Below are 135,487 nucleotides of genomic sequence, written 5' to 3'. Positions count from 1 at the left end.
AGTCTACAATTTGGCACCTTGATATTTTCACTTAATCGACACAGTCGATTTTCACAAAATCGACACAGTCCTCCATCATATGGGTGTGTCACAATCTATTTCACTAGTCCCCTCCTAGTGGGTATTTCGGTTATGTCAGTCTTTTGTTGCTACAAACAATGGTGCCTGCAGGAAATATCTCAGTACATATCTTTGTCTGCACTTGTGTGTGTAGCCGTAAGACAAGTTTATCAATATGACAACGCTGAGTCAAAGGTTCTGCACCTTTTAAAAGTTTATCTATTTATTTTGAAAGAGAAAGAGAGAGAATGTGTGCCCGGATGCGGAGCTCGATCCCACAAACCATGAGATCATGACCTGAGCTGAAATCAAGAGTCAGATGCTCGACTGACTGAGCCACCCAGGCACCCCCAAAGGTTATGCACTTTTTAATTTGGGGTTGATTTTTGAGAATTTGGATAGATTTGGAATTGCCTTCCAAAAAGTTTGCACCAATTTGCAACCCCCAACAATGGAGGACAGTGCCCGTTTTCCCACATCCTCACTCTATTATATTATAGGTATTATAAGGCCTTTTGATGTTTGGTGAGGCCTATTTGAAAGTCTTTGTCATAGGCCAGTAGTGATCTGTCTTTTTCTCCAAGGCAGAGACTGTATATTTTCTATCCCTATACCTCCAGTGTAGGATCTAAACCATGAATGAAAGGAAACAGGATTGCATTTTGGTGGGGATGAAGGGAAGGGGTAGAAGGTTAGAGCTAAGCAGGAAGTCTGTTTTTTTTTTAATGTTTATTTATTAATTTTGAGAGGGGAGGGAGGGGCAGAGAGAGAGAGTGAGAGAGAGAGAGAGAGAGAGAGAGAGAGAGAATCCCAAGCAGACTCCACGCTGTCTGTGCAGATGTGGGACTGGATCCCACGAACCATGAGATCATGACCTGAGCTGAAATCAAGAGCTGGACACTCAAATGACTGAGCCACCCAGGCAGCCCTAGGAAGCCTGTCCTTAAGGGTCACTCTCATTTCCAGGCCTCAGTCAAGCCTCTTCCCCAAACCCAACAGCCCTCCTCTGGCAGGAGCCTCCCAGATTTTGAGATCTGAGATGGAAGGCCCAAATTCCTGAAACAGCTCTCACTTAGCTCTCCTGCATCCCAGGGATGAGCATCATCATCTCTGAGACCCCTAAAGACTAGAAATAAGGGGTGCCTAGATGGCTCAGTTGATTAAGCATCTGATTCTTGATTTCGACTCAGGTCATGAACTCACAATTTGTGAGTTCAAGCCCCACATAGGGCTCTGTGCTGACAGCACAGAGCCTGCTTGAGATTCTGTCTTTCCTCTCTCTCTCTGCCCTTTGCCCCACTCTCAAAAATAAATAAATAAACTTAAAAAAAAAAAAGCTGGAAATAAGTCAGGTGTTCAGCTATAGGGGTCAGTGAAACCAGCAATCCAATAGACCTTTCTGCAATAATGAAAATGTTTCATTCTATCAGTGCTGTCCAGTATGACAGCCACTGGCCATATGTAGCTATACTGAGCTCTTGAAATGTGGCTAGTGCAACTGAGGGAATGAATTTCAAATTTGACTTAATTGTAATTAAGTTCAGTGTAAATAGCCACATGTAGCTACTATACTGGACAGTGAAGGGTTAAATAAATGTAGTATGTCTCCACAATGGGAAAATATGCAGCTGTAGAGGAAGGAAAGGGAGAAGGAGAAGGAGGAGAGGAGAAGGAGGCGGCTGTCAGATATTGATATGGAAAGATCTCCAGGATATTTTGAAGCAAAAAGACAGTGCAAAACAGCATATATGCCGTGCTGTCTTTTGTGTAAGAAAGGGAGGTGGAGATAAGAATAAATGTTTGTATTTGCTTGAATTTACATGAGCAGGTAACAAAAGTAGTAACCTATAAGGTGCCGGGAAACAGGGTGGACCAGGCAGAGGTGGGAGCAAGACTTCCCAATACATTTTTCTAAACTGTTTTGGTTTTTGAACCATATGCACTTATTCTCTATTCAAAAGTTTAAGTAGGGTGGCTTAGTCACTTCAGCGTCCGACTCTTGGTTTGGGCTCGGGTCATGATCTCACGGTTTAGGAGTTCGAGCCCCACAACCGGGCTCTGTGCTGATGGTACAGAGCCTGGCTGGGATTCTCTCTCTCTCTCCTTTCTCTGTCTAATCCCTCCCTTGCTTGTGTGCTCGCTCTCTCTCTCTCTCTCTCTCTCAAAATAAATAAATAAACTTTAAAAATCTCCCTAAAAAAGTTAATGTAAAGTAAAAGCAAGTTGCTTATTGGCAACTTGTGTTAGATGAGGGAACTAATCCCACTGTCCTGTCTATGTGACCTCCCAGAGGACAGCCCAGGGGAAAGGGATGGGCAACACTTCATGAGCCATGCCCTAGGTGACACAAGTGCCCGAACCTGGTAAAGCATCAGAATCGGAATCTCAGCAGATGTGCCTTTTATGGTCCATGCAGACACTGAACTATCCTTGTCAACACCTCCCAGTGAAGAGAGGACAAGTCCTTAGTACCAGGCGCATGTCCCTTCCCTGGAGACAGCAATGCCTAAAGACTGGAAATAAGCCAGGTAGGGGCTGTCCACGTGTCATTCAAAGCTGAACAGCAGCCCTGCAAGGCAGGCCTACTGCCCTGCTCTCTGAGCTCAGTGTCCTCTTAAAGGACTGATTTATCCAAGGTCACACGGCTGGTAAACGTGAACCACAGGGCCAGGATCTGAACCCAGTCATACAACCCTTGAGCCTCAGCTTTCTCATTATGAAAAAATGACAATAGGACCTCATAGAATTGTTTTAAATATTAAGTAAAATTTCAACTTAAGAGCCAACAGAGACTTTTATTTCCAACAATATGGTGGACTATATGTCCAGAGAAACCCTTCTAGTACGAAGCAACTAGAAATGCTAGATAAAAGATTAAAAGCTGTGTGTGTGAGGGTGTGCATGTATGATATTTTCAATGCAAGGCCAAGCTTGCAAGAAAAGAAAATCCTCAAAGGCACAAATCCAAAATGGAAGACAAAACCTGGGGCCTCATAAGGTAGGAGGTTGGAGCAGACATAATCCACTCCTCTCAAAAGTCAAGGGTGCCCAGAAGGTAAAATCTTTGGGTAAATGTGAGAAGCAAACAAAAACAAAAACAAAAACAAAAACAAAAAACCAAAAAAACCTACCCTGCTGAGAGAGATAGTAGGATTCTTGCCTGCTTTAATTTATCAAGAACATATAACCATTCTACAGTTATATGCACCTAATAACATATCTTCAAAATCATAAAGCAGAAATAGTGGGAAAAATAGACAAGCCCACCAATATAAAGGAAGATTTAAATGACCTCCCTCTGGAATTAGTAGTTTAAGCAGACAAAAAAGATCAGTAAGTACATAGCAGATTTGAACTGACAGGCTTACTTTAAGTGAATACTTTGAATTCTCCAGTCAACAATTATTGGCAAACACACTTTTGCTTTCAGCCACACATTTACAAAAGTGACCACATAGTAGATCACAAGGCAAGTTCTGACCAATTCCAAACAATCATACAGACCTCACTGACAGCAATTAAATTAGAAATCAATAATCAAGAGACAGCATAAAAGACAAACCCATGTATTTGCAAATGTCAAAATGCACTTCTAAATAATTCATGGATTGAAGAACTCCTATCAGAAATTGGAAAATATTTGGAATAGAAGATCAAAAATATTACGTATAAAGCCCTTAACACATAGGGCCCTAAAAATGGCAGTGAGGATGATGACGTTAAAGATGCAACAACAGTTTACAGAGTGAGAGGTGTCTGTAAGACAAACTTGGCTTTGTCTGTAAGACAAACTTGGCAGTGGTTAATTCTGAGTTCAAAGGAGGGGTAAAGACTGAAGGACTGCGCTTGGAGGTAACCACTGAGTCTGGGAAGAAGGGTCCCAGAGGATGAGTTACAAACAACCTGTGAGTGGGATTGTTCTGGTCCCATTTTCCTAATGAGGCTGCCAGTGGTGAGGCAACTCAAGGCATCCGGTTAGAAAGTGGCACAGCCAGGATTCAAATCCAAGTTGGCTGTCTTACTTTCATGTTGCCCCTGAGGGAGGGAAGTGGGGACAAGCTTTTTGGTTAACACCAGTCTGCCAAGAAGGTATTTGGTCCCCTCTCGAGCTTTGGGGTGTCTGGTGGAGTGAGCTGAGAGGCCACAAACCACAACTGTCACCTTCATTGGTTGGTTGGTCGATCTGTCTCTCTGTCTCAGCCAGCTCTGCTTGCGCACCCAAAAGTGAAAATGTGCGCTTTCATGTTTGAAGCCCACACAAACTAGGGCAGATGAGGCCCCATCCAACCAGCGGCCAAAGGGAATGGGGCACACAGGTGCCCAGAGACGCTGAGCTGAGAGAGAGGGTGGGCTGAGGGAGCCACTTGCAGCACCCAGGCCCACCAGGGCTAGGGGGCATCTACAATGGGGGACAGAGCCTGTACCTGGCACACAGTAAGTGTTGAATGAATGCTGACTAAAGGAGCACTTATGGAAGACCTGCTGAATACCAATCATCGTACCTGGTATCCTTTACTTTGATCCCCATGGTATCACACTGCGGTTGGTGTTACTAGCCCCATTTAAAAATATATATATATATTTATTCATTTTTGAGAGTGAGAGCATGAGCCAGAGAGGGGCAGCGGGGGGGGGGGGGGGGTGTTGGACAGAGGATCTGAAGCGGGCTCTGTGCTGACAGCAGCGAGCCCAGTGCGGGGCTTGAACAGATGAACCATGAGATCATGACCTGAGCCCAAGTCAGATGCTTAGCCAACTGAGTCGCCCAGGTGCCCCACCCCATTTTTTACAGATAGGGAGACTGGGACTCAGAGGGTGACTTGTCCAAGGTCCAGGAAATAGCTGAGCAGAGACAAGAACCCTGGTCTGGGGGCCTAGCTCCCCTGCTGTTTTCCCTATAGCAAGGACAGCCAGTTTTTGAAGATCCCTCTCTCAGCCAGCCAGCTGACCCTGGGGCCACTGTGATAAAAGCCAAGGCATTGGGCAAGCAGCTGAACTTCTTCACTCATTACTCAATGACGATTTATGATGGGCCAACAGTGTCCCAGGCACCAGAACTAGTAGAATAGAATCCTCTAATTCTATGAGGTTGGAATTAGACCCAGGCCTGCCTGGGAAGAGCTGACAGCCTACAGCGGGGAACATGAGGGGAGATTCTGTGTGTCAGAGGCTTAGTTAGTGAAGAAACTAATCTTAAACCCACTCATGACATTTGTGGGTCAAGGGCCAGAAGTCAACTGGAGCCCACTTTTAATTCATATGTGTGTGTGTGTGTGTGTGTGTGTTTAATTCATATATATATATATATATTATATAACTTTTTGTTTTATACTTTAGAGAGAGAGATCACGAAGGGCAGAGAGAGAGGGGGACAGAGGATCCGAAGCGGGCTCTATGCTGACAGAAGAAAGCCCGATGTGAGACTCAAACTCACAAACCTCCCGGTTTGTGATCATGACCTGAGCTGAATTTGGTGGATGCTTAACTGACTGAGCCACCCACGTGCCCCTACATATCTATCTATCTATCTATCTATCTATCTATCTATCTATCTCTATAGCTATCTATAGATATAGATATAGATATACATGTATAGATAGATAGATAGATAGATAGATAGATAGATAGATATGAATTAAATTTTTATGGTTTTTTTATGTTTATTTTTGGATGTTTATTTTTGAGAGAGAGTGTGTGTGCCAAGGAGCAAGGGAAGGGCAGAGAGAGAGGGAGAGAGAGAATCCAAAGCAGGCTCTGAGCTGTCAGCACAAAGCCTGACATGGGGCTCGAACCCACTATGAGATCATGACCTGAGCCAAAGATGGATGCTCAACTGACCGAGCCACCCAGGTGCCCCAATTCATCTATATATTTAAAAGTTATAGGGGCGCCTGGGTGGCTCAGTAGGTTGAGCGTCTGACTTCGGCTCAGGTCACGATCTCCCAGTTTGTGAGTTTGAGCCCTGCGTCGGGCTCTGTGCTGACAGCTCAGAGCCTGGAGCCTGCTTCTGATTCTTTCTCCCTATTTCTCTGCTCCTCCCCTGTTCATGCTCTCTCTCTCTCTCTCAAAGATAAACATTAAAAAAAAATTTTTAAGTTATAAATCAAGACAACACAGATAAATTTTATCTTCTTACCCCAGTGAGAAAAATATACCTTCAAGAGGACCCAGAAAGCCAGATTCAACTTAACAATTCCAGGACTGGGGTGCCTAGCTGGCTCAGTCAGTAGAGCATGCAACTCTTGATCTGGGGGTCGTAAGTTCAAGTCCCACGTTGGACATGGGACTACTTTTAAAAAAATTCTAGGACTATGCACTGGAACATGACAGTTCAGGGTGAGTGCCCCCTTCCCTTCCCACTTCAGACTCTGTTCTGCATAAAGAGGAGCCACAATCACACACACACACACACACACACACACACACACACACACACACCAGGCTACATATCCAACCCCCATCCATACGCTCATAAACAGAACCCTTATGCACCTGTGCACACCAACTGTACAGTCTGACCTTAGGAGAATAAACCTGGGACATAGCCTGTGCAAGCCCTAGAAACAGGGCTTGGGGCCCTCTGGGAAGGGAACCCCAAGACTGCAGGTGCCTAAGGCATGGGCAAGTTCTGTACTATCCAATATGGTAGCCTCTAGCCACATATGGCTATTTAAATTTTGATTTAAATAATTTAAAAATAGGGGCGCCTGGGTGACGCAGTCGGTTGAGCGTCCGACTTCAGCCAGGTCACGATCTCGCGGTCCGTGAGTTCGAGCCCCGCGTCAGGCTCTGGGCTGATGGCTCAGAGCCTGGAGCCTGTTTCCGATTCTGTGTCTCCCTCTCTCTCTGCCCCTCCCCCATTCATGCTCTGTCTCTCTCTGTCCCCCAAAAAATAAATAAACGTTGAAAAAAAAATTTTTTTAATAAATTATTTAAAAATAAATACAATTTAAAAGCAAGCCCCTAAGTTGCAGTGAGCCACATTCCAAGTGCTCAATAGCCACATGTGGCTAGTGGTCACCATATTGGACGGTGCAGACAGAGAACATTTCCATTATTGCAGAAAATGCTACCAGACAGCACTGGTCTAGAAAGTGAGGCAATGCTCCTACTGGGCTCCTTGCCTTCTGGGGAGGGATACAGCTGGAGGAGGCCCAAGCTAGACCCTTTTGCCCAGATGTAAAGGTAGAACTGCCAGAGGATGTCAGGAAGTCTTCACAGAGAGGATGACATTTGAGCATTTGGCCAAATATGTGGGAAGTGGAGGAAAGGGGGTAGTGAAGGGCCACTGAAATAGAGAAAGCATATGCAAAGGCCCAGTGGCAACAATGATCTGTTGGGAGAAACACAACAGATTTGATATGAGTGAAATGCAGAGTGTGGACCTAGAAGGGAGGAGGATGGTAATCTGGAAGGATCCACTGCCAATCCTCAAGGTTCTGGGGCCATGCTAAAGTTATGAGACTCAAGCCTGGTAGCTGATGAGATCAGGTGGAGCAGGAAGGACCAGACCAGCTGGACACATCAGAAAAGAAAAGGCAAAATTGAAGACCAGTTAGAGATTTAAAAACAAAACAACAGACCATGAGAGAGAAGCAGAGGGGAGGGAAGGGAGAGATATCTTCTAGAGGAAAGACATGGCTTTGATGTAAAGGTGAAAAATGGCTGACGCTTGGAGTGCAGGTGTCAGAGGAAGGGTGAGTCACAATAAACACAAGGGCGAAGTTACAGATTGGGAGAGAAGTCAATAGTTCCACATGAGATTCCTAGAAGCTGAAAGGCATCCACAGGGCCAGTCCAGACAGGAGAGTGGAGATTCAGGGCTGCACCAAGTTGGTAAAGAAAAAAGGGATGTGGAAGCTACTAGAAGGCTGAGCTCTCCTACGGAGGTGAACAAGTCCGGAGACCTATCTGCGGACCAAAACTGGGAGGATGTCTCCCCTGGGGTTTCAGGAAGCCACAGGAAAAACCAGGACCCGCAGATTTTCCCCAGATAAACCACTTCCAGCAGGGCCGGCTCCTAGATCAGCCAGCAGGCACCAGCTAGCATTCGGTCATTTGTTGGTGAGGGAGGATGGGTGGAGCCTGGGGAAGCTTGACTCTGGGAGTTTTCAGGGAAGAGGGTGAGTCTCAGGCCCTGGGAGGAGGTCAACAGGGTAAGGACTATGAAGGTGTTGAGTTGGGCAATTGGGGTGTCCCTAGTGGCCTTCAGAAAAGAATAATGCTTTCATTAGGAACTGCTGAGTTTCAAGGGCAAGTGTGGAGTTAAGAGGGAGAGAAGGGGAGAAACAGGGAGGGGCAGAGCCTAAACCTACCATCCACAGAAAGAAAACACACATGTAATTAATGGTGTCATTCTTAACCTGTGTTGAAAATCTGATTGGAGTTTTTTACCGATAACTCTGGGTCAGTCCTTAGAGATTCAGGAGTTTCTCAAACCCCTTAAGTGGAGACCCCCATTCCTAAGAAAATAATATTGCTTATGTAGTATTTCTACCAGGGATGGGTAGCCTGAATCTGCCCAGAAGGAAACACCAGACACACCCAAAGTGAGGATCACTCAATTAAAAGAAAAGGGGGGGGGGTGCTCTACTCTGAAAAAATGTTACGGAAGATGGAAAAAGCCAAGGAATTGCTCAGATTAGAGAAGCTTAAAGAAACACGACAATTAAATGTAATGTGTGATCCTGGTCTGGATCCTACACTGAAGGGGGAAAATGCTCCCAGGGACCCTGACTGAATCCCTTGATAAAACTGTAATATGGACAGGAGATTAGTGACAAGTATTGTATCAATGTTAAATTTCCCAAAGTTGAAAAGTCTACTGTGGTTATAGAGAGAATGCCCTTGTTCTTAGGAAATACCCACTGAAGCATTTATGAGCAAACGAACATAATGGTTTCCACTCTCAGTTCTGGAGGGAAAAAATACACACACACAGTGAGAAAGGAGGCAAATGGGACAAAATTTTAACAACTGGTGATGCTGTACGGATATTTTGGTATACAGTATATTTTAACAACTGGGTAAGTGGTATGTGCAGGATCTTTGTATAGTTCTTGCAACTCTTCTCTAAGCTTGAAATTTTTCCAAATAAAAAGGTAAAACAAAAAACAAACAAAAAATCTCTACCCAAACCACAAGCGTCCTGAAGTTAGGGACATAGATCCTGCTCTTGCCCAGCGCTGGTCCTGGATTGGTGCAGGGCAGACCCTCGGCCTAGGTCATGGGTCTACAGGGCAGAATGAGGAACACAGGTGGTGACCGGAAGAGCCGAGGCCGCCGCTTGGGGACAGTCCTCGCCCCCGACGTTTTCGGACGGGACAGCTGAGGCAGCCGCGGACCCAAGCCCGGGTGACTCACTCACCCACTGGCGCTCCCTGGGCGGAGGGGGAGCCCCGCCCCGCAGGGAGGGCCCCGGCCAGCAGGTGCCGCTGTTGAGCCGGCCCTGGCAGACCCTGGCAGAAGCTCAGCGGGGACCTGGAGATGGTGAGCCCAAGGGGTGTCTTCCAGAACTCGGCCCACCGGGGTCTATAAGCAGCCTCGCTCATCCTTGCCCGGGTCTAACTTCCCACTCCCAGGCCCTCAGCTTCCCCGCACCCCCTCCCCGACCTTGGATGCCCCAAGGCAACTCCCTTGGATGACGCCTGGTGGAGGAGGGGAGGGGATAAGTAGGAAGAGGCTTCAGTCCTTGGCCCTAGAGTCTGAGTAGCAAACGAATCCTCCCTTTTCTCTGCCCCATCTCCCTCTACTCCTCCCCCCCACCACCCCCCCGCCATTCACTCCCTCTTCCTCCTCCTCCCCCTCACCCCTCCTCCTCCTCCTCCCTCCATCCCTCCTCATACTCCTCCCCCTCTCCTCCTCCTCCCCCTCCTCCTCCTCTTCTTCCTCCTTCTCCTGCTCTAGAGCAGCCCCAGGCTTTCAAAACAAACACACCCCTCCCCAGCCCATCCCCAGCCTGCCTGGGCCTTTCTCCAGTTGTTGTTCCTAGACTCCAGTTCCTTCTGCTGGGTCCAGGGATCTGGATGGAGATGGCCAGGGGGTAACAGGGTGCTGAGGAGGGTAGGAGAGGCCCCGTGGTGTTATTTCTTCCTGTGTAGAAAGGAGTTGCTCTTGGGGTGCCTGGCTGACTCAGTGGGAGGAGAGTGAGGCTCTTGATCTGGGGGTGGGGAGTTCGAGCCCCACGTGGGGTGTAGAGATTACTAAAATGAATTTTAAAAACTTAAAAAAGAAAAAAAGAGTTGCTTGCACAGCCCCGCTACAGCCGAGTGGACAGCGGTGGGGCGGCAAGGGGAGTCTTCCCTGCCTGGGATGGTAGAACTGGCCCTTTACTCCAGCTCTCTCCCGGCCTTCCCAGACTCAGGATGAAAGGGGCCTAGAGAGGTCATTTTGCCGTCCCCCTGGGCCCAAGAAGGACTATAACTGTGTGAAGGTCTCTCAATCCTACATGTTGACTAATTTCTCCAACAACCCTCCACTGAGAGCCAGCTTTGTGCAAGGTACCAGGAAACTTCCCTGATGCGAGCACTTTAAATCCTCACCAAGACCGCTGGAGATGGGTGCTGTTATTCTAAGCTGACTTGTCCAAAGGTCCAGTTCAATCCAGTGCTCTGCTGTGGCTCCTTCTGACTCACCCAGTAGGACTGACCTGCTTTAGCTTTGAGGCCACCACTGTACCTTGCACAATGTCTCAGGTACAGTATTTGTCTTACCGGCTTCCACTGCTTTGTTCTCATGGGTCCCCCACCCTGACCAGACTGGGCTCCAGACCACAGCAACTGGAGACAGTGAAGCCTGGGGGCCTTGCTCTAGCCCTCACTATGCAGCCTTGAGGAAGTTTCTTAACTTCTTCAAGATCAGTTTTCTAATCTGTAAAACAGAGTTAACGGCAATACCCTCCTCATGCGTTTGACATGATGATACAATAAGAAGATGCATATAAAGTGCTTAGTACAGTTTAACTTTATTTTTTTAATTTTTTTAATGTTTAGTTTTGAGAGAGAGAGAGAGAGAGAGCTGGCGCACAAGTGAGGGAGGGGCAGAGAGAGAGGGAGACACAGAATCAGAAGCAGGCTCCAGGCTCTGAGCTGTCCGCAGACAGCCCGACTCGGGGCTTGACCTCACAAACCACGAGATCATGACCTGAGCTGAAGTTGGACGCTCAACCGACTGAGCCACCCAGGCATCCCTATGGTTTAACTTTAAAAAGGGAAGCCCAGGGGCACCTGGGTGGCTCAGTCAGTTAAGCATCCGACTTTGGCTCAGGTCATGATGTCACGGTCGGTGAGTTCAAGCCCCGCGTCAGGCTCTGTGCTGACAGCTCAGAGCCTGGAGCCTGTTTCCGATTCTGTGTCTCCCTCTCTCTCTGACCCTCCCCCGTTCAGGCTGTCTCTCCCTGTCTCAAAAATAAATAAACATTAAAAAAAATTTTTTTTTTTAAAAAAGGGAAGCCCATCCCCACCGGAATGGATATGGAACAAAGGGACTCTCATATTCAGGTGGTAGAGGTAGAAAACCATTTATCATTTCCTGTTACCACTGACAATATATGCATTCAGTGTGACCTGGCATTTTCACTCCTAGATATGTAACCAAGTGGAACATGTGCACACGAGCACCAAAAGGCATGTGAGATAGCAGCAATAATCATAATAACCCCAAACTGGAAACAGCTCAATGTTCAGCAGCAGCAGCAGCAGAATTAGCTAATGCATTTTAGTATATTCGTGCCATGGAATACTCTAGAGCAATGAAAAATAACGAGCTACTGCTACTCATAACAACATAGATAAATCTCACAGACATAATGTGAGGGAAAGAAACCAAGCAAAAGAGAGGTACAGATAGCGTGTTTATTTCCTCACAAAGTGCCAACCAACCAACTAATCTATGGTAAAAGTCAGAGCAGAGGTACTCTTGGTGATTAAAAGTGAGGCTCAGGGAGTTCTGGGATGCTGATAGCGTTCTGTTTCTTTAGCGGGTGTGGTTACACAAATGTATTGACTTGGTAAAAATTCATTAAGCTGTATGCATGATTTATGCATTTGTTTGTATACATGTTATACTTTAATTTTTAAAAAGTATACACTAATATAAAAAAAAGGCTAACGAATTGAGCTATTTGTATCACACAAATAAATCTTAAAATGTTTCTGAGTTAAAATCAAGTTATTAAAAGATTTGGGTCGGGGGCGGGAGGGCGCCTGGGTGGCTCAGTCACTTGAGCATCCAACGCTTGATGCATTGGGGGCTCTGTGCTGACAGCACGGAGCTGCTTGGGATTCTCTGTCTCCCTGTCTCTCTGTCCCTCCTCCACCAGCGCTGTCTCTGTCTCTCTCAAGATAAATAAACAACGACAACAACAAAAAAGAACACATACCTAGGTGGTACAAAAGACAGACATTCAACGGGATGCTACATGCCAAATGCAGAACAGCGGTGCCATTTTTGTGGGAGAGAGGGGCCTGAGGTACGTACGAGGGACTTAAAATGTTTTTCTAATTTTCTTAAGCTTTGTGGTTCCTGTCATGGGTATTCATTTTATTATTCTTATTGCTTTATACTTTTCTGATTGCCTGACATATTTCATAGTTAAAAATCCTCCTCAGTGTTAAAAAAAAACAAAACAAAACCAAAAACCAAAGCAGGAGAGGGAAGAAACTGTGCCTGATTTATCTTTGTCTTACCACCACTAACCTAGTGCCTGGTACTCAATAAATGTTCGGCGAATGAAGATCACTGGACCAGGAAAAGCCTCTGAGCCAGGGTTCAATGTCAGGTCTTCCCACACCAGATCCCAAGTCCAGGGCACACCCTACCACGCCTCTCCCCACCCTGCCACAAGTTGGGGGGCGGCTGTGTGCGGGGCCGCAGTAACGGAGGCCCCAGCCTCACTCAGCACTCTGTGTATCTGAACTGAATTACAGAGAACAGAGAAGGAAGAAACAAGACAACTTCGTGAATGGGCAGTCAGCGAATTCCGAGTCTGGTAGCCCAAATTTCTATGAATCACACTGCCAAAATCTTTTAGTAATTTGCTCTTTATCCAGCGAAACCTTTTAGGACCTACCTGTGCGGTAAACTCGATGCTTTTGTCTTTTTTATGTGAGTGCATTTGTCCTCCCCATGGGACAGAAAAGGGGGCTTTCTAAGCCAAGGTTTGGTTCAAACAGGATCGTGGGGCACATTCGGCTGGTGCGAGAGAATAAACAAACAGCCTTCGGCACATCAATTCTTGGCGTGCAAAGAGACGCCACTAATTGCGGGCGCGTTCTGTCTGTCTGTTAGGCCCCGTGTGGAATGCAGCCTCCGAGGAAAGCTCTTCTCACCACTCAAAACCCACCCAAGCATGCCCAGCCCTGAGAGGGGCTTCTAGGAATGCAAACAACAGGCTGCCTGTGCAGCAATAAACAGAGTTAACAGCACAGTGAACACACGGGAGGGGACTCACAGGCTTTGAGGATTGTTTTTAAGGAACAGAAACAGGTCTGATTCTGGGGGAAGCAGATTATTCGCTTACCTCGAACCAGAGCTGATAGTTTAAAGGGTTTCAGGGGCGCCTGGGTGGCTCAGTCGGTTAAGCGTCCGACTTCAGCTCAGGTCACGATCTCGCGGTCCATGAGTTCCAGCCCCGCGTCGGGCTCTGGGCTGATGGCTCAGAGCCTGGAGCCTGTTTCCGATTCTGTGTCTCCCTCTCTCTCTGCCCCTCCCCCGTTCATGCTCTGTCTCTCTCTGTCTCAAAAATAAATAAACGTTCAAAAAAATTAAAAAAAAAAAAAAGGGTTTCAAATGACACTGTTGTCGCTGAAGCCGCCAGGAGCCCATCCGGTCATTCGTGGCATCATCACACACCTGTCTACACAGCAGATTTTCACCCTTACTGATAGGCATTGAAAAAAGCAAGGTGTCTGCGTGGCAACACTGATGGAGGCAGTGCTGGGCTGCATTTTAAGTAATAAAACGACGATTTCCTTCAAAAACACTCCCATTCAGACTCCCCCTTTCAGACTCTCCTCTTGCCACCAGCTGCTCCCCACCCCCACAAGGCAGGCTGAAATCAGTTCAACAGCTATTCGTTCACTCATTTAACCAATTTAATATTTGGAAGAAAAAAAAAAAAACATTTGTGCACTGTGTCAGATGCTGGGGTGGCAAAGATGATTAATAGGGTCCCTACCCTTAGGATCTCAAAGTCGTGCTAACAAATAATTAGGATTCCATGTGCTGAGGGCAATGAAAGAGGGAAATTCAGAAGTGAGGTCCCCAAGGAGGGCAAAGACGGCTGCTTATCTACCTTCCCAAACTCCCCACCTCTCCTCCCCCAGAGGTACCCAGCTTGCCAGCCATGCCCAACAACCGCTTCCTGAACTCATTCCTCTGAGTCTTTGCCCTGCTGTTCTCTCTGTTAGTGCTGTCCTTTCCCACCCCCACCTGACTATATAGCCCTGCTTCTTCCCCAAGATTCAAATCCAAACGATAAGCCCCAAATTTAGGTGGGTGGTTCATCTGGGAGGATTCCATCAGGAAGGAAAACCCTGGGGATCATTTTTAATGTTTCTTTCCTAAGCAGGGGGTTCATTCTATTATTCTATATGCCTTTCTGTGTCTGAACTATTTCATCGTAATTTATTTTCAAAAGAGATCCAGTGCAAGCTACACTTCCACCTTGATCCACTCCTCCTGCTACGTTTCCTTGTCAAGAAGCAAGCTCAAAAACTCCTTACTGTCCGTCAGAAGCAACTCTGTGTTTCTAAAGACGCACAGAAATGATTATTACCAATCTAGGATCCTGGGTCCCCCCTACCCCCACCTAGGGTACAGAATGCAATTGGGGAGTGATATGATGCTAGGGCTTTAACAATAAAAGCAATATTGCTATTTCTTAAGCTGGGTGGGGGGGTACATGGGTGTGTTTTTTTTAGGTCTTAAATATTGTATATAATAAATGAAACATTTGACAAAGCAACTCTATGCAGAGTGAGAGGGAACGGGAAGGAAGAGGAAGAGAGAAGGAGCTTCAGGGAAGTTGGATCAGGAAGAGTGAAGAGGTGGCTCTCTGCTAGGCATGGAGGGTACAATAAATAATCCAGCTTGGCTTGCCAGCCGAGAGCAGAGAGCAGCGAAAAAGGCACAAGGCTGTGTCTCACTGTAGAGAACCATATGGCGGTGGCTAAGAGAATGGACGCAGGAGCTGGACCATCGAGATTCAAATACCAGTGCAATCTCTCATTAACCACAAGGCACTGGGCAGCTTACTTCAATCTCCTCATCCTGAAAAATGTTTGTGGGGATCAAATGAGACGAAGTGTGTGAGGCTCACACTGGTTGGTATCTAACAAGTGCTGAATTTCGCTGTTAACTTGTGTTCTTACTTGTTAGTCAAGTGACCCTGAACAAGTCACTTCAGTCCTCCAAGACTCGGTCTCCCCAAAAAGACTCACGTGAAAGAAAGTAGTTTGAACACTCCAGAGTGATTCACGAACAAGAGTTAGAATTAAGTAAGAAGGTATAGGTTTAGGGCGGGGGGCCGGTGGCTCCTGGTTGGCTCAGTTGGTGGAATGCCTGACTCTTGATCTCAGGATTGTGAGTTCAAGCCCCATGTTGGGTGTGGATCCAACATAACTAACTAACTAAATAACTAAATAACTAAATAAATAAGTAAAACCAAAAAAAAAAAAAAAAAAAAAGGAAAAGAAAAGGAAGAAGCTATCAATAAAAAGACACAAGAGAGTGTAAAGTCCATGAGGACACAGACTATGTCCATCAAGCTCACTGTGACATCCCCAGTGCCTGGCACAGTGCTAGGCACAATATGAACAGCCAGAGTTATGGACTGAATTGAGTCCCCCCTCCCCACAAAAAAAGATATGCTGGAATCCTGACCCTCAATACCTTAGAATGTTCCCTTTTTTGGAAATAGGGTCTTTACATAGGTTATCAGGAGGTAATTAGGGTGGGCTCTAATCCAATATGATTCGTGTTCTTATAAAAAGGGGGAATTTGGGGGTGCTGACTCTTGATCTTGGCTCAGGTCATGATCTCACGGTTCAAGAGTTCGAGCCCTCTATCAGGCTCTTCACTGACAGCGCAGAGTCTCTCTCTCTCTCTGTCTCTCTCAAAATAAACATATAAACTTAAAAAAAAATTTTTTTTAAGGGGGGGAATTTGGACACAGACAGACACACAGAGAGAGGAAACAGAGATTGGAGTAACCTGGCCAAAAACCACTAAAGACTGTCAGCACACCACCAGAAATTAAGGGAAGGCAAGGAAAGCTTCTTTGCTTGCAGGTTTTGGAGGGTGCATGGTCCTGCCCTCACCTCGATTCCGGACTCCTAGCTTCCAGAACTGTGAATCGTACATTTCCATTGTTCCAACCCACCCAGTTCATGGTACTTTGTTCTGGCAGCTCTAGAAGACTAAACAGCCAGTAAACGTCTGTTGGATGAACAAATACTGCTGCTGGTGCTTCCGGTGAGACCTGCCATCTCTTGGCCAGCCTGTGTGTCCAGACAGGCAATGGAGAAGGTGCCTGTTCTGTTCTGTGTGTGGGCGGGGAGCCGCAGTGGGTAGAATAAGGCATGATTTGAACCCGGGTAGTCCAAGGCCAGAGTCCGTGCTCTTAATTTCCACACTAGAAAAGCCTATCTGGCTCTAGGGAACCCTCCCTGCCCTAGCCTCCAAGTGGCCTCCTTCCTTCCTCCCTCCCTCCCTCTGCTCTGGGTGAGCAAGAAGAAATGGGGTGGAGGATAATCACAAAAGGCACTGAAAAGGGAAGCAAGGATAGCATTTGATTCCGAAACTCCCGGCAAACATACACAACACTTGTTCACGGATGGATGCCAATGGCAGAAGCCCTGGGTCAACCCCCAGTCCAGAGGCCCCCCCCTGCCCAGATGGGGCAGAAGTCATCATCACTCACATGCTGCAGGTGGCTTTTGGCTTTGCTGCTGTGGCCAGATTTCAAAATCTGATTGCTGGAGGGACCCTCAAGCACGTGTTCTGGTCTTACCTCATAAGCCCTGGCACATCCATGGAGGCCAGGAATCTCCGAAGAGATTGATAGGAAATATCTCCTTCCTCTTTAAATTGAGCTCTGCCCACCCCCGTGCCTTCCAAACATCCTGACTCTCTGTCTGGTCTGCACACCGGAGGTCATGCCGTCTTGGGAGTCCTCCTAGGGATGTGGGCAAGTGAGAAACACCCCTCTCACTCGTGGGACTCGCGGCCACAGAGAGCTGGGCAGAGAGAACTTAGAAGCGTGGCTCTCAGCCCTGACTGCACAGGAGAATCCCCCGGAGAACCTTAAAAACTCTGACACCGGGAAGGCATACCAGGAAGAATTATATCAGAATTTCCGGGGGTGGCACCCAGACATGGGAACTTAAAAATTTTTTCCCAGGTGATCCCAGTGGGCAGTCAAGTTGCGAAGCAATATTTTGGACAAAGGAGCACTGCAAGGAGAGAGAAACTGGACTCCAGCTGGATGGAAAGCAGCAGGGAAGCGATCATCTCAAAAGACTTCTAGAAAAGAATAGTGGTTGCCAGGGGCTGGTTGGGGGGGATGGGGAGTTATTGTTTAATGGACACAGAGTCTCAGTTTGGGCAGATGAAAAGAAAAAAGTTCTGGAAATGGATGGTGGTGAGGGCTGTACAACAGTGTGAATGTACTTAATGCCAGTGGGCAGTACCCTTAAAAAGAATAAGAGAGATAGAGTCACAGATTTAGAAAGATATTTAACCCACCCTAAAGACAGGGCATTGAATTAGGTAATGTTGCGGCATCTGGGTGGCTCACATGGTTAAGTCTCCATCTTTGGCTCAGGTCATGATTTCTCAGTTTATGAGTTCGAGCCTCGCATCGGGCTCTGTGCTGATAGCTCAGAGCCTGGAGCCAGCTTCAGATTCTGTGTCTCCCCCTCTCTCTGCCCCTCCCCCACTCATGCTCTGTCTCTCTCTCTCTCTCTCAAAAATAAACTTAAAAAAAATGAATTAGGTAATGTCTAGAAACTTCCTGAAGATACCTACACCTATGTCTATCTCTGCATGTCTATCTATATCTTTATAGGTAGATAGGCAGATAATAGATAGACGTGCTTCAGGGGGCAAAAAAAGATATGCTTTGGGGAGGAGATCTGGACAAGCTGCTTTTAAATGTACTCCAGAAAAAAAATTTTTAAATCTAAGGAAGGATATCCAGGAATCTTTAGTAAAAATAAAATAAAATAAAAAATAATTTTAAAAATAAAAGGTAATGAGAGAGAATAGAGCTATCAGCTATTAAAGCATATTATACAGCATAATTTTTTTAATGTGATTGGTTTATCAATAAACAGATGGAGAACTAGTAGAATAGAAAACTCACAAATGCACATGTGAAAGTAGTTTACGATAAATGTGAAATTTCAGGGCCACCTGGGTGGCTCAGTCGGTTAAGCATCAGATTTCAAATTTCGGCTCAGGTCAGGTCATGATCTCACGGCTTGTGAGTTAGAGCCCTGCATGGGGCTCTGTGCTGACAGCTCTGAGCTTGGAGCCTGGAGCCTGCTTCAGATTCTGTGCCTCCCTCTCTCTCTCTGCCCCTCCCCTACTTGAGCTCTCTCTCTGTCTCAAAAATAAATAAACGTTAAAAAACAAAAACCATGTGAAATTTCAAATGGTGGTGAAACAGGTGTTAGGTCCACACTTGTGTAGCCATCTGTGGGAGGAGGGGGGAGGCCTCTAGCATCTGAAGCCCAGGGGAAGGAGGAGGAAAGGCAGCTGAGGAGTGCTGTCCAGGGAAGTCACGAAGTTGGAGTTGTTGGGGGGCAGGGGTGGTGGGGAGAGGAGGAGAGGATCCTCAGAGTGGGATGAGTCCAGAGAGGGGTGATGTCTGTGACTACAAATACAGCTGATGGGAATTAAAAGTGGGGCCAGTTGGACCAGGGGCCCAGAGGAAAAAGATCCTCTTTTTCAAAAGCCCAAGAGGGTAAAAACTGAGGCTAGGACTGAGAGGCAAAGGAAGGGAGGTCTGGCCAGAAGGGACTGTGGGGCCTCAGGACCCAATGGCGAGAGCCGGCCTGTCCAACAGCCACAGGGCATGGTTCTGGGCATGCAGTGCAGGAGCCTGCAACCCTGTGACCAGGTAGGTTCTCACACTGTGGTAAGGGAGTCTGAATGGCTGGCGGCGGGGTGGGGGGGCCTGAGGAGGGCCCCAGAAGGAGAGCTGGAAGGAGTAAGAGCCAGGAGAATTAGGGCCCGTGGAGACCCTTTTCCCTTCCTTCTCTCTGGAATGACAGGCTGTGGCAAAAGCAGGCTCTGGATGCCCACGTGGCTCATAATGTCTCCCTCACAACTTAGTCTCCCTGGGAACTTCCTCTGGGAACGGCTAGGGTAAGGACAAAGCAGGGGAGGGCACCCATCCTGATGGGCAGGAGGCAGGAGGCAGCAGGTGCCTTGAGGGCTGATCTGGACATCCTATGTTGGATAGGGTCCAGGGAGGATCTCTGGGGCAGGTGGTCTCTGGAATGCCCATGCTCACATAGTGACCAACTGGGAACCAGCTGCTCACCCTGTCCCACTGCCAGACCGGGCCGATGCAGTCCCCTCCCTTCCCTGGGCCCACAAAGGCCTTTCTGTTTGGGGGCAGGGGTGGACGTTCAGCCGTGGAGACAAGAGTGAGCTGAGCTCCAGGTGAGGCGACAACAACATCTCCCTATCTGGGGGAGAGGGAAACCATGTTTCCCACTCCCAGCTGCCCTAGGGGCTCAAGGTCCAGGCAGCCCCTCTCAGCCTCCACAAAAGCCATCATCCTAGGGAGGCCGGTGGACAAGGCAAAGAGAAAACCCTCTCAAAAGATGAGGGAAGGGGATGGTGAGGGAAACTCCCAAGAACCACCTGGGAATGGAGCTCTTCACTTCTCGATTATGCAATACCCTGCAAGTAGTAAAATTTATGGCTGCTTCCATCCAAGAGCGCCTCCCACGCCACCAGCACTTTGCTAAACCCTTAACTTACTTTATCTCTTTGAAGACAGGAGCGAGCACAGTGGTCAACAGCTCAAACACAATCAGAACTGGCTGCTAGCTTCTCAACCTCTCTGAGCCACAGTTGCCTCATGCATCTGACCCCAAACCCCACAGGATTAATTACACTGTTCCCCGGGGACCATCTTCACTGCCTGGACCCGGCAGGCAGGAGCCAAGAGGACCAAGGAGATGTTCTATTTTTCAGGCCAGGCAGCATAGTCCCAGACACAAGCCCCCTAGCCAAGGATAGGCCCCAGGGCTCGGGATCCTGGACTGGCCTGAAGTCTCCCATGTCCTGGGACAGAGGAGAGGAGGCCCCTGAGTTATAGAAGCAGAATGGGATGGATCACAGGTCTCTAGCACCTCCTGATACAGTACTCCCTCTACAATAGGCCCTCAGGTAATCTCAGGTCATTTTGGATACAGGCCCCTGGAGACCAGTCTTTCCCTCTTGGCTTTATCACCAGAATATGCAGAATAGGCAAATCCATAGAGACAGAAGGCAGATTGGTGGTTGCCTGGGTTAGAGAAAGATGGGAGTGGGGAGTAACTGCTTAATGAGGATGCGGGTTTCCTTTTGGGGTGATAATGTTGGAACTAGACAGAGGTGGCACTTGCACACATTGTGAATGTACTAAATGCCACTGAGTCATTCATTTTAAAATGATTAATTTTATGTTATGTGAATTTCACCTCGATTAGAAATAAGGGTACCTGTAGCTAAGAGATTAAAGAAGGAAGGTGGGGGGTGCCTGGGTGGCTCAGTCAGTTAAGCAGTTAAGCGTGGGACTTCAGCTCAGGTCATGATCTCATGGTTCCTGGGTTCTCTGACATCAGCAGGGAGCCTGCTTCAGATCCTCTGTCCCCCCTGGCTCTGCCCTTCCCCCGCTTGTTCTCTCTCTCTCCTGCGGAGGCAGAGGCAGGTGGGAAGGTGAAGGAGAGCTGAGTTATGGGGGGAGGGGGAGATGTTGTACATTCTGATGTTGCAGAAAACAGAGCAGCTTGAGGTAGGGGGAAGGTAAGAGGGAGGGTGGTCTGGAGGATGCAGCCAGTTGAGGCAGCAGTTTGAGCTTTGGAACTTGGGGAGCCAGCTGCCTATAGGGGAAGGGGGAGAAGCAGGGAGGGAGTTGGACAGGCGCTAGTAACCTCTGAGCTGTTTGCTTCCTCTCAGAGTTTAGACTGGAAGCTCCTGGGGGAGGGGGTAAGGACCTCATCTTTTTAGCTGACTTTAATTTTCGTAGCAGAGCTTCGTCACAGGTAGATGCTTCTTTTAAAAAGCCTGGCACCAACGGAATGACATCAAGCATGTTAAGCAGCAGGAAGATTATCCACCGCCCACATCAGAGAAGTGAGAATGGCACTGGGCTAAGTGTGTGTGCCACTCAGGGCAGCGGGGGGGGGGGGCGGGGGGGCTTGCCCAGCTTCCCCGGGGCCCAGAGGGCCTGCCTTGCACGCCCAGCATCCCGAGAGGGCAGCACCCACCGGGGTTTGGGGTGGGGGAAGGGACTGGGTGACACCATGAGCTCCTTTGTCAGACCCAGGAAGGAGAGTGGGGGCAGCTACAGGAAGTAGGGGGGTGAGGAGTTCCCTCCGGAATCTATCCCCCCACTTCCCTCCCCTGTGCTTGCAGGGCTCCTGCACATGCTCAGTGTGCCCACGAATTGGGTTGGCTGGGGGAGGGCACTGACTGGCACCCCCACTTAAAGGGCCAGTGCCATGCTTGCTTGAGCCCAACAGGGAGCAGTAAGAACTGGCCACCCTCTGCCCTCATACTGATTTCTTCACCTCAAACCCCCCTCTTCACTTCCTGGCAGATGCCTCCTGTCCCCTCTGGACACAGGTGTTTCCACCTGAGGTGAAGGGAGTCCTTGATGGGAAAAAAGGAGAATCCCAGGCCAGGGCACGCAGGGGTGGTGGGAAGCTTCACTCCTGTGAAATATCTGCCTCTGCCCCGCCACCCTCCACCCCCCAACCCAGGTAACCAAGAGGATCCTGGAAAGCAAATGGGCATGAGGGAAGTAAGACACTGAGAATTTGCTCTAGAAAGGCCTGGAGGGGGAAAGGGGAGCATGTCTAAGCCCAGCTTTCCTCAGCCAAGGGGGTATGTAGGTTGCAGGGGAGGGGGGAGGCTGTAAAATTGGAGCTTCTGTCACTGTGGGGGACCGGGAGAAGCCCAGGCCTCAGGATGGGGCAGCCAGAGAGGGAAAAGGCAAAAGGAACCCACACCTGGCCACTACCTATAGCCGAGTGGCCTCTGCCCAGTACTTGGCCCAGTACTGTAGAAGGCACTCCAGCTCAACCCTGGGGCTCCAGGGCACTGAGGTCGGGGAACCAGATGGCCGGAGGTGACAAGGGCTCTTCCTCACTGACTCCCCTCAGTGAAGACACTTTCCCAGCTCACACTTTTCTCCTTTGTTTTCTTCTTGTTCCATCCTGTCCTCCACCAACCTTGGGGAAATTAACCCACCTTGACGTGGCCCTGACCAAGAGCCCTCAACGCGTGTGCGTGCGTGCGTGTGTGTATGTCTGTGTGTTTGGGTCTCTGGACAGGGGAGGGCCAGCAGCTAGCTTTCCTGTCTCTAGGCTCCTCAGCTTCTGGGCCAAAAAGGGCTGAACTCCTCACCTGTCCCTTCCCCTGTACGGAGCTCTTGCCTACTCAGGGACACGCTGGCCAAAGCCGGCCTCCTGGGCACAGCCCCAGCACCCTCTCCCTCACACCACACCCACAGCCCTCCCCAAACACTCCAGCAGCCCCCTCTGGAATCTTCTTACCCTTCCTAGTTATACACATACACACACACACACACACACACACACACACACGTATATACCTCTGGGTAAACAACCTTAGGCCAGGCCCAACCCTCCTCCTCTGGGCTCCCAGCTGAGGAATGCGGCAGCTGGGAGGCTGCCTGAGACTTGCCCAGGGGGCCTCTGGATCCAGGCTGGCACCCACAGGGGAAGGCAGGCTAGGAATTCGGAAAGCCACACCCTCTCAGAGCCTTGGATTTCCCATCTGCAAAGTGGGGACAAGCGTTCCTCTGGCCCTTCCTGAACTGTTCAAGATCAAAGAGAAGGGGGCTAAAATCTTTGGTGAAGGTTCCAGGGGCAGAACGCCCCACCCCCACCCCACCTGCCACCAGGGACTAGAGATTCTGCTCTTTCTTGAAACCCATCCCTCCCCAGAATCTGTTCTCCCCTTGCTTCCTTCTTGAAGGCGCTGGCCAGGCCTGGGTGTGGCAGGGCAGAAATGAAAGTTGTCCTGGCAACACACAGGGTTCGTCAACATTTCCATCCCAGCGGCTCAGAGGCCTGAGCCCTTCTCTTGCCCAATGTGGCCTGACAAGATGAGCCTTCCTGGAATGGAAGCTAGGTTGGGCTGGCCAGGTCTCCGCCCCTCCCCGGTGCACGGGGCGGCAGAACCACACAGGCTCGCTGGTGAGTTGACTAACTTCCCCCTCCACCACCCCAGCCTGACACTAGGCAGCCAACAAGGACGCCTGGAAGGGGTGATGGAAGTGAGACCGGGTGTCTGGAGAAGGCTGGGTCTGAGTGTTCCGGTGTGTGAGCTCGTTTCAGAGCCCAATACTGCTGGCACCTTGGTGGCACCTTATCCCAGCTGACTCAGCTTTCTATTACGCAGACAGGGGAGGGGCTCACCTCGGAGGGAAGGGACCACACAGGGGATGGGGCAAGAGGAGCAGCACACACAGATGCGCGGTGGGCACTAGGAAAGCCAGGCCACCAGCTCTGCTAAGGGCGGCTTCACTGCCCCCTCTGCCTCTTGGGCTTTTTTTTTTTTTTTCCCCCAGGAGAAAACTTCCCTTGAGGGATACTTGTAAGTGCCCTTCCAGGAGGTCTGGGGGCAAAGGTGATGACTAACCTCCTGCCCAACCACTGGCTTCGAGATGTGGAGGTGGGTAGCGGGCTGTCAAGGTAAAGGAGACACAAGCCATCCAGACCCTCATCTAACCCAGCCCTCCGAACTCTGGGGAGGACAGGGAGGATACAGGGAGCCTGGGAAGAAACCCTGAAGGAGCCCCTCCAAAAGTCCCAGCCCTCCCTCCTCCAGAGGACACCCCAAGCTCCTCACGGCAATCGGGCATCTTAAGTTCTGGCTGAACCGGTGGTTCCTGAGCCCCCCTCCCAGCCCTGCATCCTCCTCTATAAAACCTTCAGAGGAGTCTGATTCTTCCTGGACACAGAGAGCAGCATTCAGACATCCTGGAGGCCCTGGTAGTTCCCCAATACAGAGGGCGGCTGGCCTCCCAGGCTTGGGGCAAGGTGGGTCTAGGACCCCAGTCCCAAACCTCTCTGGGACAAATGTGCTTTGATTCTCAGAGCAGCCCTAGTGAAATCAATCCTAGCCACTCCCATCTGACCTCACAAAAATTATTTAATCTCTTTGAGAAAAATACGAAGACATCAAAGAACACATTATGGAAACGACAAGGTGGGAAGGCTGAACCGATTCTAGCTGTTCTCAGCGGACACAGGGGTACTGGGAGTGGTTTCCAACTGCCACCTGCCTCCCTGAGACCCAGCGGCCTGAGTGTATATGAAATGGGACCTTCTCCCTGGGTCAGCCTGGGTGAGGAGCCCCCCTAGGTGCCCGACTCCCCGCCGGGGCAGCTGCCCTTCCGGTTCCACATCTCGTTCTCCTGCCGGAGCCGCAGGTTCTCTGTCCGGAGCCTCTCGACTTCAGCAGCCAGCTCCTCCACCTGGCGGCAGGGCTGCGGGCCGGTGCACCCCCGCAGCTGTTGCAGCCTCCTGGTCTCCTCCTCGGCCTGCGACAGCCGCCTCTCCAGATCCAGGTAGTCTCGAACCAGCTCCTGCTTGCTGCGGTCCTGCAGGCGCTCGGTGTGGTAGCGCTCATAGGCCTCCGAGAAATCCCTCTGCTGGAACTCACCGTGAGCCGGGCCTCGCCCGTCGCCTTCCCCTGCCTCGCTCTCCCCGCTGGAGCCTGGCTGGGAGGCCCCATGGGGCACTTCCAGGTTGGGCTCCTCAGGGTCTCGGTCATTCATCAGAAATTGGGTGGTGTTGTAGGGCGCCACGGGCTGGCCTTTGGCGAACATCTCCTCGCGGACCCGGGAGGCCCTCTGGCTCTGCCTCTCATCCCGCTGTTGCTTCTCGGCCCAGCTCAGCTCCAGGTAGGGCCGCCAGTGCCTTTTGCGCTTTGAAGGCCTCCTGCGGTGCTTCTTCCGGCCCAGCACAGCCTCCACTGAGCTGCCCCCTGGGCTCTGGGTCCGGGAAGCCCTACTGTTCCAGCCCAGGCCACCGCCAGCCCCAGTAGGATCTTCCTCCTCCGAGTGGCTCTCTATCCGGGGTGTCAGGGGCAGGGAACTACCAGGGTCATGAGGCTCAGGGGGTGTCTGGGGGCTCCCAGGAGCACCAGGGGTCTAGACAGAGGACAAGGAAGAATAAATCACAGACAGCCTGTCCCCGGTGGTGGAACCCTTCCATAACCACTGGGCCTGAAGCCAACCTTCCCATAGCTGACTTGGGGTCACTCTCCAGCCTCTCACCCGCTGCAACTATTTGTTGGTTTGTGGGTTTTTACGTGTCTACTGTCTGCCCCCCCCACCCAGCCCTCCCCGAGCAAACTCATGAAAACAGCAGGAATTTTGCCCATATATTTCACTCTGTAATTTCAGTGCCTCCAACAGTACCTGTTCTGTGCCTCACAGAGCACAGTATTCACTAAATACTGTTTGAATGAAGTAGGAGAAAGAGAATAGAGGTCGGGGACTGGCTCCTGATGCATTTGCTTGATCAGTCATCTTCCTAGGAAGCTTGTCTTTCAGACAGAGTTGGCTTCGTGGGGAAGCAACCTGTGCAGTCTCTCAGAGCCTCTCACCCCCACTCTGTTCAGAAAGGCCCCACGCTTTGCTTAAAGCTCTGCTGTCCTTGTCTTGAACTTAACAATTTTTTTTAATAAAGAACCCTTTGCACTGGGCCCTACAAATTATGTAGTCGATCTTGCTTCCAGGTATTTGCATAGCTGACTCTTTAGGGCTTAGTACCCTCTTCAGAGGGGCTCACCCTGACCACCCTATCTAAAGATCTGCCCCCTCATCTTCCCTTCCCATTGTCATGGGACCCAGTTAACATTCCATGTCGCATCTACCACATTACCATTTACCATCTGTCTTCTTCCTATAAGAATGTGTCTTGTCTGTCCAGTTCACCACTGTGTCCCCGTGCATGGCCCACGGTAAGTGCTCAATAAACATATGTTAAATAACATAAAGCCCATAAGAGAGGGGGGGTCCAAAAAACATAGGGACATGAGGCTCTCCTTCCTGTTGATCTAGGGCAAAGAAGACGGAGTGTATTTATTCCAGGCAGAAGTTGCTATCACTCTTTGACATGAGCGGCAGGAAAGAGGCCCTCACTAGGGAGAGGAAGGGTGAACCTCCAGTGTGCAGCCGACAGAATCCTAGAACTTATCTAAGAGGTGGAAAGGATTCTGTCAAGAGCGTGTGTACACAGCATGTGTTTATCTCTGTTGTGGTAAGGGTGGGAGTACTCAGGGTGGGGGATGGGGAATGAATTGCTCTATGTTTGTGGTTTGGGGAATTCTAATAATAACTGCTGCCATTAGCGTGTTGCTCTATAACGTACACCACGGCTCAGAGACACCTGACATAGGTCCCTACAAGCATAGCGTGTGCATCGGGGGATGTACGCAGCCCTGTGAGAGCTGGAGGTGCGCTGTGAGTGCTTTAGAGGCCCTGGAGTTCTCTTCTTCATCTGGGATGGAGTGTGTTACAGCGTCTACGCAGTACGTGTGTGTGTTGTTTGTCGTGCTGTATTGTTACTTCACCTGCAGGGAGATCGTAGATCAAGAACAGGCCTTATCTCCACCAGTGTCTTGAGCCACCTGAGACAGAGTTTCTGCCCCACCCCAGAAGAAGCAAGGCCCAGGCAAGGTGGTTTGCTTGTGTGTGCACAATCGTTCACCTGCCCCCAGCCCTCAGTACGTGTCCCCCCTGATGATCCTTCCCCTCACCCAAACCATCCCTGCCCCTCAGCCCCACGTGCTGCCTCCCTCCTGAAGGCTTGTCCCTTTACCACCATTCCCACTACTGCAGATAAGCTATGTGATCTGGGTGAGTCATATGCCCTCTCTGAACTTCTAACGCTGACCTACCATGAACTCCAAATTAAACAACTCCAGAAAACGCTGGAAGTGGCTAGCTAGGGTGGGTCAGAGGAGCTGAGTTCCTTCCTCACCTACAGGGACTCAAAAACTCAGGAGAATAGGCAAGGTGGGGGCAGCAAGAGAGAGTATGGGCAGAGCGGGTTTGGATTCCTGTTGCCAGATCAGAAGGTGATGTTTTCTGAGAGTCTGACACAATCTGTGTCTCCCTCTCTCCCGGATGATGTGTTCACCCCAACCCCCATCCTAAATTATGAACCAACTGCTCAAACTGTTTTCCCTGTGTCAGGCTTCGTTCTCAGCCTTGACAGGTTGCAAGGCAGAGTTCTGTTGTCAGAAGTCCCTAAATTTAATCTTGGGGTGCCTGGGTGGCTTAGTCGGTTAAGCGTCCGACTCTTGATTTCGGCTCAGGTCATGATCTCACAGTTCGTGGGATTGAGCCCTGCGACAGTCTGTGTTAACAGCACGGAGCCTGCTTGGTATTCTCTCTCCCCCTCTCCCCTCCCCTCCCTCCCTCTCTGCCCCTCCCCTGCTTGTGCGCAAGCACATGCTCGCTCACTCGCATGCACGCGCTCTCTCTCTCAAAAAACAAAAACAAAACAAACTTTAAACCTGGACCTTTTGTTTGCTAGCTGCGTGATTCTAGAAAAGGTATTTCAGCTCTGAGAACCTTAGCTTCTTTGAAATGGAAGTAGTAATCCTACCTTGAAGGGCTCCTAGGATTTGATGAGATAGCACAGATTTGGCATCTGGCATATTGCCCACCGCACAGTAGGGGCTCATTTAAAAATACTGGTTTTCCAAATCTGCCAACACATCTGAGACACGCTGGCGGGATCCATGGTAGGGCACTCAGGTGATTGGGAAGGTGGGGCTTACCTTGGCCTCCTCCAGGGCTGCGGGTGATTCTGTATTACAGTTGGTCTGGTTCGTAGTAGCCACCTTCTTCTGTTCCAAATCTTTCAGCAGATGCCTTTAACTAATGACACCTGCCTTAAATAACAGAAAAACCAAGTCTTAAAGGAGAATTTTCAGGAAGACTGGCTACCCAGGAATTTTTCCCCAAGGCAGCGGCAGCCATTTTGTAGCACCAGACCTGCACACTGTCGTTATCAAATGAAGGCCCTGAAGGCTGCCTCCACACCCTGGTTTTCACACCTCCAGCCAGCAAGAGGGCCAAATGGGGAATAAGGGACCATCTTCCCAGTCCTGTTCCTCAGACCCCAGGCCAGGGTTTACATCCTATACTGTTCTTCTAGAAGTCACTGAGGCCCAGGCTGGCAGTTAGGAAGCTCGCCCTGAGCTTCTCCCCCCGCCCCAAAACAACCAAAAGGGGGAAGGACGCTGTCCTGGGAGGCAAGGTACAGCAATGACCTGGAGAGGGGGACAGTCGAGCGGGTCAGTGGCTGTAACAAGAAAATACGTAGCAGGCTTTACAAGGGGGTCCTTTCCTGTGTCCAGAGGTCCCAGTCTTGACAGCGGACCCCCTCCCCCTGCCTGCCCCCAGGCTGGACTCCAAAACCCAACCCTGAGAAACACAGCTGTGGCCTGGGCCGAGCCTGGGGCTGAAGCCTTATCATCTCCTGGACCTGGCCTGCCTCCCGCCTCCTTCCTCTCAGGACGGGAAACAGAGGAAAGGGGAAGAAGTCTTCACACTACATGCAGCTGGAAGGGAAGCCCAACTGGAATAAGGATGGATTCCTTGGAAAGGGGGAAGTGGTCCGAGAAAGGAGATTTTGCAAAGGCAGAACTGACCTATTTGCTGTCAAGGATTATGCACACGACTATATCTGTGTGTCTTTCTGTGCGACCGACCTCCTGTTTGTGCAGTTCCCAATGCCTCAGCCCTACCTCTTGCTGCAATTGCAGCAGCTCTGGTCAAGCCGCTCAGGCACTAAGGTTGGGGAAGTTGGGGCGGGGGGGGGGGGGGGGGGGGGGGAGCCTGGCAGCGCGGTGCCTATTGGGGATTGTAGTTTTTCCAGCTTTGGAAAACGGATCAAGGTCCTGTCACGTCTACAGTCAGACCGAGAACTCCAAAACCCATATACCCTTGCGCGAGCGGCCTCCCGCGCTCACCGATGCCTTCTTTGATTGGTCAAGTCGTCTGCCAATATTTCCACTTTCGTCGACGATTAGCTGTGCGGAAGCACAACGGGACCCGCCTTCCGAGCTCAATTAAAGAGTTCATTGATGGCGTTAATCTTTACGGGGCAGAAAATAGATCCGGCTGAGAGGGGCGGGGCTGTGGGTGCGGAGGGATCCTCGGCCCTAGAGGAAGGCGACGAGAAGGATCGGTGGCCGCCGCCGCCATTTTGGGCTGGGAGGAGGCAGCGGAGGGACTCGCTGCGCAGTGAGAGCACCCCGTGGGGGGTGGTCCGGGCGCGGGGAGAGGCAGGGCCGAGTGGGCTGCCTGAAGTGGTGGCGCCGGGAGACGGCGGGGAGTGGGACCGGGGACCGGGGGGGTGAAGGTTGGAGTCTCCCCGGCCGGGCCCGGTCCTCAAACCGTCCCGGCAGCCCCGCAGCCTCGCCTCTCACAGAGGGCGGGGTTCTTGGGCAATTACCGCGTGTTCCCCGAGACCCCAGTTGGGGAGAGACCGGGTGAAACAAACGACTCCGCTCTGCTCTTCCCACGGGGAACGCAGATCCAGAGGCCGAGTTCTGCCAACTTACTCCACCCCCATGCGGCCTGGGTATGGTGGCGGGGCCCAGCGTTGCGGGACCCCCACTTCGAGGGGCGAGGTGGGGGCGTCGCCAGATTCCAAAGACTGGCGCCCCCGGGGAGGGCGGAGGTCCCAGCTCTGGCCGTGCGTCCTCCTGGCGTGGCTGGCAGCTGGAGGCCCCGAGGGCGCAGAGCCCGGGTGCACCCACCATCTTCCCCCATACACCAAGGCCATCTCGCGGCCCGGCTTCGAGAAGGAAACAGTCTCTTCTTACAGTAGCAACCACCAATTCCTCCTGGAACTAGGTAGATAGAGGCACGTGGAAGGCTTTGCGAGCCCAATGCTTGGAAATCTCTGAGCGCTCTTGCCCTCAAGATTTCTAGCCAGCCCCGATTGTCGGAATGACCTGACCCTGCACGTCCCCAGCCAGTTTGGGAAACTCTAAAAATGTGCTGTTCACTTCTCTTGAAAGTTTACACCGAAAAAAGGTTGGGTTTTGCCCTTTACGGGGTTGGGACACACACAAAAAAACTGAGTGGCCACGGCTCTGGGAATAAAAGTGGAGTGGCCCATTTCGGATGCTTCAGGAACATCTGTTTGCGTTTTGAAATCCGAGCCATGAGTTTTAACCAAAACTTTTGGAGAAATGGCTGCCCTCCTAGAGGAAAGAACGAACTAATTCCAACATAATCTTTATAAGACTACAAATTCTTTCCAGTTTAAAGAACTTTTCTTCCACAAACTGAACAAAATGGGGAGTATTTTGCCACTGACGCATTGTTACTAGGGAACCTCTATTTTGAATTTCCAAGGACACTAATTGAAAATCACCTCTGTGAATCCCAGATGCTACCCAGATAGAAAGTGCAGTTTTGAGCAACTTCATATATGTAGCGTTTGAGGGGTGGGGGGGGAGACCTGCTTTGAAAAAAATAAATACTCAACCTTACATTGACAGTTATAGCAGCTTCTTAGGATTGAAGTTTGATGTGAAATTCTTTTCTTGAATTACAGATTAAACCATCTTGTTTCCTCCTGCTCGAGATCCAAGTTCAGAGAGCTTTACATACAGCTCAGGGATATCTTAATAATTTTGTTGCTAAAATACCAGTTAGAAATTATGTGTAGCATGAGAGTGACTGGGTAGTGAACTTTACCTTTGAGGGTATCTTGTAATGAATCTCATTGCCAATTACACATGGTCACATCGTTCCTAAGCCTTTGGCTTGAAAAGCAAGAACCTTGAAAGGTTTTTGATAACTGAAGCCCTCCCCCTCCTCCTATTAATCATCTTTTAAGTTGTAAATGACAGTTCCATAACTTTATATTCTCCCCCTGCTCCCCAGATGTTCTCAGAGAAAGTCTTACAACTGGATGGTGACAAGGTGATCACCATTGACTTAATTTCTTAATCCAAAATTTGAACCACTAAATGAAGTATCCTTGATTCATACTGTAGGTTGACTTGGCTTATGTCATGTTAATTTTACACTGTTCTTCAGATCAAGAGAAGATGGGTTAGGAAGAGCTGACATTAACTTGGTAGGAGTTAAGTTAAATAGTCATAGGAGCTGAATGGGGCTTTACAGATTATCTTTGTAGTTCTTCTGTCAAGAATTTAATGGAGGATCCCAGACTCTTGTGATTCATCCTCCATGGTGAAGTAATAGGGTTAAACCTTTGGATGCTACTAGGTAGACAGTACTGGGCCAGGTGCAGAAATGTGTTACTCATTTAGAAAGATGAAAGGTTATCATCTTTAAGGTTGACCCGGAAGCTTTTCCATTCCTTGATAAGAAAAATTGGGAATAAACCCAGTTTAATAATGCTCCTTTGGTTATCTTCTGAGCAAAACACAGGACTGGAAGTTAGGAACTCCAAGTTCTATTTCTGTGTGTGCTACCACTGACTTGATTGGCTTGGCCGGAGGCCAAATCCTGAAGATGAGGCCAAACTGGTCATTTTGTTGCTGAGTCCACTGTTCATCTAATGTTCAACCAGACCTTCAACTTCCTTCTCAGCTCTCCCCTTTCAGATGAGTTGTTTTGGGGTTTATGACAAAGGCTACAAACCCTATATGCTTCAGTTTCCTGATTTGAAAATAGTATCTGTGCTGCCTCCCTCATAAATACCTTGAGTAACTACTCTTCAGTAGCTATGTAAACATTTACTTACTAAAACTTCATTATTTGGGAATCTAGAACTTCTGCTTCAGAGGTTATCTGGGGTATTTGGGAGGCCTGCCTTAAAGAAATGTGGCCCTGGTTGCCCTTGGCGGCACAAAGGGTGGCCATCCTACTAGGCTGAATGAGGGTCAGTTTCTCAGGGTACCAAGCAGTTGTTACTAGGAAGACCTGGATATTTTACCCTGATGGCCAGCTCCTGGGGCCTGGTGGCTCTGTGTGAGCAGGATCCATGGATGAGTAGGATTGACTCTTGGAGCAGGTCCCCTTTGGCATGAAGCTGCTTGCTTCTGAGTGATTGGATTTCCACAATCATAATTTTTTATTGTGTTTCACTCTCATCCTCCTTCTCTTTGAATTTTCTCTTTTTAAATTGCTCAAATGTTTGTTGTTTTGTTAAGTACACTTTTAGAAATAACTAGAGAGGTAACCTCTTAGACATCCTTTCCATCCTCTAGTTTGGTCTCCTGCCTTTGCCTAACACTTGTACTGGAGTTATCCAGGTATGCGAACTTCTGTGTTGAATCAGGCTTCAGACTTCAAATTAACCTCCTTTTCTGACCCTCTGGAGGCTAGCACAAGTTCTGCTGAGAGCTCACAAGAGCAGCGATGCTGTCATTTTTTCAGATGCTTCTGCTTGGGGCACTCAAGTTCCCACATTTTCCTTCAGGAATATCCTTTTTGCTCACTGCAAACCCAGGGCTTTTTAACACTTCACACGAAGTCTGTGGATGTGTCAAATAGAATATGAAGGATGAGAGTTCAGTTTCCTTCCGAATTTTTGCTCTTCTTGAAAAAACTTTTAGGGGCGCCTGGGTGGCTCAGTCGGTTGAGCGACCGACTTCGGCTCAGGTCATGATCTCACGGTTTGTGAGTTCAAGCCTCGCGTCGGGCTCTGTGCTGCCAGCTCAGAGCCTGGAGCCTGCTTCTGATTCTGTGTCTCCCTCTCTCTCTGACCCTCCCCCACTCATGCTCTGTCTCTCTCTGCCTCAGAAATAAATAAACATTAAAAAAAAATTTTTTTTAAAAGAAAAAACTTTTAAACCAAATATAACTGCTCTTGGTGCTACGTTGAGAGAGAGCACTTTTTCAAAAAACAACAGTTGCCGACAGCAGCTCATTCATTTGAAAGAATTTTGTTGGTGTGCAAAGGTTTATTAATAAACTACTAGGATTATTCTCTGCCCTTGACCTTGTTAACATCATTTGTCATAATTGAACCACCTCTGAGTAAAACCCAAGAAAAAGTTTATTCAGGAGGAATTGTGAGGGCTCAATTATTGATCTGTTTAAACTCAGCCTTTGTTTTTTTCAACAAGAAGTGGAATGAGGTTGTAAACTTTCCAGTATTCAAAGACCATTGGCTCAAATGGAACCTTTGCCACCTAGACTGTATATTCTGTCCCATTTGCAAAGTATGACGATTACCTTTTGGTCAGCCCACCCGACTGTTCAGGGCCTGAATTTGACATCTTCTTTCTTTTAAAAATTATTTTTCATTTCTAGCATCAACCATTTATACTTTGTGTGAGCAAGAATAGTAAAGTGGTATTTTATTCCAATGTTATCAAATTTGAAAAAATAATTTCAAAAAACAAACCTCACAAACTCAAGTGTACTTAATACAAGTACTATCTCAGCTCTAGCTAACTTTGCTATCACAATGTTGTGAATATTTGTTGCCAGCTGTTCTGGGTATAAGTGGCCAGGGAGAATTCTGTGGTGCATTACCTAATGTTTGACTAAATATAGCCAGCTCTTGATTTTCTGAAGGTAAACTATTTGCTTGTGGTTGTGGGATTTTTTGTTGTTGTTTTTTGGTTTTTGGTTTTTTTAATTTCTACGGATTCCCTCTTTGGTTTTTTTTTCCCCTCTAACTTTTGAAGTGATTAGGGTCATATTTATTTACATTTTCCCAAAGGATTTTAATTTTACTCTAAATGAAGTGAAAATTAAAATACTGATCAAATGGGCAACTGCTGTGGTCTTAAAAAGAAACAAGGGGCTGGCTCAGTGGAGCATGTGACTCTTGATCTCGGGGTTGTGGGTTCGAGCCCCACACTGGGCATAGAGATTACTGAAAAAAAAAAAGGAAAGAAAGAAATAAAAGAAATAATATCAATGGTAGCTTACTTTAGTATAACATGTTTTCATCCTTTAATCCTGATAGCAGTTTTGTAAAGTAGGCACAGGCCCATTTTGCTGATGAAGAATGAGACTCAGAGTTTAAGAGAGTTTCGTCCATACTACCAGTATATGTTAAAGATATGACTAGGACCCTGGTTTTTTGACTCCTTTTAAGCTGGTCTAATTTTTATGTTTTCTTTCTTTAGAGATACCTGGTATATTTTTCTGAATTAAACCAATCTGAACCTCCCTGGTTTTCTCTCCCCAAAAAAATGATATCTAAAGGGCCCTGTCTCCTGAAGGCCACTTTGTATTATAGGCTAACCCCCCAAAAGTTTTCCTTAGAGGAGGATTAAGTTTTCCAGCCAGCTCTCTCAAAGTTGGGGAAGCACTTTGTCCTGGCTGGATACCCAGGCCCCCTATGAGAAGGGGAACAAACTGAAATTGCCAGTGTGTAAGCCTGGTCTTTTAAGCAGCTCAGTTAAAATGTTTGGAAGAGAGGACTTTAGTGAAAGACTAGAGATCCTCAAATGACTTGAGGACCATTTGTCAGCACAGCCCCCTTTTATAATAAGTAATTCAGAGTCTTTTCTCTATCCTGAGAGCAGTATGCTAGTCAAGTGTTTCAGTGTAGAAAGTGTTGATAAAAAACTGAAATTTCCCGCAAACCTCATCACTCTAAGAACATAATGTAATACATTTTATAAAGTGCCTTGGAAGCAAAATTTGGAAAGTGGCATATCTCCAGGTAAATGAAAGTAATTTGTGAGTTACTTAAAACTGTATTTTTAAAGACTGGACTTAATTTGTCTCCTAAGAGTAAAACATAGTTGTTGTTGTTTTTCTGATGGTAAATGTATTTACAGAGTCTTTCCAAGACAAATAGTAGGGGAAACAAGATCATTAAACTTAAATCCATTCATCTTCATAACAAGTTCTACAATCGGAGGTTATCACTGCTGCATCCTACAGTGCAGTCAAAATGAGGCTTCTCTGCACTATAAAGCCAGAGGGCAGTGTTGCTGCCTTTCCACCAAGCAGCCAGCCAGGTTTCTGGGACTACTGCATGACGTCATAGCAGAAGGAAAATTAAAAACACGAAGAAAACTATTTCAAAATAGACATTTAATGTAATTTTAGGCCAAAGGAAAAACTGATCATACATTGTCTTCAGTGGACCATCCGCCAGAATAGGGCCAGCTTAGTCCAGCTTTGAAGGCCCTGAGTCAGTTCTTGACCAGCATTAATTTCCCTTGATTGACTGATTTGTGAATGCTCATGCATCATAAGGTGCGTTTCACTCTTAGAAGTTCCTACCACCTCCACCATTCCATTTAGCTACAAAAGCAAGCTTTCCAGTGGGAGTTTGGCGGGGGAGGGTCCCCTTTTCCCTGTAGAGGTTCTTAACCTTCAAGAAGTTTAACAATCTCCTGATTCTCTTGACTGTCTCCCCAGAATAATGTACATATGACACAAGTCTACATAGAAACTCATGGGGTTCATGTATCCCAAGACCCCCTATGGTTTCTAAGGCCCCACGTTAAGGAACCCCTGTGCTAATGATTTGAGCAATGCATCTGCTGTAGGAAAACACTGACACAGCCAGGTGGAGATGGGCTGGATTAACCATGATGACAGGAAGGAACAATCGTAATTTCTTTTTTGTTGTTTTTAAGGAGCTGGAAGTTTACTGAATACACTGCAAGGGAATGGTGGCCAGGATAGCAAAAGAGAGATTGCCAACAATCAACATTTCTTACTATTTTGATTTGGGGGCAGAAATTAATTCTGAGGGCCTCCTTGCATTTTCAAGAACAGAACTACTCCAGAACCTAAGCAGCTATTAGGAGATTGAGGATAGCGACTGCAAAAGGAATGTGCAGGGTTCCCACTCGGCCCATAAGGACTTAATTTAGCTCCCCAACCAGAAGCTTTACATTTCATTTGCAGTGAGGGGGCATTTCTAATTTTGGCTTGACCCTCATGAAAAGGTGGACAGCTCCTGTTCCTTTTTTTAGTATAGGGAGCACCTAAGTATTAGATAATTAGGGTAAGTCCTTGGAATGCCCCAAACAGCCATTTCCTCTATAAATCCAATATTCCCTACCTCTAAACATCTTAACAAAGAGCTGCCACACAAGTTTATTCAACCATTGCTTGCACTAAAAAAGCAAGGGGTTTACCAAGAGCCTCTTTCAGACATGCAGGAGCTTCTTCAAGCCGTATTGGGGAGGTGAAGGGATTACTAAAAACCTATTTGTAGGAATGAAATGAGACTGTCCTTTGTCTAACCTAACAAACTACCAAATTAGGTTGGCTGTTGAGAAGCAGAATTAAATTCTAAGCTTCTGACTGTAGCCACTTTCTGCTCCCCAAGCACCCACCACTGGATTATTTCTCCAGCATCAAAAAATTAAAACCAAGGCACTAAGCAAGCACACTTAAGTATTGAAGGTAATTAAATCTTTATATTTTGCCTGAACTGTATTTTGTAGCACACTAAAACCCATTCAAGGGAAAAATCAGCAAATTGAAAACTGTCCCATTAAAGATTTTTTTCTGCAAACTGACTAATGATTTCTTTACCCCCCCCCCCCCACACACACAATGCACTTAAAATAAGCCAGCACTATTTGAATTAGCTCTAGAAATCACACTGAAACTGTTACATTTACAAATATTAAATTTATTATAACTAGAATGAATTTAATGGTTCTCAGATTTGGCCACCTTATAGCTCCGTTTAAGGAGGGGATTTTTAACAGAAAAAATGCATCATAACTTGGTCAAGTTACTTACACATTAAAAAAAAAAAAAAAAAAACCTAACTAAAAAGGAAAACAAGAAAAGCAACCCTTCAGTTTCACATAATTAAAGAACAGGAAAAAAGCACGCAAGCTACATCATAGCTAAATTTACCAAACCAACCAAAGCCGGGGGGATTTTCTCTTCTGATTATGTGTCATAAAAAGGTCCGCTGTCGTATATACACATGTGTATAATGTTACATTCCATCACTGTAAAAAGTCCCCTTTGCCCCCTCCCCCCCAAAAGTTTCAGTCTAGTCTCCAAACTTGGACAGAGGCGCTCGCTCCTGCTGCCGGTGCAGTTCGTTCTCCGACAGCAGCTGGAGGTTCTCGGCGCGCAGCCGGTCCAGCTCCAGCTCCAGCTCCCGCACACGCGCGTCGTCGCCTCCCAGCCGCTTGCTTTCCAGCCGCAGCCGGTTATTCTCGTCCTCCATGCGCGAGAGGCACTTCTCCAGCTCCAGGTACTCCTTGATGAGCTCCTGCTTGCTCATGTTCTGCAGACTCTCCGCGTGGTACCGCTCGTACGTCTCCGAGAAGTCCCGCTGCAGAAACTCGCTGCCATCTCCTCCCATCCCGTCGCTTCCCCCATCCTCCTCGCCCGCTTCTTCCATGAAGTCCTCATCGCTGGTGTCGTCGGATTTGGCAGCGGCCCGCTTGGGATAGAGACCGGTTTTGAGATCCGGCTCCTCCTGGTCGTGATCATCCATGAGAAACTGCGTGGTGTTATAGGGTGCGACAGGCTGGCCCTTGGCGAACATCTCAGCTCGAATCCTTGAGGCTCGCAGGCTCTGTTTCTCGTCGAACTTTTTCTTCTCCTCCCAGGTCAGCTTGTAGTACGGTTTCCAATGCCGCTTCTTCTTGGAGGGGCGTCTCCTATGTTTTTTCTTGCCCAGTTGCCTCTGCTGCTGTCCCCACGCCTCCTCGCCCCCTGCAGCAGGAGCCCCCAACTTGTTGGCCTCGGAGTCGTGACATGGCTGTGCGAGCGGCTCGGCCTCGGGCCTCGGTTCTCCCCCGGCTGCCGGCAGGGGGGCTCCGCCAGCGGACAAATCATCCCTATTCTGGCCCTTCTCGCTTGCTTCCGGGCAGTTAGCTTCTGGACGGACCGGGGTCTGCAGGGGAGGCGACTGGGGCTCCAAGCTCCCTTCCCCCTCCTGCCCCGGACGGCCACCCGACTGGGGGGACGCTCTCGATTGCCACCTACTGTCCTCCTCGGGCACCCGCTCCTCCGCGCCTGGGGGGCGATCGGGGTTCCGCTCTTCAAGAACAGCAACAGCACCTGTACAGTTGCTAGTTTGAGGCTGGTGCTGGTATTCTGACAAGAGTGGCTCGGCCATGGCTAATAGAGTCCTCTTCTCGAAGTTTGAAAAATTTTGGCTGTAAGTCCTTAAGGAAAAAAGAGGCTTTTCTTTTCTTTTAAAAAACGTCCAGCAGAGTCCTCTTCGGTCTGTAATTCCTGCAGTGACGCCTTTAGCCAGTCCTTCTGTCAACAAACTCCAATTGCAACTTGGGAGAGCTCAAGTCAATAAAGGGTTAAGTGCCCACAACGCGGCCAGCTAAGCGGGTCCGGGGGGGTGCAGCAGCAGTAACAGTACGTAATGTGCAAAGGGGGTGGACCTCAAACCTCCCCGCAGAGCGCCCCCACGATCGAGGAGTTGGTGGCCAAGGAGATGAGGTTAAGTCCAATGGGTTAAACCCAGCCCCGAAGGGGTTAAAACTACCCGATGACGCTGCCTCCGAGGGGCCGAATCCACAAAGGGTTAAATCCCCTGCCGCAGAGCCCACAAGGGGTTAAAGTCCCAGAGCCACCTCCTCCCACTTCCACGGGTGTCGCTCCAACCCGAGCTCCCAGTTCCCTAGGCCCGGCCGGAGCCTCAGCCGAGGACAGACAAACTCATCTCCCCTTTGGCTCGATGCTCGGTTCAGCTCAGATCTCCACCGCCTCCTCCTCTTTTCCTCCCTCCCTCCTCCCCCTTCCGACAGCAACTCTTCCGCCTCCTCCCCCGACTCCCCCTCCCAACCTGCCTCTCCACCTGCCAACTTCCAACTGCTGCCTCCCAGCCCTCTGCGCCCCTTTTATATAGAAGCCTGGCCGCCCCTCCCATGCGCATGCGTAACGGAGTCCCCCTCTCAGGAAGCTGGGAGTCGTAGTTCTCATCCTTCAGGCCCGCCGTCCTCGCGCGCCGTGCGACGTAGCCAATCCCAGAACGCGTAGGGGGCGATTTCCAGGCCGCCTCCTTCTATCGCACATCCCTCGCTAGAGAAACGTGAGTGACCATTGGTCAGGAGTCACGAGTCTCGCCAAAGAAGGAAAGCCAATCACAGAGCAGATGGGGCGGGCTTTGGACTATACCATTCTGCTTCAGGAATACGAGAAGATTCGATAGCCTCTGAGGGCCTACACAGAATATTTTTATGAAAAGGTGAGTTTTAGAGGCTATTATCATATTCTGTCCTCAGCGGAAGGGTTCTGAAGGTCATAAACATTTGTTAGTTAAAGCAAAAATGGTATATTCCTAAAAAGTAGTCCCTAAAGTGTAAAAGAGGATTAAATTCTATAAAGAGAGATATTGGCCTACAACTAATAACTCTTGATTCTTAAGATTACAGGAATGGCTTCAAGGTGCGTGTGGTTAGTGCCTGGGACTGACATTTGCGGAAGGATACTGTGAACACATTGTAAAAAAAAACGAAAAGCGTATGAAGAAGTAAACAAATGAAGAATAAAAAGTGCCGTCTTAAAGGGACAGTGTGACTGCATTAGTGCAGCAACCTCGGACTAGGCCTCGGAGGATGAGAAGGCAGGTTCGAGTCCCGGGTGACTTCCACCCTGGGACTGGTTTTGGGACGCTCGGCGAAAGTGGCCGAGTCCCAGTCCAGGTCTGGTCTTTCGGGGCCCCCGCCGTCCAGGACCAATGCAAAATGGTGGGCCGTGACCGAGCCTCTCTTCTGGGCGGGGATCCGGGAAGCGCGGGGAGTGCATCCAAGGCTCCGGGGAGATCTTCCCGGGGCGGGAAGGCCTAGCCCCGGGCCTCAGCCTTGGCTTCTGTCAAACAAAAATGGCCTCCTGGGGCCGACTTGATCTCTTCACTTCCGAGCCGACCGGGAACATTTCCTGAGGCCTGACAAGGCAGTCGGGCCAGTTGGTGGACCTCGATTTCGGGGGAGGGATAGAGCTCAAAATTAATCCTGAGTTTAAATAATCAACCCTGGCTACCCGAGAGAGAAGGGGTACCATCCACAGAGGCCCTTCCTCATCAGTGGGCGCTGGACAGCACTGGGAGGAAACAGAGCCGGAGTCTTCCCCAAGGAGGAGATCTTGCCCGGAAATGGGGACCGGGGATTCTGGCCCAGGACTGGGGTAGATTCATGGGGGAGGGAGGGTGACACAGTCTCGAGAAAATTCTCCAGATTCCAGGCTCCGGCCCAGAGGACAGGGCCCTGGAGTACCCCAAACTCGCCGCTCTAATCGTTTAGGCCTAAAATGTCAGCGTAATCACAGCATCTCCCTCTTGACACACACCCAGTGACCTATTCTTATTATTTCTTCCTTAATAGCAGTGTCTTACGTTCGACATACAACATTGTTTTTGCACACAGAACCACTTGACCCCACCACAGACCAATGAGTTAGGGTAGGGATGATTGTCTCCGTTTTAGAGGTAAGAAGTCTCTAGGACTCAGAGAAATGAAGTGACTTGTCCAAGGTTACATGACAACTAAGGGGCACTTCTTGCTAGAACGAAGGTCTCTGTGACCCCCATTTTCCATTTCCATTTCCAACAGCTTCAGTTTAAGGCCCTCATTTCTTCATTTAGCAAACACTTGTTAGGAGAAACTATGATGAATGAAATGTCATCTCTGCTGCTCATGGACAGTGTAGAGAAACCATTAAACCACAGTGAGCCAAAATGGCAAGTGAAGAAAATCCTGGTAGGATCTTTTGAGCCAAGCTGCTCAGGAGTTGGGAATTATGGACAGGATGCGTGGGGGAGGTGTCTTCTTGGCTTTCTCTGAACGATGAAGCGTTTTCAGGCCTAGTAGCATGAAGAAGAACCTTTTATAAAGAGCAAGCATCGCGACCGAAGAAAGGACTTGTCTGGGAACTCCGTGGTTCCGTGGGGAGGTGGTGATGGGTATGCCCCAAGGGACAGGCAAGCAAGACTGCCTCTGGGCACAACCAAATGTTTTGAAATTGCCCACACGAGCCCCTGAGCTTCCAAGAATTCAGGTGCATCTGAAAAGCCTGGCCTTCTTTGTGCTCCTTAATCAGTCCTGCAGGGCTCCCGGTAAGCAAGAGCTGCCCCCGACACTGAGAGCTCCCTGAGAAAAGGGGTTTTGCAGAGAACTTGAATGGGAGTCGGAGACCTTTGTATTGTTAAAATTTCAGACTCCAGAGGACTCCTGGGTACTCTCATTCTGGGGGATTGAAAGGTATAGCTGAGCCCAGCCAGCCTCAGTTTACTGGGCAGGGCTCATTTGTCATATGTGGGGAGGGGTGGGCAGATGGATAGGTTGTGGGATTCTAGAATTCTGTCAAACAAGAGGCCAGGCACCTTGATGTTAACAGGGTTTTAACCCATCGCCAGCCACTTTACATGTCTTGGTCATTTAAACTCTAGGACTGCCTTATGATGAAGAGATCTTCATCCTTATTTTACAAAGAAGGCAGCCCAGGTTCAGAGCAGTTAAGAATCTTGCCCAAGTCACACAGCTAGTTGTGTGCCCATGCCTGCATCCCCAGCACCACTTTTGCTCCTTCTCCCGCTACCCTGCTGTTGTCCATCCTTCACACAAGGGTTTATTCAACCTCTGCTTGCGAAACTGGACTGGACCGCGGAGCAGCAGGGCCCATGTGTCTGTTTTGAGGGACACGTCCCCACCTTGGAAGAAAGACTGCCAGTCAAAGAGTGACTGAGGCTACCAGTGGGTCGAATGATACCCAACCTTGGGCAGTGGTCAAGGCCAGGGGCTGATAGAGGGAACCTAGGAATTTAAGGGTTTCCAAGGAGACTTCAGAACTACCTCTTCCTCACCCAGGGTAGGAAGGTCCTGGGGCCTAGGCGGTGGCAACTGTGGCCCTCTGCAGATGGGGACCCTGGCCAGTGGTCTGTCAGGGGCCAACACTAGGAGGCGCTCGGGGTGGCGGATTCGCCACCGAATACAGGCCACTGCTAGAGCCAGGGCGGCCCCACGGGGTGGGGGCGGGGGCAACAGGGCTGTCGGAGACCAGAAGGAGGCCAAGGCCGCCCGGCGATGAGAAAAATAAGTTCGGGGCCCGAGCAGCGGGCGTCACCCGGAGCTCTGTGCCCACGCGGGCGCTCTGCCCACCCCGACGGGGGCTCCCAACGAGCGGCCCCGCCCCCACTCCTCAGGGTGGGGCGGGGACTAGGCTCCCGCTGGGTCTTGGCCTTCCAGAAAGTTCCCTGGGAAAGCCCGAGCGCGGAGGTCACGGGCGGGGACACCGCGAACGAGCAGCTAAGGAGGGGGAAGCGGGCGGTGGGCACTTCCGGGGCCGGGGACCCGAAGCCCCTTCCCTGCGGCCCGCGCACAGGGCAGCGAGCAGCCGCCCTTCGGTCCCGGCGCCGGCTTCCGCTCCTCCCACCACCCCCCAGCTCGCCAGACGCCCCCCTCCGACGGGGCGGGGCGGGGTGGGAAGGTCGCGACATGGCCCCACCCCCCGGCCGTGGCGGCGGTAGGCCCGGCTCCCCTCCCTCGGCCGCCCCGCCCCCTTCGGGCCCAGGGCCCCAGTGCTCCCCTCTCCTGCCCCGGGGGGAGGGAAAGCCGCCGGCCTCTCGGGACCGTCCTCGGGGGTACTGGGGGTGGGGCAGGGAAGACTTGTGCCTTGCGCGCCCGGACCCGGCTTCCCGCCTCACTCCGTGGGGACCCAGAAGGCAGAAGATCAAGGTCTTATTTTATTTAGTGAAACATTTGTGAGTCTTCCGTGAAGACGTCCTGAGTGTGTATGTGCAGGGGGAGGGAGACCAGCAAAACGGAGCTCACTCCCCTGCCCCCAACTCGGCCGGGCCTCCTGGCCTTCCTCCCGCAGCCTCTCAGCCAATCATTCTTCCAGGCCCCGGCCCAAGTCTCAACTTGCCCAAGAGCTGGGCCTCCACCGGGAGAGACTGGGGTGGGAGAAGAGTCAGGTGACCCAGAGGGTGGGGAGGGCGGAGGCTGAGACCCGGCAGCCCCGCCCCCGAGTCACGGCCAACTCAGAACCCGGGACGTGCACCACTACTGCACCCTCACCAGGGAGCCTGGGTGTTTGGGCGGGAGAGGAGAAGGTGTCCATGTGAAGCCGCTGGGAAGGATGGGCTCTTAAATGGCCCCCCGATAAGGGAGCGGTGCAGAGGCAAACACTGAATGGTGGGAACACAGAGTTAATGCTGTTCTCCTAAACCCTAGGAAGGCTCAGGGCACAGCAGGACAGGGGGCTCATTAGCCACCTCAGTTGGCTACAGAGACCCCTCCACTGAGAGTCACCTCTTCTGGGTCCGAAACTGTCGGAAGAGCCACTGGACGATGAAGGGCCACAGGAGGAAGAAGAGCAGCGTGGGACCCGAGAGCCTGAGGGGCCATGGCCGGGCACCGGGCGGGGTCCTCTGCTGCCGAGAGGGAGGGAGTCAGGGGCCGGCCCAGGCTTCGGGCACAGACCGGGCAATTCCTTAGGAACCTGCTTCCCGAGCTAAGCGGGAGTTGCGTCTCCCTAAGATCGCAAGAACTGAGATAGGGAAGGCCCTACCCCTGAATCTGCACCACTAGAAAGGAAAGGCTCCTGGGGTTCCCAGTGTGTCCCTGACAGCTGACCTCCAGTGCCCTCCCCGCATCCTCCTCTGAGGGCAATCCCAGGTGCCAAGGGGCCTGTAGGGGCTGCCCGGTGGAGAGAATGGCTTCTAGGCTGTTTCTACTGGGCCACAAAGCAGTGGCCCCGTTGGTGTGGCCTGAACACCGAATATTATAAAGGATGTGCCATATATTTCAAATGGTGCTCAGAGTTTAGCTTCTAAATCTCATTCTCTGCTAAAAGGAGCCAGGGCTCCTTGGAGAAGTGGCGAATTCCAGGTTCCGAGCAGGGAAGGCAGAGGTGAATGTGGGACATTTTGTACCAGAAAACAAGGAAACTTAAAGATTAATGAGGTCATGTTATAAGAACATAGGACCCCGCTTGAAAGGGTCTCCATTGACCAAAATTGTTCCAGTCTAAGCATCACAAAGAATAATTTCAGTTGATTGAGAGACTGAATCTTTAAAATCCATTAGTCCATAATGATACTCAAAGAGAAAGTTGGAAATTTGTCACTGTTGAGGTGGCTGTTCAATCAACTCCTTACTTTAAGATAGGTAATTAAAGAGAATGAATTAAGCACTCATTCTGCCTTTCCATAAGGCGCTGTACTTCAGGGAAATCCTAGATGAAACTCTACAGTAAAGTGTCACCCTAATAAATGTTAAAGGAATAAGAGAATTTAAAAGTCAACGTTTCTTTTTTCCAAATAAATTATCGATCGAGGCAGGGCTTATCCATAAATGGTCAAAAATCACGTGGCAAATGGGGTCAGGGGAGCAGGACATGCCCTGGCTGGCAAGAGGAAAACACGACTTAACAGTAGTGAGATCGGACCGGCACTCCTCCTTCATCCACGCCAGTGGTCCGTGCTAGAATCATTAGCTGTGGGACATCCAGATATGTGTCCCCTGATGTGCAGAGCATCACATGTGACATGATCTGGTCATGTAAATGAGCCAGGAGGATGTAATCAGAGAGACCTGAAGGGAACCTTCTCCTGGACCACTGGCCCAGTCTCAGTAAGTCAGTAGCAAGGAGAAAGCACCGGTCTAGATTAAAGGAGTCTTAAAGGACGGAGAAGCCACATGCAGCACATGTGCCTGGACTGGACAGACAGAGCAGCTGGAAAAGGCAATTTTGGGACAGCTGGGGAGATTTCGATTTGGATTGGGGATGTGACGATATGAAGTGTGTGCTAAAATGTCCTCTCGGGCTAGGTAGTGGAATGTTCTTATTTTTAGAGATGGAAAACCAGCTATTTCAGGGTGGAAATCACAATCTTCAGCATATAAAATGAGTTAGAAATAAAATAAATAAATAAAGCCTTGCGGGGGTGGGCGTTGAAAGATGGGTCTGAGGAAATTCCTGCCACCCTGGCTGACATCCACTGTGTCAAGGGGATTTAGGGTCACCCAGGTGATCCCCCACGTCCAGCAATTTAGCCGTTTCCTGCCCCCACCACCCCAGGCTTCTCAAGAACAGACCTACTCCGTCAATGGGGAGTCCCAGCTTTGGAGGGAGACAGACCTGAGGCTGCTCTCAGCTCCGTCACTGGATGTGAATAATAATAATAGTAATTGGAGAAGTGCGGTGGACATTGCCTCATCTAAGCCTCACAGCAGCTCTGTGAGGTTCCTCTGGGCTGTGTACCCTCAGGTGAATTACCCAGCCTCTCAGACACTTGGTTTCCTCTTCTGGAAAAGGGAAATGAAAAGCAAAACTAGTTCCTAGGGCTGTGCGGATTAAATGAGATAATGAAGTACGCGTTTGTTTGGCACTCAGTTGGGGCTCAGAGACTGGTGGCAGCGACTGATGCTGCAGGAGCTCAGGAGCAGAGGTGTGAGGGCCAAGCAGATCTAGGAGTAGAGGGGAGGGAGGGAGGGGCACGAGGGCTGAGTCACTTGGGAGCAAACCCTAAATCTGGCAACAGGGCCCCTCCAGCCCCAGTGCAAAGAGCAGGCACGTCCTGGCCTTCCAAACTGTTGGAATTAGTGCTCATGTTCAGTTTCTATTCCGGCAAGAGCAGGAAAGGAGGGCCTCCCCCATTCTCCCTTCCAGGGTGGAAGCACTTCAGTCCCCCTGACTGCCCTGCCTGCAACGAGAACCACACCACTCTGAAGAAGGCAGAGGTGTGGGCAGGTGGGGAGTTAGGACGAAAGACAGAAGTGGCTCCACGAGGAGCCCAGAACAGAGAGCCTTGGAGTTCTGCCTCTATCTTCCCCTGGGCCCTGGGAGCGGCTCACCTGCTCCACGACGCTGGGCAGGCTCTCCAGGTTCTGCAGTCTACCCTGGACATCCCGCATGCTCTCCTGCAGCGCCCGAACTGTCCCCACCAGCCACGTGTCCAATTCCTGGGGCCCCAGCGGGCTGCCCTCTGCAGAGCACAGACACACAGGGAAGGGGACTCAGGAGGCAACTCAGCTAGGGACAGGGTGGTGACAGGCTGGGGCAGGTCTGGGCAAAAGTAATAGTAGATAGAGGGCGATCCCTTGTACCAACTGTGATTTCTATAAAATCCATCCATGTGGCTGAGTAATGGGCTGCCAGGGGTTTGAATCCCAGCACCGCCACTCAGCTGTGTGACTTTGGCCAAGTCAGAAGCTTCTCTGAGCCTCATTTTTGTCTCCTGAAAGTTAGGGGGAAATGTCATTGCCTTCACAGGGCTGCTTACTCAGAGGAATAAAGGAGATCATATTTATGAAAGTGCCCTTAAGGGACACGGCACGTACGGAAATCCTAGAAGGGGGTTGGACCGAAATCATTGTCCTTTGACAGTCCCTAATGGGAGGCCTACAAAGATGGGGCCGGGCAGGGACTTTGCCCATCCAGGCTGGTGTCTGGCTGTCTGGCAAGTGCCCGGTGCTGGACTTTCACCTCTGCCCCAAGAGGGCAGTCAGGGGAAAGCCTGGGGGCACCAGAATCACAGGGAATGGCGGAAGCGGGTGAAGCGTCAGACGAGGGCTCACCTTTCTCTGCGGGGAGCGGGGAGCTGTTTCTGGTGTCAGGCTCTCCTCCAGGGGCTCCCTTCTGCTCTGTCCAGACCTGCTGAGAGGAGTCACAAGATCCAAAGGTGGGAGTAGGGCAGCCAGGGCACGGTGGGGTGGGGAAGGCAGGGAATGAGGGGTAGTCTCACCAGCTCAGGTTCCAGCTGCTCCAGGGAATCACAGAAAACCTCGGAGTCCAGGTCCCTAGGTGGCTGGGACTCTGGGGAGGGGATAGGTGACACTGGTGACAAGACGGGGGCTATGGAAAAAGGCGAGGGGGTGTTCAAGGAGTAAAGGCACCTGCTCTGGGAACACGAGAGATACTGTCATGGGAGGCATAGATGGGTCCCAGAAGTGAGGTCCTGGAACCAGAGTCCCAGAACCTGCCCCCTGGCCTTTGCAAGCACAGGAGGTCTCAGTGTCTGTGGGCATGAATGAGGTGTGCCATCCAGCCTTCTCCCCTTACCCACCCCACTGGAAGCTCCCCACCCACCCTCTGGCTTTGGCTGTCTGTCCCTCCCCCCAGGCACTGACCTGGATTTGGGAGTGCTGGTTCCCTGGGGGGGCAGGGAAGCTCTGGGGCAGCCCTGGCATCTCCATTCAGTGCCTGCTCTTTCCAACCTGCTGAGACACGGCACCCAGAGGTGGGGCTGGGAAGAGGCTGGAGCTTCCCAGTGAGATCAGCCCCTGCTCCTCATGAGCCATGGGCTCTGCCTGAGACCCACTCCATCAGGGGCACTGGTTGGAGTGTCTACAGGAACATCACCTGGAGCCCTCTACCCCCAAATCCCCCTCCACCTGAGCAGCCCCCTCCGCCTGGACCTAAGAAAGTTCACTCAGCACTTGTGGAGCTCCCAACCTGGGGGCCTGACCTGTGACCCTTCTCAGGAAGGTTTCCGGGGGCCTCGGCATATCAGGGATCACCTGGTACAGGGGCTCGAAGTAAGCAAACATGTCCTCTGCCACCTCGCCCAGGGGCACCGTGTCGATCACCTGTGGGGCAGGGTGTCTGTTGGAGAGGGGCCTGCCCCTCCTACCACTGTCCTCCTATCCCACTTGAACTGGGTCCCCTCCATCCTGTGCCCAGTCAGGGACCAGAGACAAGCAGGGTTAGAGAGATGGCATGTAGGTAGTAATTCCCACAGGGGTGTCAATGTGCAGGAAACCTAATGGGGGTCAGCCCTGGAAGGGTAGAAGATAGGCCACCTAGCTGGGACCTTGGGGACAGAAAGAAGCCTGCAGCCTCTCCCTACCTTCTGTGCCACCAGCTTCATCTCAGTGATGTAGGCAGACATGGCCTCCTCCCTGCTCATCTTGCCCAGGCTGTTCCAGGCATCCCTGGGGGGCAGAGTGCTGTGAGAGGCTAGTTGACAGCTGAGGCTTGTTTGCCCGGTGGGTAGGGGGCTCACCACTTATATCGTCCTATTGGGTCCCAGAACCCAGGCCGGGGGACGAGGCAGGGCCCCATGGTAGCTTGCTTGTAGTAGCTATAGAATCTCAGCATCTCTTCATAGGAGGGGCGGTAAGAGCCTGGGCAGGGGGTGGGGAAGTGGAAGGCAGAGCATCACCCCCAGCTCCAAGAGAGTGGAAATGGGGGGAGAACCACCCACCCTTGGAATGGACAGAGATGGTGAGGGGTCCCACTCAGCTGGACTGGGACAGGAGGCAGAGGAGATCCCCAGGGCAGCCCAGGCAGGTACTTATCGGCAAAAACTGCAAGGATCAGAGCCTCCTGGGAAACCCCAGGCAAACCCCAATCTTCTTGACCCCCAAGTGCAGGTCCCAGCGCCCTCACCATTCTTAGGCAGGTTCTGAATGACACTGACTGCGGCCTGGAACTGTTTCTGGCAGTCCGGTTCTGGGTTTTCATTCTCGGTACCCATACCGCGCGCCTCTGAACCTTGGGGACCTACTTTTGAGCGACTCTACAAGAACAAGCTTCCGTATGAGCAGACCTCCACGGTCCACCCTGGCACACACCTCTGTAAGCCACTGGTCCACTTTCCAGAGGGGAAAACTAAGCTCTACACCCGAGTCAGGTGCCCCGGGAGGTCAGAAGCTGCAGCTGAGACTCCTTTTCCTACCCCAGGGCAGCACGGGTGGGGGCCAAGGCGGGCGGATAGGACCTCGGTGGGTGGGTGGAGGCAGGTGCCAAGAGCCGCTGTCCCTCTCTAGACGCACATTTCCAACTCCTAGACCGGAGAATGGGCAAGCCAAGAGGAGTCAGGGCGGGGCCAACACTCTCCCACCTTGGTCCTCCACTCCTTCTGCCCTGGAGTCCCCCACCCCAGCCACCCGGCCATCCGGCACTCACCCTGCAGCGCCTAATACGCGGACTAAGGTCCCGGTCTCGCCACTAGCCGGAGGCTTCCGACTGACCTCTGGGCCCAATCTGACCGGGATGTGGACGCAGGGGGGAAATTTAGGCCAATGAGAGGGCTCGTTTCAGCTTCTGCTTCTTTACCTCAACCACTCAGCATGGCCCTTTCAAGGTTATGTAAATAGTTTAGCTGTGGCTCTCCCAATCAGTAGAGGCGAATCCGCCGGCCGGCTCCCCAACCTTGGAGGACCAGAGGCGGGAGGCAGCGCCACCTGGTGGACGTAGTAAAATAGCGCGGAGTCCTCGCGCCCCCTGGTGGAAACCTGCGTCTGTCCTCCGAACCCAGGTCCTGCAAATCTGAACAACCCAATTCAGCTCCTTAGACCCGCCCTCCCCCCCCCGCCCCGCCAGGCGCTGGGGATAAAAAAAAAAAAAAAAAAAAGGAGTTATGTCCTGGAGGAAGAGCGGGTTCTGGAGGGGTTCTGGAGGAGGGACATTGGAGCAGAGTTTTGGAACACGTAATTGTAAACCAGGAGAAGAATGAGAAAGGTAGTTCCTGAAGGAAGGAATTGCAGGATCAAAAGTACAGAAAGAATATCCAGACAGGGGTGGGTATCCAAACCAGTATGCCAGATCTCTGGGTCGAGGATATCTGAGAATGGGCTAGAGCAAGTAGGTGGCAAATCTAGGTCCTGAGAAACTAAGCTTTCTCTTTGAGATGCCACGCTCTTGGCCGCCGCCGAGTGGCGGTGTGCGCCCGGCTCTCCGCACCCAATTTAGGGTAATTGCGGCAGACAACGCTAAAATGATTAGTCTCCTGCCATCCCACCCTTCGAGTACAAATATTCTGATGGTTTCACATATAGTAAGTGAACACATGAAACGGTCACCAGGACCCACACTCGACGCTCACCCACGGATTGATGTCACGGACATCTACACAGGGTGCGGCGGCCGTCCGGGGCAATCGAACGCCCACTGGGACGCTAATGCTTCCAAACCTCGAACCCAGAACCGGAGTTCTGCCGGGGATTCTAATGACTTAGTGCCACCCCATCTCCCCCAGACCAGTCAGCTTTGAGACCGAGGGGCTGGCACCTGATGCCGAGAGGGTTAATCCAATGACATCACAGCCAGAGCCTTCCTACCCCCAACCACCACCTCCCGCTCTTCCTACCCCCAACCCCTCCAGTTGGGGCTGCCCTACTGCTTGGCTCAGCTCTTGGGGTTCTCTCGGCTTTCCAGGCCGGTCCGAGGACCCTTGGCCCAGGACGAGCCGCCCCGGAGATTTGGCCCCCAGTCTGGCTCCCTTCTGAGGCCTCCTGCGGGACGGGGAAGGGGAAGGTGAAGAGGGAGGGGTCCTGAGTCCACATCGAGTCAGGGTGCAGAGAACGGAGAGTGTGCCAGAAAGCAATCCTCGCCTCCTCCGCCGCCCCCTCCCCCCAACAGGGGCTCCCGTCATCTGTGCGGCCGGGATCCGAGGATTTGGGAGGAGAATGGGGAGGCGGACTCAAGAGCCGGGGGCTCGGCCAGGGAGAGGGGACGCGAGCCGGCCCCCTTCCCTTCCCACACCTCGCAAAGGGGCACCTCCCGGCCTGGGGTCGCCACCCAGCTCCCCGCCACCGCCCCACGCCTCCCCCGCGCCGTCCTCGGCTCCGCCCCCTCCCTCCCCGTCCCTCCTTCTCGCGACCTCGTCCCTCCCTCTTTCCCTGCTCCCGACACCTCCTCCCCCCGACTCCCTCCCGGCGCCGCTAAGTTTCTCCGCTCGGGACCTCGCGCAGAGCCGGGGCCGGGCCGGAGCGGCGCCCCCCGCTGCCCTGTCCCCGCGCGCAGACCTCGGGCCCGGCCCCGGCCCCACCGAGCCATGCTGTGCGGCCGCTGGAGGAGCTGCCGCCGGCGGCCCGAGGAGCCCCCGGTGGCGGCCCAGGTCGCGGCGCCCCTCCTGCTCTCACCCCCGGACGGCGACACCAAGAGGCCCGGGCTGCGGGCGCTGAAGAAGATGGGTCAGTGACCGGCGGGGGCGGCTCGGGTGGGCGCCGACTGCCCAGAGGTCCGTCGGGGGGGGGGGGGTGCGGGCGAGCCGTCGCGGGTTTCCCAGCTGCGAGGGGCTGTGTGGAGCCGGGCGAGGGTTGGAATGCCAGCACGGTTCCGGCGAGGGGGGGTGGTCATACCTGGGGTCACCCGACGTTCCCGGGAAGAGCGAGGCGCCCGGGTGGCCTTTGCTTCCCACCAGGAGGCGCCCGCGGGGCGTGCCGGAATGGGCGTTTGGGCGCGGATCGGGGGGGTCCTGAGGACCTGGTGAATAGAGTGGGAGAGACAGGCTCGGGGTGTCCCTCACTCGCCTCCCCAACACCCTATGCCGTCTCGGGTCTGCGGGCGCCCCCGGGCATCCCGGGTTCTTGGCCGCCCTTAGGAAGGCAGGAGAGCTGTGGAGGAGGCCGGCCTCTCAAGCCAGCCCTCCAACCCTGCAGCCCCCACAGGGGTTGCAGCAGCCACATAGCACTGGTAGGACTGGTCTAACTGGTGAGAAGACTGCCCTTGGAGTCAGAAGGGCAGAGTTCCCGGCTCAGGTTTGGGGGAAGTCACTGCAGGGAAGAAATGTAACTGTGGCTTATTAAGCATCTCCCAGAGACTGGCCTGGCCCCGGGTAGTTACATCGGTGGCATCATTCAATTTTCCTCACCCTCCTGAGAGGTACCCGGTATAATTCCCCTTTCACAGATGAGAAAACCAATTCGGAGAAGGCGAAGAATTTGCCAATGACCCCACAGCTTGCTAAGGGCAAAGGCTGGCATGGTGGCTGTGCCCAGCCACGCTGCCCCTGCGACCCTCTCAGAGTCTGAGCAAAGTGTGACCGACTGGCTGGTTGAGTGGCTTGAATGAGGTGTGTGTGTGTATTTTATAAAAATGTAAAGCACCATGAAACTGAAGTGGCGTGTTGGAAGGGCTGTTAGTAAATAGTTAATGATGGAGAGGTGGGGTGTGGGGCTGGGGGAACAGGGCAGGGCTGCCCAAGAGATCAGTGTGAATCAGGGGTGCCAGTTGCCCGTCTTGCCTTCTCTTAGATACTGCCCCCACTTGTTTTTACTCTACCTCCTGTCACTCATTCGATCGGAATTGATTGAGAGCATTGACTATGTCTGAGACAGCCTGACACTCTCCTTAAGGAGACTAAGACACGTGATCTTTGCCCTCCTGTCCAATCATTCATGCATTCAGCAGACATTTATTGGGTGCCTACGGTATGCTCTGTCCTGGAATTCAGCAACAAACAAGATAGACACAGTTCTGGCCCTTCGGCAAGGAGGTCAGACAATGAAGCAAAGAAATAAGGCTAGGAAGGGAGAGGGAAGTCAGATGCTGGGGAGCCAGCGAGAGCCCCGGCGGCACCCCAGAGCCGGAGGGAGATTGGAGGGAGGCCCAGGGGAGAGGCAGGTGGGGGCCGTGTCCTCAAGGCCCCTCCTTAAAAGGCCAGTAGGAGCACCCAGAGGGCCTCAGGCAGGAGGAAGGGCTTGTGCAGAGCAGGGGCATGTTGTACATAGGTAGGGGTGAATCGGGGAGACCCAGAGGAGGAAGGCTGGGGAATCAGTTGGTCAAGCCATGGTGGTGCTCAGACTTGGGCCGGTGCAGCCCGAATGTGATTCCAGAACCACCTAGGGGGTGGACTGGGCTGGACTCTGCAGTCGGTGGGATCTGAAAGGTGTCTCCGGTGAATGGCAGTGTCATTCTTTGGGCTGAGGAGCAGCGGTGCCTTGGGGAGAGGAGGGTGGCCGTGGGGAGGTGAGGTGCCACCGAGACATCCAGGGCTGGCATTGGGCCAGAGAAGCAGTTCCAGGAGTCAGCCACCGCAGGGGCTGTGGCTGCTGGGAGGGCTGGGGTGATGCCCCTGCATACCTGCCTGCTTCTTCATTCCACACATATCTGCTTAGCCCTATCAGTGTGCCATGGGCGCTGTGCCAGGGGCCAGGGCGCCAGAGATGAATAGCACAGCGCTCAGCCCTCGGGGAGCACACAGTTTAGTAGCAAGAGACACTTGAAGACAAATCATTACCGCCGAGCCCGGGACTCAGCGCTCACTGGCTGAGTAAAGCGGCACGGGAGCTCACGGCATCCCCCACCGTGACACCATCAGGAACTATGTGGGTGTCAGAATGTCACCTGGGCCGTCCTCCCGTCCCACCACTGCCCTGTCCTGCTGAGTGACTGCCAAGAAAGGAATGTCCAGTTTCTGGGGAATGCAGCTTCCCTGGGCCTTACTGACTCCAGGGACAGGGTGGAGACCACACCCAGGTGTCCTGGGGCCTGGCCCTTCGGCCATCAAGGCCTAGGCCCAGCACCTAGGTAGCTTCCCCTCCCACAGCAACCCCAGCTCCTCCCAGGATGGCCCCCTGTGGCCACACCCCTTAGGCTAACAGAGAACAGATTTTATTTCAGGTCCCCTCAAGAGACCGGGGCAGGGAGTGGCCTGGAGGTCGAAGGCTCCAAGAGGCCCAAGGAAAAGAAAGGGCTTTTCAGGCCATCCTGGGGGGAACACCACTCCCACACTGAGTGCGAATCATCTGTGGAACCTGGGGTCCTTCTCCTGTCCCTTCCCCCCCTCGGGGGTGCTGCGAGCTTAGTCTGTCCCCAGGAAGCCAGAGAATAGCTGGAGAGAGCTTGAGTTCAGTGAGGCCAGACATAGTGCTGAGCTTGCATCAGTCCAGAACCTACTTAATCCTTGGCACCTCGGAGGGTGGGAGGAGGGGGAAAGGTGTTGCAGCTGTCCTCACTGGTGCAGACCCGGTGGAGAGGGTGAAGTCACCAGCCAAGGCCCACAGGGCTGAGAGGCAGCCGCCAAAGCCTAGTTTTCGATGGTGGCTCTTTACTGCCAGAATTAATGAATACTAATTAACACCTTTATAACACTATGCCGAGCGCGCTTTTCACATATTAGCTCATGTAATGCCCACAATTGTCTGAGGTTTGTGGTACCTTTAGCCTCATTTTACAAGTGAGAAACTGAGTTTCAGAGAAGTTCAAAGCTGGGAAGTAGCTGCGAGAGGATTTGAACCCAGGCGCCTGGCACAGAGTCTAAGTGAATGAATGAGTGAGGGATTGATGCCTGGAGATGGCCTGCTACTCCCATCCCCCACAGAGGCCCTGCCAGCCTCTAGAGGTGTCCTCATAGGCTTGCCAAATAAAATACAGGATGCTCCGTTAAATGTGAATTCCAAATAAACAAACAAATGATTTGGGACAAACTTATACTGAAACATGACTCGTTGTTTATCTGAAATTCGAATGTAACTGGGCACCCTGAATTTTATCTTGACAACCCTGTCTCCCCAGAGCCCCTGTCTGTGCCTGTGCCCCTGATGCCCCGCCCTGCCCCTAATCCTCCCAGCAAGCAGAGCGCTGAGTGGGCAGAATCCTGCTCCCTTTCCTCCCCAGCCTGCACGCACCACTGATTGCCACAGGGGCCAGAGGGCTCTCCCCATGGCCTGCCCAGGACGTCTTCTGCAGGGTGAGTGGGGCTGCCGTGGGTGGATCTGGCAGCTGGGGGTCCTGGCAGGTGCCTGGCCTGGCGGGGGGTGGGGGTGGGGCCTGGGCCCCTGGCCGTTCTGTCTGAGCCGGGGGCATGCTGTGCCCCCTCCTACGACCTCTGCCCCCAAATGGGCTTCATGCTCATTCTGGCCTTGCCGGGAAGGGTGCCGCCACCTTTGTCGCACTGCGTCTAGCCAGGGACTGGGGAAGCACTGCCTGCCTTTCCTGACTTTGTTGACTCTCCCAGGAATGTTATGGACTCTGGCGCTGAGCTCCACCGGGCTCTGGCCCCAGGTGTGGCAGCCAGCCCAGGCCAGGGGGACACACTTGATACCTGAAGAGCTGGGGCTGCCTGCTGGCCAGAGGATTAGGGCAGGAAGGTGTTTGGGACCCCTCGCCTTGGATACTCCCTCCCAGAGCCACCAGGAAAAGCTTCTCTTCCTCTCCTCCCCCACTTGGCATGAAGCTGTCAGCCTTTGCTGTTCCCTGCATGTCTCACATTCCTGCTGGAGCCCCGCGTACCCTTCCCGTGTGTGCACTGGAGCAAGCACGCGTACACACACACACACACACATGCACACACCCACACACCCTATATGCACACACTAACCTACACACACACCTTTGCTGCAGACCTACCCTTTTCACACCCTGCTGCCTACCTATTACCCCTCTTGTCTACACACGCTGTAGCCACACAGCAGCCCCATCCTCACCCCCACTGCTGGTCTGCCCTGGCCCCTGCCCACCCACTGCACTGCCCCTGCATCCCCCCTTGCCTTGGGTAACCCACACTGTTGTCCGCATACACAACTTACCCTGTCCGCATACCCAGCTTACCCTCTCATAATTCCAGTGGCCCATCTATGAAAAAGGGACATTAAGGATCAGAGATGGACTTGACTTTCCCATGGCCCCTTCCAGCTCTGCCACTGAGACAGTTTCCCGCCCTCGACCTTGGCCGCTGACCCAGAACTGTTCAGGCCTCAGACCACACACAGACCAAACCGCCCGGGCTGAAGGTGATAGTTGGGACACTGGGCCTGTCCATTCCTCACCTCCCCGTGGCCCGTCTCTGAGGGCTGAGATGAGCGGTTGGCCTAGAGAAGGTGTCTGAGCCCCACTGACAACACTGAACGAGGCTGGAGAAGGGCCCATCTGGAGGCCATGAGACTGACAAGGACAGACTTATGGGAATACCTGGCTCCCTCTTGCCTCCAGGGCCACTGCCTCGCTTTCCTTTATTATAATTTATCGAGTGCCTACTGTAGGCCGGGCCCCAAACTGAGTGCACCATGTGCATTGGCTCATTCCAGCCACACACAGCCCTTCAGGGGGTTAGGTACCCCCCAACTCTCAATCTATCCTGGTTCCACCACCTGCCGCCCCAGGACCCTGGATAAGTTAACTGCTCTGTGCCCCTTGAACAGCTTTATTGAGATATTAATTCACATATCATACAATTCACCCCTTCAAAGTATACAATGGTTTCTGGCATATCGCGTTGTTATTTTTTTTTTAACCGTGGCAAAAAATATATAATAAAGTTGGCCACTTTGACCATTTTGAAGTGGCTAATTCAGTGGCATTAATTATATTCGCAATGTTATGCATTCACAGTGTTGGGCTAGTTCCAAAATGTTTCCATTACCCTAAACAAAAACTCTAGCCGTTAACCAGTAATTTCCCCCCTCTTCCCTTCCCCTAGGCCTTAGTAACCTCTAATTACGTTCTGTCTCTGAATTTTTTTTTTTTATTGAAGGATATGTGACATATAATCCATTTCTATGAATTTGGCTACTCTAGGTACCACATATAAGTGGAATCATATACTGTCCTTTTACGGCTGCAGGGTGAGACCAGATTTCCCCCTTTCTATGGCCGAATAATATTCTACTGTCTGTACCACATTTTGCTTATCCATTCATCTGTTGATGGACTTCTGGGTTGCTTCTATCTTTTGACTGTTGTCCATCATTTTTAGTGCTGTTATTTCATGATTATTACTCCATCTGTTCAGTCAAGGTGGCCACAGCACTGGCCCAGCCCAGCTCCAGGTTCAAGGCAGAGATGTTTATTTATTTATTTATTTATTTATTTATTTATTTTTAATTTTTTTTTCCAACGTTTATTTATTTTTGGGACACAGAGAGACAGAGCATGAACAGGGGAGGGGCAGAGAGAGAGGGAGACACAGAATCGGAAACAGGCTCCAGGCTCTGAGCCATCAGCCCAGAGCCTGACGCGGGGCTCGAACTCACGGACCGCGAGATCGTGACCTGGCTGAAGTCGGACGCTTAACCGACTGCGCCACCCAGGCGCCCAAGGCAGAGATGTTTAGATAGATAACCCACGGAAACCACAAGAGGCAGACAGGATGCACACCTGCTCCAAGCAGGTAGGAATGAGGTTGAGGAAACATCTGTGTGTTTGGGGCCTGGCAGGACCTATAAATGTTTAGTGGGTGCCTGGGCAAAGAGCCAGGTGCCTCCTAGCTTCACTGCCCGAGGCCTGACCTCACCCCCTTACCTCCGTTGGTCCTGCCCTTCCTGTCTGGCACCCTAATCTTCTCACTCTCTCAGGGGTCAGAAGCTCAAGCAATGGGGAAATAATGTCACCTACCCAGGGACTCAGCACCTGGCTTGGCCTGGCATTGAACTCCCATTCTGTTTGGCTTTTCCACTGGATGTGGGGGCGGCGGAGGCGGTGTGGTCCAAGGAGCAGTGTGGTCCAGGGGCCAGTGCCAGTTGGGCAGGCAGACTGGAACGTCACCCTTTCCCCCAACAGGCTCCTGAGGAGCCGGGGAGGAAGGTCAGGAGCAAGGGCCCTCTCAACGTGGGAACCTGTCCCAGTGGAGGGCTGATCAGAAGTTCAGGCTCCCCGTCGCGATGTTTTGTTTGCGGAAGACTCAGGACAAAGCAGGCCCTCAGTGACTCACCTCCATTTCCGGCCTTAGTCATTCACCAGTCCCCCTTCTCCCCACCCTCCCCAACTATGGGCTTGGCATCAGAGGGATGGCGGGGTCAGGGGAGGTGGCCCCAGCTGCAGAGCCTGGTTGTCAGGGGAATAGGGGTTCCTCTCCCACTGAGAGGAGGTAGAGGAGGGGCAGGCTTGGTTGCTGTGGCATTACAGGTTCTGCTGAATGTCCTGCCCCCCAGCCCATTGCTTCTCAGGCTGAAGGAATTCAGAAGCTGCCCAGATGTGGGTGTAGGGGGCTGAGGGTCTGGTGAGTCTCTTGGCTTGGTGCCTGCCACATTCTAGCTCCTTGTCTGGAAAGGACAAGCTTTCCTAGCTAGGGGGCACCAAATGGGCACTGACCCAGGGGGCTCGTCTAAATCCCGAGAGCCATTAGGGCCACAGGCTAACCCAAGGGGGGACTATAGGCTCCTCTGGATGGTAGGTTTCTCCTCCTGGCCCTGAGGCCGTGATTCTCAGTCATAGTCACCCTCAAAGTCACAGGATAGGTTTTTAAACATAGATACCCAAGTCCAACCCACACCTGCCAGACAAGAATCTCTGGGCTGTGGGTTTTGCAAACTCCTCCAGCTGATTCTGATCACAGCCAGGGTTCAGAAACCCTGGCCCATAAGGAAAGGACAGATAGGGTAGGGCAGGGGGCAGAATAAATTTAGTTCCCCCAATTGCTGGTACATCTGCCTCCCCTATCAAAACACTGGCTGTGAGTCTGGCTCTGGGATGAGCACTGTAGTGCAGATATGAGACTTCATCCCTGTTCTTGGGTTTATTAAAGTTGACCGAAATTACAATTTAGGTGGGGTGTTTGTTTTAGTTAAAGTAAAAAGTGTTGTTGGTGATCAGGGAGGGAGAATTCCCATTTGAGGACAAACCAAGGAAGGCTCCCTGGAGGAGATGGTGTCTGAGCTGGTCCCTGAAGGACTCCTGTGTGAGGAAGAGAAGCAAGAAGGATCCTACAAAGGTTCCAAGAGAATGAGAGAGGAATGTCCTGGGATGTAGACTTGGTTCCACAGGCCAGAGTTTACAACAAGCAGGGGTCTTGGTGCCACAAAGCCTAGAGCCAAAGCCAGTATTGGGGACTTGATAAGATAAAGGGAGGGGGGCGCCTAGGTGGCTCAGTTGGTTGAGCGTCCGACTTCGGCTCAGGTCATGATCTCGTGGTTTGCGGGTTCGAGCCCCATGTCAGGCTCTGTGCTGACAGCTCAGGGCCTGGAGCCTGCTTTGGATTCTGTGTACCCACCTCTCTCTGCCCCTCCCCCACTCATGCTCTGTCTCTCAAAAATAAATAAATGTTAAAAAAATTAAAATAAAATAAAGGGAGGAAGAGAGGCCCACTGTCCTGTTCATTTGGCCCATACCGTGGTGTTTTAGGGGTTTTTTTGTTTCAATTTGATTTGGTTGCCAGCACTGAAAAATCTGGAGGCTTCCCATAGAAATCCAGCTTCCTGTTCTCTGGAAACTCTGGGCCCTCATCCATTCCTGGCTGCCCTCCTCCTTCCAGTATGCCGGATTCCCACTCTTTCTGTTGTCCCCTGGCTCATAAACCCTTGGTATTGACCTCTAATGAGACAAATCAGAGCAGGGCAGCATCTTGACTGAAGTTTGGATTTTTCAGGAGGTACTACTGTGGCCTTCATTCTGTGCACAGAGAACATGAGGCTTAGAGCAGTCTCAGGTTACTGCCACCCAGGCTGTGTAACTCGGAAGTGACAGAGGTGGGATTTGCCTCCCTGGACCCTTGAATTTGAGTTCTGCTCCCCCCATCCCCGGTGCCCATGATAGCAAGGAGAAGGGACACAGAAGCAGAGGGATTCAGTGTCGTGGCCATGGGCAAAGGTGCTGGAACTTGACCTCCAGGGTTCGAGGCCTGCTTCCACCCCTTCCTTCGTAGCCTTGGAATTCTGGCAAGTCACTTAAACTTCTCTATACTTGTTTTCTCCCGAGTGAATGCATGAGTTGGGGCAGGCGTGCAATACATGTTCTGTAAGCATTTCTTCTTATTAAGGAAAGCGGACACTGTGGAGAGCACGTGCAGGGTTACGTGGGATTGGGACAATGGCTGGGCGAGGGGGACTACCAAGTGGCACAGACCATGCTTTCAGCTGGACACAAAGAGGATGGATGCAAAGAGGCTGCAGGCTGGGCAGGGCAGGGCTGGTCCTGGAGTCCTTGGCCTATGACCGTGGAGCCAGGGTGGCCTCTGCTGTCCTCCCTGGTCTTGGGGGGACAGCAGAGGTGAGCAGCTTGGGTGGCAGCAAGAGAGATCTGGGTTAGATAGTGAGACTACCTTTTTGATGGTCAGGGTTTCATGTCAAGGGAAAAGGTTGCTGGTGGCAGATTCTGGTCTTGAAGTCTGGAGGCCCGGATGGAAGGGAGTGGCAGAAAGGGTGACCTTTAGGGAGGCCTGAGTCCCAGGCGCTGCCTGAGGGCTTGCTCTGCTCTGAGGGCCTCCGGAGGCAGCTGCTTGGTGGAGGTAGGGGCACCCTCCCCAGGGTGGCTGGGTGGGACACACCAAGCCAGCGAGTTCCTGGGGAGGAAGAGACTATAGCCAAACCCACCACTGGGGACGAGTTACGCTAAGGAGAGGAAGAGGGGCCTGTGAGGACTTGCAAGGCTCCAGGCGCAGGAAGGCAGGCCGGCTGCCAGCCGGGACGAGGGTGGAGGGAGCGAGGGCGAGGCCGGGCCCCGACGTCCTCCGGCCTCTCTCCCGCGCAGGCCTGACGGAGGACGAGGACGTGCGCGCCATGCTGCGGGGCTCCCGGCTCTGCAAGATCCGCTCACGGACGTGGCACAAGGAGCGGCTGTACCGGCTGCAGGAGGACGGCCTGAGCGTGTGGTTCCAGCGGCGCATCCCGCGCGCGCCGTCGCAGCACATCTGTGAGCCGGGGCGCGCGGCCGCGGGGCGGGCTGGGGACAGCGGCCGGGTCCCGCCGCCCTGACCCGGCTGCGCGTGCCCCGTCCTCCCCACCCCCTCCCCTTCCTCGCCCTCCCGCAGTCTTCGTGCAGCACATCGAGGCGGTCCGCGAGGGCCACCAGTCCGAGGGCCTGCGACGCTTCGGGGGCGCCTTCCCGCCGGCGCGCTGCCTCACCATCGCCTTCAAGGGCCGCCGCAAGAACCTGGACCTGGCGGCGGCCACCCCGGAGGAGGCGCAGCGCTGGGTGCGCGGTCTGGCCAAGCTGCGCGCGCGCCTCGACGCCATGAGCCAGCGCGAGCGCCTCGATCAATATCCTGCCCAGGGGGCCGGGCGTGGGGGAGGTGGGGGGGACGTGTCTGAGGACCCCGCGGGCTGAGCCCAGGGCCCCTAGTCTTCAGAACAGAGGCTGGTGACGCCGCCTCCGTCTCTGGGAAGCTCGGTCCTGGCCCCGTGTAGGGAGGGAGTCCCCAGGCTGAGGGGAAGTACAGCCCCTAGACCCGGGAGTCCCCAGAGCCAGGCAGTGGTGGCGACCCTGTCAGTTACCTGTCGGCTGGGGGCGGTGCCCAGGCTGTTGCTGGTATTTCCTGAGCACCCACACCTGGATCCACTCCTATCTGCACCGGGCCGACTCGAACCAGGACAGTAAGATGAGCTTCAAGGAGATCAAGAGCCTGCTCAGAATGGTCAACGTGGACATGAACGACATGTATGCCTACCGCCTCTTCAAGGTGGGCTCCTGCCCCCATTCTGACCTTTGAGTCACCATCCTTTGTGGACAGAGTGGCCTCTCCCTGTGGGAAGGCCCCATCTGGGCCTAGTTAGCCTTTTACCCTCCCCTGAGGCGGCTGGGCCAGGATGGGAGTACCGGCCCAGAACATTCCTCACCCTCAGGCAGAGCTGGAGGAGGGGCGGGGCGCGGGGCTGGGAGGGCCCTCCCATACCTCCAAAGGGAGCAGCAGAGCTATAGTTTTCATTGCTCGGAGTCTGCAGGCAGCCTTTGCACAGGTGACCACGCACAGCTTGCACATGGGAGTGCAAGTAGGAGTCAGCTCACAGGCACACACGCGCATCCTCCTCCGCCGTGGCCCATGTGGCCCCTCCACGTGTGACCAGATACACCCCACATGTGGGAGCACAGACAGGGGTGCACGGGGGTGGGCTCCGCATCGATGGCCCAGCCAGGGCACGTGGCAGACGCCTATGTGACCAGCCTGAGACCCTGAAAGACAGAAGAGCCATGGCCCCTGTACACGGGGGCCCACAGCTCCATGTGGACTGCTCCACGTGCAGTCGCACTTATTTGCTGCCCTTTGACCCTGGGTGTGAATTGGTGATTGTGAGAATGGTAATGTACATGCACGAGAGGGGGAATTACGGCTCGTCCTGCCCTTGGGCCACTGCTTTTCCTCCCACATCTGGATTTTTGAGGGGGTAGGTCATGGGCATACAGGGACAGGCACTAAACCCAAGCGACCTTCCTTAGAATCCCAGCCCTGTAATTTACCAGCTGTGTGAGCTTGAGCAACACCCAGAGCCTCGATAGCTTCCGGTTTCTCTACCTGTGAAATGGGGGACATCTGCCTTCCTAGCATTGTAGGTGACAGAGGTGTCCGTGCAGGCCAGTTTTCCCAGGGTGTCACCCCCCCCCCCCCCCCCCCCCCGCTCCTCTGAGCTCCTCCCTACTGCCTTCTAGGAGTGCGACCACTCCAACAATGAGCGGCTGGAGGGGGCTGAGATTGAGGAGTTTCTGAGGCGGCTGCTGAAACGCCCCGAGTTGGAGGAGATCTTCCATCGGTACTCCGGCGAGGACCGCGTGCTGAGCGCCCCTGAGCTGTTGGAGTTCCTGGAGGACCAGGGCGAGGATGGCGCCACGCTGGCCCGTGCCCAGCAGCTCATCCACACCTATGAGCTCAATGAGACAGGTGGCGGTCTGACAGACAGGATGGGGGTCAACACGGCCCTGTCTTGGCATCTGACAGGTCTGGGCTTCTAGCTAAGCGTGCGCTGCGATTACTGGCAGTGGGTGCCATCTTGGGCAGGCTACCTCGCCTCCTGGAGACTCAGTTGCCACATCTGTAAAATGGCATAGTAGTGCACCGTCCTCACAGGGTTTGGCTGAAGATGAAGTGGCATGACTTCAGGGGGCACTGGGCTGGCTCAGTCGGTAGAACATGTCACTCTCGATCTCGGGGTTGTGATTTCGAGCCCCACGGTGGGTGTAGAGATTACTTCAAAGAAGTCAGTAGCATCGCTTGAGTAGAGTCCAGTCTGTAGATAGGTGCTCATTAGTACTAAGTAGAGTGAGCTTTGGGAACACATGGGGCCAGATGTGGGGCTCCTCCCTGTGGCCTGACATTCTCTTCTGCCCATCCCCGCAGCCAAGCAGCATGAGCTGATGACACTGGATGGCTTCATGATGTACCTGTTGTCACCTGAAGGGGCTGCTCTGGACCCAGCCCACACATGTGTGTTCCAGGACATGGACCAGCCCCTCTCCCACTACTTCATCTCCTCCTCGCACAATACCTATCTGACTGACTCTCAGATTGGGGGGCCCAGCAGCACCGAGGCCTATGTTAGGTACCATAGCAGGGATGGTGGGGTGAACACATCTGGGAGCCCAGCTTGAGGGTGACATGGGGCTCGAATCTCACCGTGGGTTTCCGGCGGGGAGGGGGGGCGCCTACCTGGCTCGGTCTGCCGGTTGCTGTGCCCTGTGGCACCCACAGGACACCTTGCCTGTCTGTCTGTCTATCCACAGGGCCTTTGCGCAGGGGTGCCGCTGTGTGGAGCTAGACTGCTGGGAGGGGCCAGGAGGGGAGCCCGTCATCTACCACGGCCACACCCTCACCTCCAAGATCCTCTTCCGAGATGTGGTCCAGGCTGTGCGTGACCACGCCTTCACTGTGAGCTCCGAGGACCCCCATGCCCAGCCCCAGAGCCTTCCCGATGACCCCAGCCATCCTCAGTCCTTCCAGAAGAACCCCCTTGCCCAGAGAATCACTCACTCACCAAGTGTTGCTGGGACAGCTGGCCAGTGGGGTAGAAGAAAGCTGAGAGGCTCCCTTCCCCTACTTTCATGTTTATTAAATGTGTTAAAATCACAAAATGTCTAGCAGAAAACTTTAGGAATAAAAAGGACCTTTTTTTTTTTTTTTTAATTTATTTTGAGAGAGAGAGAGAAAGAGCACAAGCAGGGGGCAGGGGCAGAGAGAGAGGGAGGGAGAGAAAATCCCAACCAGGCTCCGCAGGGCAGCACAGAGCCCAACACCGGGCTCAAATTCGCAAACCATGAGATCATGACCTGAGCCAAAACCAGGAGTCAGACGCTTAACCGACTGAGCCACCCAGGCGCCCCAAGAGAGGACATTTTAATCCTAACTCCCAAAGGGAAAGCCATGACAGAGAAGCTGGGCATGGAATCTGCATAAAATTGTAACTTCTGTCAAGCTATACACAGATCTTACCCTCAAAAATGATGGGCTTGGGGGTGCCTGCCTGGCTCAGTGGGAAGAGCGTGCAACTCTTGATCTCAGGGTCATGAATTCGAGCCCCATGTTGGGTAGAGAGGTTACTAAAAAAAAGTAAACCTAAAAAGAAATTAAAAAAAAAAAAAGACTGGCGTGGGGGGAAAAGTTTGTAATATAAACAACATGGTCAATGTCATTAACATATAAAGGGCATTTATAAAACAAAACCATCTTGGGGCGCCTGGGTGGCTCAGTCAGTTAAGTGTCCCACGTCGGCTCAGGTCATGATCTTGCAGTTTGTGAGTTCGAGCCCCACCTTGGGCTCTGTGCTGACAGCTCAGAGCCTGGAGCCTACTTCTGATTCTGTGTTTCCTTCTTTCTCTGCCCCTCCCCTGTTCACGCTCTGTCTCTCAATAATAAATAAACGTTAAAAAAAATTTTTTTTAATAATAAAAAATAAAACCATCTCTGCAGCTGCCCTCAGCTTCCCAGACATACCACCCTTTCCCTGAGACCGGAGATCTGCCCTCTGTCTCCCTCATGGACACACTGGCCCCAGAATATGTCCCACATTCCGCCTCCTCAGCCCCCCAGTGTGCCTTTGCCTGCCTGTCCTGAAGGGGCTAAGGGTCCAGGTGTAGTGGGGGAGCCTGGGAGGGGGACGGAGAAGTGGCTCTGAGCTGCTGCCCCCTCTCCCTCTCCAGCTGTCCCCATACCCTGTCATCCTGTCCCTTGAGAACCACTGCGGGCTGGAGCAGCAGGCTGTCATGGCCCGCCATCTTCGCGCCATCCTGGGAGACGTGCTGGTGACACAAGCGCTGGACTCCCAGAACCCCGAAGAGTTGCCATCCCCAGAGGTAGTGAGTGCCCCCCAGACTCCCAGCCGGGTTGGGGGCGGGGACCCGGCTGTTGTCCACCATCCCCCACTGCTGTGCCACCTCCCTGGGTCAGGACCCCTCACTTCTCTCTGCCTCAGCCTTCCTCTGCCCCTGCGCTCAGTGGCCATCTGCCACCCCGAGGTCTCGTCACGCTTCCCCCCTCCATCCTTCCCCACCCCTACCTCACCGCCACCCCACCCCCTCACCTGGCACCCAGAGCCTTCCATACCCTCACCCCCACCCCGCTCTGCCTCCCTACCGAGTCCCTGCAGACTCCTCCATTCCTACCTCCAAACCTTGGTTGACATGTCCCCTCCACCTGAAGCTCCCTTCCCAGCCATCTACTCTTGCCCGCCGCCACCTGCTTAGAATTCTAGCTCAGTGATAAACCACCTCTTCCGTGGCCTTAGAAATTTCCTCAGCTCTCTGGCCCGAGGTGGTTTTTCCTCCCAAACCCCAGAACCTTTTTTCTGCCCCCTCAGGACATTTGTGTTTTCTCCCCTGCTCCTTGAGAAAACTCTCCTCCTTCTCGCAATCCAAATATGCAGAGAATGTTGATTCACCTTTGTGTGTGTGTGTGTGTGTGTGTGTGTGTGATTTGATTTTTTTATTAGCATGAAACATGGTTAAAAAAATCGAGCTGTACAAAAGTATATACAATGAAAAATGGGTTTTTCTCTGCCCCTGTCCAATTTCACAGGAAGTAGCCATCTTTAAGTTTCTCGTCTGTCTTTCCAGAACTTTCCCATGTGTATATACCTATGTACATAGCTACCTTTCAAATGTTACACAAAGAAGATCATATGATTACGTGTTCGTGTTCTATAGTCACTTCTTTCATGTGAGATATTTTCTGAAGAGGGCACCTTCTCTTTCAGTCTTGAGCTGCCTCAACCATTGTAAGGGCTGCTGTGTGGTCTTCTGTTTGGAGGGACGTCACTAGCCAGTCCCATGATGATGGGTCTATACGTCGTTGCCCATTTTTCCCTATTAGAAACATCACTCATGTTCTTTCCTGCTCCCCACCCCCAGTCAGCCCCTCACATAGTGGGGGTTGAATGGCTGACCTAGGGGCAAGAGGGCATCATCCTTCCCTACTGGCCTCTCCAGCAGCTGAAGGGCCGGGTCCTGGTGAAGGGGAAGAAGCTGCCAGCTGCTCGGAGCGAGGACGGTCGAATTCTGTCCGACCAGGAGGAGGAAGACGAAGAGGAAGAAGAGGCAGAGGCCACAGAACAGAGGCGGCGGGTGAGTGGGCCTGGCTGGGCCGGCCTGGCCTGGGCAGGGAGGGGCTGCATGGGGAGGGGAAGGACAGGGGGGCCGGAACCCTGCCCTGAAGCTCATCTCCCAGGCCAAGCAGATCTCCCCTGAGCTGTCGGCCCTGGCCGTGTACTGCTGTGCCACCCGCCTGCGGACCCTGCGCCCCAACCCGGTCCCACCCCAGCCCTGCCAGGTCAGCTCCCTCAGCGAGCGCAAGGCCAAGAAGCTCATCCGAGAGGCAGGTAGGAGCTGGGACGTGGGGCATCTGGGGGCAGGAGGCCCCATGGAGGCCTGCAGGCTCCTGGTGGGGGGTACCCTGAAGTTGGTGTCTGGAAAGGAGATTGAGAGGGCCTCCAGGGCAGTGAAGGGGTCAGGAGGCCCCCAGATCGGGGCTCAGGGAACGAGCACCCAGCACGTGGGCAGCACCGGGCCAGCACGGATGGAGGGAAGAGGGCCCAGGGAGGAGGGAGGCTGCTGCCTGCCTTTACTGGGCTCAAGCTTGGTGGCAGGGCCAGACACAGGCAGGGGTAATGGTGCAGGGTGATCAGTGGGCCGTGGTGGGGGCTGGGGGAGTCCCACAGTGGGTGTGCGGACAGGAGAGAGAATTCCAGAGCAGGTGATGCCTGAGAAGACCCCAGACCCCTCCAAGGCGGGACAAGAGCCGGGTTGTCAGCCTGGGGCCCCGCGTTCCAGGCATTGAGTTGGGGGATTTGGGGCTGGGATGCAGTGCTGGGTTGTGGGAGGGGTCCTTGGCTCTCTCTGGGTTTCGGTAGCCTCCTCTGGGAGGTCCTCTCAGCCCTGGGGCAGGGGGAGCCGGCGGGGTGGGGGTAGTTCAGCCTCTGTTCCCAGCTTGTCCCTGCGGTTGGGGCTGGGGAGGTTACAGGCCCTGGTGCTGGGTGAGGGACACCCCAGGGGCCATCACAATCCTGCGCCGACTTCCTCCCCCAGGGAACAGCTTTGTCAGGCACAATACCCGACAACTGACCCGTGTCTACCCACTGGGGCTGCGGATGAACTCCGCCAACTACAGCCCCCAGGAGATGTGGAACTCAGGCTGTCAGCTTGGTGAGTGGGGGCAGCAGGAGCAGGGAGTGGCCTCCAGGGAACCATGAGAGGCCCAAGCAGTGATGGGGCCATACAGCTTTTCAGAAGGTGGAAAAATGTGTTTTCTTGGTAATAACAGTTATTAAAATAATTGTCAGGAAAGTAGGTGGGGAAACACAAATCAGACACATTTCTTCCTGACAGTGTAAAGTCTCACATTTTTCATGAAGGCAAAAGTTAAAAACCTCCATTCCCATGTGTCCCCCCCCACCACACACACACATCTGGCAGTCCCACTAAGTCAACACTGACAAGAGTGGGCTCTGGAGGCTGAGCCCCAACAAAGGAGCAAAGGAGAGGGGATATGGTCCCCTTGAGGGCAGAAATGGAGATACAGAAACCCAAGGTTTCCTTGGGCCCAGCCCTGGCCCAGGCCTATGCCCAGCCCAACCCTCTGGCCGTGGGAGATACCAGGGATAAAGGGCCGGTGACAATGGGGGCTGGGACCCTTGGCTGCTATGATGCCACGGTGGGAGTGGGTTCTGAGACCCTGAAACTGAGCAGTGAGAGGAGGGCCACTAAGAGCCCCTGCCCTGACCCTGCTGTATCCACAGTGGCCTTGAACTTCCAGACACCAGGCTACGAGATGGACCTCAATGCTGGCCGCTTCCTCATCAACGGGCAGTGCGGCTACATCCTGAAACCTGCCTGCCTGCGACAGCCCGACACAACTTTTGACCCTGAGTGTCCTGGACCCCCCAGAACTACTCTCACCATCCAGGTCAGCAGCCTGGACCAAGCCCTACTCTGGGGTCCCAGCTGGTTCTGGAGAGGTCCTAGTCTGCAGGGCGCCGGCCCGAACGGCTTGGTGTGAGGGCGGTCTGAGTCTCAGTCCCATGCGGGGAGGCTCAGGGTGAGTGCCGAGGGCAAGGGGCTTCCCACCCTAACAGAGGGGGCAGGCAGCCATGGGCCCTGGCGGGGGACGGGGGGCTGGACCGAAGCTCCCCTTCATCCCCTTCAGGTTCTGACTGCGCAGCAGCTGCCCAAGCTGAACACCGAGAAGCCAAACTCCATCGTGGACCCCCTGGTGCGTGTCGAGATCCACGGGGTGCCCGCAGACTGTGCTCGAAAGGAGACCAACTACGTGCTCAACAATGGTGAGTGGGCCTGCCGGGGGGAGGAGAGGAGGGTGGGCCTGGGGGCCAGCTGGCTCCTGACTGCCAGGCCTGCACCCTAGGCTTCAACCCCCGCTGGGGGCAGACCCTGCAGTTCCAGCTGCGGGCTCCAGAGCTGGTCCTGGTCCGGTTCGTGGTAGAAGATTATGACACCACCTCCCCCAATGACTTTGTGGGCCAGTTTACACTGCCTCTCAACAGCCTGAAGCAAGGTTGGTGGGGACGGACAGGGATGGGGGTCTGGGCCTCCGAGGCCCTGTTCACCTGGGCTTTGCATCCCCTCTGAGAGCTTGCCCCGCCGAGCCCAGGGGTGGGATGTGGTCCGTGAGCCCACGGCCCAGGCCCGGTGGGGTCGGGGACAGAGAACCCGAGGCATGTCCCCCTCCCCACAGGGTACCGCCACATCCACCTGCTTTCCAAGGACGGGGCCTCACTGTCACCAGCCACACTCTTCGTCCACATCCGCATCCAGCGCTTCTGAGAGCCGGACTGACCCACCCTGGGGTTCCTCGGGTGCCAGTCTACACCCCGTGGCAGAGGCTCTCTGCTCCTCCGCAGTAGAGGGGTGGTGGGAGGACCAGCCCCTCCAGCCTGCTCGCCCTGCCCACTGGCTAGACTCCAGTCTCAACTGGGTGCTGGGGGGTGGCCTTGGCCCCTCCTGAGAACAGGCATCAGCGCTTTCTCCTACAACCCTGGAGCCTTGAGATGGCCCCCACTCCTTGGATTCTCGGCCCACTCCCTCGTCGTGGCTCGTGAAGAGCGAGGCATGTCGTTGCCAGATTTGAGGAAGATGCATGAGCCTCGAACTCCTCTCTGCCCCCCCAGGGGGAGGCCATCCCAGCCTCCTTCCCCCAGAGTGTCCGGCCCCCTCCTTGTCCCCCAGCCCACGCCAGGCCTTAGTGCCCCCGAAGGCCCTCCCCTGGCTAGGCTTTCCTGGGCTCCTCCCTCAAGCTCTTGAACCTGAGCTCCCTTCCCGTCTTAAAAGGGAAAGCCGAGGACACCTGGGAGTAGGTTTCAACTTGTGCCACAGAAGAGCCCTGGAGCAGACAGAACAAGACCATTGGTTTAAAAAAATAAAGAAGCACGGGCGCCTGGGTGGCTCAGTCAGTTAAGTGTCTCTCGGTCTCTGAGTTTGAGCCCCTCATCGGGCTCTGTGCTGACAGCTCAGAGCCTGGAGCCTGCTTCAGATTCTGTGTCCCTCTTTCTCTGCCCCTCCTCTGCTGGTGCTCTCTCTCAAAAATAAATAAATGTTAAAAAAATTTTTTTTTTATAAAGAAGCAAGTTTACCACTGCTGCACCCTGAGCCCTCTGAGGTCATACCCACAGGCCCGTGAAGGATGAGGGCAGAGTCCCTTGGGTCCCCTCCCCCAGCAGGGCTTGGATTTGTCTAAAACAGTCAGGGAGGGGGTGGGAGGGGTGGAGGAGGTGTCACATCTCTAAATAGCCTGACCCCTCCTCCTGGCTTAGAGCCGCTTCCAGCATCACAAGACTATGGGGACAACTCACAAGCTCCTTTGCCCCTCAACCTTGAAGGGCCTTGAATGGGAAGGGGGCCGGGGGGGGGGCACTTCTGCCAGGGAAAAACTGTTACGGCCCTAAAGGGGATGGAGACAGGACTGACAGACCTCTGCTTTCTGGGTTCAGCTGTGTCGAGGCCCCTGTCCAGTAGACAAATCCCAGAGACTTGGGGCTCTCCTTCCACCAGGTAACCAGCCTTTTAGATGAAGGCCTAGAAACCAGCTGGCTGCTCTAGGATGCCCTGGGGGGGGGGGGGGGAGGGGGGGCTTGTAGTGCTGAGACACCAGATGGCAGCATTCAGAGAAAACCGGCCAGAAAGGGGACTTCCCGGGCTTCAGTGTGGAACCCTGGCATTTCAGGTTCCATCAGTCAAAAGCACTCACACTGAACCAGGACAGAGCTTGAGGGCAGTTCCTGGCTTGGGATGGTGCTGGGCCAGGGCTTGAATTGGCCCCATGGAACCCGGGGCTGGGCAGTCTCTACCTTCCTGCAACCCATGACCTGATGCAAGAAGTGACAGCCTCCCCCTGCCCTCCCGCTCGTGCTCTCATGCTCAGTGGTGTTGGTTCTGATGAATTCATGTCTAAAAGGATGCTCAGCCCCTGGAGGGGTCAGAAGCCTCCCTATCCAGGAACCATGAAGGAACAGACCAAGTAGCCTGGATACCTGGTTCTCAGGGTGTAGGAAGCCAGGAAGCCAAACTGCAGGCCTTGGGGGGAGGCACGGTGAGGCTGAGTCCACGTACGTAGAGCAGTCAGAACTGTCCCATCCCTAGACTGTCCCCCAGAGGGCCAGCTGTGGTGACGGCCTGTGTGGTGACGGCCTGTGTGGAGAGTCCCATTGTCAGGTGAGCACTGGACCCTGGGCTGAGCCCCCCATTCCTGCTTCTCTTCTCTGGCTTGGCATAGAAGTTAGCAAGACCTTAGTTAGCAGGTCTTTGTTAGAGAAGTTAGCAAACCCTTAGCAAGAGGGTTTCCCCCTAGGGTAAGAGCCCCAAAGCTAGGAAGTCGGCCTTGAAAGGGCAAGTCTTCAATGCAAGAAATTTGGTGGGAATGGATTATGGGAGGTGGAAGCAACAATATCACTTGTAACTCAGGTCCCTGGGTGACCACCCACAGGGCTCCGTTCTCAGCCCAAATCTAAGGGTGGGAACGAAGGTGCTTGTGACCTGCTGGGGGAGGGGAGAGACACAGGGTGTTTAGGAGGGGTCAGGAGTCCTCTGGGAGGAGGTCCCGTGTCCTCTCAGGTTGCAGCTCAGGGCCCAGATTCCCTGGGAAGGGATTCGGAGGCACCAGCCACAGGGCACCTGAAAGTAGCACAGGGTCAGGGAATGGATGAAAAGTTCCAGAGGAAGAGACCGGGGGAATGGGAAGTCTAAAGGCAGTCGCTGGGGCCCTTCTTCGGAGAGCTGGTTCAGTAGCTGTGTGGCAGGCCTGGCGACCCACAGGGTTACTCCTGATGGTTCAACAGAACCATCCGGCCACTGGCCCAAAAAGGGAGATGTGGGACAGGGCAGGGCCCGGGCCCTCCCTCAGGGGAGCCATTGCTGACCTGGCCCAAAGCAGTGCTCTGCTCTGCTCTCAGCCGTGGAAGCCAGGGACGGGCCCCTCCGCCAAGGTGCCCCAGTGTTGGCCCAGAAGCCAGCTGCTCCTCTTACACAGAGTGAACCTGGGTCAGTACCAACTCCTCACCGGCGGATGGGAAAAGTCAAGGGAAAAGAGCCCAGTTCTGCCCTGAAAGGAGAACCTTGCCAAAGGAAAGTATTCAAAGGCTGCCTCCACGGACTGGTCACGAGGGGCTTTCCTGCAGGGCCCTGTGGCCCTGGGAGAGGCTGCTCCAGCCTGGGTCACAGACTCTGTTCCACTGCCACCTGCTGACCAGAGGAATGCCAGGGCAGAGAGGTTTGGTTCAGCTGCTTCCTTTATTAGAAACAAGTGAGATGTAACCAGTGGAACTACAATGCATTTGGTACTTCCCCGCCCTGGAAACGGATGCCCCTCCCACAGCCCAGAGAAAAGCCCAGACAAAAGTGAAGCTTCCCCCTTCCCTGTTCCCAGATTCGGCACCTTGCCTGCAGTTAGTATTTTTGAGTTTAATTGAATGAGACTGTCTCACACAGCCTCCTGGAGCACAGCCTGTTGGTGGGCCTGCCTTTGCTTTGCGGTGGGGCAAAACCGAAAGATGACTCTGGTTCTAGGGCAGGCAGGCCAGGCCACAAGAAGGCTGACCCCTGGGTGGGTAGGCACCAGCCAGGGATGTTCTCCTGCCCCCTCTCCTAGCCCAACAGTCAGGCCCTGGCCCTCTCCCAGACTGCAGCTCTGTGAAGCTACCCAGGCCTTTGGGTATCGTTTCCGTTGGTTAAATGCTGGTCATCTTTGGGCAAAGAATTCAGACCACAGGGACCCCCACCCCTAGGCTTCAGTGAGCAGCAGGTAAGGGGGGGGGGGGGCATGACAGTTACATGAGAATTGCAGGCAAGGCCTGAATTTCCCACAAACCTGGGTGTTGAGGTGGCTTGGTGTGGGCCAGCCTTCAAACCAAACGTTAGCATCTTTGAAAGTAGGCATGTGCGGGGGAAACAACCCTAGGTACACCTCCATCCGGAACTGAGGCTTCCTTTCTAACCAGCTTTCTCCCCTACAAAGAGGTCGGAGGCCATGGGAATGTGCGAGGGGATCAAATGTAGAGTCAATCCAAAAGCAGGAAGCAAACGTCTGGAAACATGGAGTCCAAAAGCCCAGGGTGGCAGCAGGGAGTACTGGTGGCAGAGAGTGAGGGCCATCCCTGGGAGAACTTCCAACAACGGCTGCCTGAAGCAGGTCCGAGGGGATGAGCTTGGAGCCCCCACCATCCTGCAAGGCTCCTCGTGAGGAGCCCTGAACCCCAAACAATGCTTCTCTCTGAGCACTCTGACCAGAAGTCCTGGAAGGGGTTGAGTGAAGAACGTGGGATCTGTCTGGACAAAAAGAGAGACGAACAGCAGGCACCAAGCCGACTCCCACAGACCCGGGAGGCAGTGTGGAGGGCTGGGCAGGGTGCCTACCATGCAGAGTCCAAGGAGCAGGCCACATGGTTTTGCAGGGAGACACGGAGGCCTTTCCCGGAGATCTGTTTCTTCTATAGCAGCCAGGGACTCAGAGTTTCCATTCCAGAACCGGGTTAGCCAAAGCAAAGCTCACTCCAGGGGCTGTTGTGCACCCCAACTTTCAGCGGGCAGCTTGGACCGGGACCTGGCCCAGAGCTGCCCAGGCTTACGACGGGGAACCTTTCCAAGTTCCAGGTCCTGCCCAAGGTAAGAACGAGTCGGGCACTTTGTTCTTTGATATCCTCAGGTGCTCGCACAGGAGGAGCTGCTCTGGGACTTGGGGCGCTGGGTGTCTGATGTCTGTGAGGCTGTAAAGGCAAGCCCCGGTCTCTCCGACTCCTCCCGTCTGCGGAATGCAGTGCACATCGTGCTAAGAACAGCAGCTTCTTTGGTCTGGGTATCTTGGAGTCAAGGAGTCAAAAGTCAGCCACGATCGCTGGTGCATGCAGTGGGCAGCACAGGGGCAACGAGGAGAAGGGAGGCCCCTAGAGGCCGCTGACGAAAATGCAACACATTGGAGCAGCGGCAGCAGTCTGCACAGCGGGCAGCGCAGGTGGCACGGCCCCCAGCCCAAGCACACGATCTCCTCCAGCTCTGGGGACCCTGCCCGGCTAGCCTCTGGCAAACCTCGCCGGAACCCACAGCCTGAAACTCGGCTCCGTTAGCCTGCAGAGCATGGCCTCCTGGCTAAGGCTTCCTTCCCCCTACAAGGAGCCGAGAAGTGCAAGCAGCCAGGAAACCGGCCCACACCACCTCCCGTTTACTTCCTCCTAGAGCAGTTACAGAGGCCTGCTTGGATGTGGGCTGCTGGCAACTCCACAGCCCAGTCCTCCCCAGGATACCTGACTGAGCACAACTGAGGAAAGCCTGCACAGACAGCCTCGTTACCCGAGGCTCCATCGCCCTTGGGGAAACTGGCAGCATCAACAGCCATCACCACTACCACAAAAATCCCCAACACATCATCAGAGAAAACCAGATTCAGACAATGGTGACACAAGATCACTTCTGCTGTCAAAATCCAGATCGGTGTCTGGCCACCGCTCCTTGCTACGACTTGCAGGTTGTGCGTCTTGGAAAGGAGCACAAGAGCTGGCTAATGGACTGGAAGGCACAGGCCATGGGCTGGTGGCTGAAGGGCTCTGGGTATCGGCCCCACGCCACCCTTGGCCAGACACCCTAGGGTGGTCAGGGTGCTGGCTCTTCGCTCTAAGATGAGCCGAGCAAGGATTGCACTGGTACGGTCTCCACAAGGTCCCAGATGCTACAAGGAGGTCAAAGGTCCCCTTCAAACTGCCAGTCACCCCAGGCAGTGGAAAATCAATCTCACAGGGGACTCATCCATATAAAGTTGGCAACAGCTGGCTAAAGAGCCCTTTAAAATCAGTTGGCAGGACGACTTTCCACAGGGAGCAGAGCGAAGAGGGAAGAAGGGACTCCATGAAAGAAATCTGTTTCCACAGATGGTCCCCGCTGCCCAGTTTCAGAATGCAGAAAAGGACCAGCCCCTGCAGGACAGCCTCTGAGTAGGGACAGCCCCACCCAGGACTCCACCTGCAGCCCTGGGAGTTCTGAGCCCTCCTCAAGGTCAGCACAGTCCCTCCACCTTACCCTGCCTTCTCGAAGATAAGCATTCCAGCCCATCCAGAAGGGAGACCGGTTAAGATTCCCCACATCCTCTTTCTCCTGCTCCCCTAAGAAAAGTCAATGCCTGCTTTTCAGAACGAAACAATTCACTGTACCAGTATGTCTGGCACTGTCCTTGCATTCTAATTTTGAGGAATGATCTGGATTCAGTTTTTCATTAGAGACCGAGCATCCTTGTACATTTGGAACATGAAAGATATTTAAAATATTTATATATATATAATATATATATATATACTTTTATTATTCACCCGTTAACTCCATAATATGCCAATCACGAGCTAGTTTTCAGCAGTTACATTCCCTTGATCACGGCTGCGTAAGGATGTGATTAATTGGAAAACAGGGAGACCAGAGACACGGCCAGAGGTGACATCGCGCAGCCTACGCCATCGTAATGCAATACAATTGTCAAGTTCAGCGGCGGTTTGGTAAAGCCGGTTCAGTTCTGTTCCCTTTGCCAGGGATTCTCACGTTTGTGAAAGTTGGGACCGACAAGTGGTGGGGTTCCATTTTCTGGTTTGAATTCTCAGTGGCTTTATCCAGAATCTCACTGGCAACTGATTACTGTAACACCAGCCCAACCTAGGAGAGCCAACAGGGAGAGGCAGGGTTGAGTTGACAGCCATCCAAAGTCTGCCCCATGTTCCCACCCGGTTCAGAAGGTCCAAGGGACCGGATCTGCACAGTGCCGCCAGGAGCCGGGAGCCCTCACTCAACTTCCACGAGGGGCTTCGTACATCACCCAGCTCCTTCAAGAAAAGCAACCGCCAGCAACCTGAGCCACACTCGTCATGAGGCTTCCCTCCAGCTGGTCTGTCCGCATTCTGTAAGTGCTGAGGACACCATAGCCCCGGGCTGCCCTCTGGAGCCATCAGAGGAAGGGCTGAGGGTCATGCAGGCAATGAGGGCAGTAGCCCAGCACAGGAGACGCCTCAGATCCTCTGACTCTAACCCTCCCAGCTGACCTCGGACAGCTCGACCTGCGGTTCCCTGAAGCGGTCCCGAATGCCCTGCCTCCAGCCAGCCGAGGCGGCTCATCTCGTGGGGAGAGAAGCTGGAGACAGGGTTCCTGCTTTTGTATGGCTCTGGGGCCTGTCCCCTCTGCCGGTCTGGCTCTCAGAGGGAGGAGACTTTCCAGGGCCCGGAACGCCAGCTGACAAGGGCCCAGTCCCGTGGCCCCGTCCTGCTGAAGGAGCGGACGTACCTTCTCTGCCCCCATGCTGGGGCACTTCCAGTTGTAAAGGTAATACTGCAAGTTGCCATCCCCTATGCCAAACTTGAGCTTCTCCAGAAAGGTTTTGTTCTCCATGAGATCCAGGGCATTGAACACGTCAAACCCTTTCTGCACAGCAGGGAAAAACAAGAACAGGTGAAGAGAGATCAAAGCTGCCTCGCCCTCCTGCCTCCATCATGTCAAAGCCATATGGCACAGGTGGCCAGGACAGCAATCTCCCTTCAGAAGCTCTAACTGCATCCACGTTAAATCCAGACTCCAGCCGGCACCCGCTCTCCATCGGAGGCGCTCAGGACACTCAGAATGCCACCACACCCGGCCTCTCCTCACTGGCCCTCCGAGTGCACACTCGTGTACTCGGCGTCCGGGTCACTGCTCCTGCCTCCCCCAAACACTAGTCACTGGCACAGTCTTCTCTGGAGACCAAGCCCGGAAGCCCTTCCTCTGAGAAGTTGGCTCCTAGCAGCTGCTCAGCACTTCTGTCTTCCCCTTACTCCCCAGACACCTCAACTACTAGGCCTCAGTGTGCACCCTGTGACTTTAGGGCCGCTGATACACTGCTAGAGAAAGACGCTTCCTAAATCTCACCAAGTTGACCAGAAGTTCTCACGGGGCACAGACTAGACTGGCCACCATCTGGCCGGCCCACGGGGGCCGCTCTCAGTTGGGGCGGGACCCACGACGGACTGACGCTGACCTCTTTGGGTCTTTTTTCTTTTTCTTTTTTTTTTAAAGCCTGGGCCCCTCCCCCCATGTGCTACAGTCAGCCACTCCAATGACTCACCACGACAGGGACCAATCTCCCCATTGCCATGCTGGGGAAGTCGTAAGGAGAACCCCTTTACTCCCGGAGCAGGCCTGGCTGTTCAGGCTCCTTGGGAGCGTCTCCCATGAGAACGAAACTCACTGAAGTAAATCAGGAGTTCAGTGCCTTCACTTCATGTGGGTCCTCCTAGTTTTGAGCCGCTGGCTGAGGAGTGGTGGGCCCCTTCCTAAGCAGAGCGGGAGGCCAGCTGTGCTCACCACTGCTCCCACTGCCCTTCCCCACACGTGTCCAGGCCCTCCAGTCTGCTCCTCACCATTTTGGCGAGAACAAGGGCATCGCTCATGAGGTCTAGAAGAGGGGTCTGGGTGTGGACGTTGTAGAAAGAATAAGCAGCCTTTAGACTCTTGTGGGTTGGGTGATTCATAATGGTGGAGGGAAGTGTATAAAAGCTCAGGAAATCTGTCACTTCACCGTTTGCATTCTGCAGGGAAAACAATAAAAGGCAACGTCACGCGCGCGCGGTGATCCCGCAGCCCGGGAACAGTGTTTCGTATTGCTTCCACACCACCCGCAGGCAGCTCTGCCCCCTCAGAACAATGGGGGCACACCGAAACAGCATGTGCAGGCAGGAGACAACACACTACCGAGGGCACCCGAGGACAGAGCCGGGAGCAAGAGGCAGGCCGGACCAGGGGCTGACCCTGCTGAGCTCTCGCCCTGCCTGCAAACTGTCAGGGACCTCAGGCGGCTCACGCTCCCCCAGACGGTGTCCCTGATGCCCGGCCCGCACCACCTCAAGCCGGACGGCCAGGGAAACGAAGGCTTACCCGAGGAAAAGGGACCAGTTCTCTTCTACTGGGTCACCAGTGGGGACTGGGGGTTGGGATAAAGGAAAGAAGGGCCCGTGCCAAGTCCAAGGGCACCATTTTAGCAAGTACAAGCTACAACTTCCGTTCTTCAGGGAGGACCAAGCAAGGAGGGCCAAGGAAGTCTAGGATGCCAACACTGCCATCAACCGACTGGATCTTTAGTCACCGAGTGTGAGAAACGTAGCAGCTCGAGGAGGATGCCTCACCCGGGCCCGGAACACCCCTCCCCCACTCACCTCCACCACAAAAGTGTCGATGATATTCTCCTGGGGGTAGAACCAGTGCTCCACTTCCTCCTGGCTCATGACCGGTGTGAGGTGGAACTGCTTCAGGTACCTGGTGAGGAGCTGGTGCACTACTGGAATGTCCTTTTTTTCCATTGGTCGCAGTCCAGCTGTCTTGGGAGTCTGGAATGAAGAAAGACGACACGGTATCAGCTGTGCCGTGAGCATCTTGGCTCCCTCTCAAGTCCTGCAGGAACCAAAAACTTCACAGTCTCCTTTCCTACCCCAACCCTGGATCCATCCACCCAGGTGCTCAAGAGACAATCCTCAGTCACCCCTGGCGATGGCCCCTCGCTCACGGCCCCACTGCACTCAGGCCCGAGTCCTGCCTTGTCGGGGTCTCTGGCCCTCTCCCTCCTAGTGAAGGCTACCCTCTCTGGCTGAGGCTATCGCTTTGATCGCTCATCCATATGGCCCGGCCACCTGCTTAAGGAAACACAACCCATCACGCCCCTCCCTTGCTCTCAACTCCCTAACACGGAGCACAAGACAGTCCACCCTCTGGATCAGCTGGCAGTTCTGACTGCCCTGTCATTCCAGCCCAGTGGTTCTTAATGGGGGCAACTGTGCCCCGGAGGACATCTGACAATACTCTGAGACATTTTCAGTTGGCACAAGGGGGAGGGGCACCACTGGCATCTAGTGGGCAGGAGCCAGGGAAGCTGCTAAACATCTTACAATGAACAAGCCACTTCCCATGACAAAAAATGACCCAGCCCCAAATGTCAACAGTGCTGTGACACCTCATGGATGTGCTGGGGAAGGCCCAGCCCAGTGTTACCCATCAGCCTAGTGGAGCCTTTCTTGGCTCCTTTCCTCCGAACCCTCGCCATCTCCCACTGAACTGTAGCTGATCTCCTCCTGGGCTGGTCTCTCTCCGGCAGACTTAGAGCATGTCACAGACCAGCTTCCAGTCTAGGCCCAGTGGAGCCCGTGGGCCCAGCAGAGTCCACACCAGACGCCTGCTTTGTCTGTCTGTTCGGACCCTGCACCAGTAGGGCCTCCAGCAGGGCCTGCTGCAAGTTAAATCCTGAAGAAAAGGACCAAACTCCTGGGAGTTCATCTTAAATCAGGATGCCACCCCACAGCTGCTTTTTCTTAAGGAAGGCTTCAGTGGAATGAAGCCATGTGATGCTCCGGAGTAAACACTGGTGCCGACAGAACATCCCCAAAGGCCCAACACACAAAGGTGGGGTCAGCCAAGTCTGAAAGCAGGGGGGAGTTACAGTTTCTGTATCTCGGGGACTGCCTGATGCAACTGCTTCCCTGTGTAGAAACTGCCTTTGAAAGAGTTCGAGGATCTCTCCCCACCCAAATTCTCGCTAATCCTGATGTCTCCAGAGAACACTCACTGACCTCGTTTCTACATGGTGGCTCCCACAATGACACCTCCAATCCTGCACTGAAAGGGCCTCTCGCCCACAGGTGGGGAGATCCAGAGACACTTCTAGCTATGACACCCCTGTAAGAATGCTCTTTGCCTGCCTAAAACTCAAGACAAGTCTGTCATAATAACAGAAAGACTTCCATCATAGCCCTCCCAAATCTGATCTTTGGGGCAGTATCTAACTGTGCTACACCGTCTCTCAAATCTGGACAGTCGACCCGGGGCCAGTGCGGGAGGAGCCCAATTCCAGGGTGATTACGCCAATCTGGTGGCTGACGAATCCAGGCGGGTGCCCCTCTGGTCTGCAGGTGCCCAGTGGCCATGCTGCCACGGAATGGAAGAGCTCTGTGGGAAGACACGTGGCCTTCAGAGCAGGGGGGGATCCTGAAACCACGCACAACTGGGGAGCAAGGAGCAGCATTTCTTTCATTGAGAAACTAGGTAACCTGAGACCCAGAGCAGAAAACCAGCTCACTCAAGGCTGCCTAGTCCTTCACCAGCCAAATTTGGATCGAGGTGGGGTTGGGAGGGGGGCGGCGCAGAGGGGCTGGGATTAGAAATTGAGGCTTACAGGGGCGCCTGGGTGGCTCAGTTGGTTGAGCGTCCGACTTCAGCTCAGGTCATGATCTCACAGTTCATGGGTTTGAGCCCCACATCAGGCTCTGTGCTGACAGCTCAGAGCCTGGAGCCTGCATCAGATTCTGTGTCTCCCTCTCTCTCTCTGCCCCTCTCCTGCTCATGCTCTGTCTCTCTCTCAAAAATAAACAGAAAGAAAGAAAGAAAGAAAGAAAGAAAGAAAGAAAGAAAGAAAGAAAGAAAGAAAACGAAAATCGAGGCTTCCCTCACAGGCTGGGGTCACCCCTCCTTTCCCTGCCCACCAGATGCTCTAGAGCGTATTCATACTGGGCTCTGGGCTGCGCTGCAGATCAGTGAGTAAATTAATCTTGCTCTTTATACTTCGCTAAGGCTAAAATCACAGAGGATAGATGTTCTTTGAGCTCATCAACAGATGACAGGGAAGCTAGCCCAGGTGCAGACACAGGAGAACTGAGAAAGCAAAACTAAAATAAAACCCTTGCTACAGACAACAGAAAACAGCAGAGGCAGGAGGGTTGGAATCCAGAAACGACGAAGTGGGTCACTTTTCTGATGAGCTCCCGCTCCCATCACCCCGCCAAAGCCTTGCTGCGTTCCTGCCCAGGGCCAGGATCTCCTCGGCCTCTCTTGCCCCTGCCCAGCGCCCCAGGGCACCACTGGCCTCTGGCAGTCGGTAGAGCTTCATGGTACGCTGCATGGTCATATTTCTGCTCAGGTGGGAGAACTTCACTTCAATCAGCTTCCGAGGGTTTAGGGACCGATGCCAGTACCTGTAGGGACACAAATGTCCTGTCCTCAGAGGATTCTGGCAAGTCCCAAGGAGGGCGATGGCATGGAGCTCTCCAGATGGCCAGCAGGTGGCGTGAGAGACCCGTCAAGGCCCCATAAGCGCCAGTGGCGGCGCTGGGCACGCCAACATCCCCCCACCAGTAAGAGCAGACCTGCCACAGCTCTTCCCGGATTTCCTATTTGTCTTTCCTGATTTCAAAAGCCACTTCTCTGTTACAGCAGTTGTCTGGGAAGAGCAACCGTCACTTGTGGAATGAAGTCCATGGAAAGCCTTCTAGGTCTCGGAATGTTTATCCTCCTCCTCTCTCCTCTACTGCCTTCGCCTGCTGTTTCTCTTCTGAATTTGAGGCAGAGACTGTCCCTGGGTCACACGGGGATCCGACATGTCTCTTTGGCCCACGTAATATTCAAAACAAAATTGAGCCAACCACCGAACACCTCTGGACATTTACCATCAAAATCCAGATTTGGGCTGGTCCTTAAAAACTAAAGCAAATCCCCAGCAGACTGCCCTCCCTTCTCCAAAAGGCAGGAATCAGTGGGAGCTGAGAATGGCTAAGCCCTCTGGACAGGGCACCCACTCTCCTGTCTGCGCCTACAACCTCCCCCTTCACTCTTCCGTGCTCCCTACCTGGCTTCCGTGGGCGCCCACCTGCCACCTTATCAGACAGGAGACATGCTCTGGGGCGGGCACCAACTTAGCGCCGGTGCTGCGAGTCTGAAGCACGAGCTCCTCAGCTGGAGTGGGCACGCCCGGACTTCGAGCGCCCTGTAAGAGATCTTTACCTGCAGGTGCCAACAGGCTTTGGTAATACCACGCCGGCAGTGTAAACAGCTTGGAAGATGCCCTCCAGGTGAACTCGCCGGGTTATCTCCCGGATCAGGACCGGAGCCACCCTCTTGGAGCGCAGCTTCTTGTGGACACACAGGAAGTTGATCTCCACCATCTTCTTCTCTCTGGAGAGAAAGGGAGAACTCCCAGTGACCAGGCTTTTAATGGGGAAGATACTCCCTCAAGCTCCTGGAGCCACCGTGTAGGGAGGGGGGCCTTCAGCTCAGGCACGCGTCCTGCCACCACCTGCACCCGACAGCTGGCACGTGGAGTCCCTCGACCCCGCCGCTGCTCTGCTGCACCAGGCAAGGAACCCACTCCCTTCAAGCAGACCGCGCTTTCCATGGGAGGTGGGGCTCAAGCAAACCCCTTTATCTGAAGGCACCACCAGGATCTACCTCATGGATCCCCAATAGCAGGATGCCCACCTTTAGCTGGCAGGGCACCTCAGAGTAAGTCAAGGGCTATCCTGGAATTTCAAGGGTTCTGACTCCCACTAGAATCCGAGGCCTGTAAGCCCAGAAGAATGCAGCAGATAGTTCTGATGTTTCCAGGGAAAATGTGAAGAGCAGAGCTCGGAGGTCCCGTGAGGGTTTGGATGTTGAGTCACACTGGCTCCGGCCTGTTTCTGAAGCTGTTCAAGTGCACCCACCACGTGATGGGTGCAAGCACAAACACTGAGTCCCTGTGCAGGTAGCACGCTGGTCCTCAGGGTGGACCCCGTTCAGCCCAGGGCACAAATGAGAGAACCAGCAACAACTCAGAGCAAAAGACATGGTTCCTATGATGAATTTCTATCCCCAGGACCTGAGTTCCCTCCCTTCAAGGGATCTTCACCCTTCCTTTTGTGGAAGGTACGTGTATCTTTTCTTCCCTCGCTCCCAGACCAAGCAGGATGGTGGGGATGTGGGGCGTATGGGGTGGTGCTGGTGCTTACGTGTCATAGATGTGGATGTTTGCTGGGATGGCACTGATGAACCCAACCAGTTTCCGACTTGAGACCACTCGAACCCCGCAGTGCCACTGGGGGAGCCAGCCAGGCGGCCGGAGAGCCCTAGAAGAGAGACAGAGGCCATGGTGCTGCTGACCAGTGGGCTGGGCAGGCTGCTTGGGCTCCATAGCTGAGTCTGTTCTAAGCTCCTGCTACACCTCCCTGGGGGTTACCAGCTAAATTCTCCATAGGGCCAAGCCCTCCGGGACACACATGGGATTGAGCCAGAGCCCCTTCCTGCAGCTCAGCCCATTTGGCTTACTTACCCACCCAATCCAAGCTGTCACACTAAGGACTTCGCACCCGATCCAATTTCTTTGTGCTCACTCACCATGACAGCTTACGCTGGAGGACGGGCCTCACTGGCTCAGACTCCAGTGGGTCCTGTGGTTGGGAGCAGATCACAGAGAACCCAGAGCTCTGGTCTCCACCTGTCCCCCGGACACCATCACCCCCTCTTTCTGCCTGCCCAGTCTTCCCTTTTCAGGCAGTCATCCCTCTCCATTTCAGCCTCAGGCCTCTACATTCCTGGATACTAAACATGGCCCCAGGAGGCTGGATGGCTCAGCCAGGCAAGGCCATTTTCATATAACCGGGCATGCTCAGCAACTGGATAGAAAAGGACTTTTCTTTCTTTTGAAATCTCAGTAGGTCTCGTCCCTCCTTCCCCTCTTACACAAAGTCACCACACAACACACCAATCTCTTCTGGGTACTGATGCCACAAAGGCCTCCCTCACCCAGCCATTCTACCTTAAATAAGGTTTTGATTCTTAGCTCCACTGAAAGCAACCCTCTCTCCTTCAGATGTGGGGATTCAAAATAGACACACTAGCTTGCGTCTGAAGGCTGGTTCTTAGCAAGGATGAGAAAGTGGGCCCGCTGCGGTGGCCCTGCCCCACGCCCACCCGAGCCAGGAAGCCCTCACAGCTCACCACAGCAGAAAGTCCGGGGAGTAGTCGAACCGGAACATATTGTCATCATCCTCCACGTAGTTCTCATTCAGGAGGCCATAGAGTTCTTTCAGCTGCAGAGAGACAAGGGGCAGCCTCAGAACCACTCTGCCCGACATCCTGGGGCTCAAAGCTTTTCGGAGGGACAAGGTAAACTATCAAAAACCATGTTTCATCTCATAAACCCTTTTCACTCCAGGCATGGCACGGACTCTTTTGGAACAAGCACCCCAGCTGTACTAGGAAACTGAGCCACGGAGAAGTAGAGCGGCTGTGACCCAAGCACACAGAGGGGCAGGGCAAGAATGTCAATGTCAGCCAACTAACCAGCCACGGCGTCGTTACGACAGGAACAGATGAAAAGATGAACGAGACAAATGAACACATGGCAGTAGGGTATTACTCTAGGGAGCTACAGAGCTTAACTTTCCACCTGCCCGAGAAGCCAAGGGCTATTTAATGGGGCATCTCAGGCAGGCCCCAGAGGTAAAAGACAGGGGACCGGGGTGGGAGAGGGGTGTGTCTGCTCCGACCTGCTTTGATTGGCTCTCAACAGAGTCCTTGAGAAAGTCTTGAGTAGTAGCTGTCTCCGTATGACAGCAGGGCTCACTCAAAGTGGCACTCAATCCACACTGCGGGCTGCCCAGGCCTACTCACCACACCGCGGTCCCCCAGGTCCAAGGCATCCCAGGTGAAGCCCTGGGGCAGGGTGTAGGGCTCCTGGCGGATGTTGTCTTTGTCAGGTTCCACGGGGCCATGGGTGTTCACCACTTCTCCTGGAAGAAGAGCGCAGAGCCTCACCCTCTGTCTCCCGGGGGAGGCAAGCGGGGGCTCAGCTTAGACATCGACCGCAGCAAATTCCTCCTGTCCCCAGGAGCCCTCCATCTGAAGAACACTCTGTGCTTGGCAACTGCAGACCATCTTTCCAGCTACCCTTCGTCCCCAACTGAGAGCCAACTCGTGGCAAAGCTTCAGAATAATCACTAAGATCCAAGGTGCTTGGTTTTTTGGAAATTCTTTTAAATCTCCCTTCGGTTACTAAATGACAAACATTTATCTTGACTAATTTGGCTTCCTGCCTCCCGGCTGGTGTAAAAACAACTCTCATGGTCCTGGCTCAGGCCCATCAACCTGGATGGATTTATAAGGAGTTGCAACAAGGCTGCTTTTGTGTCAACAGCAACAATGCACCGGGCCCACTGCTGAACCAGATGATGGCATCGAGGCGCCAGGCTCAATCTTGGCCCTGCCAGCCTTGGCTTTCAGCAACGTGGGCCAGTTAACTGCTGCCGCCAACTTGGCCCCTCAGTGCTTACAGAGTCCTGCGAATATCTTTAGGCTCAATCACTGAATCCACACAACGCTGCCAGGAAGTTACCCTTGACATGACACCCCCACCCTGGACGGACACCCCTCCTCTGTGGAGTGTGTGGGGAGCGCTTGGGGGTGTCAGACGATACAACCCTGATACCCGCACACAGCCCAAATGGACTCATGTGAGACACCTGAACAAATTGACCACTTAATTTTGGCCCTTGGAATTATTTAGTGTCTACAATTCATAGCTCATTCATAGTCACAACTGAAAGAAGGCAACGTTTAACGTGTTTTGAAAACTGAGCCTTCAAAAGGGACCCACACTGCTTGCTCCCAGCATCAGGCTCTGTACACACTAGGCACTCAATTTAGGCTTTTCCTGACTTTCAGACCCCTGGCCCAAACATGTCATTCTAATGTGTAACAGGCAGCTGCAGACCCTCCCCGGTCACGGACCCATGGGGCAGGGATAGCGGAAACGGCCAGCTCAGGCTATGAGCTGAGGACAACACTGTTTGGGACTGACCATCTAACTTTCTCTCACTCAACACATTTCGTGAACAACACCCTGCTTCGGATGTCGCGCACTGGGATACGGCAGGGAAAAGACAAGGTCCCTGTTCCCATGAGATGTCCCATCTTCTGGTGAATATTTCATAAACAAGTCATTACCAACATGCTAAGAGTCACAAACTGGAAAGCGCAAGCAAGAGCGAGGACACATAGCAAGGAAGCATCCAGTTACCTCCTATTTACATCAGGCTCCCCAGTAGGTTTGCTTGGGAAAGAGGTTATATTTTTCTTCCCTAGTTTAGAAACTGGCCTTCTGATTTATTCATAAAGTGGCCCTTGTGAATTAATTGAATATAAGTCAATCTAATTCTAATTCACCACCATGCAAAATTTTGGGAGGCTACAAAGTTGAGGGCTAGACCCTTGGAAAGTACTAAGATTTCTATGCTAGTCTTGTTGAGGTGCTGGTTGATGTTCCGGCCTTCTATTGAATTTATACCCTTTCCAAAATACATTTAACTCCAGAAACTCTATTTATTTGCGGGAGAGCACAAATTGGGGACAGGGGCAGAGGGAGAGAGAGAATCCCAAGCAGGCTTCACGCCCAGCACAGAGCCCAATGTGGGACCCTGGGATCATGACCTGAGATCATGATCTCGAGAGTTGGGACACTCAACCAACTGAGCGATCCAGGCGCCCCTAACTTCAGAATCTTTTTATTTTTTTCTAAATGATTTCCATGGACAAGATAGTGGTGGTCTTCCCCACTGTACTACAATAATCTCAAGGGGTACCTGGGTGACTTAGTCGGTTAAGCATCCGATTTTTTTTTTAATATTTATTTATTTTGAGAGAGAGAGAAAAAGAAAGAGAATGAATGAGCATGCCCGTGCCAGAAGGGGAGGGGCAGAGAGAGGGAAAAAGAACCCTAAGCAGGCTCCCCGTGCCGTCAGCACAGAGCCCGATGGAGGGCTTGAACCCAAGAACCGTGAGATCATGGGGCACCTGGGTGGCTCAGTTGGTTGAGCGTCCAACTCCTGATTTCAGCTCAGGTCATGATTTCATGGGTTTCATGGGCTCGAACCCCACATCGGGCTCTGTGCTGACTCTACAGAGCCTGCTTGGGATATCCGTCCTCTCTCTCTCTCTCTCTCTCTCTCTCTGTCTCTCTCTCCATCCCTCCACAGCTCAAGCTCTGTGTCTCTCAAAATAAATTAAAAACAAAAAACAAAAAACTTTGAAATAAGCAAAAAAAAAAAAAAAAAAAAAGAACCATGAGATCAAGACCTGAACCAAATTCAAGAGTCAGACGCTTAACCAAATGAACCACTCAGGCACCCCAAGTGTCTGACTCTTGATCTTGGGTCATGAGTTCAAGCCCCACATTGAGCTCCATACTGAATGTGGAGCTTACTTAAAAAAAATAGGGGCACTTGGATGGCTTACTCGGGTAAGCATCCGACTTGGGCTCAGGTCACGAACTCACGGCTTGTGAGTTTAAGCCCTGCGTCAGGCTCTGTGCTGATGGCACAGAGCCTGTAGCCCGCTTCAGATTAGGTCTCCCTCTCTCTCTTTTGACCCTCCCCTGCTCACGCTCTCTCTCTCGCTCTCTCCCAAAAATAAACATTAAAAAAAAAAAGGCTAAATCTTTTCACTTATGCTGGTTACTAGGCACTCTAAGCAACAAGCATTTCTATTCACTCCTTCATCACGTGTTCATGGAGTACCAGAATGTGCCAGTTCTGGGGTGGGAGCTGATGAATACAACAGCGTAGGTCCTCATCATCAGGGCACCTGCCACCCAGCAAGATGAGGGCCCCCGACAATGACAAACCAGTTCTCCCAGGTTGCCTCAAGGCTGTTTGATATCTTCGAGACATAGCTGACAAAGCAGAGTTACAGGAAATACTCAGAAAGCTTCACAGTCTAGGGTGCCAACGAAGCGCAGAAGTGGCCATAGCCTCCTGCAATGTTCTCCTGCCAGCCTAGCTTCAAGGCTTCCACCTGCAGGGAGTGACCTATCCTCCAGCTTCTCAGGGCTCTTGAGTGCCTCCTGCTGCGTCGGTGTGGAAGGCTGCCTCAGAGCATGCTGGGAGTGCAGCCAATGATCTCTAGACCACCCAAACCAAGTAGCCAACTGAGGATGCTGGAAACTTTAAAAAAGAAAACCCTGGATTTTCAGGGGGTTTCTTTCTGTACCCTTTCCCCACAACGTTCTGTCTTCCAACATCAAAGATTCAAAACCACACAATGCAGCAACCATGAAGGACTCGGAAACAAAGAATGTGAGATCTGGGAGACTATCTTATTTTTTTTTTAATTTTTTTTTTACATTTATTTATTTTTGATAGAGACAGGGCACAAGTGGGGGAGGGGAAGAGAGAATGAGACACAGAATCTGAAGCAGGCTCCAGGCTCTGAGCTGCCAGCACAGAGCCCGACGTAGGGCTCAAACTCACAAACCATGAGATGATGACCTGAGCTGAAGTCAGACGCTTAACCGACTGAGCCACCCAGGCGTGCAGAGACTTTATCTTATTTTTAAATGTTTACTCATTTTTGAGAGAGAGAGAGAGAGACAGTGTGTGTGCTCATGTGTGAGTGGGACAGGGAGAGAGAGGGGGACAGAGGATCCCAAGAGGGTTCTGAGCTTACAGCAGAGAGCCCGACACGGGGCTCGAACCCACAAACTGCAAGATCGTGACCCAAGCCAAAGTTGGACGCTTAACTGAGCCACCCAGGCACCCCCAAATTTGGGAGACTTTAAACCAAACGAACAGGGCATGGATGAAGGTAAGAGTGGGGAGGCTTCTCTCTCAGAGCCCAGAGAAACTACGTACAAGTCCAAGTCCTCCCTTGGGTAGCTACTTATAAAAACTAATCTAAGGGACACCTGGTGGACTCAGTCCGTAGAGCATGTGGCTCTTGATCTCGGGGTTGTGACTTCTAGCCCCACATTGGGTGTAAAGGTTACTTAAAAATAAAATCTTTAAGGAGCATCTGGGTGGCTCAGTCAGTTAAGCGTCCAACTTTGTTTCAGGTCACGATCTCGTGGTTCGTGAGTTCCAGCCCCATGTTGGGCTCTGTGCTGACAGCTCAGAGCCTGGAGCCTGCTTCAGAGTCTGTGTTTCCCTCTCTCTCTGCCCCTCCCCTGCTCGCACGCTCTCTCTCTCTCAAAAGAATAAACATTACAAATACATTCTTTAATAAATAAAATCTTAAAACACATTAAATACATAAAAAAAAATTAAAACTAACCTAAGAGTGACAAGATTCCAATCCACGGAGATGAGGGGGAAAAGAGAGGGTTCCACATGCCTGTACTACAGTGGGAAAGTGGGGACTTTGAAAAAGTAGAAGGACGTGATCTGAAAAGTTTATTTGGGAACAGAGTTATGCTTGTATTTGGGAACACAGAACGGTCACACAGCCTAAAACATGCTATTTAGAAGGCCCTTTGTGGTGAACTTAGGATGGCTGTAAACTTCTCAAGAATTCCAGGTCTCTTCAGTGGAATACAACCTAATCTTACCTCTCCCAACAAGGTGGGGAGTAAACAGTACACTTGATAGGCATGATCACTGGCCCCACCTCAGTGGGGCTTACAGCAAGAAGCTGTAAATCGCACTACCCTCAGGATACTTGGAAGAACTAGGCTGACATGTCAGCCACACGACCGACCGAAGCCTGTAATGTGGTGCTTTCTGCCAGGCTAACTCACTAAAACAACGGAATCCTTCATTTGGGCCTGACCGTGGACCTGAAAGGCAGACTGGTCAGGTGCTCAGGGCACCGGCCCTTCCCCAGCACCCCACACTGTAGATGGCCCAGAAGGCACACCCAGAAGAAATACAGCTGACCTCGCTCCACCTTCCTGAAAGTGTCAGGAAGCTCTCAGGAGCAAATGTGTGGCTTTCTCGTGAACTTTCTGACAACCCTTGGAGCACTCTCTAAATTTACAGGAGGAGAAACTGAGGCAAACAACACAGTGTGACAGGACTAATGAGGAACAGAAGTCCATGGATCTCAATTTACCTCTTTACCGGGTTCCATGTCTATGAAGAATGAAGCTAAGTTACCCATTTGCAAATTCCTAATGAAGAATAAAACCAGACCAAAACCCCCAAGCCCCATCTGAAAACTGGGCCAGGATGCCTGGCAGCCACCACAAAATGCTGTCGTGCATCTCACTCAGAGGCGGAGTGTGCTGCTGTCTGCATTCTTCCTACTCCTTGGTGGGGAGTAGTCCCTGGGACCCGTTCCTAGTAATGCCCTAGTAACAGCATTGCTGTGATCCAAAGCCTTCTTGGAGGGCTTAGCCAGTGGGCCTGGGACCTGGCTGACCTGGGCAGCCTGACAGACAAGCAGGTGGGTCAGGACAGGGTTCTAGAATAATGCCCGCTGCTGATTCACCGCTCCTCACCATCCAGGCAGTGTTTTTGCTTTCCACCCCCTGAGGGGCACACCTCAGCTTGCTTCTGGATTATGATTACACTGTCCAAGAACTGCATCTGCTCTAGAGTAGTTTCTGAAACTTCCAAAGTGGACACAAATCCCCTGCAAGTTCGGACTCCACAGGTCTGGGGTGAGGCCTCAGAGTCTGCATGTCTATAAGCTTTTAAGCAATGCCCACTCTGCTGGCCTGAGGATCACACTTTGAGTAGCACCTCCCCGTGTTGCATACTTCCCACCTCTGGAATAGATAACCCCCGTTATCCATTCCAGCTGCCCCTTTCCCCTCTCCCCTCTCCCCTCTCCAGTCTCTGGCACTACCCTGCCCCTGCCCCCTCCTCCACACCAAATATTCTGGAGGCGATCAGTAACATGCACAACCTGAAGGCCACTTACATTTGGTATCTGAACCCACGTTTTTTCAACATACTTACTTTCTCAGTCACAGAGAAAATAGAAATCGGGCCCAGAATTGTAATGTAACCACTCCAGAAACTTTTTGTCAACAGCAGCATCTGAAGTTAGCCATCAACGTTAGCTGTGGCTTGGTCTCAGCAGGAATCTCTAACTCGCCTGTTATGTCATCTCTTTACATTTTCTGCCTGTCCCACCCCTTTCAGAGTTCAGTATAGCTGTTTTAAAGAGCCAACCAAACCTGCACAGGGTATTTCCAGGGGTTGAACAATTGTGGTTAAGCAAATGTCAAAATTATCTGCAGTTGGTAAGCATGCACTGGCTGACAAAGGGAAGAGGCTGGGGACGCAGCCCAACCCAGGATGAGACATCTGCCCGGATAAACAAGACAGCCCCTCTGTAAAACTCTTTGTGGGAAGACAGACCCATAGGCACACATCTCCACTGACCGTGTGCCAATATACTGTTTTTCTTTGTGACTTACAGTAAATAACAATGGACTAAAAGAATCAGTATTTGTTCTCAACATGAACTCCTGTGAAATAGTAAGGTCTCTGAACATTAGTCTTTTCCATTCCTTTTTTTTTTTAAAGTAGGCTCCAATCCAGGGATGCCTGGTTAAGTGCCTGTTAAGCGTCTGACTTCAGCTCAGGTCATGATCTCATGGTTTGTGAGTTCGAGCCCTGAGTCAGGCTCTCTGCTGTCAGCACAGACCCTTCTTCAGATCCTCTGTCCCCTCCTTCCCCCTCTGGCCCTCCCCTGCTTGTGCTTGCTCTCTCAAAAATAAATAAACATTATAAAAAAAAAAAAGGTAGGCTCCACACCCAGCGTGGAGCCCAACTTGGGGCTTGAACTCACGAATGACCCTAAGATCAAGACCTGAGCTAAAATCAAGAGTAGGATGCTTAACCGAATAAGCCAGCCAGGCACCCCTAGTCATTTCTATACTACATTTTAAAGACCACCTTCTAAAAATAACCACGAAGGAAGTCCAGGACTCTACTGTCCTCCCTCACAGATTCAGCAAGGCATCCTACGCACGGCTAAGATACATCCATCGCCCTCACCAGGGGAAGAAAGCACATACATACCCAGTTTGGGGACAGGCTGCGTGTCCCAGAACTGGTAGCTTCGCTTGCTAGCCTCCTCCATGGTTTTGGCAGGTCCCTGACCCACTGAAAACAGTTCAATGGCTTTCTGTATTTCCTGGATCCTCTCTGCTGGCAAAGAGTTCATCTGGACAAGACAAAGTTGGGGAGAGAAAAGGCCCATTATGTTAACAAGCACTTTTGATTAATCACTAATTCAGTAGTTAAGGGGTGCAACTCAAGGAAGGGGCGTGGTTCCTCCATCCCAATCCCAGAGGTCAGGTGTCATACGACAACTGGGAAAAGAGTGGTTGGCGATGGGCTATTTGAAAGGTGGGTGCTTCCCACTGGGTTTCTCCTTCTTGGTCTCATGATGTCTGATGGCAAAAGGAATACGTGCTCAGTGTCAAATTTCAAACAATGCAGAAATGTGTAAAACATACAGAGTAAAAAAACAACAAACCCACCCCTTAAATATAATCCTTGTCATCAACAGTCTTAATTTAGGAGGTAGGGTGAAAAGAGGCAAATATAATTTCAGGCTTTTTTGCATGCAAGCTCCAAACACACACACACACACACACACACACACACTTTTCAAAAACTAGAACTGGATCATATGGTATTATTCTACAAGCTGTTCTTTAAACACGATGTCTTAGAGACCCTTCCATGTGGACACACAGACCTGCTTATTCTAACAACTGAGTCCACTTTGTGTGCCTGGACCATAGTATATTCAGTGAGTCTCTCACCGATGGGCATTTCTGTGGTTTTGTTCTTCAGCTTTACACACAATGCTGTAATGAACCTTCTTGTACATCTATTTTTGTTCACTGGGATACATATTTCTGTAGGAGAAAGCCTAAGAGAAAGGCGTGCTGGGTCAAAGGATATGCACATTTGAAATTATATATCATCAACTGGCTCTCTAAAAACAGAGTATCAACTAATAGCACAATGAACAGTGTGTTCATTTAACTAATATCAATTAATAACCAAGTGAGCACGTTTCTCCTTACCCTCATCATTAAGATTTGCCAAATCTTAAAACTCTACCAATCTAGGAGATAAAAAAATATTACTTTAATTTTCTTTCATTCATTGTGAATTTAACCATCTTTTCATACACTGATGGAACAGTTTTAATTTTGTAAACCGCCTACTCATTTCATTAGTTTAAACTGGTTCATGTACTACAAATATTTTTCCAGCCTGTTGTTTATCTTTTTAACTTTTACAGAAAAGTTTTAAATTTGTCAATTTTTCTCTTATGGTTTCTGGGTCTTATGTTGGGCTTACGATTATATAAAAATACTCATAATTTCTTCTGATATTTTTACTTTACTGTTTTCTTTTCCCATTTAGATAGAGGACAGGGAGAACATAAACGAACATGTTTACAGTGCATCTTTCCTGGAGACAGGACTACGAGTGATTTTCATTTTCTCCGTCTTATTGTTTTTCCTAGATTCTTCACTGCTACCTGCTCGAGCATGCAGGTGCTGTGTAAACGGTGTTTTGTTAAATATTTCTAATTTCAAAGTGAATCACTCTGATACATGCTCGAGCTCAAATCCCCCTGGAGTCTTCTAAATACCCACCCCCAGACAAACAATGAAACAAAAGTGTCTAAAGCCAAATCACGGGCTTGGGCTAGAATCCCTGACCCAGAGATGTGGCTGAGCCACTGCTCTCATCTTAAAAACGAGGAAGACCCCCACCTCCCTAGTAGGGATGTTGAAGGTTTGGGGTTAATTTAAATGAAGCACCGGGCAAGAACCTGGCCAACACGGTGGTCAATAACGGTGGGGTGTGTTTTTTTTTTTCATAGTGGATTTGATATTGAGAATGGTAAAAAAATTACTTGAAGCCATTTCTCAATTACGTAGGAGATTCAAGATGGAGCGTGACATTTGTGGCACAAAACACAGTGGGTATACTGGAGCGAGACTGGATTCCTTGTGAGGGTTAGACACTGTTTTGGAGGCAATTCGTAGAGAGGAATTATATGTTTAAGCTTCTCCTGGGGTCTACTCGGAAGGGGGCAGCACTTCACCTGAAATAAAAGGTGCTGGTGTTGTGTTGTGTTGTGTTGTTTTGTAATGTTGTTCTTTTAAGAAACCAACCAATCCCTCCCCATACTTCTGAATTTCAGGTCAGTGTGTCAGTCTTAGGTTTGTAAGGTCTAGGCCAGTGGTTCTCAACTGTGGGACTCACAGGTTCCGTTACAATGACCGTGGCGCTAAGAGAATGCTTGCAATGTATAAAGGTTGGCCTTCAAAAGAACAGGCCTTTTCTTCTCCCACTGGCAAGGACTTGAGACAGAAAAGACTGAGAACCACTGCTCGAGGCGGCAGAGGCCGTTCCGACGGAAGTGCTCTATGGCACCTAGCACAGCACCACATGCAGCTATCTGTACCTGTACATACTGAGGGGGCAACATGCCTGGGGGTCAGTGTCTAACCTGCTGCATCTTTTAAGGTACGGACAGAAGTTTCATCACCTAGGTCTAGGGCAGCAGAGGGCAGCAGGGGGGTCCAACTCCTCCATCCTGAAGTAATGCCAGTGGAGACTGTCAATCAGAATTGTTCCTATACATTCACCCCCAAACTCTTCAGTCTGAAAAAGCAACTCTCTCAGTCCAAGAAAACAGAGCCTCCTTGTTACCTTCACAGGCTGATCCTGGGCTGAATCTGTCTCATTGCCTTTCTCTTTCTTCTTTTTTTGTTTCTTTTTCTTCTTTTTGGCTCCAGTGTCATTGGCTGGACTCAAACCACTGTAAGACAAAGTAAATACTGATGCAGGGTTTTTTAAAAATCATCTGTTTTGAGCCACACTGACAAAGAGCGTTCTGTGGAGCCAGACCTTCCTTAATCAGGCCTGTTGGCTTCAGAAGCAGACCAGAGAATCCAGGTCCCAAAGGGGCATTTGGAGGACACCAGCGGACACAGCTCTCCTCACTCCCACCAGCTCTGGGGGTGGTGGGAGTGGGGTGGGAGGGGGGCCTGCGCAAGAAACGTCCTATTTGTTTGGAAGGAACTTTTCAATTCTTGTTTCTATTTTATGTGTGTTTTTTCTCCAGATTGCCAGAGTGCTGGCTCCAGAGGCGAATGAATTGTTAGCAGGGCATTCATACCACCAATACTTCCTTACAGCCCTGAATTTAAAATGATGACAGCCCATAGCAGTCTTTTTGGAAAGCTTCCTCACCCCCACTCCCACCCTCCCACTGCAATTGGTCTAGTGAGCTTCCCCAGCTGGATCTAAAGCTCAAGGCGGTGCTGGAAAGGGAGGAAGGAACGAGGAAAAAGGCAGTTTTGCGTTGCTACGATCTGTGTCCAAGCCAGGAAGACAATCGCGAGAACTGCCTACATCAAGCCTGCAGGACAGAGGACGACGATCAGCTGGTTCAGGCTGTGTGATTACCCAGAACTGGCAAAACCCAGTACTGGGGATCTGGGGAAAGCAACAATGAAGCACCCAGCCACTCCTGCCACAAAGAGATTACATGAAACATGCCTGTGAGCCTACTAAAGGCGACTTCCTTGTGCTGTTTCCCTCTGCGTGACACACCCAACGAATGCAGCAAAAACAGTCTCTTAGCCAAATTTAACCGTCTCCTACAGCCTTTTAACATTGTTTTCTATCAATATCTTCACTGACACACAAATCATGTACTATACTGGGCTTCTTTGACATTTTCCATTCATTTGCTCCCTAATATTTTGTCCCAATTCTTTTTGATTTCTGGGTTTCCTTTATTTTATCTTTGTATTGGGTCTCCTTTATTTTATCTTTGTATTGGGTTTCCTTTATTTTATGGGTGAATTTTAAGGCTCGCTTTGCATCTAGCTTTGCTCATTATGGTTGTACAGTTGACCCTCGAACGACATAGGGGTTAGGGGTGCCAATCTCCCACACAGTCAAAAATCTGCATGCAACTTTCAATTCCCCAAAGTCTTAACTACTAATAGCCTACTGTTGATGAGAAGCCTTACTGATAACATAAAGTCAATTAACACAGATTTTGTACTTATGTGTATTATACACTGTATTCTTAAAATAAAGTAAGCTAAAAAGAAAGAAAACATTGTCAAGGAAATCCTAAGGAAAACACATGGAGAGTGCTGTACCGTTACAAGTTTGCGGACCCATGTGGTTTAAACCCGTGCTGTGCATGGGTCACCTATGGCTGGCGTCTGCCATGTCTAAACTGATTTTGGCATTGTCAGCCTGGGAGCGATGCCTAAGGCGACCCTACCATCTTCGTTGGAAATCTTCCATTAAAAACTCAAAATGAGCAGTCCCACCCGAGACTACACTGAGCCCTAATCTGCAGGATCAGCTAAGCGCAGGGGTTTGCTTTATATTCTAGATAATCAATTTTCAAAGAATTAAAATAGCATAAAATGTTTTCCATGCCATCATGGCAAATTCCATCTAAGCTTTATTTTGTAATTCAGAAAGTCTTCCTGGTCTTAAATGCCTTGGGGTGATTATGAATATTAATTTTCCTCTCACAGCAAGTGGTACTGTAGAGGGAGAAGGCAACCTACAGCCACGTGCTGCCATTTCCTGTTGGAGACGTAGGAGCACTGGCGTCTAGACTTCATGACCTTATATGTGGACAAAAGTTACCTCCAGCCTTTCCTGGATCTCCCTGACTTCATAATCTTTCTACATCATCCTAAACTCTGTTCAGCTGTGGGACTTACCTCTGTGAAAAGGGTTTCCATGGTAGAAAGTGTGTCCTTCCCATGCTAGAAAGCCTACAGTGACAGCAGCCTCTTATCCTGGAATGTATCAAGCCCAACTTTTCAGGCCCAGAGCCTTCAGTTCCCAACTAGCTCATTCACTCTCACCTTGCCCTGCTCTGTGATAACTGCCTACACCCATCTGCCAGGCCTCTCAATGCCCTTGACATAGGGAGACTACGGAGTCAGGTCTACCAAAGGCTGGAGGTTACTTTAGTCCAAGGGTAAGGTCATGAAATCAGGATGCAAGTGTAACTCCTAGGTATTATCTTTTTTTTTTTTTTTAATTTTGTTTTATTTATTTTGAGAGAGACAGAGAGAGCATGAGCAGAGGAGGGGCAGAGGCAGAGAGAGAGAGAGAGAGAGAGAGAGAGAGAGAGAATATCCCAAGCAGGCTCTGCAGGGTCAGCACAGAGCCTAACGTGGGGCTCGAACTCACAAAACTGTGAGATCATGACCTGAGCCGAAACCAAGAGTCGGAGGCTTAACCAACTGAACCACGCAGGCACCCCTCTAGGTATTATCTTAATGAGACACAGAATGCATAACATGAAAGAAAGACCAATAAAATTCAGAGGGGGGATAAGGTGAACTCCTTAAAACCAGATGCTCAGCAAAACCCTCAAGGCCATGGCAAAGAACATTAACCAGGAAGTCATTTATGGCCTAAAGAAAAAATTTTCCACTTAATAATTCAATGATGTTATCATATACAGGCCTATTTGCAGCCTATAACAACTTTAAGTGCTTTTTAAATTCCAGACATACTCTCGCTTCATTCTCAAGATTATATAAAGCATTATGAGGTTTAAAAGCTGGTTGATTTAGGAAACAAAGCAGTATCCCACTGTTGATACAATTTGTAAGTCCTCATTCATTTCAGCTTATGGAATGAGTTCCCTAGTTCCTGTCTATGAATTACCATAAAAAATATTTTTTCAAAAGTTCTGTGGATAAAAAAGGTCATGGTGAAGAAGTGCTGTGTATTAACCAACTTACTAAACACAGTTTCACGTAAGGAAAATAGAAGAGATTACTTCCTCCAACTTTAGAAATCTTTACAAGAATGCAGAATCACTTAAAAACTATCTTCCTGCTTTTGCTCTGCTATTCAGTGCAGACACTTCTGTGTAACCATGGCCTCACGGACCCCATTTTTGTGGAAGGATCTTAGACTGAGCACTTGTTCTGTTTTATGCATCACCAACATACATGTCTGACAAACTCTAAGACTCAAACTACAACCAGAGAGCAAACTTCATTTCCCTTGTACAGCCTTGAATTTGCACATGTACCTACTGAGCGACAATCCTGTTTCAACTTGTACGTCAAGCATACAGACAGATGAAGAACAAAGGAAAGTTAAAAGCGAGAAGAGTCATTTTCACTGAGCTGCCAGGTACCGAGCTCTATCCATGAGAACACATTATGAGCTCACCATGGTCTTACAGTCAACAGCCCAGACAGGATGACAATGGACTCAGAGAAGAGATTTCCAAAGAAATCCAAAGGGTTTCCAAAGGGTTAGTTTTCAAGCTGATTATAGCAATTTTAACTATTCATAAGAAACCAAGCTCAGAGGCCTTGTAAGTCTTCAAGAAGTGTCCTAAGAAGCCAATACCATTTCAGAGAATAGCTTCAATGTGGATTTGGGGAGAACCAAATCAGAGGACCCCACTGAAGCAGGCTAGTCCTTCTCTAAGAATTCAGAATCATTTAAAAAGGGACCTGAGGGCCATACCCAGTTGCTACGCATCCCAGGACATCTAGGGATTCTGCAAATTGCAACAAATCTCAGAGAGCTCGCTAAACCTGCCAGTCACCTTAACGCACTCCAAAGAGATGGGCCAGAACCACAGAATACAAAAATCAAAGTCCAACTTTGGCTTATTTGGTTCCAAAATAATGAGGAAAGAGTTAGTGAAATTTGCCTTCCTGGGGGAAGGGGGTCCCTACAATGGAAACGGACATAAGAGTTCACATAAAAATTTTAAAGTTTACATTCTAAAGTTGATAAGCTCAAGACCAACCCTAGTGAATATGGGATGAATTAGCAGAATTAGCCAGAACAGGGAAGACAGCAATCAAAAAATTAAAGGGGCGCCTGAGTGGCTCCGTCAGTTGAGCATCAGACTTCGGCTCAAGTCATGATCTCACAGTTGATGAGTTCAAGCCCCAGGTCAGGCTCTGTACTGACAGCTAGGAGCCTGGAGCCTCCTTCGGATTCTGTGTCTCCCACTCTCTGCACCCCCGCCCCTGCTCATGCTCTGTCTCCCAAAAATAAATAAATGTTAAAAAAAATTATTTTTCAAATGTCATTAAAAAACATTTTTTTAATGGGGTGCCTGCGTGGTTCAGTCGATTAGGCGTCTAACTCTTGATTTTGGCTCAGGTCATGATCTTACAGTTTGTGGGACTGAGCCCCGCATCAGGCTCTGGGCTGACAGCACAGGAGCCTGCTTGGGATTCTCCCTCTCCCTCTCTCTCTCTCACTCTGTCCCTCCCCTGCTCGTCTCTCTCGCTCCCTCTCAAAATAAATAAATAACCTTAAAATACATATATTTTTAATTTAAGTAGGCGCTGTGCCCAACACGGGGCTCGAACTCATGACCCCAAGATCAAGAGTTGCATGCTCTACCGACTGAACCAGGCAGGCACTCCAAGAAATGTCATATTTTAATGAAGGCCAAGATATTCTCAGTTCAAACACAGAAACCCTACGGATGCTCTAGTATAAAGTCAGAGCTCAGGGAGGGAATAGAGAATGAGCCTTAGTGCTGATTTCTAGAAACAGAATGCAGTGCCAGGATGTATGAGTGGGTGGGAGGGAGGGGCAGGCTGACAAATGAGCAGCAGGAGCACAGAACTTCCAGATAATGCCACAAGCAGGAACGGTTCATAATGCAGGCCCCTTCTCCATCCTGGGTGGCAGGAGTGACAAAATCTACTCAAAATCCACACAAAGTGGGTGACAAAATCCACTCAAAGGTGTGTGGCAGGAGGGAACAGAAAGCTGTTCTTGTGGGTGACTGCAAGCTCAGCCACCAGAGCTGGAAGAAATCTCAGGGCCACCAGGCTTAACTTGCTGTTTACAGGAGAGGAAACCAAGGCCCAGAGACATGAGACAAACTGGTCATCAACTAACCAACTGGTACCCAGGGACGAGCCACCAATCTTGAAAGACTCGGACCATTCCTTCCCAAACACTAGAGTCTTGTTTCTATGGGAACTTATGTGAGACTCCTCCAAAGCCAAAAGAACACCATTTCATCACCCAGGGCCCTAAAACAAATTTCTGTGGATCAGAGGAGCACGTATTAAAGGCAAGGAGGAAACTGAGCCCTGCTTTATTTAGAAAGCCTCCTCTGACTACCCTAGCTCTCACTGATACCTAAGATTATGATCTCCCAAACAACTTAATACTCTACATATAATGTGTTGCTCCCTACCTTCCCAATAAGATTAAGAATTTCCTGAGCAAGGGATATCTTATACAGCTGCTTCCTACAGCACCTCCAGTCGTGCCGAGTGCAGTTAACAGTTCAACAAATGATGTGCTTGACTGCTGCTTTCCAGCATAACAGACTAAAATAAAACCCTGAAAAGCTAGAGCCCAAAAGAGGGTCAGCAAAACATCTCCAGTAATTTTTCCATAGAACAGCTGTGTTAATATTCTATGAAAGGAGCAGAGACGCTGTGCTCTTTTGAGCCACTGGTTGAGATTTTAAACAATCGACTTTCTTATTAAATTATCAACTTCCTTATTTGTCATCTTCTCCCTCCTTCAGATCTGTCCTATTCCTAGGAAAGTTAAAACAAGAAAGTGCCAGTGAAACTGTTTCAAATGGTTCCAAGGTCTTAAGCACAGACCATGGGTTTAGTTTTTACCAGGAGAGCAAAGAAAAAAAAGGTTCTGAAAATAAAATTCACAACTTTTCGTCACTTACTTTCTACCCCTAAAAACTGGAAGTTAATTCTTTGGGCCAAAATCCAAAATTTCCACAGAAACCTATTAAATAAACCCTAGCCTCTAGTATTCTTTTGATTCTACTTTTGGATCTCAGGAAATCCTACCGCAAATCAATTTACTTACGAGGTGTGATATGTTCACCAGTAATCCTGTTGGTACTCAAAAGGCCCACGAGGTGAATGAAGTGGCATACGAGGGCACCCGAGAAGAAACCACACGGCATGACTCACTATCAAATGCCTATCCTCTGCACTGCTGTGGCTGCAGGCAACACCCCAAACTCTGCAGAGTCCCACCAATCAGTTATTTATATAGAGAACTGCCTGTGAATCCTAGATGATGGGAAAAGTTGAAACACTTTAGCACTGCCATCAAGGTACTTCAGGAGGCCTGTGAAAAGAACAGCAGGTTGTACGAAGAGATTACAAAAATTGCTTGCACTGCCATCCTCGGTTCTTCCCGGGACAGTTAGCCAGAATTTTAAGGGTGAACGAGCCAGTTCCTGTCATGGAGGTTAACTGGTTTCTTTAGGGGTCACAAAAGCTCTGAAATACTAAGCTGTTTAGAACAGGATTGAGAGAGAAGTGTAAATTCCACATCCTCTGGGTTGCTTTGGTGAGCCAGACTGTAACCTGGCAACTCCAAGGTCGAATCAAATGCTGTTCAGAGATCACTTTCAGTAATTTTCTGAGCAATGACTCAATGCTGGCAGAAACTTCACCCACTAGAATGGCCTCTGCAAGAGATACTCATCCATTAAGAAGAGTTTAAAGGGGCCGGCCATCTCCATCACCAACGGGATCCTTAGCCTGGGAAAGTCCACAGGTTGCTGAATGGACCCAAAGACAGGACTCACACTGCCGCAGAGTCAGGACGCAGAAACCAAGGCGGTGGGGGAAAGAAATCCAGCAAGTTCAGAATGGATCCTCCAGGGGTGTCAAAGGAAGCAGAGAAGCAAATCTCAAGCGCCACTACAAAAGCTAAATCAGTGTTTGTAAGTGAAGTCTGTTATGACATAATCCATGGAGAGGGCTTAGTGCAGTGACCAGCGTCCACAGATAACATTTATCAAACACTTAGCAACAGTGAAACCCCCTCAGCTGTCTCTCAAAGTCAGCAGCAGCAGAAAAAATTTTCAACCAAGAACTGACCCTGGCGAAGAATTTTATTAGTTGGCTTCTTTTTTGTTGTTGCCATTGCGGCTGCTCTCACTAGAGAACATCATGTTTTGTGTTGCCTTAAATGCAACAATCCCAACAGCACCTTCCTTGAGGAATCAGAAGAGGCGCCTGCAGGGTAGAGATTTCCGACAAGGTTACAGAGAACAAGTGAAGAAGGTCCTCCTAAAGTTATTACATCTATGGCCCCCAAATCTATGGAGTCTGCAGGCGAAGGATTAACTGCAGATTTGGTAAAGCTGGGAAATTTCAGAGTGAGCACATGAGTTAAACAATGTGAAAAATCAGCAAAACTGGTCTGCCACCAGCAGCAGTCTCCCTGAAATAGGCTCTCATTTACTTTTCATTTCTTCTGCTTTCCAGTCTCTTCTCTTTGAAGCAGCCCTTGATTAGTTTCTTTTTTAATTGCCACTTAATTGGGAAATAAAATTAGAACACTTATTTGATATCAGTGATGAGGTCTCTCTTTTCATTTCTGCTTTGATCTAGTTTTGAAAAACCAAAAGCTGAAGGGAGAAATTATGAAAAAGGGACCTAAAAGACTTCTTGTTTCCAAGAGCTAGATGCAGCTACAGGCCATCAAATAAATATGGAAAGAACCACTCTCGGAGAATCTGAAGAATAAAACAAAAGCAAGAGAGGCTGGCTTTATGGCATTTCCTTGCAAAAAGCCCTCTGTTTTCTCTTAAGTTTCTTCGTAAGGGATAACAGCTCAGGACCAGTGAGGGAAACTTACAAGAACTCATCTCAACCTGTCCCCATGGAGAAAGAAAGCTGGACAAGGAAAGAGACATCCCTTATCAAAGGGACAACTTACCAGCATTTCAGAGGTATCAATGACACTGCAAAAGAAATCCTAAAAGAATCCTAGGAACAAAATATCAAAGTCCTTTCCTGTTCCAATCATCCAAATAAACTTTACTTGTTTGTTAACCCAAAACTAAAATCTAATGCTAGCTGATAAGGTTTATCCTTTAATAACAATTCTTGGAAAGCCTTTCACTAAAAACAAACAAGATGAACTGTCAACTGCAGGGGGGATACAGCATTAAGATTATCTTTAGCCTGACTCTTCTCTCGATTGCTCAGGGTAACTTATGTCAGGCAAGTAACTGGGGAGGAAATGCCGCCTGCCTTTGTCGAGTAGATTTTTAAAAACATAGCTGATAGAAAAACTGCAGATACATATAGATATATACGTATACCTTGCACGTAGGCATGTGAACACACGTTTGTGTTTCAATGCATATGTGAAATTAATATGCATCAAATGTTTATTTATAAATTATGGAAAAAACACATAATAAGAAAAGTGAAGAACTAAGTTTATATACAAAGGGACACAAGATACTAGCATGTCTGTATTTCCTATTATTCCAGTGCCCGAACGTAGCTTATTTCATTACTGTAAAGTACTGTGAGCCCTTTCTAAAAGGAAGGCCTAAGAAAATGATTAAACTATCATTAACTTTTATTGCATACTGTATTTAAGACTCATTAGCATCGAAAGGAGGTGTTCCCCTTCAATTTTTACATCACTTTTGAAAGCATTTTAAGTGATATTAAGACAAGAAAAATTTCAAGAAGCCAAAACAAAAAACAAAAACAAAACAAAACAGTGGAAACTTTCCAGGGCAAATGAGAGGATCCCTGATTTCTGTAAGCAGTTCACAGAAAACTGTCATAAGGCTTACAGTGAGACTGATTTGGGGAAAGAAAGTGTGTATGTAAGACAAATCTGACACTCTTCCCCTCAGAGAGGAGAAATTCCACTAACATTGAGCCATGATTTTAACATTTGCCATTTGTTCATTCAGCAAATACTCACTAATGCCCATTAAGTGCCAGGCATCTCAAAGATATGGTCCCTGTACTCAGGCACCTTACAGTCAGGTAAGGCAGGGACTGGACACATGTTATTTAACTGCTGTTATAAAAGCTACAAAAAAAAAAAAAAACAAAAACAAAAAACACCACGTACACAACAACAACAGGGTATGGGATAAGAGCACAAGCTGGGGGAAGGAGGCCGGAGAAGATACGAAGAAAGAACATGAGGGAGGGGCAAGGCTGCATTCTGGATGTTATCTCATTTAATCCCTACAACTGGAGGTTAAGTAACTTTCCCAAGGTTACAGGTCAAGTGTCAGAACCAGGCTTAGAACCCAGGTATGAATGACCCCAAAATCCATGCTTTTCCCACTGTGCCACACTGCTTCTTCCCAAAATCATTTCCTCTGACAATTAATAAGAAAATATTGACTCCTCAGATTCAAGACCTCAGATCTGACCTTAGATTCCAAGTGTCAGAAGTAGGCTGTCCTCCAAGCTAGGTCCTCTGTTTTTCACCTGCCACCTCCAAACTCATTTACACAGACCTCTAGATTTGGGATGCTAATAAATTTGTTCATCCAGACCATATATGCACGTGCAACAACAATAACAACAAAACAGCGTCAAAGTTCTTTTTTAAGGTTACCTCTTTGTTGTACTATAAATAAAACAGAACTTTCTGTCAAACAGTTTTGCAAAGTGATTCACAGATCATAGAGAACTAAACCAATTAGAGAGCTATAGATGTTGGTCAGGGCAACAGTTTAGCAGAGAAAAATAAAAGCGACTACACACACAGCAAAGAAAAAGCCTTCTGAAATGACTTTTGAATTCAAGAACTCTCATCTATGATTAGGATTTCTACTCAGGAGGGCTGCACTTTCCCTTCTTCCTGTTCCTATTTCCTCTTTAAAAGCTTTCTTTTTTAGGAATCTCAAGTTTCAAGGCTTTTGTTACATTATTATCTGTTGTGAGTTATAGCAAAAGAACACACTCTTATAAAACCAGATCTAACAAACTTTCTTTTTTTCTACATTCTTCTTGTGATTTTTAATCCTGGTTAAAAAACATAAAAGCTAGATCTTTTCAACCCCAGGATTCATCACAAGCAAACTGTAAACTACCTAAATAATCCTTTGTTCTTCCATCTCTACAAGGCAATAGATTTTTTTTTTTTAAGTTTATCCAAAGATTTCAACCTACTTTTACCTACAGGACGACTGTTAATACTGCAAATGACATCATGGCTATGAAAATGGGACTACCAATCACACACACACACACACACACACACACACACACACACTAAATCAGACCACCACAGACTCACCCAAAATTACACATAACTTTCCACTAAAAAACATGTATGTAAATGTAGACAGACAGGGACACAGTGAACTTCAGCACCAGCCACTGTAACAATATGAAGAAAGAAGGATGACAGGGTGTGGCTTATAAGAACAAAACCTGATTGGAAATAGAACTCAACATTGAAATGCCTGATGAATTTCTTCCGCCCAAGTAACAAATAGTTACTAGTAGGCAAAACTGTAAAGTTCAGGAGATGCAGTATTAAACCCATTTCCAAGCCCCCCGACAAAGATACATCACTCAATTTCTTGAAGCTCTGAGGCTATTTCACAAAGTTAACAGGGCAAAGATCCAGGATCTAATTATATATTGTTCAGGAAACTTATGGATTATTTGGAACAACGGGCACCGAATACATCAAAACATTACCATACAGTAATCACACGTAGGGTTTTATAAGGTAAGTTTGTATTTTGAGTTTCTCCTGTAGTGATATTTTACAACATAATTATGGTTTGTACAGCCTGATTTATTTCCTCATTGAAGGTGAACTGCAGCGAAATATTTTATTATTCGTTTATTGCTAATCACGTTGTTCACACACCTCTATAAGTAACGTTCCTTTGAACTGTTCTGTTACATTGACCCGTGTTGTGCATTGAAACCATCGTCCAACACGCTCTTTTCCCTGAATGCAGATGAAGCACACGAGTGGAACATTACACAGAAGAACTTTTATATAATAAAAGTACTGAATGTCTCCGGCCCTTAATATACTGAGCACCCACCCTGGTAAATGACAAAGACAGCAACCAATCGCCAGGCAGGACCCCAACGTCTCAGCCAATAAGAATATGGGGGTGGGGTTACACTAAGCTCCCGGTGACTTCCCCGCACCCCAGAGACCCAGGTTGTGGGAGACTGGACGGGAATTGGACTCCGAGGATATCGTTACCCCCGGCTGTAGCTGTTGTCCTCCTCGTTCTCGCAGTCGCTGCAGTGCTCATGGCCGTTTCCGTTCCCTTCCATCATCTGCGGCAGCGGAGGTGCCGGCGGCTTCACTGCTGTCTCACTCTCGTCCGCCATCTTGAGTTGCGAGAGCCGGCCTCCGCGCCTCACTACATGGGGGGTTCCTATTGGACGAGAGGAACTTGCGGTATATTCTGGGTTTTGTAGTTTTGGGGGTGAAGAGAGACGTAACTGAGAACAGCTCATTCCCTAGAAACCGGAACAAGGTGGACTACAATACCCAGAAATCATGAGGGGAGGCTGTCCTGGGTGGGAGGCCAGCACTATCCGGAAGTCCTGGGCGTTCAGCCGCGCTTTGAGGAAAGAAGGGCTCCGAGGTTGGCTGGGCCGACACTCTGCGACGGGGCGGCCGCGTGGTATGCTGGGAGTTGTAGTTCGATGCAGGCGTAGGGTTTCGGGATGAGGCGCCAAAATCCAAGGTTTGACCTCAGCTTGCCCTTGCTAGTGCCTGGACCACAGGTGAGCCGTTATTGGTTGCCGTTAAGGACCGTTATCATTCCCGGGTAAGTAGTAAGGACTGAGCCCTGTGGGTGCTACCCACCGGGGAACCTGAATGCGTCAGGCCTTCTTGGAGAGCCTTTGCTTTAAGAAGCCAGGTTGGCTCCTGGCTGCCTTTCTTCACTCTTGACTCTGGGCGTCCCCTGGTCGTTGGTGGTTCAAGGCCCCTTGAGAAGTGGTGGATTGTGGTATGCGGAACACGGATCCTGAGTCAGGAAACCTGACTGCTCCGTCAAGCTTTGCCGCCTCTTGGCCTCCAGGTACTGGGGTACTGGTCTCCACAAAGCTTACACTGTAGCCCTTTCATTCTCCACCTCTACTCTCTAATGAGCCTTTACATGCCAGAGTCTGTATTTAAGGCTTTTCGTACATCTCATGTAATCCTGTCATCAAGCCTACAACGTGCATTGTATTATTATCTCCCTTTGGCACAGAGGAAGAAATGTAGCCCAGATTGGTTGGTAAATGGTAAACAATCCCATAGCAAATAAGTGGCAAAATCAGTATACAAATTTGGATCTGTCTGCCCTTAGGCTCTCTGAATTCTTTACCACTGCAAAAGTCCCATTGTCTGATACAGTTATTAGAAAGTAGTTGTAACATTAGGGGACGCCTGGGTGGCTCAGTCGGTTGAGCGACTGTGAGTTCGAGCCCCGTGTCCGGCTCTGTGCTGACAACTCAAGCTCGGAGCCTGGAGCCTGCTTCCGATTCTGTGTCTCCCTCTCTCTGCCCCTCCCCCGCTCATGCTCTCTCTCTGTCTCAGAAATAAATAAACATAAAAAGAAAAGAAAGAAAGTAGTTGTAACATCTTAATCTATTTTTAGCATTGACTGAACTGAATGCTTCAATCCCTTGGGTCTCACCCCTGTGATTGAGTAATTGCACCTGAACCTTGAGGCCAGCGCCCAAAGATATGGTTCCCATTTCTAGAGATCACCCGTGCAGGTTGGATTGTGGGTTGTAGGGGAAGGACATGTTCTTATCATCAGAGGGTTCCATGACCAAAAAAAAAAAAAAAAAAAAAAAAGATCTTTGCCTTTGGGAAACTCTTCAACATGGAAAGAGGGATGAAGTGGGAAGAAACACTTCCCATCTGACTCAGGGAAACCAGACAAAAGAGAGATGAATATTGTCAGTTCTTCATTTTTCTCAGTGGCAAGAGCAGAAGTGAATATGATCCAAAACAACAGATAATGTCCTCATTTATATCTGACTTTAGAAGGGAAAGACACCCGCTCAGACTGAGAGTTGTCACCCACACTCATCTCTCCAGGACCAAGACTGCTGTCAATATGATGTCTTGTACGCAGCTGCAGGCCAGAGGAGGAGGTCAAAGATAATAATAACGAAGCCTTACATGTGTTAGATGGACTTAAGTCTAAGTGTTTCATCTATTTTAACTCATGTGATCTTGTAAAGTAGGTAGGGAAGGGGACTTCAAGAAAATTGGGCTTGCCAAAAAAATATATATATGTGTGTGTGTGCGTGTGTGTGTGTATATGTATATCACATCACAGTGAGACCTAGTGGCAGAAACAGAACCCAAATCTAGTATTCTAATTCCCAATCCTGTATTTTCTTTTCTCACAGATATGCAGAGGTTGAACGAGAGCTAATAAAACATGACCAAGGAAGAGTGATTATAGGGTCCACTGTGGACCCTGCCATTCTTATAGTTCAGAGCTTAAGAAAGACACTGCCTTATATTTTACTGCAAACTGAGCAGATTTTGTTCGGTGGAGAGCTTTCCTGGGAGGTAGACAGGCAATGGGATTGTCCACGCTCAGAATGCAAATACCAGTCCAAAGTTCTGGAATCCAGCACCTCTGAGAATTTCAGAATTTGAGAGCACCTGAAATGCATTTATTTCCTCTCTCTCAGGATCTTTAGTTAGAGTCCTCACTTAGATTTTGTAGGGTCCATTATTTCTCCATAATAAAATTTAAATGTTATGTTTTTGAAAAGAAGTTGAGGGGCGCCTGGGTGGCTCAGTTGGTCAAGCGTCTGACTTCAGCTCAGGTCATGATCTCGTGGTTCGTGAGTTCCAGCCCCGCGTCGGGCTCCATGCTGACAGCTCAGAGCCTGAAGCCTGCTTCGGATTCTGTGTCTCCGTTGCTCTCTGCCCCTACCCCGCTCGCCCGCACGCTCTCTCTCACTCTCAAAAATAAACATTAAAAAAATTTTTTAATAAAAAAAAGAAATTGAGTACATGTGATACTTTTTAAAAATGACCACTTAAGGGGCGCCTGGGTGGCGCAGTCGGTTCAGTGTCCGACTTCAGCTAGGTCACGATCTCGCGGTCCGTGAGTTCGGGCCCCGCGTCGGGCTCTGGGCTGATGGCTCAGAGCCTGGAGCCTGTTTCTGATTCTGTGTCTCCCTCTCTCTCTGACCCTCCCCTGTTCATGCTCTGTCTCTCTCTGTCCCAAAAATAAATGAACGTTGAAAAAAAATTAAAAAAAAAAATGACCACTTAAAACTGAATATTGCCACATGTGATTTTTTTAGTCACAGTGGAACAGAATGATCACTAAGAGCAGTGCAGTGTGGAGTGTCCTAAATTGGGTCTGTGGGTCATTTCTTGAGATTCCAAGAGGTCTCCTATTTGTTCCTCTCCACTCCCCTGTAACAGAGAGCCTTCCACTTTCAGACAACTCTCATTGGTGGAAACTTGGCCAAGTTCTGCCTTATGAAATTATGTGGAAGCATGCAATCCTGTGTCCCTCTAGATAATTTTGTTACATATTCTTCAATTAATGCCTGGTTCCCTAAAATTCTTTTTTCCAAGGTAAACATTCCCGGCTCCCTGAGTGCCTCATCAGATTAAAATAGCAGGCTTCTCCCACCTAGCTGTGCTGGCTCTTCCTATCCTCCCCATTTGGGCAGAAGCATTATACAAAGGCAGTGGGGTGCAGCAGGGCCCAAAGGGTGGCTGAAGAGTGTGCCTATGAAACACCACAAATTCTGGAATTTACTCCTACTGTGGATACCCCCGTTATCCCTTCACAGTTATTACTGGAGACCATAGAATATAGTGATTAAGAGAACAGGCTTCAGACTCCCTGGGCTCTAAATCCTGGTGCTACTTCTGCCTAATGAGTGACTTTAGGTAAGTCACTTACAACGTCCCTGAGTCTCAGTGTCCTTACCTATAAAATGAGACAATGCTGAGAAAACACTAAAGCATCTAAGACAGTCAATACCTAATAAATGATTTCCCTTCCCGGGAAGTCAGCATGTCCTGTGATAACCAATTTTCTCATGATGTCCGTCACAGATCGAGGCCCTTGCTGTACTCCCAGCCTACCAGAGATCCGTTTCTTCTAATGGGCCTAGGAGAGCCTGAGCCAGGTTGTGGTTCATTTATTCAACACCTCAGAGTGTTCACCACCTGTGAGTTCCATGGCAGGAACTAGAGAGTCAGGGATAGAACAACACAGTCCCTCTCCTGGGTTCACTCTACAAGTTGGCAGCTATTACAGACTGACAGTTATGGCCCAGTGTAAGACAGTGGGAACACCAGATGTAGCAGGAGCCTGGAGGGACCCTTAACCTGGGGAAAGGCGTCCTGGACCCAAAAGACCACTGAGCTGAGTTTTCAAAGGAGACACAGATAAATGGGAAGGGCAGGGGCAGAGGGGGTCCAGCTGCCTGAGACCGGGATGCTTCTGAGGTACTGTAGCAAGAATGCTATGAGCATTTTGGAGGTTGAGACTGGAGAGGCAGTCAGGAGGTGGAAACAGGAAGGGACATGGATGCCATACTGAGGGGGTTGGGCTTTATCTTGAAGACTCTAGGAAGCTGCTGAAAGATTTTTTTTAATGTTTATTTATTTTTGAGAGAAGGGGGAAGGGCAGAGAGAGAGAGAGGGGACAGAGGCTCCGAAGCAGCCTCTGTGCTGACAGTAGTGAGCCCAGTGCAGGGCTCAAACTCAGGAACCTTGAGATCGTGACCTGAGCTAAAGCCAGATGCTCAACTGACTGAGCCACCCAGGCGCCTCACTGCTAAAAGATTTTTAGCTGGGGAGAGAGAGAGGATCGAACTTTTATTGGAGAAAGATCATACTAGGCAGCAGCCTGGCTGTCCTAGGGAATGAGTGCTTCTCCTCTGAAGAACAGAGCTGGTGGGCTCAGTCACGAATAAGGGACAGGGAGATGGTCTTTGGTAGCTTCCCGGCTCCTCTGGAGCTCACTTTTAGGAAGGGTACCCTTCCTTCCTATGACAACCCCTGACACATGGGCCTGGAACACAGTGGATCCAGCCTTCCGTGGCTTAAATCTGTGGGACTTAAGAGTAGCAGTCATTCCCTGCCCAGAAGACACTTACAGTGAGATTGGGAAAAGCAGGTGCAATTTGAAAGCAAAATAACAAGGCCTGACTGGGTATGATTAAATGAGTTAGATAGATAAGTTAACTGAAGTTTGGGGTGGGGCAGGGGTGCAGGTCTCTGGAGTAGCATTGTTGGGAAAGGCTTCCTGGAGAAGGCAGACTTTGAGCTTGGCCTTGGAGGCAACTTGAGTGCTGGATCCTCCATTATAATTTCTGGGGGCTGTGTGGATCCACCCTTGAGCTGGAATCACAGCTGCAGTTTTACTTCTGTTTGTGTGGTTATACAGTTTGCAACCATTTCCCTGTGGTTCCTCCTGGAACAGGACACTGTTCCACGAAGGGAGAGAGTGCATTGGATTTTCCTCACCTCTATATCCCTTGGGCCAGCACGGAGTAGGCCCTCAATTAATATTTGTTGCATTACTTAATATATGAGTGGTGAGAAGGAAAGGATAAGAGCTTCAGGTGTGGAAACATTACAAGTAAAGGGCAGAGAACAGGAACACACAGTACGGTGACCTAGTGTGTTCGGATGGTGCTTTATTGCTCACAGAATGTGCTAGCACACTATTTCCTTTGATCCCTATCATCCACGGTCTTGTTTGATGCTGTGCAATGAGCAGGGCAATTGTTATTCCAGTTTTACAATGAGAGAACAAGAAGTTCAAGGATTTGTCCAAAGTTTCACTGCTACTTAGTAGGAATTCAGACTTGCATCTGGTGTTTTAACATGAAGTCTGGTGCAATAACTAAATCACTTTCCTCCTGGGTTTTTCTCAATGGAGAACATACAGTAGGACATATGTCGAGAGGGGGTCCCCAGGGGCCAGGTCACAGAAGGCCTTAAGTTTCAGGCTAAGAAGTTTGGACTTTATCTTGCAGCTGGTGACAACCTATGAGAGTTTTTTTTTTTTAAGCTGTTTAATAAAGAATAAATATTAATGGTATTTGTAAGGTATGGTATAAATTTAATTGCATATTAATATTTATTTAAAATAAACATACAGAAAGTAGTTTAATTTCAAGAACCAAGAGTCAAAGACCCAGGAGTCAAAGGAGTCATCTTTCTTGGACTCAGAGGGTTGTTCATCAAACAACTTGAAGTGGTACTATATTCCATGCATCATGCTTAATGCCAAGGACACAGAGGTGACGGAGATACAGGTCATTGTCAGGATGAAGTGAGACCGTGTAAGCAGCTAGAGCCACTTTATTATTGCCATCCTGAATAAAGGAGGATATGTGCTTGAGCTGAAAAAAAAATCGTTGATGGCATCACCTCCCAACAGCCAAGGTGGATTTTCAGTTTCAAGATTGTGCCCGAGTTGAAGCCCCTGCAGCATCCTTCAACTTTTCCTGTGGGATCATCTCCGCAGAGATGAAGAGCAGAGATGAAGCTACTACTGGCCCATTGAACCACAAGGATTGCCTACTTAAAAGACAAGCCCCTGGCCTGTATGCCAATAGATCACAATACTGTAAGGCAGTATCTGGGAAAAGCAGGATCATCTATAAGGGGTTCCTAGCAACATGCTCCAGGAAGAACTTGATAATTTGAAAGAGTGAAGGCATAGTCCTATCCCTATCATTGCCATGGTAGCCATGATTAATGATGGGAGTCTGTGTAGTCCTTGGATGTGTCAGGAGTAGGGGAAAAGTTGAGAACCACAAAGCCAGGGTATCTGTAAATTGTTTGGTTCAGGAGGGGAACAGGGCCATTAGATCTGGCCCTATGGAATAGGAATTAGAATTGTTCTGCCTGACCCCATGGATTAGAACAAGGGGAGATATTGTATTACCTAAGGAAAAACTTTTAGTGTCAGGACTGGACTTCAAAGACATCATGAAGTTACCTTGAAAGACAGTTCCCTGACACTGGACATGGCTAAGTATAGACCCCAGAGATGATGTGGAGGAGATTTCAAACACTGGATTGGTGTTTGAACCAAATGGGCCCTTTGATCATGAGATACAATCCTATTTACTAGGTGATGGTGACATTAGGGAGAAGGGTGTCAGAGACTGGAGTAGTCATAGAAAGATGTTGAATTACTTCATTCTTCAATGTGTCAGGTTCCTACTGTGCTGGGCACGGTTCTAGGCGCTTGGGGATATTTATTGGTGGTGGAAATAGACAAGATTCCCACTTTAAAGGAAGCAGAGAGTAGAGGTACAGTTTAGAGAGAGGGAAGGGAAGCAGGGTAATTAAGGACCCACCGATATGTGAGGCACCATTAGATGTTTTTATGTATTTACAATGCTTTCAACAAGTATAACAGCGATCATTATACTTTAGTCGAGTAAGTGACTTGCGAGGCTTGTTTGTACAGAATGAGCTCTGCAACCAACTGACACTGTAAGAAAGCAAATGGATTAACCTATAAAAATCAGTTTCCTCTTGTGTGAAATGGGGATGGTGACAGTACCCACTTCAAGGATTGTGAAAATTCAACGCGCTAAGGCCTCTAGAGGGCTCTTAAGGAGGCTGAAGTTTGGAGGTGCTCAGTTAACTGCCGCAGCCATTGCCAGAGGTTGCGCAGCTAGTGATTGCCAAGGCCTGACTTTGGAACTAGTACTTTCGGGGTTATTTTCCTCGGCTTGGGAGGACTCTGGCTCCAACAGAACAGTAACCCTAAGGTTCCCACCCGGCCCAGCACTCCCGGACGGTGCGACTTCCCCGCCTACCCCTCTCCAGACCCGCCCACCCCCTTCCGCCGGCCGGACGTCCGGTCCACGTGCGCGCCGTCCCGAGGCCCCGCCTGCCCGCCGGGAGCCACCCAGTAAGCCCCTCTGAGATTGGGCGAGCGACGGCGGCCCAGGCCGGGTCAGAGGCCTCGGGTACGTAGCGCGCCGCGCGGGGTGGGGTGGAAACGGCCGTGCCCCGGGGAGTGGGTGGGCGGGACGGTGGCGCCCCTGGGCTGGTTTGTTCTTTCCGGCTCAGAGAGCTGAGTCCACCCCCGAGACTTGTCCCGGCGCCGGGCCTGGCTCTGGGCGCTCAGAAGCACCGCCCCAGGCTCCCCGGGCGTGCTGCGCGATGGGGCAGACAATACGCGCCTTCCCCCCCCCCCCCCCCCGCCCCAAACCTTGGCGACAGTTTGTTGAGCACGTACTGTGTAGCAGCCCCTGGGTCAAGCACTTCTGCATCCATGACTCGTTGCCTTGGCAACAACCGTACTAAACAGGGTGCTGTTTACATCTGTGGCGATGAAGAAAGGTTTACAACTAAAATTGTGGCAGAGATTGTGGTTTCAAACGCAGGTTCAGTCCAAAGTCACTACACTTCAGAACTTGTGGTCAGACCTGTTTGATTTTTGAATCCAGCCTCTGCCCCTTCCAGTTACGTGAACTCGAGTAGCGTTCCGACTGCCAGTTTGCTCATCTGGGAGCGGGCGGAATGGAAGTGCTTTGCTGGGTAGCTGCTGTTTTGCTGAGTGATCACCCCCACTTTCCTTTTCCGCGGGAGGCTGGACTGGGTATAAAGTTTTAGGGAAGATTCCCCTCACCCGCACACCAGGCCTGGGTGGCATGGTGGATTCCCACTCATTCACTTGTGAAGAGGGTGGCCTGGCTTCCTGTTTTTCTTTGTACGCCTAGTTCCCAGTGGAGACCTTTGTCATTGAGTTCGCTTATGAAGTTTTCTTCCTCTCTTAGTTATGGGAAAATTATCACCCGAATGAATCTTGACATTAAGTCCTAATTTTAAAGGTGAGGAAAAATAGAAGCCTTGAATACGGGTTTTCAGCGTCTTCCTTCCTTCTTTCCTCCCTCCCTCTTTCCCTTTCTTTCTTTCCTTCCTTCTTTCCTTCCTTCCTTCCTTCCTTCCTTCCTTCCTTCCTTCCTTCCTTCCTTCCTTTGTTGAGGGGTGGTGATGGCTGATTTTACCTAAATAAATCAGATGGATTTAGCTGGGTGCAGACCTAGGTCTTGGGAAAGGCAAAATGCTAGAACTCTGGCTGATGAATACAAAGTAGACTGGCTGGTTGGGGTGGTTTTCTTCCCACCGGATTCTCTTATGTCTTGTGCAAGGTCTGAACCTGTCCTCCTGGGTAATATGTTTAAAGGGTTCAGATCCTTTCTTGGTGCCTTGCCTTAGGAGAAAAGATTAAGGTTGATAACTGAAGGCAGGCAAGCAGTGAACTTTTGGTTTGTTTTGGAAACTACCCACTGGCACATTTTCAGATAACTAAAAATTTTCTCTGAAAGTTTCAGTAGTTGCAAAGGATATGATTTCTGGTTAATTGTAAATATTGACACTTTAAAACTGTTACACCAGGCATTTAAACCTGTGCAGTGGAATCTCAATACCATAGTGATTTGATTTCCCTTATCCTCTGGGGGAAAAAAATATATACAAACCAGTTTTTATTTAACCTTTGAAATTTTACATTGTTATTTTTCTTCCTTGAACTTATATTTCCACTTAATTTCCTCCACAGAATTTTTTTCTCGTGTGATAGATTTTGAAAGCCTTTGGTTTGTCATCCTACATCTCTACAACAAACAACAAAAAATATTGAAATTAAAACAGTTTTGAAAATTGTCTTGTGGTCATAATATTAAGCAATTTCTTTTGACTTGAGTTTTTATAGTTGTAAAATACACAGTCGATCACAACTGGTTTTGATCAATTGTCAAAAACGGAAGTTTTATTTGAAATGCTTCTCTTAATAAGCTGAGTAGAACTTTGTAAAGTTCATGTGTGCATCCATGTATATTTGCTAGAATGAGCAGAGATTTTATTCATGGCCGTAAGCACTGAAGAAGTCTGTTCATGTAAATAAATATGCAGGACTTGAAGGCATTTTGTTGTGGTGATATTACTTAATTCTTTGAACACCCTCTGAGTTATAGGCCAAAATATCACAGTGAGCTGTCATTGAAATCAGTTATTAATGACCTGCCGGCAGACAGTTCTTTTAGGTCCTCCTTTAACTCTATTGAAGGCAAAGATTTGGAAACCACCTGACTCAGCAGGAAGATTTATGTTGTGACTATGGGCAGGCACATATCCGCGTGAATACTGATGTTTCAAAGTGCTCCTGGATGGTGCCAGGGTAATTTTGCACTAGGGATAGTGCACCTTTGCAAGATTTGGCATGGGTGACTACTAGTTGTGCCTTTCTTTGAAACCTAGGAGATGGGGGAGGGTGAAAGGGGGACCTGGGAAGGGAGAGGATGAAGACATTCCAGAGCTGGTCTGCTTCCAGAGGAAGAGGCAGGGGGCATTCAGGTGGAAATTTATTCCTTCTAAACTGTGCCTTTGTGCCCCTTGGAAGAGCTTCATGCATGCCTCAGGGGTTCTCATTCCCCAGTGTGAAGATCGCCTAGAACTCTGATGGGCAAATTTCTAACTTCTTTTTAACTTCCATTTCTTCCCCTTTAGAATGGGAAAGAACCAGAGAACCTACTGGTTGTTGTGTTGATCAGACAAGATGAGGGATGTCCCTGGCACGTAGATGGTACTCAAATGGTGGGCAGCTACTCTTATACTCTACTTCCTGCCTGCTGGAAACCTCGCCTTCCTATGTACTCTCTGCCTCAGTTTCCTCATCTGTGAGCCCAAGAAATTGTTAGCTCAGAAATGTAGGGGTGGGAAGTGACGTGGAAAAGACTTTGTGATTCCCATAGTAGGCTTTCTGAAACAGGTATGCTCTTTAAAATAGTGAATGTTGAGTTCCTGCTCACCTATGAGCTGGACATTTTCCTGCTGTGCTTTATGTGTTCATTCAACAGATACTTTTTGAGGGTCTTCTACTTGTCAGGCCCTGTTTTCAGCACCTTGGATACAGTAGTGCCCAGATTGTGGGTAGAGGCAGATTACAATGAATGAACATGAAGATATGTAACATGTTGGGTGGTGCTAAGTTGATAGCTGCTGTGAAGAAAAGTGGAATGGTGAGGAGACTAGAGAGTGAAATGAGGGTGCTATTCAGGACAGTCTCTGATAGGGTGAGGAGGGAAGTAAGCCATGCAGCCCTCTGGGGGAAGAGCTTTCCATCTGGAGGGAACAATATGTCCAAGGGCCCAAGGTGGGAGTGTGCTCGACATAGTCAAGGAACAGCAAGGTGGCCAGTGTGTCTGGAGGGCTGAGATCAGGAGGGGAGTGGTAGGACATGTCGGGAGAGATGCCCATGGCCATCCGGAAGCCCCTGTAGAACCCTGTGAAGACTTGGCTGGTGCTCTAAGTGAGAGAGGAACCATTGGAGGGTTTTGAGTGGAGGGGTGAAATTATTGGACTTGGATTAAAAAAATTTTTTTGATGTTTATTTATTTTTGAGAGAGAGAGCATGAGCAGGGGAGGGGCAGAGAGAGAAGGAGACACAGAATCTGAAGCAGGCTCCAGGCTCTGAGCTGTCAGCACAGACCCGACGAGGGGCTGGAACTCACAAACTACAAGATCATGACTTGAGCCAAAGTCGGACGCTTAACTGACTGAGCCACGCAGCGTCCCCGGACTTGCATTGTTAAAGATTCACACTAGATACTGTATTGTGAATAGACAACAGTTGGGGAGCAAAGGTGGCAATAAGAGAATTTCTCTGAGACTACTGCAGTAATCCAGGAGCACAATGCCAGTGGATGGACCCTGTGGTGTCTAGCTGGGTTGTGCAGGTGCAGGGTGGGCACGGCCAGCAGGGGGCGCTAGTGAGCGGGATGAAGATTGTGAGTGAGGAGCCAGGAGGACACGAAAATTTTTGGCCTGAGCAACCAAAAGGGTGCAGGTGGAGTTGATTGCAATGACTGATGTGTCACACACGCTGGGGAAGATGAGGTGACTGTGACATACGTTACATCATTTAATCCTGATAAAACCCATGAGTAGTCATTATTAATCACGTTTTATACGCAAGGAAGTAAGCCCACAATGCTGAAGTTGCCCGAGGCCACACAGCTAGTTAAGGGACAGGGCTGAGACCCCAGCTGAGGCCCCCATGACTCTGAAGCCCGCGAGAGTTGGTCTTCCCTGTGATCCTTTTTCTGCATACGCACCAGCATAGTAGTCCAGTGCAAACAGTCTCCCTGCCCACACATAAAAGCTCCCTGGACTGATGGTTTGTGCTTGGAGAGTGCTCGAGAAGAGTGACCTGTTCCCTCCCCTTCCCTTGGTGTTGGCAGAGGAGAAGGGAGAGGAGGACTTACCGCCAACACCTTCTCTTGTGGCTCCCTCCAGGTAATTGGCAGCTTGGAGGAGGTAGTGACTTAATAGGCCTAGCAGACGAGAACTTGGACTCAGGTTTAAACAGCAGCCTCTCACCAATAATGAAAGATTAGGAGTGGGGAAACCATAGATAAAAATAGCACTTACTAGTTAACTGGAAAACAATATATTTTTGCAACCTCTGGTTCCATGAGAAAATAATTGGGTCCCAAGGCGGGGAATGACTCGTTTTCATGAATGATTATATTGATCATTGAAGCAAAATGGATACATCCCTTTTGGGAAGTGATTCGAAGGAGAAGTGTCTGGCAGGTCAAGCATGCCCAGTGTTAAATCCTGGGAGGCTGCAGGAGGAGGAGGAAAGGAAGCTGCAAGCTAATGAGGGAGCCAGGTCCTGGCCCCAGCACAAGCAGGTTGGGGCTGTTGATTGGGACACACAAAGAAACAGAACTTGCTTCCAACTTAAGTCCTGAGCTCTCCCAAGGGAGGAAAAAAAGAGTGTCCAGTTTCTTATTCTGTTTAACCCATTGGGTGTTTTGTTTATTTCCTTTTTTTTACCCCCCAGGAGGGATTTACTAGCCTCAAGCAGCATATTCTAATGGAAAAGGGAGCAGGCTGGGAGATTGATTCTAGCCTCCCCCTTGCCACTGACAGGAGAATGCAACCCCAAGTATTTTTTCCACGGAACCATCCAGCCATTCATTCTATAAAGACTTTTCATACACTTTCTCATAACTAATAGGGAGCATGGGTGAGTGCTGGCACTGTTGTAAGCACTTTACACGTATAACCTCTTCTACTCTTCACAGGTACTCAGGGTGGGTGCCATTAGCTCCATTTTACAGGTGAAGAAACTGAGTCAAAGAATGGTCGAGTAACTTGAGCAGTATTACTCACCTGGTACATGATGGATAGACAGCAGACACTATGCTAGATGCCGGGGACAGAGGGGTACAAACGACATGGTGGGTGGCCTCGTGGAGCTTATTTTATCTAACACATTGAAAATGGTCATACAAACACGATGGGTACAGGGAAGGAAAAGAATGGCGCAGAGAGAGGTCGGGGGCCTGATCTGAGTCGGCGGGTGGACAAGGCTGCTCTGAGTGGAACTGTGGTGCCCTCTCGCTGCTTTCAGGTCCTGACTTTGACCTCCGTGGTCCTGACTGAAGACAGCGACCCCCATCGCTCTGGATATGCTCCCCGCTAACCTCACCACACACATTGTGAGCGGATTATTTACACCCGCTCCTCCCACGGTAGCGTGGAGGCTTTGCTTGGAGGGGGCAGGCACTCTACTCTTGCTTTGAGTGGTGCCTGGGGCACTACTGGTGGTGGCAGGGGCAACAGTGTTGCACATGGAGGGAAAGAGACTGTGCATTCGCGGGCAGAAGGCCGGCGTGCAACAAGTTCCTTGATGGGGGGCAGAGAGGTCAAAGAGGGGCGGGCTAGGAGGCGAGGGAAGAAGGCAGTGAAGGGGTTTTGCTTGTTTGTTTTTAAGTTTGTTTATTTATTTTGAGAGACCTAGTGAGCACGAGTTGGGGAGGGGCAGAGAGAGGGAGGGAGAGAAAATCCCAAGCAGGCTCGGTACTGTCAGCACGGAGCCCAGTGTGGCACTTCATCCCACAACCATGAGATCATGACCTGAGCCAAAATCAAGAGTTGGACGCTTAACCAACTGAGCCACTCAGGCGTCCCAAAGGCAGTGAAGGTTTTAAGTGACGTGATCAGAAGTCCACTTTAAGCCATGACCCTGGCTGTCTTGGGAGAAGCTAGGCAGGGGACTGGAGAGTCAAGTCAAGAGGCCACTGCAGAGGTCTGGGCACAGGGTGATGGGACTTAGGTTCATAGGGTGGGGCCAGTGGAGTCAGAAGTAGGACCGGCAACCCGGGGCCATGGGGTTTTTTGTCTAGAGGCCCATGGAGAAGCCAGCAGCCCACTCTCATTTTTCCCTAAGAAACACTGCCAGAGAAGATTCCAAGAGAGACTTTTTTTTTTTTAAAGATTTTATTTTTAACTATTCTTTATACCCAATGTAGGGCTCGAACCCACAACCCCGAGACCAAGACTCACATGCTCCACTGACTGATCCAGCCAGGTGCCCCAAGACTATTCCTCCTTGAATGTTTTTTTCTTCGTCTTCTCTAGGCTGTTGGGGCCCAAGAGGTAAAAAATGAAAGGCAGGTTTGGGGAACCTCAATGAAAGGGACCCCTCCCCCATTTACGGAGCACAATAGAATTTGATCCTCACTTCACAGGCTGCAGACCCAGCCTCTGTGACTCAAGTCCCTACCCTTTCCTTTACACCCTGCCGTCTTTCCCCTGACAGGGAGAATGAGGGAGAAGAAAGGATTTGGTTGTGGCTCCCCTGGGGTTGGAGTCCTGCCTTGCTTATGAATTCAGGACTGGGATTACTTCCCAGAATCCAGCTTCCATGTCTCTTGTACTGGGCATTAGCTTTTCTCTGTTACCATGGGACTTGGGGTCGTCCTTCCTCTTTCAGCCAAGCCAGCTCTGGGAACAGCTTTTGGTATTGAGGAGGAGGATTCCCGGGCCACCAGCGGTCTTGTCAATCATTGGTCACCCAGGGCGAGCATCTATGGACTGCTCTGGGAAGTGCTGAACCACAGAAGGGAGGAAGAGAGCCCCAGTGTGCCTCACAGCCTCCCCTGGGGCTGATGCCCTGTTAGCATCAGCCCCTTACTTACAGGTTTGGAGACAGGATAGGGCAGGGGCAGACATTTGGGGGATGAGCTATTTGTTATTTATGGAGCACTTAACCACCCTGGGCCAGGCTGATTAGAAGGCTTATTGCAGTCACACAGCTTTATGGCAGAGTGCCGAGGGGCTGGGACCCAGGCTTCTCGATTTCCAGTCTATAACCTTCCATTTTAGCAGCGGTTCTGGTGCCCAGCTGGCTGGGATGCTAGGGTAGAGCCTGGGTTTCTGTCCCTTTTCTGAAGTTTCACAGGGGATTCAGATCAGGACCAGGTTTAGGAGTTGCTGTGAGGTTCTCACTGCCTGCGTGTAAATGGCAGTGGAATGAGGGGAAATAAGTGGATTCTGGAGAAGGACTTTTGAGCCAGAGCAGGAAGAGGTCAGGAACACGGGTTAAAGAGGCGGTCACTTGTCGCTGGGTGCCTGGGGAGGAGCTACCAGACAGCCTCTGGATGAGACTCAGAGGCAGTCGAAACAGCCTTCTTTTCCTCCTGGCTAAGCCTGGAGGGGTGCTCCCTGCCACACTCAGACGCATGCACACGCACATGCACGCACCCAGGCCCAGGGGGCGTACCGCACGACGACTCTGGCTCACCTGCTGGTGCTGTGTTCTTCTTGGCTGGTTTCATTTGTTACTGTCTCCCCCTCCAGTTTTCCTGAGAGGCAAGACCTAAGTTTTCCTTCGGTCACCTGAGAGTCCCCGGCGCGGAGCTGCAAAGCGCAGAGGTGCTCAGTCAGCGCTTGGTGAAGGAATGAGTTACGGAGGGGCTTACTGGACGGGAACAGCTGGTATTTGTTGCCTCCCAGGGCATGTGCTCCTTCATCCCCTTGGCCTTCCTGACAGAGGCCAAGCAGCTGTTGGTCTGTTTCCACAGATGGTCATCCGAGGCACAGAGAAAGGAAGAGATTCATTAGGTTGCCCCAGGAGTCTGGGACAGAGCTGAGCCTGGAATTTCCATCTGTGCTCTGGTTGCTGTCCATAAGACCTCACGCCTATCCTGCAGAGGGAGAGCACCAGTACGATCATCTAGAAATCATCTTGCTTTGGTTCTGAACCGATCCGCTTAGAGCCAGATTCACTGTCTTCTTTTGTCTAAGTCTAAAGATAAATTAAACTTTCATTCCCTGAGTACGTTAAGGTAGGAATCTAGACTCAGAGGTGGGAGGCCTGAATTCCATTCAGGGCTCCATTAATAGCTGTGGCCCTGGGTAAGTCCCTTCCCCTCTCTGGTCCTTAATGAAGAGTTAGAGTCGATCCCAAGCCTGTGACACAGAACTGCCAAGGCAGCTCCGTTGCTAGAGATTCTTTTTTTTTGTTTTTTAAGTTTATTTATTTATTTTGAGAGAGAGAGAGAGAGAGAGAGAGCGCGCGCCTGCATGCACAAGTGGAGGAGGGGCAGAGAGGGAGGGAGAGAGAGAATCCTAAGCAGGCTCCTTGCTGTCAGCCTGGAGCCCGATGTGGGGCTCGAATGCAACGAACCGTGAGACCGTGACCGGGGCCAAAACCAAGAGTCAGACATCCAACCGCTGAGCCACCCAGGCGCCCCTCGATCGCTAGAGATTGTGATTTGGTGTGTCTCGGGAGGGGTCCTGGTCCCGTGAAAGGGCAGGAGTTGGGGTCCCATGCTCTTCGGGGCCCCTTCAGCCACGTCTGGCAAAGTTGGATGACCAGGTGACAGTAGCTTGCTTGCAGAAATGAAGGGCCAGAGGCCAGTGGGTTTTTGGCCTTTATGCTGTCCCTCAGCCACCACCTGTCCTCAGGTCCCACTCCCATGCTTTCAGACCGGCCTTCTGCAAAGGAGAAGCAAGCTCGCGGCTTTAGGGACAACAGCACAGAGCTGGGATTACAGTGCTGTTGTTGGGTTTTCCATTTCAAAGCTTCAGCTGAGTGAACCAAAAAAATTTGTTTTTGACAACTGAACCCTGTCCTTAAGTCTTCTTTGTGTCAGCTGGAGGGAGACCACCTGGGGGCGACGCCAGTCCCAGATTGAGGAGCGCTGCTTCGTAAACCGTTTAATAATTGAGTTAGATCTCTCCATTTGGATGACGACTCTAGTGGGTATTTTCCTCTCTCCGCCCCTGGCTGCCCTGGGAGGACGAGCCTGGGCAGATTTAAACTTCTGGGCTGGTCCCCCCACCACCCACATCCGAGCAGCTGCCTCCCCCTGTCACTTGGTGTGTCCTCAGGGGAGGCAAACTCATTTCAGTATAAGCTCAAGCAAAGTGTAATTAGGACAGTAAATCTGCCGTTTTATATAAAAAAAAAAAAAAAAAAACCAGCAAAACCCATGACAGATTTCAAGGTCCTAGAGAAGTGATTTGATGCTCAGGGAGGGGTGGGAGAGGCCTGGCCTTCACTTTAATTTCTTCTAACCTGGGAGCAGACCCAAGACCTGGTAACCCCGTTTACTCCCCAAAATGCAACATGACTTGAAAAAAGTCTTTTGTGAGCGGTGCCAGGGTGGAACAGCCGGTTGAGTATTCGACTTTGACTCAGGTCATGATCTCGCGGTTTGGTTGAGCCCTTGCATTTGGGCTGTCTGTTGTCAGCACAGGGCCCGCCTCGGATCTTCTGTCTCCCTCTCTCTGTCCCTCTGCAGCTCGTGCTCCTTCACTCTCTGTCTCTCTCTCTATCTCAAAAATAAATAAACATTTACCAAAAAAAAGTCTCTTGGGAGATAGTCTGAGGTTGCAAGAATGGGGACGTAACTTCATGAACGTCTCTTTTAGTCTCTGTGCCTCGTGGTGTGACTTCAGCGCCTGCCTCCCGTCCTCACTTCCTTTACGGGACACTTACTGCATGAAGGGCTTTGTAGGCATTTTCTCAGTCTGCAAAGAGCCTTATGAGATAGGTTCCATCACCCCCATGTTATGGACAAGAAAACTGAGGTTCCGAGAGACAGGCGACCTGTCCAGGGTTGCACAGCATTGTAAGTGGAGGAACTGGATTTGAAAAGGCCCATGCGCCTCACCTCCTCTATGCTGCTGCTGCTCAGTCTGAGAGAGCCACAAATTGCAACGCCAAGTTCTCTCCCGCAGCCTGTCATCCTTCCCTCACATTCCTCCTGGGCAAGATCCATACTCCTCTAAACCTCAGGCCTAATCACCACCAGCCACTGCTTCCGCTGAGCTCTCCCGTCTGGGCCACTTGTTGGTTGAAGAGGGAGGATTCTTCTGTCTAAACTAGCCACCTAGACGGTCTTAGTGTTGGTGCTGGGGATTGGGGGGGTTGGGGGGTGGGAGGACATTCTTCCCTGTGAGCCTCAGTGTCCCAGACTGTAAACTGGCCAGAGACAGGGGAGCTCTGTGGGCATCTGGAAAGTGCCTTGGGTTCACCACGGAGGGACAGGTGTGCCCTTCTTATGGGAAGTTCGCCTATAGCGGGTACCCCCGCCTCCAGAAAGCACTCTGCGTTGCAGCACCTGACCTTGTTCTGCCTACTCGGCATTTTGATTGCTAAATTTATACCGTGTTGGTTTGCCTTGTTTATGAGTGTTTTCTAAAGACTACTGGAGGCCTGTCCTGTGAGAATTTTCCATCTTCGGATGGATCCAGAGTTCCCCAAGCTCAGAACTCCACACTCTGCGTGGGCAGGCTGCGTCTCCCTTCCCTTCCTGTGCCTCCCTCTCCCCAGGTCATTCGGGCATGACACTTATCAGGCCTGGTGTCGTCCACAGGCAGGGCAGGTCGTTCTGGTGTTCCTGGGGTGGGCCATCCCAGCCAGCCAAGCGTGCCCTACTTCGGTAATTCCCCGCCTCCCGGCTCTGCATTCTTGCTGGCCTCCTCTTTCCTGGGAAGATGTTCCTGGTGGGCCTGACAGGGGGCATTGCCTCAGGCAAGAGCTCGGTGATCCAGGTGTTCCAGCAGCTGGGTTGTGCGGTGGTTGATGTTGACGTCATCGCCCGGCACGGTGAGTTGGAAGGTGGTGGGTGGGATGTGCACAGCAACTCCCCTGCGCCCCTTTCTGCCATCTTGTCTCATCTTTGTTTCACCTTTTTAGTTATTTATTTTAAAAAAGGTTTTTTTAATGTTTGTTTATTTTTGAGAGAGACAGAGCATGAGTGGGGGAGGGGCAGAGAGAGACAGGGGCACAGAATCCGAAGCAGGCTCCAGGCCTGCTGTCAGTACAGAGCCTGACACAGGGCTCGAACTCACCAACTGTGAGATCATGACCTGAGCTGAAGTTGGACGTTGAGCCGACTGAGCCACCCAGGCGCCGCTATCTCACCTTTTTATAAGCCCTTTCAAGGCCTCGGAGGAGGGGGCAGCCTTCTCCTTCAGGCCTGGTCTGATTTCCTGCTCCCTGCCCCTCACTTCCCCTCTCCCCGCTCCATTTCCTCTCCCCTCTCCTTCACCTCACCTTGTGACCAACGTGAGGGGTTCTGCGCACTCTGCTCTCTTCCTTAACTGCTTTCCCTCCTCTCGTTTTCTGTCCAACTGAAAGAGGCACCCCTGGGTTCCCCCATCATTTTGCCCCTAGTCATTCGGGGGCCTCTGGCTAGCCTGGAGGCTCTGGAGAGTGACCCAGCCCCCTCCTCATGCCACAGTTGTCCAGCCAGGATACCCCGCCCACCGGCGCATCGTGGAGGCCTTTGGCACCGAGGTCTTGCTGGAGAATGGTAACATCGATCGCAAGGTCCTAGGGGACCTGATCTTCAACCAGCCCGACCGGCGGCATCTACTCAACACCATCACCCACCCTGAGATCCGCAAGGAAATGATGAAGGAGACCTTTAAGTACTTCCTCCGAGGTAAGAGCCAGGGCCTGGGACAGGTGCGGCAGAGCCCTCTCCTTCCAGGGCCAGGGCCCTCCTCCGCTGCAGAAAGTCTGGCCAGAGACAGAGGCGCTGGCTGTCCTGGCTGCCAAGTTCACACTGTTCCTTTGCACCCCCCATGCAGAGCCCTGTGCCAACCCCCGAGGAAAGGTGCACATGTCCCTCAGCATTTAAAGAGGTTGACAATTGAATGAGAAGAGACAATTGAGGCTTTTGAGCCGCGATCCCCAGGAAGTAAGTTGATTTTTCTGGCAGGGATGGGACTAATACCAGCTGACGAATAATGGAGTCTGGAGACTGGAGTTTAAGTCCTGGTCTCACAGCGTCTAACTGTGTGACTTTGTTGAGTGAGCCAGCCCATCCTCTCCACAGTGAGGCTAATAATGCCAACCTCAAGAAACTGTTAGGGGAACCGAGTCCACATGAGTGACTGTCGATCACCACACAGTATAACCCACGGTCAAAGTCAGATTTGGTGCTGGTCGAGCTGCCTGGGAAAGCTTACAGACTGGACACTGGGGAGGGTCCCAGATGACCAGGGTGGGTGCAGGGTGGGGGGTTGTAAGCAGAGGATAATCCTTTGGGGCTAGGGCTCAGTGGAGAGAGTTAGCCTGACATGTGCCAGAACTGAAAGAAAGCAGAGTGAAAAGCCAGAGTCTGTGCTCAGTTGGCAAGAAACTTCTAGTAGAGGTTGTCAGCCTTTCCCAAGCTATAGCCACGGTGCCAGCCCTGTTCTATAGGACAGTGTTGGGCAGGGGTGACCTGATATCATGCAGGATGGGGTCAGTCACCAGCAGTGGAGGAGCAGAGAGCAGTGGCATGAGATCGGGCGGGAAAGTTGGCCGAGGGGCCCTGTAGATCTGCCCACCAGCCTTTGGCAGATGTGTCTGCCTGCCCGGGCATCAGAGTGGAAGGCCTGGCTGTTTGTCTCCCCGTCATCAATCATGATGCAGAGATTTCCCTTCTTGGAGGGCATGGGGCAGCCTTCTAGGTTTTCTCCTGGCTTTTGCACTATGATCTTGGCCAAACGCCTTACTTTATTCTCTCTCGCATCAAGTTCTTATGTAGGGTTGGGAGAGGTTCCACATTCCTCTGGCCCGTACCTCCCTTCAGAAGGAAAGAGATGACAGGCATCCATGACGTTGACCTCCCCCGCCCCCATCCCTCTTCCCCTGCTCTGGCCAGGGCAGGGATGGGCTCCAGACATTCTCCCTGCTGGACCGGCTTGCTCTGCATCTCAGCCCCTTGCCGCAGGCCCCCCTCCCTCTCTCTTCCCTCAAGGAGCGTCTCTGGACTCTTTCTGCCTTTGTCCTGCTTCTTGTGTCTGCGCCAGGACCCCTCCTGTCCCCCACCCAGGAGCGAAGCCTTCTGCCTTTCAGTCCTGCCCTTTCGCATTCGCTCCCTGGCCAGTTACAAGTACATCTGCAGGGCTTTGAGGCCACAGCGGCTCTCCCCTTCTGAAATTAAGCATCGGATAATGTCACCCGCTCCAAAGTTCCCCTGCTGTGTCATCCACCCAGCCTCCCCTCTCCCCAACCACCACCACTTAAATAAAAGCTAGAAAGCTCTTTTCAGCTCGATAAGGTGAAAAATGGGGACGACAGCTGTGGCTTCCACAGTCCCAGTTTTTCCCTGATGAGTATAACAAATACAACTGTCAAAGTTGGTATAATCAAACGTCAGATAAGATCACCAGCTGTTGGGGAGGTCTCTGTGTAGGCAGACGGATGTCTTAATAGAGTCAGGATAGTTTGCAGAGCTTATCAAGCAGGAGGGATGTGACAGCTGAATAGCCCTTTGCCGGTGAACCAAAGAGCTGGCCATGAGCTGAGCTCCCGAGAGGGGCCCGAGGAGAAAGGACAGTGGGGGGGAGAGGGGAGGTGAGGCGGAGCAGGAAAGGGAGATAAGAGGCCCAGAGAAGGTCTGGTTTTGGCTCCTGTTCTGAGCTGGGAGGAGAACGGGGGCATTGAACGGCCCCCCTTCTTCCAGGGAATGGTGGTAATAATAACCATCATTTACGGAGCACTTGGGGAACGTCTGGGTGAGGAGGCGCCAAGTGGCTTACATGCCTTCGCTCACTTGGTCCTTACCACCTTCCTGTGAGGGACGTGGCCTTCACTCACAGATGAGATTTGTGAAGGGGCCCAAAGTCACATGGGAAAGCGGGGGGCTGCAAACCCAGGCGTGTCATCGGAGCCCACTCTCCTAACCCCCTCGTTCAGCTGAAGGTTTTTCTTGGGCTTCCTGAGCAGCAGATCGTGGGGAGCAGGAAAGCCAGCAGCTTGGGTCCTCACCCCTGTTCCCTGCGTCACCCGGAGTGCCGGTTTCCCCACGATCCCCCCCCCCCGAAACCGGTGTGATGTGTGTCTGGCTCTGGTTGGAAGTGTCTGTGGCGGGAGGCCATCCCGGCCAGGCGGGCGTCTGTGGGCAGAGGCAGCGCCCATCCCTTTCTCTCACTGCTCCCAGTCCCCCGCCAGCGTTTTGCACATACACAGGGGACGCTGGCCCGAAGGGAACTGGGAGTGTGCAGCTCATGGTGTTTTTGTGTGGGCAGTCTGGGCACCCGCCCTCTCACTGTGGGTCTTGACTGGCCTTGGCTCGTACTGGGAGGGCCAGCCAGGGCCTTTTCCCTCACTGGAGCAAGTTATATTTTATTAGTCATAACCGCCCACCACCTCCAGACCAGCCTCTGCCATCCCTGGCTGGAGGCCGCCTCTTGTGCCAAGAAGCAGCCTCTTTCCTTTTGGGGCTACTACTGCTGCCCGCAGATGAGCCTTTTATGAAGAGTTGGTGGAGAGAGCCATGCAGGACTCTTCTTTAACAGAGAGCCGCCTTTTGTTTGTTTGTTTTTTGGGGGGTTTTTTTGTTTTTTTTTTTTTTTTAGCAAAGATGGGTGACATAGGGCAGAAAGGGCCAGGTTCCTCCTGGAAACTCCCCAGTCTCCTCCAACTCTGGCTGTGTCATTTCCTTGCTCACAAATAACAACTCTTTAGGTTCAAGGTCAAGGCAAACTCAACCCTCTGTGCCTCCCCTGACCACCTCACCAGCTTCGTCGCCCATCGTGCGAGGCCTCTACGGCCAGAGCAGCAGAACCTCGCTGCTCCACGTGCTTTGCTGGTTCCCCCCATTCCTGGAACCCTCACCTCAGGAAACTCATGTTCAAGTATCAGAAGTCCCACCTGGTTTTCAGGACCAGTATAAACGCCATCCCTCCTGCAAGGTCTTCTCTGCTCATCTGGTCAGGAGTGACCCTGTAGTATTCTGTTATGGATGGCATCAGAACCGGCCAGCATTCAGGTTACGCCTATCCTTGCAAGGTCTCCCCTTTGCTAGAAAGCTCTCAATGGTAGGGGCCAATGGCTTCACCTCTACTCCCTAGCCTAACACAGCGTTTGTTTGCAAAATTAAACTGTGGGTTTCCTGGCTTCTCCCCAGGATATCGCTATGTGATTCTGGATATCCCCCTGCTGTTTGAGACCAAGAAGCTGCTCAAGTACATGAAGCACACGGTGGTCGTGTACTGGTGAGTGTGTGTCAGGGCCAGGCCTGACCAAGGCTGGAAAGGTGGGCCCCCGGAGTAAAGCGTGTACCTGAGAAATGGCCCACAACGCTTTGCCCTTACTCCACTGGGCGACCGGGAGGCACTGGGGGTTTGGGCGATTGTGTCCAGAGACTGTAGGTACCACTTCTGTGCCTGACCCAGATATGCCCCAGGTAGGCGTGGGAAGTGAAGGCTCCCAGGTTTCCCTAGTTGCTTGGGAAGGGCTCCCCCTGCTGGCCATTGGGGGCACTTCGGCCCCGATGCCCTGAGCTACCATGTTGTTAGTCACTGGATCCCTTTTCCCTCCTCTAGCATTTCTCAATTTTCAGACAGCTCCCACATTTATTACTTCACTCAACTTACCTTTCAGCATGAGGTGTCCAGAGCAGGAGTTGATGCTTCTGAGTTATAGAAGAGAAAACCTGAGGGGAAAGCTACTTGAGGGGGTGTCCAGGGTCACCCATTGGCAGCGCCTGTGAATGGATGGTTGCTGGGAGGGATCTGTCAGAGTCCAACTAAGGAAGGAGCTTTGTTCTCAGAATCCCTCAGGACACGAAGCAAACCAGAATCTAGGTTTGGCAAACAGAGCCAGATCAGACTGTCAGAGAAAATGAGTCACAGTCCCAGTGGGGTGAGAGTAGATGAGGCTGCAGGGTGTCTCTGCCTCCCAGAAGCTTCCTGGATGCCACCCACAAGTACAACAGACACAGAGGTGGGCACTTGGCTCTGTGGGTATTTTGGGCACAGGGTGGCTCTCCAGAGACTGGTGCGTGGGAGGCTCCTAGCACACGGGAGGTGGGGCCCGGAGTGCTCATGCCCTAAGCATAACCCTGCCCTCCCCCGCAGCTGCCCACCGAGGCTGCCACTTAAAGCCCAGTCTGACTCTGCTGAGCCCAGTGTAGGGACTCAGGCATCCTCATAGCTCCCCCGCTGGCCCACATTCTCCCCTGTAAACCTGCAGCTTCTCTGGGTTCTTTAGGCCCTGTTTGTGAAAGACCGTCAACTGAGGCCAAGTACGCTCTATGAAGACTTGGCCTTGGGGTCTTAATACAATTGGAACTTTGCACCAAGGGATCAGAAAAGGGTGGGGGAATCTTCCAGTGGAGGTGAGAACACTGGTCGTATCTGCAGTCACCAGAAGACCCACGCCTGCCCTGTCACCTTTCTCTCGCCGCACTTTCCTTCCAGCTTTGTCTGTTCACTAAGAGCAGAGAGAGCTGTGGTAGCCTGTTTTTTGTTGTTGTTGTTGTTTAAGTTTATTTATGTTGAAAGAGAGAGCAAGTGGGGTAGAGGCAGAGGGAGAGACAGGAGAGAATCCCAAGCGAGCTCTGCACTGCCAGCACAGAGCCCAGAGCCCCATGTGGGGCTCAAACTCATGAACTGTGAGATCATGACCTGAGCTGAAATCAAGAGTCAGATGCTTAACTGACAGAGCCAACCGGGCACCCCCAGATTCAGCCTGTTCTACAGATCCTTCAGGCCCGCTCATCAGCCAGAGGAACCTTTGCTGGAATCCCGGGTGCTGTTTGAGAGAGGCTGGAGAGATGTGAATGAGTGATTATTCGCTTTTCATAAAAGAGATTTACACTTTACAAAACTAAAGATCCCCTCATGGATTCGTTTAACTATCCGACTATCCCTGGTGCCTTTGAAATAATATGGGGCATTTACCAAAGTGTGATTATACTGAAACATGATTATTCACATTTTTGAGGAATTTGCCAACTGAGGAGTAAGTGTTTGGGTAAAAATCTTATTACCATAAATAGCATCATTCCTTAAACTAACCATATGGGGCTGTGTCTGAGCCCCAGGAAGGGCTGTCTGGGAGCCCTGCCTTCCCATTCCAGGAAGCCCTCTGCTCTAGGCCCACGCCTTCTAAGGATGTGCCCTCACAGGTGGCCCCGAGCCCCCTCCATGCTTTCACCCAGATTTCTGCAGCCCCAGATTTGCAGTGTCCCTAAGATCCAGTCCTTGGTCTTAGCCACACAGGGGTCGGCCCCACGACCCTGAGAGGATGCTGTCCCCATAACAAAGGAAATGATGAGAAGTCCTATTTATTTTTAAGGCCAGTATAGATGCCATCTTTCTACAAGGTCTTCTCTCATTGGCCAGCCAGAAACGACTTTCTGGAGCCTTCTGTTCTGAGTGGCATTGGAATTAACTGGTGTTCAGGTTGTGTCTGTCCACGGAAGACACATCCCAGGAGGGCCTCTGGTCTAGGCCACACCTAAGTGGAGACCAAACTGTAGTGATCAAATCCTCTCATCTTACAACTGGGAGAACTCAGGCCTAGTGGCAAAGCGGAGAGACCCCAGATGGCAGAGAACAGCTGCAGCAGCCCACCCCCTCTTGTTCTCACCGAGGGGCTCGGGCAGCCATAGAGCTAGAGAGGGGTTCGAGATGACCCCACGGGATAGCCTGGTGGTTCCTGTGTAGCCAAAGGCAAGATGGGAGTTTCCCGAGGAAGGACCTAGGTGGTAATATCAGAGGGGGCAAAAGACGTACTCTTTGAATTTCCTTTGGTTGGTTTGTTTGAGATTTTATTTGATTTTAAGTAATCTATACACCCATTGCGGGGCACGAACTTACAACCTCAAGATCAAGAGTTGCATGCTGTACTGACTGAGCCAGCCAGGCGGCCCTTTTTTTCTTTCTTTCTTTCTTTTTTTATTTTCATTTTATTTTCTTTGAATTTTTTTTTGGAGCTAGGCGACTGGGTGGTGGTTGGCTTAATCTGCGGTGCCTAGTGCTGTCCCGAGGACCAGATCCCGCTCTCAAGTCCTTGCTCTAAGGGGAAGCACCTTGGGGCTTGCCTGTCCCACTCTGTCACTGGCATCGAGCACAGCAGCCACCACCTCGGCTCTAAATGTGAAGGGGTGGGGGTGGTAAAGCAAGGAGAGGGGTCTTTGCGGTGGCTCGGGAAGCTATTTGGGATGCGGCAGGCCCAAGCCCCAGGGGAGCTATAGGAAGCGGTCGGCTGGCGGGCACAGGCCTTTCAGTAAAGGTCACCCGTCCAGGGATCCAGGATGTAGCCGATGCCAGATGACCAGATCTTCCCGTCTTACAACTGGGAAACCTCAGGCCTAGTGGCAAGGCAGCAGGACCCCAGATGGCAGAGAACAGCTGCTGCAGCCCTTCCCCCTGCTGTTTACGCCAAGGGGCTCAGGTAGCCCGCCATGCTGCCGGGGTCCTCAGAGAGTGAGGTGAGGTGGGGGTAGCCTCCCTCCCTGACTGTGGGCCCAAAAGAGGGTTGAGGGAAGGGGCTGCCCGCCCCTGTCACTCGCCAGCAGGAGGGAGGCTGGGGCCTACAATGCCTGAGCAGCCCTCCTGCCTTGTCCTTAGTGACCGGGACACACAGCTGGCGCGGCTGATGCGGCGGAACCACCTGAACCGCGAGGACGCGGAGGCCCGGATCAAGGCCCAGCTGCCCCTGAAAGACAAGGCCCGCATGGCCCACCACGTCCTAGACAACTCCGGGGAGTGGAGCATCACCAAACGCCAGGTGATCCTCCTGCATGCTGAGCTGGAGCGCTCCCTGGAGTACCTGCCACTGAGGCTGGGGGTCCTGACAGGTCTGGCCGGCATTGCGGGCCTCCTCTACCTGCTCGCCCGCTACCTCCTGCCCTCCCCGTAGCTGGGCACTCCCAGCGCAGGAGGCCCCAGGCCTTGATCTCCTCAGAGGCTGAAGCAGGTAACAACTGCATCCTGTTTCCTCCCTAGCCCCTCAGCACACACGCCCTGTGAATCTGGACTGAGCCCTGCACTGGGCCGACCCTTCCTTGGAGTGCATCCTGTCTGAGGCAGAGAAACAGCCCTCTGTCAGTAGATACTCCTCCTCACCTTCCCTCAGGCCCCTCCCTCTGGAACCACCTATGGAATGGTATCTGTGATGGGGCGTGAAAGCGATGGTGGGAAACTGTGTCAATTTCTTGGGGGTGCGGGTGAGAAGCACTCTCTCTGTGGCCATCGGCAGTGTTTAAGCTGGGAGGTTCCCTGGGGCCTGAACCCTCTTCAAGCACATGCCCCATCATGACCGAAACCTGCCATGTGGAGCAGGGAAATAATTTTGGACCAACGGCTGCCACCTTCGGACAGGATTCTCTAGGTTGAAGCCCTGGGCCAGGATGCAGTGAGAACTCCCTTGTAGGTAATGCTGTAGCTGGGCCCCTCGGGGGATGACCCACTGCCCCACCTTGGCGTTTCTCCCGCATTCCCCACACCTGCACACCACCTGCCACCAGTCTGCCTCCCACTCCGTGTCCTCTTTGCCCTGAACTCTTGGTAGCCCACACGCAGCAGGCTGTTTCTTGCCCCTGTGCCTTCTCTGTGCTGTTCCCTTACCTAGAATACCTTTTGTTTCTCTGCAGTGGGTTAACTCCCAGCTCAAGCACCATCTGAAGCCCCAGGCTGGGTCAGGTGCTCTGGGATAGCCTCCTTCTCTCCCCTCTGCCATGTTTTACTTTAATCCACAGAACTATAATCTGCCAAAAGCTGGGTGGTCTCTCCTACTAGACTGTAAGCCCCTAGAGGGTAGGGACTGTTCATCTCTGTGTTTCTGGCGCAGAACCTGACTTGCTGTGGGTGCTTAATAAAGTGTTGATCTGAAGTGCCCTGCGCTACTGTTTTTCCTCTAGCACCGTGGACTGACAGGTTCCCGATGTGGCTGTGACCAAGGGGTTACGCTTGGTCTCCTCCCACACTGAGGCCTGGGTCCCTCACCTCTCCACCTCTCCGGTAGCCCTCTGACTTCTTGTGGGGCCCCGGGAGGACTCCATCTAGGCCCAGGCGTGCCTTGTGGGAGGTGGGTGGAGGTGCTGGGGCCGGCCTCCCACTCGCTCGCTTCATCTTCCTTCCCTGACCAATTAGACCAGCGCACACTTCAGCTCTCTCTTGCCGGAGCTGGCAGACCTGCTGAGGTGCTGATCCTGCGGCCAGCAGCCTATTAAGGCCACAAATGAGTGTGACAAATGCAAATGCTGTGGTGGCCATATTTAGTGCCCCCTTTCCCAGAGCTGCTTATACCTCGGAGGCCAGCTCATTAAGTCACCACACACCCCCGAGGGGCAAAGAAAGACTCAGCAAGGAGGTGTCTGGCTGTGTGGGAGTGGGGCAGGGGGTAGGGGTGGCAGGGCAGGATAGGACCCAGTTCTGTGGGACCTGGCAAGAGGAGGAAAAGGAGAAAAGGCATGGACCCCTTACAGCGCCCTGTCCCCCCAGTCGTTGAGAAAATGACTCCTCATGAATGCCTGTGACGTTCTGGACAGTGTGCTGTATGCGCAACACCCTATAGCTAACATAACCGATCACTGATTCCCGCCCCAGAGAGGTGGAGGGATCTGATTCAGGTCACAGAGCCAGGCTCTGGACCCCTGCTGGCTGTACCTCTGAGATTTCCCAGGGAGCAGCAGAGCCGGGCTCTGCCTCCTTTTTTTTTTTTAGTTTAATTAAGAAAAAAAATTTTTTTGAGAGTGAGGCCTTTCCCAGGGGCAGAGAGAGAGAGGGAGAGAGAGAGAATCGGAAGCAGGTTCCCTGCTATCAGCAGCAGAGCCCAACGATGGGCTCAGTCTTTTGAACCATAAGATCATGATCTGAGCTGAAATCAAGAGTCGGCTGCTTAACCTACTGAGCCACCTGCCCACCACGCCCCCCCCCCCCCCCACTGCCTCTGCCTCCTTAATGTGACCTCCTGACTGGAGCTTCTTCTATCAAGTTTGCTTTATAATGCTTCCATCAAAGGACTTAAATGGAGGACAGTGAAAACCCTTTGCAAACTGTACAGTTCCAAAAAATTTTTTTCTCCCCTGCAGAATCTGATGCAAAAATGTCAGAGGATGGCCAGACTGGAAGGTGTACAGAAAACGCCAGCCAGTCCTCCTGGTACCCTGGTCCTGCCCCACCTCCCACTTCGCTCCTTTCCGCTCCCCTTCCCAGGCTTTGTAGCCCAAGGCAGCCTTAGAAGGCCTACTGGGGGCACATGAGACTCTGGGTCGTGAGTTCAAGCCCCACATGGGGCGTAGAGCTCACGTTTTAAAAAGAGAGGAAAAAATGAAGAATAAGGCTTACTTTCCCAGGGGCATGACTTCACGGTCGCTCCTCGGGCTCCAGAGGAAACAGCGGGAGCCAGGTCACCGGGAGCCCAGCCCCGCGCCGGAGCGGGAGGCCTCCCCTCCGGCCGGCAGGTGGCAGCACTAGCCCGGGTTGGGGTCGGGCCTCCGCAGCGGGCGTTTGCAAAGCGGTTACTAACTTTGCCTGGTCCCGCTCCCGCCTCCGCTCCCGGACCTCGGGCGCCTCTGATCCCCTGCCAAGCGGCTGCTAAGGGAGCGCGGACGCGCCGCCTTGCCCCGGGCGCTAATTAAAAAGCGGTGTAGCTCGCCGAGTCCTCTTTGCTGGAGCTGCGGGCCCCGCGGGCTTCTGGCGCTGTGGGGCGGAAGGATGTGTCCCCCCCCCGCAAGGATGACAGGCCTGGGACCCCGGCCTCCCAGCCTCCACCTGCGCGCTTGGGCCCCGCGCCCCATTCCCGGACTCTGGGCCTTACCTATGCCGCGGAACAACAAAGACACCAGTGAAGGCTGCGCACGGCCTCTCGGTGGGGGCGAAGGCGACAGGCAAGGCCCCTAAAACCGTCCCCATCCCCAGGCTCGGGCTGGCCCTAGGGTAACTAGCAGAGCTTTACCGTTTACAAAGCACATTCACGCAGTTATCTCCTTGAAATCTGTCAACTCTGCGAAGGGGTGAAGGAAGCAGGGCTAGAATTTACGGTTGAGTCGTCGGGCCCAAGTAACCAACAGGCACAGTCACCAAGTTCTGGACTCCCAGTACATGCCCCTCCCACTACCTTCACGGCGGCTTTAATTACACCTTGGGTCTTTGTCTAGGAGTTACTGTCAACTCCTCTTCAGATGTCCAGTTTCTTTCTTTCCTTGGGGAGGTTGAACGGAGGGGCAGGGGGAGGTTCGGGACACTCCATAATGAGCCTCCTTGGCTGGATACTGGATGGCAGAGGGACAGCCAGGTCTGCTAAGTGCCCCTCGTTCTGACAAAAGCACTTTAGGTCAGGAGGAACCAGTCTCAGGGGCAGGAGAGGGAATGGGGGGGGGGCAGTGATGACCCTGGGCCTCGGGGCCACATAGGTGATGGCAGGGGAGATGCGGGCGCGCGCGCGCACGCACACACACACACACACACACACACAACCAGAGATGGCAGAAGAGAAGGAGCCAAATGAAAGGGGTAGTGAGGCCCTATGGGCTGCTTTCCCGCTCCTTTCGGAAGAGACTTGGCCGTGGCTCCTCTGTGTCACCCACAGAGCTGAGGCTGCAC

General features: G+C 51.3%; 6 protein-coding genes across 31 annotated transcripts; 2 read left to right on the top strand and 4 right to left on the bottom strand.

The window, feature by feature from the left end:
* Positions 1-24,444: 24,444 nt before the first annotated feature.
* On the bottom strand, positions 24,445-30,122 carry HEXIM2 (HEXIM P-TEFb complex subunit 2). Its single transcript, XM_045487243.1, is given in 3 exon segments — positions 24,445-25,465; positions 28,108-28,221; positions 29,955-30,122. Coding segments are annotated over 3 exon segments (1,077 nt in total). The 3' UTR covers positions 24,445-24,670.
* A 6,741-nt stretch (positions 30,123-36,863) lies between these two features.
* Positions 36,864-39,067, bottom strand: HEXIM1 (HEXIM P-TEFb complex subunit 1). Its single transcript, XM_045489227.1, has one exon. It carries the CDS (start codon positions 38,337-38,339, stop codon positions 37,260-37,262), a length of 1,080 nt encoding a protein of 359 aa, XP_045345183.1. The 5' UTR covers positions 38,340-39,067; the 3' UTR covers positions 36,864-37,259.
* A 1,951-nt stretch (positions 39,068-41,018) lies between these two features.
* Positions 41,019-49,219, bottom strand: ACBD4 (acyl-CoA binding domain containing 4). 19 transcript variants are annotated; one of them, XM_045489248.1, is made up of 10 exons: positions 49,088-49,219; positions 48,569-48,965; positions 48,183-48,303; positions 48,027-48,111; positions 47,646-47,766; positions 47,308-47,397; positions 46,923-47,032; positions 46,756-46,834; positions 46,033-46,163; positions 41,019-41,039 (listed from the first exon to the last, which is right to left on the bottom strand). In XM_045489248.1, the coding sequence occupies exons 2-10, from the start codon at positions 48,654-48,656 to the stop codon at positions 41,034-41,036; spliced, it is 831 nt and encodes a 276-aa protein (XP_045345204.1). In that variant the 5' UTR covers positions 48,657-48,965; positions 49,088-49,219; the 3' UTR covers positions 41,019-41,033. The 19 variants fall into 19 exon arrangements, with proteins under 19 accessions (XP_045345204.1, XP_045345198.1, XP_045345202.1 ...); XM_045489242.1 differs by lacking the exon at positions 41,019-41,039 and adding an exon at positions 42,905-45,645; XM_045489246.1 differs by lacking the exon at positions 41,019-41,039 and adding an exon at positions 42,905-45,483.
* Positions 49,220-50,791: 1,572 nt separating this feature from the next.
* PLCD3 (phospholipase C delta 3) lies at positions 50,792-69,443 on the top strand. Of its 4 annotated transcripts, XM_045489219.1 has the most exons (16): positions 50,992-51,096; positions 51,815-51,977; positions 60,308-60,469; positions 60,588-60,816; positions 61,106-61,235; positions 62,201-62,429; positions 62,886-63,087; positions 63,269-63,413; positions 64,682-64,834; positions 65,966-66,100; positions 66,192-66,354; positions 67,061-67,177; positions 67,771-67,937; positions 68,178-68,313; positions 68,394-68,543; positions 68,724-69,443. In XM_045489219.1, exons 3-16 carry the CDS (start codon positions 60,337-60,339, stop codon positions 68,810-68,812), a joined length of 2,178 nt encoding a protein of 725 aa, XP_045345175.1. In that variant the 5' UTR covers positions 50,992-51,096; positions 51,815-51,977; positions 60,308-60,336; the 3' UTR covers positions 68,813-69,443. The 4 variants fall into 4 exon arrangements, with proteins under 4 accessions (XP_045345173.1, XP_045345172.1, XP_045345175.1 ...); XM_045489217.1 differs by lacking the exon at positions 51,815-51,977 and having other exon boundaries at positions 50,792-51,096; positions 66,204-66,354; XM_045489216.1 differs by lacking the exon at positions 51,815-51,977 and having other exon boundaries at positions 50,798-51,096.
* A 5,358-nt stretch (positions 69,444-74,801) lies between these two features.
* NMT1 (N-myristoyltransferase 1) lies at positions 74,802-105,247 on the bottom strand. The gene is made up of 12 exons (XM_045489220.1): positions 105,074-105,247; positions 93,740-93,848; positions 91,073-91,217; positions 83,943-84,061; positions 83,268-83,359; positions 82,280-82,396; positions 81,297-81,467; positions 80,383-80,491; positions 77,690-77,860; positions 76,898-77,065; positions 75,789-75,926; positions 74,802-75,166 (listed from the first exon to the last, which is right to left on the bottom strand). Exons 1-12 carry the CDS (start codon positions 105,202-105,204, stop codon positions 75,146-75,148), a joined length of 1,491 nt encoding a protein of 496 aa, XP_045345176.1. The 5' UTR covers positions 105,205-105,247; the 3' UTR covers positions 74,802-75,145.
* Positions 105,248-105,475: 228 nt separating this feature from the next.
* Positions 105,476-132,773, top strand: DCAKD (dephospho-CoA kinase domain containing). Of its 5 annotated transcripts, none has more exons than XM_045489225.1 (5): positions 105,480-105,606; positions 123,526-123,758; positions 124,396-124,599; positions 128,059-128,146; positions 131,510-132,773. In XM_045489225.1, the coding sequence occupies exons 2-5, from the start codon at positions 123,647-123,649 to the stop codon at positions 131,799-131,801; spliced, it is 696 nt and encodes a 231-aa protein (XP_045345181.1). In that variant the 5' UTR covers positions 105,480-105,606; positions 123,526-123,646; the 3' UTR covers positions 131,802-132,773. The 5 variants fall into 5 exon arrangements, with proteins under 5 accessions (XP_045345182.1, XP_045345181.1, XP_045345177.1 ...); XM_045489221.1 differs by having other exon boundaries at positions 105,482-105,650; XM_045489223.1 differs by lacking the exon at positions 105,480-105,606 and adding an exon at positions 105,668-105,905.
* Positions 132,774-135,487: the final 2,714 nt, after the last annotated feature.

Source organism: Leopardus geoffroyi, chromosome E1 (assembly GCF_018350155.1).
Source record: "Leopardus geoffroyi isolate Oge1 chromosome E1, O.geoffroyi_Oge1_pat1.0, whole genome shotgun sequence".
NCBI lineage: Eukaryota > Metazoa > Chordata > Mammalia > Carnivora > Felidae > Leopardus > Leopardus geoffroyi.
This window is presented reverse-complemented; position numbering and strand designations above follow the sequence as displayed.

Coding starts and splice junctions, on each gene's coding strand:
- HEXIM1 (XM_045489227.1), bottom strand. CDS start 38,339: ATGGCCGAGCCACTCTTGTCAGAATACCAGCACCAGCCTCAAACTAGC.
- ACBD4 (XM_045489228.1), bottom strand. CDS start 48,656: ATGGGTACCGAGAATGAAAACCCAGAACCGGACTGCCAGAAACAGTTC. Junction 47,033..47,307: donor ACCAGCACTCCCAAATCCAG/GTCAGTGCCTGG, acceptor CTTTTTCCATAG/CCCCCGTCTTGTCACCAGTG. Junction 46,835..46,922: donor AGCAGCTGGAACCTGAGCTG/GTGAGACTACCC, acceptor GACTCCTCTCAG/CAGGTCTGGACAGAGCAGAA.
- PLCD3 (XM_045489216.1), top strand. CDS start 50,958: ATGCTGTGCGGCCGCTGGAGGAGCTGCCGCCGGCGGCCCGAGGAGCCC. Junction 61,236..62,200: donor ATGCCTACCGCCTCTTCAAG/GTGGGCTCCTGC, acceptor ACTGCCTTCTAG/GAGTGCGACCACTCCAACAA. Junction 67,178..67,770: donor GAACTCAGGCTGTCAGCTTG/GTGAGTGGGGGC, acceptor CTGTATCCACAG/TGGCCTTGAACTTCCAGACA.
- NMT1 (XM_045489220.1), bottom strand. CDS start 105,204: ATGGCGGACGAGAGTGAGACAGCAGTGAAGCCGCCGGCACCTCCGCTG. Junction 77,066..77,689: donor TCGACACTTTTGTGGTGGAG/GTGAGTGGGGGA, acceptor TTTTCCCTGCAG/AATGCAAACGGTGAAGTGAC. Junction 75,927..76,897: donor CCCTTGTTCTCGCCAAAATG/GTGAGGAGCAGA, acceptor CCTGCTGTGCAG/AAAGGGTTTGACGTGTTCAA.
- DCAKD (XM_045489225.1), top strand. CDS start 123,647: ATGTTCCTGGTGGGCCTGACAGGGGGCATTGCCTCAGGCAAGAGCTCG. Junction 124,600..128,058: donor CTTTAAGTACTTCCTCCGAG/GTAAGAGCCAGG, acceptor GCTTCTCCCCAG/GATATCGCTATGTGATTCTG. Junction 128,147..131,509: donor CACACGGTGGTCGTGTACTG/GTGAGTGTGTGT, acceptor CCTTGTCCTTAG/TGACCGGGACACACAGCTGG.